The 144,179-nt window shown below is 41.5% G+C and overlaps 3 protein-coding genes across 5 annotated transcripts; all 3 read left to right on the top strand.

Annotated features, from left to right (window-relative positions):
• Positions 1–64,794: 64,794 nt before the first annotated feature.
• On the top strand, positions 64,795–81,873 carry LOC122425619 (plasminogen activator inhibitor 2-like). Of its 2 annotated transcripts, none has more exons than XM_043444119.1 (8): positions 64,795–64,915; positions 69,095–69,274; positions 73,526–73,645; positions 75,273–75,401; positions 76,066–76,183; positions 79,166–79,308; positions 79,996–80,160; positions 80,682–81,873. In XM_043444119.1, exons 2-8 carry the CDS (start codon positions 69,104–69,106, stop codon positions 81,084–81,086), a joined length of 1,251 nt encoding a protein of 416 aa, XP_043300054.1. In that variant the 5' UTR covers positions 64,795–64,915; positions 69,095–69,103; the 3' UTR covers positions 81,087–81,873. The 2 variants fall into 2 exon arrangements, with proteins under 2 accessions (XP_043300054.1, XP_043300055.1); XM_043444120.1 differs by lacking the exon at positions 64,795–64,915 and adding an exon at positions 68,063–68,085.
• Positions 81,874–91,433: 9,560 nt separating this feature from the next.
• Positions 91,434–105,609, top strand: SERPINB10 (serpin family B member 10). Its single transcript, XM_043444123.1, has 5 exons — positions 91,434–91,548; positions 94,399–94,536; positions 95,527–95,644; positions 99,492–99,634; positions 105,457–105,609. The coding sequence occupies exons 1-5, from the start codon at positions 91,501–91,503 to the stop codon at positions 105,607–105,609; spliced, it is 600 nt and encodes a 199-aa protein (XP_043300058.1). The 5' UTR covers positions 91,434–91,500.
• Positions 105,346–128,239, top strand: LOC122425620 (serpin B8). 2 transcript variants are annotated; one of them, XM_043444121.1, is made up of 7 exons: positions 105,346–105,701; positions 114,177–114,354; positions 118,390–118,527; positions 120,732–120,849; positions 122,480–122,622; positions 124,222–124,374; positions 127,717–128,239. In XM_043444121.1, exons 2-7 carry the CDS (start codon positions 114,187–114,189, stop codon positions 128,119–128,121), a joined length of 1,125 nt encoding a protein of 374 aa, XP_043300056.1. In that variant the 5' UTR covers positions 105,346–105,701; positions 114,177–114,186; the 3' UTR covers positions 128,122–128,239. The 2 variants fall into 2 exon arrangements, with proteins under 2 accessions (XP_043300056.1, XP_043300057.1); XM_043444122.1 differs by lacking the exons at positions 105,346–105,701; positions 114,177–114,354 and adding an exon at positions 120,003–120,088 and having other exon boundaries at positions 118,392–118,527.
• The last annotated feature ends 15,940 nt before the right edge of the window (positions 128,240–144,179 follow it).

Below are 144,179 nucleotides of genomic sequence, written 5' to 3'. Positions count from 1 at the left end.
TTCCCGATGTTTTACCCCAGGACATTTCTTGAGGGCAGGTGTCATTTACAGCCTTCTCAGACTTGTGACTGTTATGAGCCCTTTAACATTTGGTTTAAGGTGTATATATTGATCTGAACCAGCTAATCCCTGTTCCTCTGCCTTTTTTTTTTTTTTTTTTTTTGTAATCTTGAGTTTCTTTTCTAAATCTACAAGGCTTTCTCTTTTGTAAAGAAGTTTATTTGTATCCATGTTTAGATTCCTGGAGAAGGAAATGACAACCCACTCCAGTATTCTTGCCTGGAGAACCCCATAGAACGAGGAGCCTGGTAGGCTACAGTCCACGGGGTGGCAAAGAGTCGGACACGACTGAGCAACTTCACTTTCACTTTAGATTCCACGGGAAGTAATATCCTATACTTGTCTTTCTCTGTCTTACTTCACTTAGTATGATTATCTCTAGTTTCTTCCCAGTAACTGGAAATGGCATTATTGCATCCTTCTTTATGTCTGAGTAATATAGCATTGTGTACATGTACCCCATCGTCTGTCTTCATTCATCTGTCCTTGTACACCTAAGTTGCTTCTGAGTCTTGGTTATTGTACCTAGTGCTGCCATGATCTTTGGGTGCAGGCGTCTTTTTTAAATTTTGGTTTCCTTTGGATCTACACCTAGGTATGGGACTATTTAGTTTTTTAAGAACCTCCATAATGTTCTCCCTAGCGGGTGTACTGACGGACATTCCCACCAACAGTGTAGGAGGGTTCCCTTTGCTCCACACCCTCTGCAGACTCTATTGTTCTAGGGTTTTCCATGTGGCCATTCTGATCAATGTGAGGTGATACCTCATTGTACATTCGATTTGCCTTTCTCTAAGAACTAGTGATGCTGAGCATCGTTTCGTGTGCTTTATGGCCATCTCTATGATTTCTTTGGAGAAAAGTGCATTTATTCTTTGGCTGATTTTTTATTGGGTTGTTTTTTTCTTTGATATTGAGTTGTTCTAGTGGTTTGTATGTATTGAAGAGAAATTCCCTACAGGTATCTTTGTTTGCAAGAGGGGTTTTTTTTGTTTTTTGTTTTTTATCTTTTTTTCCCCATTCTGAAGGTTGTCTTTTACTGATGGTTTCCTTTGCTATGCAGATACTTTTAATGTTTATTAGGTCCCATTTGTTTATTTTTGTTTTATTTTCATGATTCTATGAGGTGGATCAAAAAATAACTTGCTGCATTTTATGTTAAAGTGTGTGCTCTTTTCCTCAAGAGTTTTATAGTGTCTCTCCTTTTATTTAGCTCTTAATCTATTTGGAGTTTATTTTTGTATGGTGTTAGGGAGCATTCTAATTTCATTCTCATTTTCATTGCTAAGGAACCTGCCTGGTGTCTCCAAAGTGGCTGCTCCCAGTTTCCACTCCCAGCAACAGTGTAGGAGGGTTCCCTTTGCTCCACACCCTCTCCAGCATATATTGCTTGTAGAGTCTCCATCTGTGACCATTCTGACTGATGTGAGGTGATACCTACCTCCTTGAAGTTTTGATTTGCATTTTTCTCATATTTAGCAATGGTGACATCTTTACATGTGACTTTTTTTAAACAGTTAAACTTACTCATTCAAATTATCTTCTTGAACGCCTGCTCTGTTTTTAATATTTGTCTGTTGACCTCCCCTTGGACATTTCTTGAGAGCAGGTGGTTTTGACTTACAGCCAGCAGGCCTTGTGAATGTTAATTGCCGGGGAGCAAAGGTTCCAAAGTTGTTGTTATGGGAAACGGCCACAAGGTGGCAGCATGTTTTTAGGCCACTACCCTGGTTACTGGGGAAACCAGAGCCTTAGAGAAAGTGCTGTTCCTGGATTGTCAGTTAGAATGGAATGTGCCAGAAGAAACACCCAAGGCGTGTGTCCCATTCCTTCTTACGCCTTTGCCCTGGACACATCCCAATTCCTGCAACACCAGTCTGTGGAGGGTGCTTTCATCAAAGGTGGGCTGACCCTAAGGAAGGAAGCAGGAGGTGGGAGCCCGGGGGACTTTCCGAAGCTCTTCCAGCCCAGAGGCGCCACATCCTTTGGGTGCAGTGTGTGTAGTCTCACTGCAGGAGGACCCTCCAGGATCTGGAGGCTGTGGGCCGGTGCAGAGGGAAGCAGACACGCCAGGTCCATGGAGCAGGTTCATTGGCTGGCACATCCTCCCCACCTCCCTCAGCCCCAAGGCAGGCCATCCAAGGGACCCAGACCTGCTCAGGCTTCAGGGATGTGGCAGCAGCCCAGGTACTAAGGCCTGAAGGAAATAGAGTCAGCATGCAAGGCCTGAAGGGAATAGAGTCAGCATGCAGGAGACCCTGGTTCGATTTCTGGGTCGGGAAGATCCCCTAGAGAAGGAATAGGCTACCCACTCCAGTATTCTTGGGCTTCCCGTGTGGCTCAGCTGGTAAAGAATCTGCCTGCAATGTGGGAGACCTGGGTTTGATCCCTGGGTTGTGAAGATCCCCTGGAGAAGGAAAAAGCTAACTACTCCAGTATTCTGGCCTGGAGAATTCCATGGACTGTATAGTCCACGTCGTCATACACGGCTGAGCGACTTTCACTTTCACTTTTCTCTTTTTGTAGTTTGCATTTTGTATTGGTGTGTAGGTGACTTACAGTGTTGTAGAGTGTGTTTCTTTGTTTCAGGCATACAGCAACGTGATTCACTCATGCATCGCCATGTACATGTTCTTTTTGGGGTTCTCTTCCTGTATAGTTTATTATGCAGTGTTGATTAGGAGTCCTCATCCTATAGTGGGTTCTTGTTGATTATTTTACAAAGAGTCGTCTGTGTATGTTCATCTCCACTGTCTCATTTCCTTTGCCCACCAACTTTCCTTTTTGGTAACCATAAGGTGCTTTTCTATGCTGTGAGTCTGTTTCTGTTTGGTAAACAGGTTCATTTGTATCCATTTTTAGGATCCGCCTCCAAGAGATATCATGATATTTGTCTTCCTTTGTATTACTTCACTTAGAGTGATCATCTCTACTTCCTTCCTTGATGCTGGACATGGCGTGATGTCACCCTTTTTATGGCTGAGTGATATTGCTCTGTGTGTGTACCCCATCTTGTTATTCATTCATCTGTCCTTGTCCAGATAGACTTCATCCTTGTCTTGGCTATTGTACGTTGTGCTGCCATGAACATTGGGATGAACCTGTCTTTTAAAATTATGGTTTTCTCTGAATCTGTGCCCAGGAATGGGATTGCAGGGTCCTGTGGTACTTCTGTGTTTAGTTTTTAATGAACCTTTGTCCTATTCTCCTTCATGGATTTAATAACTTTCATTCCCACCACCAGGGAGGATGGTGCTTTTCCTTTATTCTCTCTCCAGCATTTATTGCTGTAGATTTTCTATGCTGACCATTCTAACGTGTGTGAGGTGATGCCACGGTGTAATTCGGATTCACAGTTCTCTAACACTTTGAGGTGTTGAGCATCTTTCTGTGTGCTTCACGGCTATCTCTGTCTCCTATGGAGAAATGTCCATTTAAATCTTGTGCCCCTAGTTGACTGGGTTGTTTCTTTGATATTGAGGTGCATAAGCTGTTTGTATGTTTTGGAGAGAAATTCCTCATGGGTGTCTTTGTTTGCACATATTAGTTCCATTATGAGGTTTGTCTTTTTGTTGTGTCCATGGTTTCCTCTGCTGTGACGGTGCTTTTATGGGGAGTTAGGTCCTGTTTATTTCATTATTTTTATTTTTCATGATTCTAAGAGGTGGGTCAAAGAAAAACTTGCCGCATTTTATGTCAAAGTGTGTTCTGCTTTTTCCCTTAAGAGTTTCGTATTATCTGTCCTTTTATTTAGGTCTTTAATCTATTTGGAGTTTATTTTTACGTATGCTGTTAGGCAGTGTTCTAATTTCATTCTCATGATCGTTTCATTAAAAACATGCAGACTGTTCTTCATAGTGGCCGCTATTAATTCACCTTTTCACTAACAGTGTGGGAGGGGTCCCTTTTTTTCACACTTTCTCCAGCATTTATTTTTTGTCAGCTTTTGGACAGTGGTCCTTGTGAACCATGTGAGGAAATACCTCATTCTAGTTTTGATTTGCATGTCTCTAATATTTAGTGATGTTGACATCTTTTCATGTGGTTATTTTAAAGGGTGTGAGTTAAACTTACCTCTTGAAATTGGCCACTTGAATGTCTGCCTTGATTTGATTTGATTTTGTTTCAGTGACACCTAGGACATTTCTTGAAGGCAGTTATTTTTTACTTACAGCCCCTTGATCCTTGTGCATATTAAATGCCCAGCAGCATTGCTTTTCGTGGTGTTGTTAAGTTAAAAGACCAGAAGGGAGCAGCACTTCTTCATGTCCTACTCTTCTTCCTTTTTTTTCTCCCTGTAATTTCCTTGTTATTTTATGTTGGAATATTGTTGATTTCTTTTTTTGTTGTTGTTGTTGATTTCTGATGCATTTGTTTCAGTTGTACAGATCCATGATTCAGTTATGTATAGATGTTTGTTTATTCTCTTTGGTGATTAGGTGATTATAGGTGATTAAAGTGTGTTCATTAACTTCCCCATGCTATTCAGTAGTTACTTTTTGGTCATCTGTTTGATATATATTACCATGTACATGTTAATTCCAAACTCTTAATTTCTCCCACTTGTTTCTGAAGGCTGGAGGCTCTGCAGAGGGCAACAGGCTCTCCAGGTTCATTGTTGAGGCACCCTGCCGGCCACACACTCCCAGAACACTCCAGCCTGCCTACTCGAGCCAGTCAGGCTCCAGGATGTGACACCAGCCCAGGTCACTGTGGCCTGACGGGAATAGGATCAGCATTTCTTTTTCCATATTTTTTGTTTGTTTGTTTTTACCCTACAGTTTGAACAGGAGTGAATTACAGTCTTGTGGGTTGTTTGTTTGTTTGTTTGTTTTCCCCTTTTCAATCTACTGCATCTTGATTTTCTTGGTGACCAAAAGTTCCTTTTCTATATCTGTGAGGCTGTGTCTCTCCGGGAAAGAACTCCACTTGTATCCATTTTTAGATTACACCTAGAGGTGAGATCACAGGATACTTGTCTCTCCCTGTCTCCCTTACTTCACACAGAATGATCATCTCCACTGTGTTTCCTGTGGCTGGGCTCGGCATTATTTCCTACTTCCTTATTGCTGAGGAATAATGCAGTGTGTACATGAGCCCCATCCTCTGTTTCCATCCATCTGTAATTTCTACAGTTAAGCTTGCTTCCCAGACCTGACTACTGCACCTTGTTGGGCCAAGATTGCAGGGGTTCCCGTCTTTTAATTTTATTCTATTTTCTCTGGGTTTATGCCCACGTGTGGGACTGCTGGGTTCTAAGGTACTTGGGTTGCAGTGGAAACAGAAAAAAGAAGAATTTGTTGCAGTAAAAAGAAAAAGGATAAGAGAGAAATGAGTTTTTCCTCTTTCTCCTTCCTGAGAACAAAGAAGATGAAGAGTAAGCAGACCTGAATATTCCTAGTGTTTTTTGTTGTTGTTTTTTCTTTGTTTGTTTTGGGGGTTTTTAGCCATTCCTGCTCTGCATTTCTGTAACTAAATTTGCTTTCCTGCCCCCTAACTCTGAAGGAGCTACAATTTGCACTTATTTAAAGTCTCCTCTATACTGGGAACAATTAAATCAAACTAAGGGTAATCAGTCTAATAACACTAGAAAACTAGGCTGGGTGCCTTATAGACAATGCCAGTATATAGTTTCTCTAAAAAAATAAGGACCTGTATGGAACAAACTAAGTCAGATGACTTAGGTTTATACTGGGCTACACATAATGGAAGTTCTTGACTTTATTTCTTACTGATGACCTTATTATTATTGCTAGCTATATTGTTTTCTATATTGTCTGTTTCAGAAGTGTTGTCCCAAGCCTATTATGCAGAGGGAAATATGTCAGAAAGAGAAACACCAGTGCAGTATATTAATGCATACATATGGAATTTAGAAAGATGGTAATGACGACCCTATATGCAAGGCAGCAAAAGAGACACAGATGTGAAAACAGACTTTCAGACTCTGTGGGAAAAGTCAAGGGTAGGATGATTTGAGAGAATAGCATTGAAACATGTATATTACCATATGTGAAATAGATCACCAGTCCAGGTTCGATGCATGAGACAGGGCGCTCAGGGCGGATGCACTTGGATGACCCTGAGGGATGGGATGGGGAGGGAGGTGGGAGGGGGCTTCAGGATGGGGGAGGCACGTGTCCACCTGTGGCTGATCATGTCATTGTCTAGCAAAAACCACCACTATATTGTAAAATAACTGTACTCCAATTAAAAATAAATTAATTTAATTTTTTAAAGAGTTGTCCCTTACATTACCAAGTATGTGATGAAATGGCTATATAATGCCCTAAACTATGGTCAGATTCATGACCCAGAAGGGCTTCTGCCATCTACTTCTACAAAGATTAAATCATGGCCACTGAAGCCGCTGACCTTCAACACCCTCTGAAAGAAGTTCAGGGTGAAAATTAGGAAGGAGGCACTCTGTGCTCAAAAAAAAAAAAAAAACTTGCAGAAGAGGCCTTCAGATAGTTAGACACTTTGGGGAGGAGATTCTTATGACCCCTGACTCTTGTATCTTCTCAAACCTAGAGAAAGACTAACATCACTGACAGTGACAGCCCCTTGGCTATGAAGAAAAAAATCTGCAATTAAAGTCAAAATAGCTATGGAATTACTAGGGGACACCATGGTGTGGTTTCAGACATGTCCTTGTGTTGTTGAGAACTTGAGTTTTCTGAGCTGTGTCAGACTTAGGATGCCCTTAGCCATTCTGAAAACCAAGTCTGCTAGCAGCAGGTGACTACAGTCTTACTTTTGAAAGGTCTCTTCTTGTAACTGTTATATGTTTAGACAAGGAAATTTCTCTGGGTCCAATGTTGACAAGAGAAAAGAAAAAAAAAATGCATAATGAGCAATAGCCACATTAAAGGTTAAGACCCACGTCAATAAACCTAGACAACTGGATACCTGGCTGCAAGTCCCCCCGAAGTGTTAAGTCTAAATTAGGATTCAGGCTTAACTTTTTCTAATTTGTCTATTAATGTTCAGGTTCTCATTCCTCCAACTATTTCTGAGTCCCAATGGCTTCAGCCCTTTGGACAGCATGACCCAACCCGTGACCCCATCTGGACCACAATCAAAACCGTCATCAAACGTAACCTGGTTCTCACTCCTTCTTTGAGCCCTAGTTACAATAACTTTTACTCATCTATGGCCTCTGTTTTCTTAAACTACCTGTAAAGACTTGTCTCCTCCAGATGACAGCAGATTAGCATCAAGATAATAATGAGGCAGAGAGAAAACCCACGCCCCGAAAGAGATTACAGCCGCTCCCCAAACAGAACCTGCGGGAATAACCACTAAAGTCCCTCTGGGGCCTCTTAATAAAACCGGGCGAGGGCTCGGTGACCCCGACTAGATAGGGTCTGAGTCTCATGTCAGCACTGAAGAAGTTACAGAAGATTGACCTTCTGTCCCTCATCACCCCGATAAAGATTTCTTGGGGTTCATGTCTCTCAAGGAAAATTTGAAGTAGGAGATAGATTGGCTCCTGGGCTGAACAACTGGTGATCATCAAACAGAGCAAAACTGAGGTATTGTCCTCAGCCAGACAAGAACAAGAATGATCAAACCTATTTCCCCTTCTCCATTGATATGGAGGGAATGAAATGACAGGGGAATTTGTTGCAGTGAAAAGGAAAAAAACAAAACAAAAAGAGAGAGAGGAGTGAGTTTTTTCTTTTTTTCTTGAGAACGAAGAAGACGAAGAGCGCAGTGAGCAGGCCTGAGCATCCCTAGCGTTTTGTCTTGTTTGGTTTTGACTTGAGCTGCCCCTAACTGGGAGCTTAGTTTGCCGTTCTGCCCCTGACTCTGCAGGAGCTGCCCCACACACCCCTGTCCGTTGTTTACCCTTACAACACCGCTCCCCTTGTAGTCACAGATCAGAAAGAAGGTCTCAGAGCCGCCGGACTGCCAACCTCAATGACTGGGCTACGGTGCCAGCCTATGACTGTTTTTGAGAAGATTCTAACACACTTTTTCCTCGTCACCAACCCCTCACTGCGAGCCCTTGCCTTCTATAAGCCTAGAGGCCTCCTGGGTGGGGGGGACGGTTTTTGAGACACAAGCCTACTGTGTTGCCCTCTCCACTGGCTGAGGATTAAAGCCACCTTTCTATTTCTTCCAAGTTCTGTCTCCATCTCCATATTCTTTTATTCAGCTTCAGTGGACAGAGAAAGCCAAATTTTGGCCAGCAGCACTGGTATGTTATTTTTAAGTGCCCCCCCCCCATACATTCTCCTCAGTACATGGCAAACAACAGTGCAAGAGATTTCCTTTCTCTCCACACCCTCTCCAGCATTTATTCTTTAATATGTGGTGGCCAATCTGATGAATGTGAGTGCTTACCTCATTGGACTTTTGATTTGCATTTCTCTAGTTATTAGGGTTGCTGAGCATCTTTTCATGTACCTATCTGCTATCTGCAGGCTTTCCTCAGAGAAATACCCATTTTGATCTTTGGCCCTTTTTTTTTTTTCTTTCTTGGTTTGTATGTATTTTTGATATTGAACTTCATGAGCTATTTGTATGTTTTAGAGATGAGTTCCTTGTGTGTCTCTTCCTTTGTAAATATTTCTTCCTATTCTGAGGGCTGTCCTTGTCTTTGTTCGAGGGTTTCCTTTTCATATGCAAAAGCTTTTAAGGTTAATTTGGTCCCGTTTTCTGATTTGTGGTTTACTTTCATTTTCCTAAGATGTAGATCCACGAAGAACTTGCTGCATTCATGTCAGATTGTGTCCTGTTTATATTTGTCTCAAGAATTTCATAGTATCCATCCTTACAACTAGATTTTTTAATCTATTTGGAGTTTATTTTTGCGTATAGTGTTAAGGAGTATTCTAACTCATTCTCATTTTCACGGCTGAAGGAAGCTTATCAATGTCCTCCATAGTGGCTGTTACCAATTTAGGTCCCAAGCATCGGTGGAGGAGGCTTCCCTTGTCTCCACACGCTCTCCAGCAGTTATTGTTCTTAGAGTGTTTGGCCATGGTCATTCTGACTGGTGTGATGTGATCCCTCTCTGTAGTTTAGATTTTCATTTCTCTAATAAATAGTGATGTTGATATCCCTTCTTATGATTATTTTAAAGGGTGTGAGTTAAACTTACTTCTTGAAATTGACTTCATTAATGCCTGCCTTGTTTTGAACTCTTTTCTGATGACCACACCTAAGGCATTTCTCCATGAGGTGGTCGGATGGCATCACCGATTTGATGGACATGAGTATGAGCAAGCTCCAGGAGTTGGTGATGGACAGGGAAGCCTGGCATGCTGCAGTCCGTGGGGTCTCAGAGTCAGACACGACTGAGTGACTGAACTGAACTAGGAGGGCAGGTGTTTTGTTCTTTGTGAAATGAAAATATCTCCTGCCATATTAATAAACAAGAAATGTCACAGCCATCAGCGATTTCTGGCCCCCAAATGTGAGTGAGGGCTCCCCAAATGGTGATCCAGAGGATTCTGCCAACTCCCAGGGTGATTGCTGAGGAGTGGGGGGAATGCAAGAAGCAAGGTGAACTAAGAAACAGGGTTGGCCCCAGACAGCTGAGCTGCATTTGAAAGGAATGAATGCAAGGAGCCCAGGGGTTTGCATCTCCCATACACAGAATGCTGTTACTTACCTGGGGGTCTGACTGCTGTTCAGACTGCCCGCTGCCTTTGTTGCAAACTTGTGTACTGCCTGACTCCCCCTCTTGCCTCCTTGGAGCAGTTTTCTCAGAGTTACTGAGATGCTGTCTCCCAGGCTTGGAGTTGTAAACATCCCCACCAAGTGAAATAACTTTCTACTTTCAGCTTGTGACTGTATTTTTTTTTTTTTTTCCATTTATTTTTATTAGTTGGAGGCTAATTACTCTACAATATTGTAGTGGTTTTTGTCATACATTGACATGAATCAGACATGGATTTACATGTATTCCCCATCCCGATCCCCCTTCCCACCTCCCTCTCCACCTGATCCCTCTATATGCAAAATAGAAAAAGAGACACAGATGTACAGAACAGACTTTTGGACTCTGTGGGAGAAGGCGAGGGTGGGATGTTTCGAGAGAACAACATTGAAACAGGTATATTATCTAGGGTGAAACAGATCACCAGCCCAGGCTGGATGCATGAGACAAGTGCTCGGGCCTGGTGCACTGTGACTGTATTTTTTTAGTTGACAACTTACGGACCTTGAATCCTTGTGAAAGGTAAACGCCCGGCAGTACAGCTCTTCATGGTGTTGTTACAGAAAATGGCCACAAGGTGGCAGCACTTCTCCATACCACACTTTTTTTTTTTTTTTTTTTTAACTGTAATTTCCTTATTTTCTATTGGGATATAATTGATTTCTAAAGTTGTTTTAGATGTACAGGAACTCGATTCAGTTATATTAATACATAGACGTTTATCTATTCTCTTTTGGTTTCCTTTTCACATATGGATGATCACAGTGTGTTCAATAAACTTCCCTGCGCTATTCAGTAAGTACTTTTTGATCATCTGTTTGATATATATTAATGTGTATATATAATATGATATATTTTATATAGAGATAGATAAATATTTAAGGGATTGTTAATTCCAATCCCTAAATTACCCCGCCTGTATCTGGAGGGCAACAGGCACTCCAGGTGCGTTGTGGAGGCACCCTGCCTGCCGCATGCTCCCAGCTCCCTCAGCCCCGGACCCTCCAGCCTTGGGACCCAAGCTAACCAGCCTCCAGGGATGTGACACCAGCCCAGGTCACTATGTCCTGAGGGAAACAGAGTCAGCAATCCTTTTTTTGTTTGTTTGTTTTTGCTGTTCTTATCTCATCATTTGAACTGGAGTATATAGATGAATTGCAGTCTTATGGGTGGTGGGTTTTTTTGTTGTTGTTATTTTTCCTTCTATCGCAAATAGTTTCACTTCTATTAATACATATTGAGGTGTTTGGTTTTTTTTGTTGTGTGTTTTTTTTTTCCCCCCAGATAGGTTATTACAGAATCTGGAGTAAGTGTCCTCATGTTATACAGTGGGTCCTGGTCTTTTATTTTATAGACAGTAGTGTGCATCTTTTAGTCTGAAGCAACTCTGAAGGAACTCCTTTCTCCATGCGCCGCTTCTTGGCAATTAGAAGTTTCTTTTCTAAGTCTGCGAGGCTCTGTCTCCAGGCAGGAAGTTCAGTTGTATTCGTCTTTAGGTTACACCTAGAGGTGATATCATGTGATACTGATACTTGTGTCTTCCTGTGTCCCTAACTTCACTCAGAATAATCATCTCTACTTTCTTTCCTGTGGCCAGCCTTGGATTATTTCCTACTTCTTTATGGTTGAGAAATATCGCATTGTGTACATGCACCCCATCGTCTGTGGGGTGCACCCCATCAATTCAGCTGTGCTTCCACAATTAGCTTGATTCCCAGTCTTGGCTATTGTACCTTACAGAGTCAAAATCACAGGGTTAGCCAACTTTTAAAAAATATTTTGACTGTATTCTCGACCCCACCCCAGTCCAAACATAAGACACAAGCCTGCTCAGGCTCCAGGAATGGGATAGCAGCCCAAATCAGGGAGGCTGCATGCAGGGAATAAAGTAGTCATTGACTTTTTTTTCTCTTTGTTTTCTTTAATTTCATGCTGAAGCTATGTCACATTTGTAGTTTTGTGCTTGCCGTTAATGTACAACCACCCGATTCAGTTATGACACGTATATACAGCGAATCTGTTCCTTTTTTTATTCTTTTGCCATAGAGATTATTACAGAAGCTCAAGCAAAGTTCCACTTGCTGAACATCGAGTGAGCATCTATGACAGCTACAGATTTCTGTGTATATATGGAAGGAAGGAAAGAGAGAATCCTTTTTGGATTATCTATTACACCTACAGATTCTGTGTATATGTAAGTCCCTACTTCCAAATTCATCCCTACCATTTCTTTTCTTTTCTTTTCTTTTTTTAACTGGAACCCTCTGTGTTTGAATTCTCAGAGTCTCTATTTGGGTTGTAAGTTAGTTCCTTTGTATCTCTTTTTTAATTTTTCCTACAAGGGACGTCAAAGGATGTTGTCTTCCTCAGACTGGCTGATTTCACTTAGTGTACAATCCTTCAAGGTCCATCCTCCTAGAGAAGAGTGGCATAATTTCTTAATTTCAGTGGCACTTTTGCAAGGCTGAGTAATGGTCCATTGTTTATATGGAACACATCTTCTTAACATTTAATCTGTCAGTGGACATTTTGCAGACTCTGTCTTGGCTGTTTCAAGTAGAGCTGCAGTGAATGTTGGGGTGCATGTGTTTTTATTGAATGATGACTTTCAATATCGGCCGGATATCGGATATTGGCCCAGGTGAGGGGATGTCTGATCCTAGGACTGGCTCTCTTGAGAGATTTTTCTTTTCTTTTCTTTTCTTTTTTTGACATGAGGAGGCTGTGCTTTCTAGTGGCTGTTGTCAATGTCCATTTCCACTGAACATGTGTTGGGATTACCTCACCTGCCAGCTCTCTCCTGCTTTTATTATTTGTAGACTTGTGAGGATGGCCAGTCTGACTGGTGGGATTGGATTTCCCATTGTTTTGATTGGTATTCCTGCAGCAGTTAGGGATCCTGTGCATCTACTCCTGGGGTGAAGGTCTGCATTTTTTTTTTCTTTACATTGAAGGGCATGAGGAAAATTTACTGTGGCAATTGGCTTCTTGAAACTCTATTGTGTTTGGAATTTATTTCTGCAACCCCCAGCCCTGGGAGGTTTCCTGAGGGCAACTGTCATTAACAGAAACCCCAGGCCTTGTGAATTAGAGGTGCTGGTCAGCCTCTTTGATCAAGTTGTAGTTACAGGAAATGTTTACAGGCAACTGCACTTTTTAAAGCACATCTCTGATTCCTGGGAAAGTCAGCATCCTGGACTGTGGATTAGAGTGAATTGTACCTGAGCAAACCGCTAAGGGCCTATGTTTCACTACTTTTCCCCCAAGAAGCATCACACACACACACATGCAAACACACACGCGCGCACATGCACACACACATGCACACACACACACGCACAGACGCACGCACACACATTCACACGCACACACACACGCACGCACACTCTGGACTAATTACTACCAGGTCCATAGCACCCTGCTGAGTTGCTTGGGTGCCTAGGAGGCTGTACCCCAGAAAGGAGGCTTGAACTGGAATGCCCAGCACCAGGGCACGTGCAGGGTTTGTAATATTTGCTCCCAAGTCCCTGGAGGCCTGGATCCCTCTGCCGAGTCTGGTCTGAGCCAGAACATAGCAGGCAGTAGTTTTTAAAAAGGGTTCGGTGAAGGGCACCCTGCCAGGCTGCATCAAACTCACCGTGTCCAGGGGGCCGCCCCAGTCAGGGAGGTCAGGGGGAATAAAGTAGGCACTGCTTCTCTTTGCTTCCCTTTGATATCATGCCGATGTTATGTTGCAGCATAGTCGATTTGCAATATGCTGATTGTCGCTGTATGTAGCCGCCCGATTCAGGTATAATGTAACTATGAGTTATGTCTATTCTTTTTTGGATTTTTTGCCATAGAAGGTCAGAATTGTGAGCATCGGGTCCTGGGGCTGATGTATCTCAGAGACACTTTTCTGTGTATACAAAGAAGGAAGGGAGGAGATAATTTCTGTGGATTCTCTCCTGAAGCGAAGTGAAGTCACCCAGTCGTGTCCAACTCTTTGCGACCCCATGGATTGTAGCCTAGCAGGGTCCTCCATCCATGGGATTTTCCAGGATTCTCTCCTAGAGATGCTGATTTCTGTGTATAGGTTAGAGATACAAATTCCCATGTACATGGGAAAGGAAGGAGGGGACGGAGAAAGGAAGAGAATAACCCTTGGGGATTATCGATTATACATACAGCTTTCTATGTCTATGTTCAGATTTCCTAATTCATTTTCAGGTCCTTCACATTCTTTTCTTTTTTCTTTTTTTTCTATTTCTTAGAACCTTTTGTGTTTGAAATTTCAGAGTCTCTTTGGGCTCATAAATTTGATACTTTGTATGTCTATTGATAATTTGCCTAGAAGGTACATCACACACCGTTGTCTTCCTATGCTGACTGACTTCTCTTAGAAATGATCCTTTAAGGCCCATCCGTGTGGATACCTGTGGACGTGTGACCCCAGGTTCAGTGTCTGGGAGGGAGGTCACCCTGGAGACCAGACATGTGACCCCAGATACAGGGTCTTGGGGTGGGGTCACCTTTGAGAGTGTCCATGTGTGACCTCAGGTGCAGGGTCTGGGGGTTGTGTGGGCCTCACCCCTCTGCACGAGTCAGGATGGTGTGTACCCGGAGACCCCCTCTCTCCCCTTTCACTGTAGCGTGTCTTGTTCCTCTGAGATTTCCAACATTCGCGTTGAGGCTATTGCCCTGATTGACTTGTGGTCATTTGGATCCTCTTGTTGCATTCATATGAGGTCAGGTGACTCTGCGTTCTGCTGAGTGACCGATAACCCTTGGTATGCAGTTTCTGAACCCCACTTGAGATTCTGGCCCCAGCACAGTGAAGCCCATCCACTGACCCCACGTTGTGGTGAAGGAAAGGAAGCAAGTGTTCCAGGTTCTGCTGAGCAAGGGGGCCCGGGCAGACCATGCTTAAAAGGCTCATGCTCCCTGAAGGCTTTCCTGGGAAGTTTAAAGACAAGGTGAAGGAGGGGGTTATGGAGTGGCTTATCTGCTCAGGGGCCTTCTCCTGATTGGCTGCTGGTGAGGTCATCATGAGTCAGCATCATCACCTTCTGGTTCTAACGGGTCCGGAGTCTGCATGCTTGTGGGCAGAATGCAGTCGACTTCTGCAGCTGGTGGGGATCTCAGCGAGTATAAGACAGCTCACAGGACACGGCCCAGAATACTTTCTACAGGCCTTGAGGAGGAACATAGGTCCTTGACTTTGTTTCATGGCTAAGTTACTGTTTTCTCTTCTTTGACAGTTTTCTTTTCTTTCTTCATGTTCTCACTTCTCTGGTTAAATGCACTGTTTGGAACTCAGAGAAACCTGGAGGTCTAAAGGTTTTCTACAGACAGGAGGCACGTAGAGAACATGCTATATTTTCCCTTAAAATTTGATTATTTTTGGATTAATGGATTAATCAGTGCTCCGTAGGATCTTCTCCTCTTGTTTTATTCCCACCTCTTCCCAGGAAGATCAATTTTCCTGATTAAAGTGAAGAGGAAAAGTTAAAATTTTACATGACCTCCTTCTCCTTCTGCCCCTGTAACTCAGCTTGCTTCTTGCAAAGTCTGGATCATGCAGGTCTCAGAAAGTGGGGACTCACAATAGTAGGAACTGGAGCTTACCTCACTCACCCTTGTCCTGCTCTGTGCAATTACCCAGCCCCTTCAAACCCATGAACCCACTTAATCATGCCTGTCTGTGTATAAAGCTCTGTAACCCCTTTGTTTGGGGCTCAGAGCTTGGAGTGTTAACTCCTCTGGGCCCGCCAGTGTAATAAACCCGAGTTCTCCAACTCTCCAAGTATGGTGCTTGGCTTCTCGAGTACTGGTTTCTGCAACAAAGGACAAGCTAGGGACGTCCCTGGTGGTCAGTGGCTAAAAGCCGATACTTACAATGCAGGGGACCCAGGTTCAGTCCCTGGTCAGAGAACTAGGTCTCACATGCCACAGCTAAAAGATCCCTTGTGCCAGAACAAACTGACCCTGGAATGGAAGATTAACTGGACTTAAAAGAAGATGACGCTGGCCAGACCACTGATGACGTTTGAAGGTGACTGAGAGCTGACTGCTGTCCCTGCGTGGAGCCCCCTGCCCCGTTCCCACCTGCTCCCCACACCCCCATCTACAAAAGCTCTCAACCCCCTGCATGTCAGTGGTAGGAACGGCCTTTGGACAGACACCCACCACCCCGCTCTCCACAGTTGCTAGCATCTAAAATAAAGCCCACTTTCCTTTCCACCAACCTGGCCTGTTTATTGACTTTTGAGCAGAGAGTAGCCAGACCCCACGTACTCTTTCAGTAACATGCTGATTCACAATTGTTTTAATAAATAATTAGGTATTGGTTGGGCTTCCCTAGTGGCTCGGCTGGTAAAGAATCTGCCTGCAGGGTGGGAGACCTGGATTCGATCCCTGGGTTGGGAAGATCCCCTGGAAAAGGGAACAGCTACCCACTCCAGTATTCTGGCCTGGAGAATTCCATGGACTGTAGAGTCTATGGGGTCACAAAGAGTCAGACACGACTGAGCAACTTTCACTTTCTCTAGGTGTTGGTTTAGGCATATTTTACTGTTAGCTATCAGTGGGTCTATGCATTCTGATATAAGCTTTATGCAAGGAAAAACATTTCTTGTTACTAATAGGAACAGTAATGCTTCTATGAATTAATAAATTCAGTTTAGTTCAGTCACTCAGTCATGTCTGACTCTTTGTGACCCCATACCCTGCTGCACACCAGGCCTCCCTTTTCATCACCAACTCCTGGAGCTTACTCAAACTCATGTCCATTGAGTTGGTGATGCCATCCAACCATCTCATCCTCGGTTGTCCCCTTCTCCTCCTGCCTTCAATCTTTTCCAGCATCAGGGTCTTTTCCAATGAGTCTGTTCTTCACATGAGGTGGCCAGAGTATTGTAGTTTCAGCTTCAGCATCAGTTCTTCCAATGAATATTCATGACTGATTTCCTTTAGGATGGACTGGTTGGACCTCCTTGCAGTCCAAGGGACTCTCAAGAGTCTTCTCCAACACCACAGTTCAAAAGCATCAATTCTTCAACGCTCAGTTATCTTTATGGTCCAACTCTCACATCCATACATGACCACTGGAAAAACCATAGCTTTGACTAGATGGTCCTTTGTCGGCAAAGTAATGTCATTGCTTTTAAATATGCTGTCTAGGTTGGCCATAGCTTTTCTTCCAAAGAGCAAATGTTTTTTTCATTTCATGGTTGCAGTCACCATCTGCAGTGATTTTGGAGTCTGAGAAAATAAAGTCTCTCACTGTTTCCATTGTTTCCCCATCTGTTTGCCATGAAGTAATGGGACCAGATGCCATGATCTTCATTTTTTGAATGTTCAGTTTTAAACCAGCTTTTTCACTCTCTAGTTTCACCTTCATCAAGAGACATTTTAGTTCCTCTTTGCTGTCTACCATAAGGGTGGTGTCATCTGCATATCTGAGGTTGTTGATATTTCTCCCAGGCAGTCTTGATCCCAGTTTGTGCTTCATCCAGCCCAGCATTTTGCATGATGTTCTCTGCATATAAGTGAAATAAGCAGGGTGACAATATACCACCTTGACGTACTCCTTTCCCAATTTGAAACCAGTCTGTTGTTCCATGTCTGGTTCTAACTGTTGCTTCTTGACCGCATACAGATTTCTAAGGAGTCAGGTCAGGTGGTATAGTATTCCCATCTCTTGAAGAATTTTCTAGAGTTTGTTGTGATCCACACAGTCAAAGGTGTAGTCAATAAATAAAGCAGAAGTAGATGTTTTTCTGGAACTCTCTTGCTGTTTTGATGATCCAGTGGATATTGACAATTTCATCTCTAGTTTCTCTGCCTTTTCTAAGTCCAGCTCGAACATCTGGAAGTTCTCGGTTCACGTACTGTTGAAGCCTTGCTTGGAGAATGTTGAGCATTATTTTGCTAGCATGTGAGATGAGTGCAATTGTGCAGTAGTTTGAAAATTCTTTGGCGTTGCCATTTTTGGGGATTGGAATGAAAACTGACTTTTTCCAGTCCTGTGACCTCTGCTGTGTTTTCCAAATTTGCTGGCATATTGAGTGCAACACTTTAACAGCATCACCCTTTAGGATTTGAAATAGCTCAGCTGGAATTCCATCACCTTCACTAGCTTTGCTCATACTGATGCTTCCTAAGGCCCACGTTACTTTGGACTCCAGGATGTCTGGCTCCAGGTGAGTGATCACATCATCATGGTTATATGGGTCATTAAGATATTTTTTGTATAGTTCTTCTATGTATTCTTGTATAATTAATAAAGTGAAGTGAAGTCACTCAGTTGTGTCCGACTCTTTGTGACCCCACGGACTATAACCTACCAGCCTCCTCTGTCCTTGGGATTTTCCAGGCAAGAATACTGGAGTGGGTTGCTGTCAGGAAGCATTTAACAAGTGGCTTCCTGTGCGCTGTTTTGGATCTGTCAGGAACCCTCTGGCCCTTATTAATTCCTGAATATTCAGGAATTAAGAGGAGAGGCACGCCTTTCCCGGGGCTGAGGAATCCAGACATTTCTCATTACAGTGATAAGTACCCTCTTCCTTTTTATGTGCCGTATGGTAAAAGGTGATTGTTTGCAGCTCTCTCTTTGATAGGGATCATCTTATGTTTTGTAAGTCTGGAATTTTAATCATTATCTTTGCTGAGAAAAACCACCTTGTAAGACAGTATATATGCACACACCATGTTGATTAAAACACCTTTGCTCCATCAGAGCTTGGATCCCTGTGTCTTTCTTTCTTTCTCTCTCTCTCTCTCTCTCTATTTCTGGCTAAGTCCTTGGAGCGCGGAGGCCCGCTGAGCTCACTTTCTTGCCCAGCTTCTAAGACCCTCTGGAGAAGGCGCACTGTGCCTTCACCCACTCGAGAGGGCGCCTGGTGCCTACATGCAGCAGCGCGAACCCTAAAAATAGGACTCTTTTGGCTTTCCGCGTAAACCAGGGGATATCAGCCTCTTTCTCTCTCTTACTCTCCAGACCACCAGGTTCCAGTCCATTAAACGACCAACAGGTTGCCATTTCCTTCTCCAAATTAATAAAGTAGTCTGATATTAACTAGCTGTTGATGTACTTATTATTGTAATTTAGGTGATTGTGTGGTTGACCTTGAATGCTTTCTTCATTGATGACTGCTTTAAAGCTGACTGTGGTATTGTATATGCTTTTTCTCTGGAGACGTTTGTTTTTGTTGTTTAGTTGCCCAGTCATGTCCGACTCTTTGTGAGCCCATGGACTCATGGCTCACCAGGCTCTGGCCTGCCCTGGCCTGCCAGGCTCCTTTGACCATGGAGATTCTCCAGGCAAGAACACTGGAGTGGGTAGCCATGCCCTCCTCCAGGGGATCTTCCCGCCCCAGGGATCTTCGAGTTCCCTGCATTGGCAGGTGATTCTTTACCATTGAGTCACCAGGGAAGGCCAGAGACATTTGTATACCCTGTAACTAAAGACTTGTATCTAAAAACTTATACCTTTTAAAATAACACTAAAAGTTATGTTAAATGTTTTTAAGTAATATTTATAGTTGAACTAAAGTTCTTTTCTGGACAACCAGCTATCACCAGGCTTGTAAGGCTTATTAGCTCCACTCATAAATCATAGGATGAGTTTGTTCTTGTAAACTGTCCATCGCAGCTCCTCTGGCTCCAGGATATTTAACTCTTCTCATCATCCTTTATGGCACTTTATCAGTAGCACCAGCTTTAGTGAGTCTTTGGTTTACTTATGATAGTTGAATCTGGTGGGAGGTGTGGTCTGGTTTTAACACAAAGTGTTCTGAGGTTTAAAATCTCCCCTAGGCTTCACTTGATCCATCCAAGAACATTTTACAGGATACTCATCTTGTCAGGACTTATCTCCTCTTGTATGTTAGGAGCTTATTTTTTTTTTTTTTCTTCTATTCTGAAACCTCTCTCTCTCTCCAAGGAGCACGCCTTTGAAAGCAGTCAGAAGTATAAAGAAGGAAAATTTATCATCGAGCTCACTCACATGATCAAAGACAATGGCTGGGAGTAAAGTGGACTTCTTGTTCCCCCTTGAATGTGACTGAGTGTTAGGAGCTTATTAATGGGTTATGAAGCTATTGATATTGGAGGGGGTGACTGTGTGCTTCATGACCCAATCAAGCTCTCTATTCTTTATTTACCACTAAATTCTCCTTTTTTTTTTTTTAATTTCCTAAAAACTTTTGTATAAGCTGTGTTCCTGAGGTACCAAACATAGCCTACATCTTCCCCTCCCTTGGTCTATGCCTTGACTGAACATCTGACAATTATTGTAATTATGCTTTCTTCTGTTCCTCCCCAGGGTTCTCTGAGGACGGGGTTTACCAGAGTGTTCATTATCAAACAGGTTCCTCTAGAGGAGAGTGAATCACCACCAAGTTCTCTGACATTTAGGCTGATGCTCATCCTATTCTGGTGAATAATTTTGTTGTTATAATTATGTGAATGTAGGGCTAAGCATAGAGGGATATCTAATCCCAGTGTGGATCTTCCTTGTGGTGTAATCAAGAATGTTAAAGTCAGCTTCATGGCTTATTTATGCTTTTTTTTGTTATTTTATTTTTTAATTTAAAAACTTGTCTTCCACTTTTATTGATATGCAGTTGGCATACAGAGACTGCATAATTTTAAAAATATACACCATAATAAGTTGACTTATATACAAGATGAAATGATTATCACAAAAAAATTTAGTGAAAATCCAATCTTACATAAATACAACATTAAATAAATAGGAAAAATGTTTTTACTTTGTGTTGCTAGCTCTTGAGATTCTCTTAACTTTCATATGTAACATACACAATGTTAAATTTATTTCATAGTTTATTTTCTTTTAGCTATGGAGTTTTACAGCTTTGTTAGGACTTAACTTTATTTTGAGGCAATCCTTAACTTGCTTTACACTGGATTTCTACTGATATGAGTTAATCTTAGGGCCAAAGTGGCTTACATGCAATGTGTCAACCCTGATTAGTTAATATAACTTACTCAGACTTCCTCTTGTGTGTGCCTGATCTCTCAGTCGTGTTGATAACTTACAGTGAACAATGTCGGACTTGTGATCTCCGAAGAAGATTTAGCCTTGGGACCAGGGACCAGGCTTGATCACCCAAGATCTTTTGTGTAGCAGAGTTTTATTAAAGTAAGAAAAGGGAAAGAGAAACTTCTGACATAGACATCAGGAGAGGGACGAAGAATGCCAGGTTGCTAGTGTTAGAAGGGAGCTATATGCTTTTTAATTAGTTATTACAATACATCAAAAGAATGTCTCAAGTTTGTGAAGATTTTACCAGACCCACTCCCACAAGTTACATTTTAGGGTAACAGAATTAGAACTTAACAATAGAAAGATTCTACCAGGCCCACTCCCATAATATACATTCTAAAATATCAGGATTAGTCAGAAGGCTTTCAGGAAGGAGAAACTGTCCTCAAGCAGGATACACTGTTGTTATATAATCCTTAGTACAGAGTTTAAACTGAGTTGTTTATTGTGTAATCATCAGTTCTGGGCTTAAAGGGAAAAAAAAAAAAAGAAAGTTTTATGTGACTAAGACTAAGGAATGTAGAGAAAAAAAAAGAAAAGTTTGACCTTTCCTCCTCCTTGAGAGCCCCAGACCCCTCTCTCCTCCTCGGGGAATCCTTGACTTATCAGTCTGCCTAGGAACTGACTCTCAATGTCTCCCTCTTCGCAGCCCCATCGACTGTAGCCCGTCAGGCTTCTTTGTCCACGGGATTCTCCAGGCAAGAATATTGGAGTGGGTTGCCATTCCCTCCTCCAGGGGATCTTCTCGACCTGGGGATGGAACCTGCATCTTCTGTGTCTCCTGCCTTGCAGGCAGGTTCTCTACCTGCTGAGCTTACCTTTCATCCCTATCATTTCCCAGAGGGCAGGGTTACACAAGGCATTGTTTTTGCACAGCTGGTGTCTGCTTCTTTTAATTGTCTATGTTTAGAGACCATTCTCACTGGATGCAGATCATTGCAGGTGTAATTGTATCAATATGAGACATTAGTAGACTGGAACTTGTGTGTTTATGAGGTTATTAAATTCATCCAGGTATTTACAGGGCTTCACTTTAAGCCCTGGTGAGTTAAGTAGGACTCGGGTTGAGTAGGACTTTGTATGTATAAGTTTTAGCATTTAAGTGATATATTGGTATTCAGTGTAGTAGTTTGAGTTGGGTTAAAATTAGAATCGAAATATTTTGCATTTTTTCTTTTGAATGTTATTAAAATGCACTTTATTGTTTATTTTGTTTGAGGTACAGGTCCAGAGTGATGTCTTTTTTTTTTTTTTACACACATCTTTTTTATTGGGGTATAGTTGCTTTACAATGCTGTGTTGGTTTCGGCTGTACAATGAAGTGAGTCAGCCAAGTACACACACATCCCCTCCCACGTGGACCTGCCTCCTCCCCATCCCACGCCTCTAGGTCATCTCAGAGCCCGGAGCTGGGCTCCCTGGGCTAGAGAGCAGCTTCTCGCTGCCTGTCTGTTTACACGTGGTGGTGTGTCTGCATCAACACTGCTGTCTCAGCTTGTCTCACCTTCTCCTTCCCCCACTGGGTCCCCGAGTCTGTTCTCTAAGTCTGGGTCTCCAGGGCTGCCCTGCAAACAGGTTCAGCATTTTGCTTCAGCAGACAAGGACGTGGGGCTCATGCATGGCCTCATTAGCTGGAGCACAAGCTCCCCATGCTGTCCGCTTCTTGCCCAGTGGCCAGAGACAGACTGGTCTGGACGGGGAAGGGCATGCCTTCAGTAGAACTACCTGGAAAATGGGACAGCAGCGAAGGCAAAATTGTGATCATTTAAAGTGGCTCTGCATGGTGGCTTTTGTTAAAAAAAAAAACGAAACAAACACCCAGTTCCAGGATCCTCTCCAGGAACCAAGCCTGCAGCTGACGCAGCATCTGGTTAAACCCAGACACACCCCTCAGCGTGTCACCACACGGCCATTTACGTGGAGCTTGTCAATTTACTGGGCTTCCCTGGCGGCTCAGCTGGTGAAGAATCTGCCTGCTATGCGGGAGACCTGGGTTCGATCCCTGGATCGGGAAGATTCCCTAGAGAAGGGACCGGCTACCTACTCCAGTATTCTGGCCTGAAGAATTCCATGGACTATATTGCTCATGGATTGCAAAGAATTGGACACAACTGAGTGAGTTTCACTTTCACTTTGTCAATTTATTACAACTGCTACACTCAGCAACACTTTGATATACCACGTTTATCTCTGCTATTTGCTTCTGTAAAATCAGGCAGAATCTAAGGTGATGCAACTCAGTTCAAGTGTGGCTTTCCATTAAACAGCTTCAGTTTACTCATCCATATGATAAACTTTTAACCAGGGTCAGAGTGGGCCTACCCAGGTCCCAGGATAGTTTTACAAATCAAATGAAGTACATTTTTGATTAATTAATTTGTTTATTATTTTTGTCTGTGCTGGGTCTTCACTGCTGCTGAGGCTTTTTTCTAGTTGTGGCAAGTGGAGAGGACTCACTAGCTGTGGTGTGTGGCCTTCTCATGGCAGCAGCTTCTCATCTTATGGAGCAGGGGCTCCAGGGCACAGGCGGTTACTCCACGACGTGTAGGATCTTCCTGGACCAGGGATCAAGCCCCTTTCCCCTGCACTGGCCAACAGACTCTCCACCGCTGGACCACCAGGGAAACCCATGAAGCAATTAATACACAAAAGAATTCTACAGAAGCCATACATGCAAGCAATTCCAGCAGTTGGAATTCTTCAGAAGGAAATAATGAGCGTATCATTTCAGTTTTATATTTAAAGCTTTGCTTGCATAATAGTTTAAAATCATTTGTTAAAAACACAGCACTACACATGCCTCTAAGCAGGAAAGTGATGAAGTGGAATGCTGCGGAGAGATAGCAAGAAACTGTTGTGTACATCTACACAAACACTAATCAGAAATATCACTAGTGGCTGTTTTCTCTAGGTAGTGGAATCACAGGAAATGATTAAAATTTCTGTTTGCTTTGCAGTAAGTTATAAATTTTCTCCCATATATGTATAACTTTGATAACTTTTTTAAAAAGAGATTACTTGAGGCAGGGTTGGGGGGTGGGAATCAGTGTTTCCCTCTAAAATAGCATTTAGATAGCTGTCCCGAGAATTTTCATTCTACAGAATTCCATTATTCGAGGCTTGTGGTAGAACAGTAAGTGCAAGGCCATTCCTGAGTGCTATCAGAAAAGTATTTTTAGCAAAATTACTGCCCCTCCAAGTAATCATACCAGCAAAAGAAAAGGACTTCTCTTCCATTTCCCGTCATTATAAGTTTAAACTAAATTCTGTCTTTTCTTTGTTTCCTTGTTATCTTGTCCGTGTTGTGTCTCTGTGGCTTAGAAGGGGATCATTTTGTGAGACTGTCTCTGTGGAAACTCTCAGAAAATACAGAAAGAATTGGCCAAGTCAGAACAAACACAAACATAGCCCTTTTGTGGACTGTGATTGCCCAGTCGTCTCTCTCTTTTCTGGTTCTGATGCTGATACGCTTCATCGCTCGTTGTGCACAGCCTCAGCCACACCTGAGATGCGGTGTCCCTCTGACCTGAGGAGGGAGGCTTTGTTCCCTACATCACAGCACCAGCAGGGCCGTGTTCTCATCCCCGCTAACGTGTCTGGGGATCCGAGGTAAAGGAAACAATGCTTTACTTGCTTTGTTTAGTTATTTTCTTTCTCCTTGATGGAAGCTGAGGCTCTGTAAATGTTATTGTAATCTATTTGTTTTATAATGCCTACTTAGCAAAAGGGTTTAGCCTTTCTTCTCTACTGAATCTCAAATGAGAGCCTTTAAAAATATAACTTCTTTTCATGTGTTTGTTAGCCATCTGTATGTCTTCTTTGAAGAAATGTCTGTTTAGTTCTTTGGCCCATTTTTTGATTGGGTCATTTATTTTTCTGGAATTGAGCTGCAGGAGTGAACATCACTCATTATCAGAGAAATGCAAATCAAAACCTCAATGAGGTACCATTACATGCCAGTCAGGATGGCTGCTATCCAAAAGTCTACAAGCAATAAATGCTGGAGAGGGTGTGGAGAAAAGGGAACCCTCTTACACTGTTGGTGGGAATGCAAACTAGTACAGCCGCTATGGAGAACAGTGTGAAGATTTCTTAAAAAACTGGAAAGAGAACTGCCATATGACCCAGCAATCCCACTGCTGGGCATACACACTGAGGAAACCAGATCTGAAAGAGACACGTGCACCCCAGTGTTCATCGCAGCACTGTTTATAATAGCCAGGACATGGAAGCAACCTAGATGCCCATCAGCAGACGAATGGATAAGGAACCATGGAATATTACTCAGCTGTTAAAAAGAATTCATTTGAATCAGTTCTAATGAGATGGATGAAACTGTAGCCCATTATACAGAGTGAAGTAAGCCAGAAAGATAAAGAACATTACAGCATACTAACACATATATATGGAATTTAGAAAGATGGTAACAATAACCCTATATGCAAAACAGAAAAAGAGACACAGATGTACAGAACAGACTTTTGGACTCTGTGGGAGAAGGCAAGGGTGGGATGTTTCGAGAGAACAGCATCGAAACATGTATATTATCAAGGGTAAAACAGATCACCAGCCCAGGCTGGATGCATGAGACAAGTGCTCGGGGCTGGTGCACTGGGAAGACCCAGAGGAATCGGGTGGAGAGGGAGGTGGGAGGGGGAATCGGGACGGGGAATACATGTAAATCCATGGCTGATTCATGTCAATGTATGACAAAAACCACTACAATATTGTTAAGTAATTAGCCTCCAGCTAATAAAAATAAATGGGAAAAAAATTTAAAAAATATGATTAAAAATATATATATATAACTTCTCTTCTCTCCTGAGGTAACACAACAGTAACACATATATTGATTCGGGATATGACAAACTCTTAGACAGTTTTTTCTTTTTTGTATCCTGCTGGTTGAGGAAGAATTTTCCCTGCAAAAAGTCATCAAGATGCTTGAAGAAATGGTAGGTGGTTGGCGAGAGAGTGTGTGTAATATAGCATACACTTTGTCCAGATGGACTTATAATAGCAACAATCTCAATGAAATCATTTAATATGTACTATTTTCAAAAACATGCACTGTTGAAGACCAGCTCAGTGGATGAACTGAGTACAAGCTTGAAAGCATTTCCCAAAGCCACACTTGCAAGAAAAAAAATGCCATGGTAAATGTTTGGTGGTCTGCTGCCCGAACTGATCCACTACAGCTTTCTGAATCCCAGTGAAACTATTACATTTGAGGAGTATGCTCAGCAAATCAATGAGATGCATTGAAAACTTCAAGGCTTGCAGCTAGGATTGGTCCACAGAAAGGGTCCAATTCTTCTCCATGACAATGTCTCATCCCACATCACACAGCTAACTTCAAAAGTTGAACAAATTGGGCAACGATGTTTTGCCTCATCTGCCATATTCACCTGACCTCTCACTAACCACTTAACACTTCTTCAAGCAACTTGATGACTTTTTGCAGGGAGAATGCCTCCACAACCAGCAGGATGCAAAAAATGTTGTCCAAGAGTTTGTCATATCCAGAAGCACGGATTTTTTGTTTTGTTTTGGCTACAGGAATAAACAAACTTATTTCTCATTGGCAAAAAATGTGTTGATTCTAATGGTTCTTATTTTGATTAATAAAGATATATATGAGCCTAGTTATAATGATTTAAAACTCACAGCTTGAAACCACATTTACCTTTGTCCCAAACTAATAGATGGACAAAGGGCATATAATAAGATGTTCAGCATCACTAATTATTAGAAATGCAAATCAAAATCACAAAGAAACACCAGCTCACACCACTCAGAGTGGCCATCGTCCAACCCTTCTCACAGATAGGACGCAAGTCAGGGATCTTTATGTATCTTTGTACCTATTTGTGTCTTTCATTCAGAAAAGTGATTAATAGCAGAGAGGCAGAAAGTAGCATGATGTTTTGAAAGGTTCTTAATTCTCACCAAATGAGAACTTCTAGAAAAACATTTATTTTATATAAAACTGAAAGATGGTATTAAATGTAAAATTATGAAAAAGAAGGAACTGAAGAAGCCCTGATGCAAACATTGTTGAATTCTTTTGTCAATCTCTGGGAGAGAGTATTAGATGTTTAATGGCATTCTAATGATGATAACCTTGGAATTTGATTTCTCCAGCCATGTTAATGCTGAGGGAGGCTATTTAGTACACTTTTAAAATGTCATGTAGGTGAGATTCACATAAATAACAGCAGTTACATACACATGCAGATAACTAAGATTTGCTTTGATAATATGTATCACTGTAAATCACAGAACAATAGATTAAAACATTTGTGAAACTAATATAACAGGCAAATTAGCTAGTTGCCATGGGATTGTTAATTGGAAAATCGCTCACTAGGTCTAGGTATGGTATGGTATTTTAAATTAGTGCCTTCCTTTATCAGATAATGTCAATAATTTGAGGATGTGAGAAAGCAGCAGCACATCTTTTGTCTCCCATAGTCCGTGATTACACGAAAAGGACGTTGGATATTCTACATCCGAAAGAGTGGAAGGCTCTTAGTCCTCAGGGCAACAAGCAGTATGCTGTAACTCTGTTCCCTTGGGCACATGGAGCTTTAGGACTGCCTGCAAACCCAAGTTCAGTGCTGTTCCTTTGCTTAAGTTTCATGTCTCTGAGTAAGTGAGTCTTCACGCTACCATCAAGGAACATGGGTAAGCAAGTTTCAGCTAGAGAACTAGAGTGCATGGCCACAGAATTTCATGGAGAAAGAAAACAGTCCCTCAGACCCATGAGACTGGCTATTACATGGAGGTTTCTGAGCTTGAATGTGTGTGATTTAATCTGCTTCTCAAACCCAGGACACCTGAACACTTGCTCGAGATCCCCAAGGAAAAGAGGTCATGAAAGGATAAAGCAAGCTTCATCACCAGCTCCTTTTTGATGGTCTCTGGTGGTAGCCGTGACAATCTGGAGAACATGCCTACATCAGAGGGTCCCCAGAACCCAGGACCCCAGCAGGAGGACCACAGCCACAACCAGGGGCCACCCAACTTGGAGTATCAGGCCTTCAGTCCCTGCCACGTCTCCCAGCATGCAACAAATAATTAAAATTGTTGAACAGATGGGAGAGCATCACCCTCATGACAATAAGAGATGATCTGGAGCAAAGAGCTTGGAAGGAGGAAGCCATGCTTGTCTGATCAGCTTCTAGGGCTCATCCCTGTAAAATGTGGAATCTTCCCGGACCAGAGATCAAACCTGTGTCCCCTGCATTGGCACGTGGATTCTTACCCACTGTACCAACAGGGAAGTTCATTATATGATTTCTGTTGCTTTAAATTTGTTAAAGTGTGTCTGTGGCCCAGAGTGTGGCATGGTATATCTTTGTGACTCTTCCATGTGAGCATGAGAATAATGTGTGTTCTGTTGTTGTCATAATTCATAGATGTGAATTGTATCCAGGTGATGAATGTTATTTTTTTTTTTTGAATGTTATTTTTTTAAATATTTATTTGGCCGTGTTGGGTCTTGCTTGTGGCATATGGAATCTTCACTGTGTCATGTGGAATCTCTGGTTGCAGTGTGCAGACTCTAGTTGTGATGGGCAGGCTCGGTGGTTGGGGGTGCGGGCTCTGAAGCACGTGGTTTCAGCAGTCAGGGCAATGGGTGTAGTTGCTCCATGGTGTGTGGGATCTTAGTTCCTGAACCAGGGTTTGAACTCGTGTCCTTTGCATTGCAAGGTGGGTTCTTAACCACTGGGCCACCAGGGAAGTCCCTAGATGTTATTGTTGAGTTTTACTGTGTCCTTCCTGATTTTCTGCCTGATGATCTGTCCATTTCTAATAGACAGGTGTTGAAATCTCCAGCTCAGATAGTGGATTTACCTATGTCTTTTGCAACTCTATTAGTTTGTCCTTCACACAGGTTGTCCATTATTGAGTTCATTCACATGAAGGATTGTTATGTCTTCCTGATAATTAATCCTTTCATCATTATTTAATGCCCTCTTTATCCCTGACACCTTTCCTTTCATTGACGCTTGTTCTCTGTGAAATTAATAGGCTACTCCTGCTTTCTCTTGACTACTGTTTACATGTGGATTTTCCATCTGATTGTCTTTATACTCAGTGTGAGTGTCCTATAGACAATGTATGATTGAGCCTGCTGCTTTGATCCAGCTTACAATCAGTTATTGGTCATTTAGATCGCTGACTTTCAAAGTGATTACTGGTGTAGTTGGATTAGTGTCTACCATATTTGTTACTGTAGTTTATTTGTTGCCCTTTTCCATCTAATTTTTTGACACTCTTTCTGCCTTTTGTGATTTTACCTGAGCATTTTGTATGATGTCACTTCCTCCCATTTATTAGCATATCACTTAAATATTCAGTTTTACTTTTTTTGTGGTTGCCCTAGAGTTTGCATCATACATTTACAGCTAACCATAGGCCACGTTAAAATAATGTCGTAATTCAAAGGTGGTATAAATACCTTAAAATAACAAAATAATCCTTGTCCCTTCCTTCAACCCATATAATCTTTGCTGTCAGTTTTAAAATTTATATACAAGCATGTTTTTGTTGTTGTTTAGTCACTAACTCATGTCTATTTGTGACCCCATGGACTGTAGCCTGCTAGGCTCTCTGTCCATGGGATTTCCCAGGCAAGAATACTGGAGCAGGTTGCCATTTCCTTCACCAGGGGATCTTCCTGACCCAGGAATCAAACCTACATACCCTGCATTGGCAGGCAGATTCTTTACTACTAAGTTACCTGGGAAGACCATATACAAGCATACACAAGCATATATGCTCAGATAACTGAATATATTGTTGGTAGTCTTATTTCACAAAATGTTATCTGATAGATACATGAGAACTAAGAAAAATAAAAGTTTTTGACTTCACTTATTCTTTCCTCAATGTTCTTTCTTCCTTTGTGTAGGCCTGAGTTTCTGACCTTCTCTCTAAACAACTATCTTTTTCCTTTTATCTAAACAATTTATTATTTTCCTTCTCTAAACAACTTACTTTTACCATTTCTGCCAAGGCAACAAATTCACTCAGTCTTTGTGTGTCTGAAAAAGTCTATATTTCTTCTTCATCTTTGATAGATAATTTTGCAGGATATAGAATTCTAAGTTGGTCATTTTTTCTCAACACTAAATACTGGACTCTCTTCTTGCTTTCATGGATTCTGAGAAATCAAATGTAATCCTTAGCTTTGTTCCTCTAGGGTGTTAGAGAATGATTAAAGAAAATTCAGGAAATACAAACAAACTTTAACCCTTTATGAAGCAAAAAGTCTCCATTTGGAAAATTGCAAAATGGGGGAGAAGGCAAGAAGCTTTTCTAAGAAAGAATGAAGAACAAAGTGGAGGCAAATAGAAAATTTCTGATTGGCTGGGCACATAGTTGATCTTGTTTAGGATGAGAAGGAGCAGGTAATAAGTGTAGGTCCCAGAACAAGCTTGGCCCTTGGGAATTGACTGACTCGATATGCAGTGTTTCTGGTCAAGAGGAAGGTGTCCAGAGATACAAAAATCATGCAACTTTCAATTTGCTGCCATGGCACCCTAGACAGGAGCAGCTCCACCTTGGACCTAGAAAGTTATTTCAGCACCAGACAAGGTGATTTGTTTTTGTCCCCCCCCCCCCCCCCACCTCTACCCCCCCCCCCCCACTTTGGTGTCTCTCAGGATTTCTTGTTTGTCTTTGGTCTTACATAGGTTGAGCATAAAATTCCAGCCAATATTGTTTCATAACCCTGAAAACGATGATGCCATAAAAGTGCTGCACTCAGGGTGCCAGCAAATTTGGAAAATTCAGCAGTGGCCATAGAGCCACTTTCACTGGCTCTATGAAAGGTCAGCTTTCATTCAAATCCCAAAGAAAGGCAATGCCAAAGAATGTTCAAACTACCGCACAACTGTTTATTTCACAGGCTAGCAAGGTAATCCTCAAAATCCTTCAAGCTGGGTTTCATCAGTATATGAACCAAGAACTTCCAGATGTGCAAGCTGGATTTAGAAAAGGCAGAGGAGCCAGAGGTCAAATTGTCACCATCTACTGGATCATAGAAAAAGAAAGAGAATTCCAGTAAAACATCTACTTCTGTTTCATTAACTATGCTAAAGCCTTTGATTGTGTGAATAACAACAAACTGTGGAAAGTTCTTGAAGATATAGGAATATAAGACCATCTTGCCTGCCTCCTGAGAGACTTGTATGCAGGTCAAGAAGCAACAGTTAGAAACAGGCATGGAACAGCAAACTGGTTCCAAATTGGGAAAGGAGTCCGTCAAGGCTGTATATTGTCACCCTGGTTATTTAACTTATATGCAGAGTGCATCATGTGAAATGCTGAGCTGGATGAGTCACAAGCTGGAATCAAGATTACTAGGAGAAATATCAGCAACCTCAGATATGCAGATGATACCACTCTAATGGCAGAAAGCAAAGAGAAACTAAAGGGCATCTTGATGAGAGTGAAAGAGGAGAGTGAAAAAGCTGGCTTAAAACTCAACATTCAAAAAACTAAGACCATGGCATCTGGTCTCATCACTTCATGGCAAATATATGGGGAAATAATGGAAACAGTGACATACTTTATTTTCTTGGGCTCCAAAATCACTGCAGATGGTGACTGCAGCCATGAAATTAAGACACTTGCTCCTTGGAAGAAAAGCTATGACCAACCTAGACAGCATATTGAAAAGCAGAGACATTACTTTGCCAACAAAGGTCCGTCTAGTCAAAGCTATGGTTTTTCCAGTCGTCATGTATGAATGTGAGAGTTGGACCATAAAGAAAGCTGAGTACCCAAGAATTGAGAGTCTCTTCAGCTGCAAGGAGATCAAATCAGTCAATCCTAAAGGCAATTAACCATGAATATTCATTGGAAGGACTGATGCTGAAACTTCAATACTTTGGCCACCTGATGCAAAGAACTGACTCCTTAGAAAAGACTCTGATGCTGAGAAAGATTGAAGTCAGGAGGAGAAGGGGACGACAGAGGATAAGATGGTTGGATGGCATCACTGACTCAATGGACACTGGTGATGGACAGGGAAGCCAGGTATGCTACAGTCCATGAGGTTGCAAAGAGCCAGACATGACTGATCAATTGAACTGAACAACAGAAGGACACAATATTTTTACAGAATCCACTTTATTGAAATATTACCACATTGTAAGCTTTTTGTTGGTTTTGGAGATGAATTGGTTGTGGGTATTTTGGTTTAGAAACAGTTCTTTGCATTCCAGGTTGCCTCTTTCATTCCTGAAGGTTTCCTTTTTTGGACACCTGCTTTGAAATTGAAGTAGATTGTGTTTTCCTGGTTTTGGTTTATTTCTCATTGTTCTAGGAGATGGACTCCCTAAAGACCTTGCAATAAAGTCATCCAAACCCAAAAAGAACTTGTAGTTTATATCCTCACGTGCCTTCCCTATGTTTTCCTTGAGTTTCATAGAATCCCTCCTGACATTTAGATATTTATGATTTGGAGTTCATTTCATGTATGGTGTTAGAGTATCCTAACCTCATTCTCGTTTTGTTTGTTTTAATAAGCCTCCCATGATGCCTCATAGTGTCTCTTACCAATCTATTGCCAGAGTCAGGGAAGGTATATTCCCTTTTCTCCACACCTTCTCCATCAGTTACTGTTTGTCCAGTTGCTGACAATGGCTATTCTGAGCGCTATGAGGTGATCCCTTCGGGTGGTTGCGATTTGCATTTCTCATATTTAGTAACTTTGACCTCTTTTTATGTGCTTTCTTTTCAAGGGTGAGTTCATGTTACCTCGTGATACAGCTCCCTGTAACTCGGCACTGTTTTAAATTCTTTTCTGATGACTACCCCTAGGACATTTGTTGAGATCAGCTGTTTTTGACTTCCTGACCCTTTGGCCTTGAGAATACTCAAGGCCCATCAGCGCAGCATTTCAAGCTGTTATTCCAGAAAATGACCACAAGGCGGCAGCATTACTCAGCCCCACACATTTCCCCCCCACACCCTGTCATTTCAGTGTGATTTTACATTGGAATACAAGTGATTTCTGATTTTACGTATGTTTCAGTTGTACAGGAACTTGATACATTCATGAATGAACATTTATCTATTTTTCAAGTTCCTGGTCCCATCTGGGTGATCACAGTGGGTTCAGTAAACTTCCACCTGCTATTCAGTAGGTCGTTTTGGATACATATATGTGTGTCTATGTTAATTCAAATCTCTTCGTTTACTTCACGTGTACTGAAGACTGAGGGCTGCTTCAGAGGGCAAGAGGCACTCCAGGAACATCGCGGGGTCATATTGCCTGCCACATCCTCCCAGGACCCTGAACCCCAAAACAATCCAGCCTGGGACTCAAGCCTACCCAGTCTCCAGAGATATGATACCAGCCAAGGTAACCAGGGGATGAGGGGAATAGCGTCAGCATTCCTCAAAATGTTTCTATATTTATTGTGTTTATCTAGTTATTTGAACTTGAGTATATAGCTAAATTACAAGTCAGTGCTTTTTTTTTTTTTAAACTCATAGTCACTTGATTCACTCACACATTGATGTGTATATACTGTATTTCAGGGACCGGTCCTGTATAGATTATGACAGAAAGTGGAATATTATTCCTAGTGTTACCCCGTAGGTCCTTGGGGCTTATTTTCTAAACAGTAGTGTACACGTTAGACAAGTAGCTTATTTCTATATGCCCAACACCTTTCTTCTCTGCTAAGAGAGATGAGTTTTTTCCAAGTCTGTGAACTGTTTATCTTGGCTCAAAGAGCTCCTATGTATCCATTTTAAGACGCTATTTACAAGTGAGATCATGTTCTATTTGTCCCTTCCTGTCTCTCTTACTTCACTTGCTATGACCATCTCTACCTTCTTGCCGGTGCCTGAACATGGCATTGTTTGATTCTTCCTGATGGCTGATTCATATACCATTGTGTATATAGAACCCATTTTCTTTACTCATTTCTGTGTCCTTGTCCACTTAGGTTGCAGCCGTGACCTTCCTTTGGAAACTGATCCAGCGGGGATGGCATGGGTACCCTTGTCTTTGAAAACCTTTCTTTTCCCTGACTGCGCACCCAGGCACATGATTGCTGTTTCCTCACGCACCTCCATATTTCATATTTTAAAGGTCCTCCATATTGTGTTTTCTAGTGGATGAACCAATGGAGATTTTTTAGTAATTCCATCCAAATTGATTTATTGACAGGAGTTTCTACTCCTAAACTTTTCCCACTTTTATTTTTGCAAACCTTCAGTCTTGATTATTTCTTGTGTTTGTAGCCATCCATCCACTCTTTCTTTTTCAACTGAGGTACAGTTGATTCACATTACTCTATTCGCTTTGGGGTACAACAGCATGATTCAATACTTTCATGGATATATACCACTTAAAGTTACTCCAAAATCATGGCTGTATTTCTCTCTGCTGCCCATGATGTTCTACTATTTTTCTTAAATTATACATAGTGATTTTTATTTCTTAATTTCTACTTCAATCTGGCAAGACAGCACAACCAAATCCCCATGGGCATCCTTTGTGTGTGTATATGTCAGTCACTTAGCCATGTCTGACTCTGTGACCCCATGGACTGTAGCCCACCAGGCTCCTCTGCCCATGGGATTCTCCAGGAAAGAATACTGGAGTGGATTGTCATTTCCTTCTCCAGGGTATCTTCCTTACCCAGGGATCGAAGCTGAATCTCCCACATTTCAGGCAGAATCTTTACCATCTGAGAAATAAGGAAGTCCACACACAGGCATCTGTTAGTTTCTGGATTTGTGAGTCTCTTTCTCTTTCATAGATAAGTCCATTTGTGTCTTATTTTAGATGGAAATTAAATGTAATTTTCTATGGCAGTTTTCTCTGAGTTTCTGACAACTTCATAGACACTCTTGCCTCTTGCTGGGCCACGAGGGACCCTGGGGCACAACCTTCTGCATGCCCCTTCACAAGTGGGTACTCTGCCTCTTGCTGGGCCTTGGAGGACCCTGGGGTCACCCCTCACCCATGCCTCAGCAAGAATAGTTGTCATAATAATTAAAAACAGCATCATTTTCAGTTGTGTAAATTTAAAGGAATTTCCTATTAGATCAGGTGCAAGACAATGATGTCCATTCTCACAATTTTGTTTCAGAATAGTTTTGGAAGTTCTAGTCATGGCAATCAGAGAAGAAGAAAAAATTAAAAGAGTCCAAATTGAAAAATAATAAGCAAAACTATCACTGTTTGTAGATGACATGATACATGTGTGTGTGCTAGATCACTTCAGTCAAGTCTGACTCTTTATGACCCTATGGACTGTGTCCCGCCAGTCTCCCGCATCCATGGGATTCTCCAAGCAAGAATATTGGTGTGGATTACTGAACCCTTCTCCGAGGGATATTCCCGACATAGGGACTGAACCATCTCTCTTACATCTCCTGCATTGGCAGGCAGGTTCTTTAGCATTAGCACTACATGGGAAACAATACTATACATAGAAAATTCTAAAGACACTTTCATAAAGCTAAAAGAGCTAATCAATGAATTTAGTAAAGTTTCAGGATACAGAATTAATACACAGATTTCTCTTGCATGCCTATCCACTAAAAATGAAAAATGTGAACAAAATTAAGGTAACCATTCTACTTACTATCACATTCAAAAGAAAAAAAAAACAACTAGGAAGACCTTACCCAAAGAGGTGAAAGATTGATACTCAGAAAACCCTAAGATGCTGATGAAAGAAATCAAAGATTATACAGATGGAGAAATATAGCATGATTTTTAATTAGAAGAATCAATACTGTCAAAATGACTGTACTACCCAAAGCAATCTACAGATTCAGAGATTGCTACCAAATTACTAATGAGATTTTTTTTTCAAAACTAGAACAATTTTTTTTTTAACATTTTGCTTTAAAACAGAAAAGACCCCAAATAAACAAATCAATATTGAGAGAGAAAAATGGGCTGAAGGAATCAAGCTCGCTGACTTCCAACTATGCTACAAAGCCAGAGCCATCAAAACTATAAGACACTGGCACAAAAAGGAACATATAGATCAATAACACAGGCTGGGAACCCAGAAATAAACCCACATACTTATTGCCAATTAATCTATGACAAAGAAGGCAAGACCATACAATGGATAGAAGACAGTATCCTCAACAAGTGGTGCTGGGAAAACTGGACAACTGTATGTAAAAGAAAAAAATTAGAATAGTCTCTAATATCATATACAACAATCAATTCAAATTGGATCGAAGATCTATGTATAAGGTTATATACAATAAAGCTCTTAGAGTAAAACATAGGTAGAACATACACTGCAGCAATATCTACATTTATATATGTCTCCTAGAGTAATGAAAATAAAAGAAAAAAGAAAACAGGTCCCAAATGGGACCTAATTAAGCTTAAAATCTTTTGCAAAGCAAAGGAAATCATAAATAAATTGAAAAGACAAACCAGATAGTGCTAGAAAATATTTGCAAATAAAGTGATTGATGAGATATTAATTTCTAACACATACAAAGACCACATGTAGGGCAAAAAAGGACTGATGATCTAAATAAACATTCCTCAAAAGAAGATATACAGATGGCCACTAAAAATATGTAAAGATGCTCTACATCACTAATTTTTCAGCAGTTCAGTCATTCAGTCATGTCCAGCTCTTTGCGACCCCAGGGACTGCAGCAAGCCAGGCTTCCCTGTCCATCACCAACTCTCAGAGCTAGCTCAAACTCATGTCCTTTGAGGCAGTGGTGCCATCCAACCATCTCATTCTCTGTCGTTACTTCTCCTTCAATCTTCAATCTTTCCCAACATCAAGTTCTCTTACAATGAGTCAGTTCTTCACATCAGGTGGCCGAAGTACTGGAGCCTCAGCTTCAGCATCAGTCCTTTCCATGAATGTTCAGAGTTGATTTCCTTTAGGATTGACTTGTTTTATCTTGCAGTCCAAGGGACTCTCAGGAGTCTTCTCCAACACCACAGTTCAAAAGCATCAATTCTTCAACACTCAGCCTTCTTTATCATCCAGTTCTGACATCCGCACATGACTACTCATAAAAGCATACCTTTGACTATATGAACCTTTATAAGCCACGTATGTCTTTTCTTTTTAATATGCTGTCTAGGTTTGTCAGAGATTTTCTTTCAAGGAGCAAGTGTTCTTTTAAGTTCATGGCTGCAGTCAATACCTGCAGTGATTTCGAAGCCCAAGGAGATAAAATCTGTCACTATTTCCATTGTTTCTGATCTATTTGCCATGATGTGATGGGGCAGATTCCATGATCTTCATTTATGAATGTTAAGTTTTAAGCTGGATGTTTCACTCGTCTCTTTCACCTTCATCAAAAGGCTCCTTAGTACCTCTTTGCTTTTTGCCATAAGGATGGTTTCATATGCATAGATGAGGTTATTGATATTTCTCCCAGGAAAATTCTAGCTTTGACTATACAGACCTTTGTTGGCAAAGTGACGTCTCTGCTTTTTAATACACTGTCTACATTCCTCATAGCGTTCCTTCCTAGGAACATTTTTTTTTAATTTAATGTCAGCATTTTTAATGTTGTTAGGCTTTTGCCCAGCTGTTTCATTCTTTGTGGAGCTAAAAGTAATTACCCTCTGCACTTCCCAAGTAGAATATTGGACACTAACTGATCTGAGGGGCTCATCTTCCAGTGTCATATATTTTTGCCTTTTCATACTGTTTATGGGGTTCTGGCAGCAAGAATACTGGAGTGGTTTCCTGTTTCCTAATTCAGTGGACCACGTTTTGCCAGAACATTGACCTTTCCATTTTGGGTGGTCCTGCATGACATGGCTCATAGCTCCACTGAGTTATGTAAGACCCATTTCTATGACAAGGCTGTGATCCATGAAGGGGCAGGAAGTTCTTAGAATTACCTTCTTTTTAATGCATTCTATTTATTCCCCTCAGCTAGATTCTAGCTGTAATTTGTCTTTTTTATTCATTGATATATTTTGCACATGTAGAATAGTGCCTTATATTTCTAAAAGATTCACAATAATTCTTTATATATAAAAGACAGTGATGATCTTTTAATAATTTTCAGAAGTCACAAAATGACAAGTTGTTTTACTGTAGAGTACTTGTAATTAAAAGAAATGTCTCCCAATTATTTTCTTTATGATTTCCTCAACTTTCTGTCTATGGTAATCCCAGAAAAGTGCAAAATTTTATCTCAGCATTTCTTATTACATTTCTTCCTTGTGTATAAGTCAATAATATGTGAACCCAGCCAACTACACAAACTGTTCAGTCATCCAAATACTTATCAGATGCCTGATGCTGCAGTAGGCATGATGGACACAACATATGTCCATCACACAGGGACACACTAAATATTTCTGGTACACATTAAAGGAATGAATGTGAAAAATATTGATATAAAGGAAATGGTAAATGTATGAAATTTATAAAAGGTTCTGCATTGTCAAATATAGATGTCAATTTCTATAAGTTCAACATATAAAAATGAACAGTGGGCTACAGGGAGAAGAAATATATAAACATTAAAATCATCTAGTGAATGTTATCTAACATTATTAAAAAATACCTTCTGGGCACTAAAGCAATAAACTCACTTTTCATAAACTCCTAAAAATTAAAAGCTGAAACAGAATTAACAAAAGTTAAGCCAGACTAATAAAAAAAAAAAAAATGGAGGAGGGTCCATAGAATATACTCAGTAATGGAAAAGGAGAAGTTACAACAGATTACACAGAAATTCAGTGGACTATAGAGACCACTGCAATTAACTACACACCAATCAGCTAGAAAGTCTAGAAGAAATGGATTCTTAGAAATGTACAATATCCCAGTACTAAACCAGTAAGAAATAGAAAATGTGAACAGACAAATTACCTGTAAGGAAATTGAATCAATAATTTTAAAACTCCCCAAAAAATAAAATTCCAGGGCAAGTCAGTTTTACAGGTGAATTCTACCAATTTAGAGAAGAGTTAACACCAATATTTCTGAAATGACTCAAAAAATTTGCAGTGGAAGGGACACTTCCAAACTCAATCTAAACGCCACCATCACCTTGATATCAAAATCACAGAAGTTACCCCCCAAAAGAAATTACAGCCCAATAACTGTGATGAACATAGACACAGAAACCTCAACAAAATACTAGAAAACCAAATCCAACAATACATTAAAAGGACCAGACACCATGATCAAGAGGTCTTTATCTTAGGGACACAAGGCTTTTTCTCTACCTACAAATCAAACATCGTGATACAACACATTGACAAGTTGAAGGATGAAAGCAACATGATTATCTGAGTAGATGAGAAAAAAAGAGCTTTTTGACAAAACTCAGCAACCACATAAAAACAGAACAGAACTGCTCCGATAAGTGGACATAGAACTCACCTAAACATGATTAGGCTCACATACAACAAACTCAAAGCAAGCATCATTCTCAATGGTGAAAACTTAAAGGAATCTCCTTTAAGATCAGGAACAGGACAATGATGTCCATTCTCACCATTTTTATTCAGCTTAGTTTTGGAAGATCTAGTCATGGCAATCAGAGAAGAAAAAGAAATAAAAACAATCCAAATTGAAAAATAATAAGTAAAACTATCACTGTTTGTAGATGATATGATTTTATACACATGTGTACTAGGTCACTTCAGTCATGTCTAAATCATTATGACCCTATGGACTTTAAATTGTATACTTTATTGTATACTTCAAATTAGATAATGCTTGCCAATTGCTTTGTACAGTGAATACACATGGTAGATACTCAACAACTGTCACTATGGTGTGATTATTGTTGTTAATTGAATCAAACCTGCTCTTTTTACTGAAAAAAGTTACTGCCTGTATGTAAGTACAAAACTAGGGGAGCACATATGAGGTGGTTACGTTGGCCCACCATTGATGGAAGAGGGCTGCAGGCATAGGAAGGAGGAAGGAAGAAATGAAACAGTTCCTGGAGGGTGCACAACAGAGAAGGTGCTGGAATGGAGCTGCAAAAAGTGTGAAGGATAGCTTTGGGTAGTTGGAGGGCTTGAGTTAGTATGTTGAAAATAACTCCATGGAATTGAATTCACTCAGCATTCACTGAAGCCTTGCTTAACTCAAAGCAAAGATCAGTCTGATTTTACTGTAAGATCATTGCCCAGAGAACAAGACAGACACGTAAATTATACCTGTTTGAATTTGGAGTGAAGAATCCAGGTGTGTGTAGTGAGGAGTTAGACATTCTCATCCCACGAAATGGTGTAAAATATCAAAAAAAAAAAAAAAGGCAGCAGGAAGAACTAGAAATCAGGTGGGACAATCTGTATATATAAAATAAATAAAACATTAAAAGTGAAATTTAAGAATTTCCAGAGCAAACGAAGGGTAAAAACAAATATGAAAACTGGGATATGGAACCAGAAACTGGGAATGTGGGAGGTAAAATATGTTTGAACAAGTTGGGAGGGACTGGGCAGGGTGGGGTAGGGAGAGGCAAATATTTTGTACAATTGTTTGTGCTCATGGAAGAACTTTATGACAAATAGCATCACACTTTTTAATTAACACAATGTACCTTTTCATTATAAGTTGACTTTTAAATTTATAATGTTTTTTATTGAATAAAGTGAATACATTTGATGAAAGATTTATTACTGAATGATTGTTCCCAATCTCCCATCCCTGCTTCCTTCTCTTTCTTTGCTTCTGTTTTGTGGGGAGGTTTCTTGCTACCTGGCTTCCAGGTAGAGAAATTTGACTAATGCATATCACAAAGAGGAAATGACAAGAAGCCAGAGGGTAAGTTAACTGATACAATCAAGGGCTAGGAAAAGGGAGGGAGAGAGAAGGATGAATCGCAGAGTGAGGAGTTCCAGAGGTCTGACAGGGGATGTGAGTAGAGAGACACCGGAACAGATGAGCAACGTCCAGAGTGCGAGGGAGATGCTGGGGGTCGGGCCAGTGCTGAGAGACTTGCAAAGGGATTGACAAGATGGCGCTATGGGTTCCCAACCGGAAACCTTTTAGTGTTCTTCCAAGAGACAGAAGTAAAATGTGGAATTCCCTTTTTTTTTTTTTTTTTGGAATTCCATTTTGATTATTTCTGGTTGCTGCCTGTCTGGCATCATGTGTCTTTTATACATAGAGAACTCAGGTGGGCTTTATCTGCGTGATACTGATAAATGGAATATTTCCTACCGTGAGTTCAGTTGCTCAGTTGTGTCCAACTCTTTGCGACCCCATGGACTTCAGCATACCAGGCTTCCCTGTCCATCATCAATTCCCGGAGCTTGCTCAAACACATGTCCATTGAGTTGCTGATGCCATGCAACCCTCTCATATCAGTAAACAAAGAATGTCACAATCATCAGTGATTGTAGCCCCCAGGGAAGGTGAGCTGATGAGCCCTAATAAAACTCAGGAAGGAAAGAATACCTGCCATCTAGCAGTCAGCAGGTGGTCAACACCGAAATCAGATTGATTATATTCTTCGCAGCCAAAGATGGAGATGCTCTATAAAGTCAGCAAAAACAAGACCGGGAGCTGACTGTGGCTCAAACCATGAACTCCTTATTGCCAAATTCAGACTTCAATTGAAGAAAGTAGGGAAAACCATTAGACCATTCAGGTATGACCTAAATCAAACCCCTTATGACTATACAGTGGAAGTGAGAAATAGATTTAAGGGACTAGATCTGATAGACAGCCTGATGAACTATGGACGGAGGTCTGTGACATTGTATAGGAGACAGGGATCAAGACCATCCCCATGGAAAAGAAATGCAAAAAGGCAAAATGATTGTCTGAGGAGGCCTTACAAATAGCTGTGGAAAGAAGAGAAGCGAAAAGCAAAGGAGAAAAGGAAAAATATTCCCATTTGAATGCAGAGTTCCAAATAATAGCCGGGAGAGATAAGAAGGCCTTCCTCAGTGATCCATGCAAAGAAATAGAGAAAAACAACAGAATGGGAAAGGCTAGAGATCTCTTCAAGAAAATTAGAGATACCAAGGGAACATTTCATGCAAAGATGGGCACAATAAAGGACATAAATGGTATGGACCTAACAGAAGCAGAAGATATTAAGAAGAGGTGGCAAGAATACACACAAAAAAACTATACAAAAAAGATCTTCATGACCCAGATAATCACGATGGTGTGATCACTCACCTAAAGCCAGACATCCTGGAATGTGAAGTCAAGTGGGCCTTAGAAAGCATCACTACAAACAAAGTTAGTGGAGGTGATAGAATACCAGTTGAGCTATTTCAAATCCTGACAAATGATGCTGTGAAAGTTCTTCACTCAATATGCCAGCAAATTTGGAAAACTCGGCAGTGGCCACAGGACTGGAAAAGTCAGTTTTCATTCCAATCGCAAAGAAAGGCAATGCCAAAGAATGCTCAAACTACTGCACAATTGCACTCATCTCACACATTAGTAAAGTAATGCTCAAACATCTCCAAGCCAGGCTTCAGCAATATGTGAAGCATGAACTTCCAGATGTTCAAGCTGGTTTTAGAAAAGGCAGAGGAATGAGAGATCAAATTGCCAACATCTGCTGGATCATCAAAAAAGCAAGGGAGTTCCAGAAAAACATCTATTTCTGCTTTATTGACTATACCAAAGCCTTTGACTGTGTGGATCACAATAAACTGTGGAAAATTCTGAAAGAGATGGGAATACCAGACCACATGACCTGCCTTTTGAGAAACCTATATGCAGGTCAGGAAGCAACAGTTAGATCTGTTAGATCTAACATGGAACAACAGACTGGCTCCAAATAGGAAAAAAAGTACGTCAAGGCTGTATATTGTCACCCTGCTTATTTAACTTATATGCAGAGTACATCATGAGAAGCACTGGGCTGGATGAAACAAAAGCTGGAATCAATATTGCCAGGAGAAATATCAATAATCTCAGATATGCAGATGACACCACCCTTATTGCAGAAAGTGAAGAGGAACTAAAGAGCCTTTTGAGGAAAGTGAAAGAGGTGAAAAAGTTGGCTTAAAGTTCAACATTCAGTAAACTAAGATCATGCATCTGGTCCCATCACTCCATGGGAAATAGATGGGGAAACAGTGGAAACAGTGGCAGACTTTATTTTTTTGGGCTCCAAAATCACTGTAAATGGTGATTGCAGCCATGAAATTAAAAGACGCTTACTCCTTGGAAGGAAAGTTATGACCAACCTAGACAGCATATTAAAAAGCAGAGATGCTACTTTGCCAACAAAGGTCCATCTAGTCAAGGCTATGGTTTTTCCAGTGGTCATGTATGTATGTGAGAGTTGGACTGTGAAGAAAGCTGAGCACCGAAAAATTGATGCTCTTGAACTATGGTGTTGGAGACTCTTGAGAGTCCCTTGGACTGCAAGGAGATCCAACCAGTCCATCCTAAAGGAGATTAGTCCTGGGTGTTCATTGGAAGGACTGATGCTGAAGCTGAACCTCCAATACTTTGGCCCCCTGATGTGAAGAGTTGACTGATTGGAAAAGACCCTGATGCTGGGAGGGATTGGGGGCAGGAGGAGAAGGGGACGACAGAGGATGAGATGGCTGGATGGCATCGCCGACTCAATGCACATGAGTTTGGGTAAACTCCAGGAGTTAGTGACGGACAGGGAGGCCTGGCATGCTGCGATTCATGGGGTCACAAAGAGTTGGACACGACTGAGCAACTGAACTGAACTGAACTGAGCAGTCATCAGATGACAGCCATCTAGCAGTCATCAAATAGCAGCCACTCCCCACAATGAGCCCTGAGGAAACTTGGGATGTGGAAACACAGGGTCCTGGCCCCAGAGAGCTGAGATGCATATCCGAGGAATGATTTCAGTGAGCCCAGGCTCTTGTATCTTCCCACACATAGAAAAGCACTAAACTCCTTAATTTGGGATATCTGGTTTTCTTTAATTTACAGTAATCTTTTGACATTCAAATTACCTGTTCTTTGTTGCAAAACCTCTATATAATATGTCCCTCCCCCACATGCCTCCTCAGAGCAATTCTTCCTGGGTTACTTAAAATGCTGCCTCCCGGGCTCAAAGTCCTAAAAATTCCTGCCAAATAAAAAATATCTGTCAGCGTTTATGTTGTGAAGACTTTTTTTGAATTTCACAATACCATTCACTTTTACTTCCATTTCTTCTTTTGCTATGCAGTCATTTAAAGGAAACATTAAGAAAAAAAAAAAGCAAAAACAAAAACAGATGTGTTAGACATTTTCTTCAAAATAGCCTGTGTCAAATAACTCCTTAGAATGAGTATGCTTCCTACCACGTACACATTTGCTGGGCCTGCATTTCAAATATGTTGCAAGAATACGTGCACAGCTGGGTTGCCCCATGACACAGCGGCTCCGTGATGTGTTGCCATTATGAATCTGCAGGAAATGGGCTTTGCATGTGGAGTGGTCTTCCTGTCTTTCCTCACGAGCAGAAGTATATCATTAGGGAGGAGCTGCTGGGTCAGCACTCAGGGTGGATGTGGTGATGACTCTGGAGCTCTCTCCTGGAGCAGGGCTGGAGGGTGGGAGCAAAGGTACAGGGATGCCAGCAACCAAGTCTTCAGCACAGATCTCTGTTAAAGGAGTGGGTCTGGGGACATACGGTGCTGAGCCTTTTGTACCTCCAGAGATCCTCAACTAGCATTTGCGTGGTTAGAGGTGAGGAGCTAGAGGGCTGGCCCTGCCCAGGCAGATATTCATATAACAGGGAAGAGCCAATTCTGACTCCTTGTTGGATCTGTTTCTTTGATTCTAAACTTTGCTTTTTGTTGCTTTTGTTATTATAATCATACATAATGGCCTGAAGCATCAAAGAATTGATGCATTCAAACTGTGGTGCTGGAGAAGACTCTTGAAAGTCCCTGGGACTGCAAGGAGATCAAACCAGTCAATCCTAAAGAAAATCAACCCTAAATCAACTGAATATGTTGTCCACCTGATGTGAAGAGCCTATGTATTGAAAAAGACCCTGAGGCTGGGGAAGATTGAGGGCAGGAGAGAGGATGAGATGGTTGGATGGCATCATCAACTCAATGGACATGAGTTGGGGCAAACTATGGGAAATAGTTAAGATCAGAGAAGCCTGGCATGCGGCAGTCTACGGGGTCACAAAAAGTTGGACACAACTTAGGGACTGAGCAACAATGACTAATTGCCTTTCTCAGGGAACCCTGCCCCTCTGCCTGACTGTTCAAGTGGCTTTGTTCAGCTCACACAGAGACAATCTGATTCTGTCCACCTGTGAATGGCTGCAGGAAAGAAGACATTAACACATCCCCTCCTATTTTGCAAAATAAATGGCTTTTATACTTTGTTCCCTCACCTCACTTACCCTCCCATCACTGTTCTATAACATCCAGACCCTGATAAGATGGTTATTTTGAGACATGGGTCTGCTGTCTTCTGGGTCTCCCAGCTTTCAGAATAAAAGTCATTATTCCAATAAGTCTGTAGACTTAATGGCCTGATGTATGATGAGCAGAGCAGACTTGGACTTGGTAGCACTCAGGTATGCTGAGGGAGGGCTCAGGTTTTGCCCTGACTGCATCATCAAAAATTTAGATAAGGTTTTTAGGGACTTCCCTGGTGGCTCAGTGGTAAAGAATCCACCTGCCAACATAAGAGACATGGGTTCAATCCCTAATTCTGGAAGATCTCACATGCCATGGACCAACTACACCCGTGTGCCACAACTATTGAGCCTGTGCTCTAGAACCTGGGCGCTGCAACAACTGAGCCCACATGCCCTAGAGTCTGTGTTCCACAAAGGAGAAGCCCCTGTAATGAGAAGCCCACACACGGCAACTAGAGAGTAGCCCCTTGCTTGCAACCAAAAAAGTCCATGCAGCAGTGAAGACCCAACACAGTTGAAAATACATAAATCAATAACATTATTTTAAAAAATTAGATAAGGTTTTTACATCAAGTTCTATCAAGAAATTTGATTCAATCATCCTGTAAATGGAAGAGGCAACGTGAAAAACTGGGCTTTACCAGAGAGGAGGTTAGGGATTTCCTTATAAGGTAGAAGCACAAGCTGGAATCAAGATTGCGGGGAGAAATATCAATAACCTCAGATGTGCAGATGACACCACCCTTATGACAGAAAGTGAAGAGGAACTAAAAAGCCTCTTGATGAAAGTGAATGAAGAGAGTGAAAAAGTTGGCTTAAAGCTCAGCATTCAGAAAACTAAGATCATGGGATCTGGTCCCATCACTTCATGGCAAATAGATGGGGAAACAGTGGAAACAGTGGCAGACTTTATTTTTTTGGGCTCCAAAATCACTGCAGATGGTGATTGCAGCCATGAAATTAAAAGATGCTTACTCCTTGGAAGGAAAGTTATGATCAACCTAGATGGCATATTAAAAAACAAAGACATTACTTTGCCAACAAAGGTCCATCTAGTCAAGGCTATGGTTTTTCCAGTGGTCATGTATGGATGTGATAGTTCAACTGTGAAGAAAGCTGAGCACCAAAAAATTGATGCTTTTGAACTGTGGTGTTGGAGAAGACTCTTGAGAGTCCCTTGGACTGCAAGGAGATCCAACCAGTCCATCCTAAAGGAAATCAGTCCTGGGTGTTCATTGGAAGGACTGATGCTGAAGCTGAAACTCCAATACTTTGGCCCCCTGATGTGAAGAGTTGACTGATTGGAAAAGACCCTGATGCTGGGAGGGATTGGGGGCAGAGGGAGAAGGGGTTCACAGGGGATAAGATGGCTGGATGGCATCACCGACTTGATGAACATGGGTTTGAGTAAACTCCGGGAGTTGGTGATAGAGAGGGAGGCCTGGAGTGCTGTGATTCATGGGGTCGCAAAGAGTCAGACATGACTGAGCAACTGAACTGAACTGAACTGAACCATAAGGTAGCAGGTCCTATTTTCTAGGGAAAGGTGAGCCAGCTAAGGCTGAACTGAAGGATGGTGACTGGTGGATGGTGATTTTCCTTGACAGGTGTTGCCCCGAAGGACAGGCTGATTAGGCTTAGGTTTGTGACTTGGGCTTGGCACTGGGTCAACCTCCACTCCATGAGTCCTAATACAGGAATGACTGTGGGTCCTAAAAGAGAAATGAACTTTATCAAGCTCAAATGAATGAAGCACTTATTATGTGTCAGGTGCTGTGCTGGGAAACAGCAGTGCACCATCTCTCTCTCTCCTTTTTTTTTTTTCTTTTAATTTTTAGACCATGTCCTGGGCCATGTGAATCTTAGGTCCCAGACCAGGGATCAACTCAGCATTAATTGCATTGGGAGCTCGGAGTCTTAACCACTGGGCCAACCCCAGAATCCCCACAATATCTCTTAATTTGAAATTTCCCTGCTATAATCCTTCTCTGCTTAGGTTTCATTAGAGTTTAAGAACTATGGAGAAAGCCATCTGTTTTATTGATAGGTTGCATGTATGCATGCTAAGTCATTTCAGTTGAGTCCAACTCTTTGCAACCCTATGGACTGTAGCCTGTCGGGTTCTTCTATCCATGGGATTCTCCAGGCAAGAATACTGGAGTGGATTGCCATGCCTTCCTCCGGGGATCTCCAGGGGATCTCCCCGTTCAGTCCCTCAGTCGTGACCGACTCTTTGTGACCCCATGGACTGCAGCATGCCAGGTCTTCCTGTCCATCACCATCTCCCAGAGTTTACTCAAACCCATGTCCACTGAGTTGGTGATACCATCTAACCATCTCATCCTCTGTCTACCCCTACTCCTCCCATATTTGATCTTTCCCAGCATCAGACTCTTTTTAAATGAGTCAGTTCTTTGAATCAGGTGGCCAAAGTATTGGAGTTTCAGCTTCAGAATCAGTCCTTCTAATGAATATTCAGGACTGATTTCCTTTAGGATGGACTGGTTGGATCTCCTTGCAGTCCAAGGGACTCTCAAGAGTCTTCTCCAACCACAGTTCAAAAGCATCAATTCTTCAGCGCTCAACTTTATAGTCCAACTCTCATAGCTTTGACTAGACAGACCTTTGTTGGCAAAGTAATGTCTCTCATTTTTAATATGCTATCTAGGTTGATTATAACTTTTCTTCCAAGGAACTTCAGTCACCACCTGCAGTGATTTTGGAGCCCAAAAAATAAAGTCTGTCACTGTTTCCAATGTTTCTGTATCTATTTGCAATGAAATGACGGGAACAGATGCCGTGGTCTTAATTTTCTGGACACTGAGTTTTAAGCAACATTTTTACTCTCCTCTTTCATTTTCATCAAGAGGCTCTTTAATTCTTCTTTGCTTTCTACCATAAGGGTGGTGTCATCTGTATATCTGAGGTTATTGATATTTCTCCTGGCAATCTTGATTCCAGCTTCATCTAGCCCAGAACTTCTCATGATGTACTCTGCATATAAGTTCAATAAGCAGGGTGACAATATACAGCCTTGATGTACTCCTTTTCTTATTTGGAACCAGTCTGTTGTTCCATGTCCAGTTCTAACTGTTGCTTCCTGACCTGCATATAGGTTTCTCAAGAGGCAGGTCAGGTGGTCTGGTATTCCCATCTCTTTCAGAATTTCTGCACTTCTGCGTGATCCATCACAGGCTGCGCGCTTCTGCCGAAGACTTGATAGAACATGTTAAATTTTTGTAACCTGTATAGCATTGTTTTGTACACACCATAGAGAAACTCTTGCATTCACTGTGTATGTACATGTTCAGAGTTTCTCTGGAGCAGGAGCAGCAAACTACAGTACACAGCCCATCACCTGCTTTTTAAGTTAAATTGTGTTTAAACATGGGTGAGCCCACTCTGCTTTCCCACCCCAACAGCAGGGTAGAGGTGGCAGAGACCAAAGGTTCACAAAGTCTAAAACAATTAGAGATTCTCTGGCTCTTTATTTGCTGAGACACCCCTCTAGAGTATGTACAAACAAGGCAAAGTTTTTATGAAGGTCACGCATAAGCTAAACTCAACAACCTATTATTAGACCTTTTATGTAATAAAGGCATAAAAATAAAACAAGAGAATTATGAGTTTAAACTCAGAATACTGTTGTCTTCAGGTAGGGACAGAAAAGCAAAAAATAGGATGGGGAGGAATCCACAGTGAATAGAAGCTAATGGAAATATTTTATGTTTCTTTTATTCAAGCAAGTCAGTTTAAATCCATGAGGATGAGATGATATTTTTTTTATAATCTCTTTAGCACACTGTATTTTTGTTGTTGTTCAGCCGCCAAGTCACACTGGACTCTTTGTGACTCCACTGACTGCAGCACACCAGGATTCTCTGTCCCTCACTATCTCCTGAAGTTTGACGTCTTAGCACGGCAACTTTACATCAGTTGGAAGATGATGCAATGTGCTAGGACTTCCCTGGTGGCTCTGATGGTAGGGAGTCTGCCTGCAATGTGGGAGACCCAGATTCGAAGTTTTCATTGTAGCACCTCAGCACATTGTACCGTCTTCCAATTCATGTCAATTTCTTTCTCCAAAATGACTGCTATTTAACCATCAGGAAGTAAACAGAAGACTAAAAAGAGCAGCAGCCCCTGACATTTCAGAAGCTGGTCTGACATAGCCAGGTCATATTACTCTCCTGTTAGACATAAGCCACCATGTCGTGGGATACCAACCTCCAAGTTACTCCAAGACCATGAAAAAAACTGAGACAAAGTAAGGTCCTATGATAATATTGCCCAAGTTAATAAAAAAAAGTGAAGTCACTGCACCTCTTATTAAATACCAAACAGTCTTAACTTTCACCCCTTCAACTATTTCTGCTTATGGATCATTTAGTTTTATCCTCATTCTAGTCTCCTCTTGCTATAGGTAAAACTTTATTCAGATCAGTTCAGTTCAGTCGCTCAGTCGTATCTGACTCTTGGCAACCCCATGGACTGCAGCACATCAGGGATTCCTGTCCATCACCAATTCTCAGAGCTTACTCAAACTCATGTCCATCATGTCAGTGATGCCATCCAACCACCTCATCCTCTGCTGTCCCTTCTCCTCCCACCTTCAATCTTTCCCAGCACCATGTTCTTTTCCAAACAGTTGGTTCTTCACATCAGGTGGCCAAAGTATTGGAGCTTCAGCTTCAACATCATTCCTTCCAATGAATATTCAGGACTGATTTCCTTTAGGATGGACGGTTTGGAGCTCCTTGGAGTCAAAGGAACTCTCAAGAGTCTTCTCCAATACCACAGTTCAAAAGCATCAATTCTTCGGTGCTCAGCTTTCTTTATAGTTCAACTCTCACATCCATACATGACTACATAGCTTTGACTAGATGGACCTTTGTTGGTAAAGTAATGTCTCTGCTTTTTAATATGCTGTCTAGGTTGGTCATAGCTTTTCTTCTGAGGAGCAAGTGTCTTTTAATTTCATGGCTTCAGTCACCATCTGCAGTGATTTTGGAGCCCAAAAAAAGAAACTCTGTCACTATTTCCATTGTTTCCCCATCTATTTGCCAAGAAGTGATGGGACCAGATGCCATGATCTTAGTTTTTTGAATGCTGAGCTTTAAGCCAACTTTTTCACTCTCCTCTTTCACTTTCAAGAGGCTCTTTAGTTCTGCTTCGCTTTCTGCCATAAGGGTGGCGTCATCTGTGTATCTGAGGTTATTGAGATTTCCCCCAGAACTCTTGATTCCAGCTTGTGCTTCTTCCAGCCCAGTGTTTCTCATGATGTACTCTGAATATAAGTTAAATAAGCATGATGACAATATACAGCCTTGACATACGCCTTTCCTGATTTGGAACTAGTCTGCTGTTCCATGTCTGGTTCTAGCCGTTGCTTCTTGACCTGCATACAAATTTCTCAGAAGGCAGGTCAGGTGGTCTGGCATTCCCATCTGTTTAAGAAATTTTCCACAGTTTGCTGTGATCCACACAGTCAAAAGCTTTGGCGTAGTCAATAAAGCAGAAGTAGATGTTTTTCTGGAACTCTCTTGCTTTTTCAATGATCCAGCTGATGTTGGCAATTTGATCTCTGGTTCCTCTGCCTTTTCTAAATTCAGCTTGAACATATGGAAATTCATGGTTCACATACTTTTGAAGCCTGACTTGGAGAATTTTGAGCATTACTTTGCTAGCATGTGAAATGAGTGTAATTGTGCAGTAGTTTGAACATTCTTTGGCATTGCCTTTCTTTGGGATTGGAATGAAAACTAACCTTTTTCAGTCCTGTGACCACTGTTAAGTTTTCCAGATTTGCTGGCATATGAGTGCAGCACTTTCACAGCATCATCTTTTAGGATTTGAAATAGCTCAACTGGAATTCCATCACCTCCACTGGCTTTGCTCATAGTGATGTTTCCTAAGGCCCACTTGACTGCATTCCAGGATGTCTGGCTCTAGGTGAGTGATCACACCATCATGGTTATCTGGGTCATGAAGATCTTTTTTTTTTTATAGTTCTTCGGTGTATTCTTGACACCTCTTCTTAATATCTTCTGCTTCTGTTAGGTCCATACCGTTTCTGTCCTTTATTGTGCCCATCTTTGCATGAAATATTCTCTTGTTATCTCTAACTTTCTTGAAGAAATCTCTATTCTTTCCCATTCCACTGTTTTCATCTATTTCTTTGCACTGATCACTGAGGAAGCCTTTCTTATCTCTCCTTGTTATTCTTTGGAACTCTGCATTCAAATAGGTATATTTTTTCTTTTCTCCTTTGCCTTTCACTTCTCTTCTTTTCTCAGCTATTTGTAATGCCTCCTCAGACAACCATTTTGCCTTTTTGCATTTCTTTTTCTTGGGGATGTTCTTGATCCCTGCCTCCTGTATATTGTCACAAACCTCCATCCATAGTTCTTCAGGCTCTATCAGATCTTATCCCTTGAATCTATTTGTCACTTCCACTGTATAATCATAAGGGATTTGATTTAGGTCATATCTGAATGGCCTTGTGGTTTTCCCTACTTTCTTCAATTTAAGTGGGAATTTGGCAATAAGGAGTTCATTATTTGAGCCACAGTCAGCTACCAGTCTTGTTTTTGCTGACTGTATAGAGCTTCTCCATCTTTGGCTGCGAAGAATATAATCAGTCTCATTTCAGTGTTGACCATCTGGTGATGCCCATGTGTAGAGTCTTTTCTTGTGTTGTTGGAAGAGGGTGTTTGCTATAATCAGTTCATTCTCTTGGCAAAACTCTGTTATCCTTTAACCTGCTTCATTTTGTACTCCAAGGCCAAATTTTCCTGTTACTCCAGATAGCTCTTGACTTCCTACTTTTGCATGTCAGTCCCCTATAATGAAGAAGATATCTTTTTTGGGTGTTAGTTCTAGAAGGTCCTGAAGGTCTTCATAGAACTTTTCTGCTTCTTCAGCATTACTGCTTGGGGCATAGACTTGGATTACTGTAATATTGAATGGTTTGCCCTGGAAATGAATAGAGATCATTCTGTCATTTTTGAGATTGCATCCAGGTATTGCATTTTGGACTCTTTTGTTGACTATGATGGCTACTCCATTTCTTATAAAGGATTCTTGCCCACAGTAGTAGATATTATGGTCATATGAGTTAAATTCACCCATTCCAGCCCATTTTAGTTCATTGATTCCTAAAATGATGATGTTCACTCTTATCATCTATTGTTTGACCACTGACAATTTGCCTTGATTCATGAACCTAACATTACAGACTCATATGCAATATTGTTCTTTACAGCTTCAGACTTAACTTCCGTCACCCGTCACATCCATAACTGGGTAGTGTTTTTGCTTTGGCTCCGTGTCTTCATTCTTTCTGGAGTTATTTCTCCACTGATCTCCACTAGCATATTGGGTACCTACCGACCTGGGGTGTTCATCTTTCAGTGTCATACCTTTTTGCCTTTTCATACTGCTCATGGGGTTCTCAAGTCAATAATACTGAAGTGGTTTGCCATTCCCTTCTCCAGTGGACCACATTTTGGCAGAACACTCCTCCATGACCCGTTTGTCTTGGGTGGCTGTACATGGCAGCTCATAGTTTCATTGAGCTAGACAAGGCTGTGGTCCATGTGATCAGTTTGGTTAGTTTTCTGTGATTGTGGTTTTCATTCTGTCTGCTCTCTGATGGATAAGGATAAGAGGCTTATGGAAACTTCCTGACAGCATCTAGCTCAGAGCAAATCCCAAGCATAAGTAGGTTGGAGTGTTAGACAATGTGTTGCCAGAGGCCACATATCCTGAGAGGGTCCAGTTTAGTGTATTGACTGAGGACTTATCATTTGCTAATGAATTTGCCAGGTTCTGGGGAGGTCAAGAGTGAATACCGCATTGTCTGATCCTGGTAGTCCTGATAGCTCCTTAAATAATCACAGAAATATAGACTCATACATTTCAAAAGTGGAAAGAGCATTGACGTTAAACATTTAGATTTAATTTAATTTTGACCACTCATTAACTATGAGGCACATCCTTTGCCTACTTTTCTATCCTGTTTCCTCAGCTGTGAAGCAGTGATTTATCCTGGTTAAACAGTGACTGAACATATTTAATAAGATAATGTGCATTAATGGGCCTTTCCTGATGTCTCAGACAGTAAAGAATCTGCATGCAATGTAGAGACCTGGGTTCTATCCCTGGGTAGGGAAGTTTCTCTGGAGAAGGAAATGGCAACCCATTGCAGTATTCTTGCCAGGAGAGTTCCATGGACAGAGGAGCCTAGTGGGATACAATCCATGGGGTTGCAAAGAGTTGGACATAAATGAATGATTAACACAATGTACATTAAAATATTTTATAATTTGTATGGGACTACCACACTGTGGAAGAAACAGCCTAAAATGACCCAGTGAATATCACATAACTATTATCAGATGTCAGTATAATGCTCAAGTGTTATAATTAAGAGATAGTTATATTTTAATTATATCTCTTAATATCTCAAGAGATAATTACCAGTAATACTCTAATAATAATATTGTGCTCCGTTGCTCAGTTGTGGCCAACTCTTTACGAACTCATGAACTATAACCCCCCAGGCTCCTCTGTCCATGGAATTTTCTAGGTGAGAATACTGGAGTGGGTTGCTGTTTCCTTCTCCAATAATAAAAATATTTAGTACTTATTATGATTAGACATTCTGCTCATGTTTCACCTGCATAATTCCATTTATAACAACAGTAGTTTTGAATACAGAACATGCAACTATTTTCAAATTGCTCCTACTTTGTAACTTTATTCAAAGCTGTTTAGAACTCGAGTATTATTATATTTTAGATGGCTATATCAAACATTGGAAATGCAGGATATGTGTACAAATTTCCATGCTGATATGATAAGAAGAAAGAGGATCTTGTTTCAAGTTTATGGTGCCATAAACCTATAATACTTAAATAATACTCATGACTTCCATATTAGAAAGTCATGCAACATAATTTCAACATGAGTCATAGATTCAGGCTCAGAAGTCATGACTGTTACACAAGTATGATGACCAAAGTTCTTCCTTGATGGTGGAGTTCTCCAAAAACTTTTTATAATGAGCTTTAGTTACAAACTCTTATTCCATAACCAATTTCTGTTTGCCTGGAAAATTCCATGAATTGGTTTTGGAATAAGAGTTTGTAACTACTACAGAAAAGTTAAATTATTATACTCAGTCTCATATACTGCCAATGTGTGGACAGATAAACCAGCACTTTCAAATAGGTTTGGCCAAGAATTTCGCTTGTGTTTTTCCATAACCCAAACGTACTTCTTGGCCAACCCAATATTAAGGCAACAAGCTTGTGGGGACAAGTATGGAAATTACCAAGAAATAGGATTAAAATAGTGTTGGAAGGGTGATAAAAGCAAAATTCACTGAGACACAATATACTATGGGGAATATCCATTCCTGTGACTCAGACTTCAGATCAGCCAGAGCTCCAAAGGAATAGAGTAAGTAACTAGAAGCAAATGTCAGGGGGAAAAAAAAAAGTCGTCACAAGTCCAGACCTGATGGAAATCTGAGATGTTCTGATCTTTGTATGATTTCATTAGCTTATTCACTTCAGTGCCATTCACATAAATCATTTATTTCTTTCAATGAAGCTAATAGTTTTGCCAATCTCACATAGTCTATAATGTAAGAAGTGGTGTTTAGCAGCATCTTTGAAAATTCCTTTTTCGATGGAAAGTTTTACTCACTTCTATTTGGAGTCAAGTGTCCAATACAAAACTTGGAAAATGAAGGCAGGTGGAGTAGCCTTCTTCCCCTGTAAAGCCCACTTTCTGTGGCCTTGACCCTTATCATCTTTTAGTTCTTTGCCTCCTTCCTTAGTACTGATACTTCCTCACTGCTTAGAACTCTTGGGGTCCCAGCTTCATTCAAACTCTGGAGTAGAGGAGATGATTCCCCTTCCACAGGCCTGACACCCTCCAAGCTTGGTGTTCGAGATGAAGGGGTCTGTTCCTTTGCCTACCTACTCCTGAATTTCCCCGAGCTCCTAGACCCAGGATCCCAGCATTTACTTCACATCCAGTTCATGGGACTGACTTAATTACTCTCTGTCCTGGAAGGTTACATTTTTGAGAAATGGAATATTTGCTGCCGTATCAGTTAAAAAAAAAAAGAAAGAAAGAAAAGAAAGGATGTCACAGTCATCAGAGATTGCAGTCACCACAGACGGTAAACTGGTGAGCCGTGAGGAAACTCATGAAGGAAAGAGTATCTGCCATCTAGCAGTGATCAGACTACACTCACTCCCCACAGTGAGCCCTGAGGAAACTCAGGATGTGAAAATAGAATCCTGGCCCCAGACAGCTGAGATACATACCAAAGGAATGATTTCAGTGAGCCCAGACTCTTGAATCTTCCCACATATTGAAAAGTGCTAAATTCCTTAACTTGGGATATTGATTTTCTTTAATTTATAATAATCTGTTGACATTCAGACTATCTCCCCTTTGTTGCAAAACTTCTATATAACCTGGCTCTCCCCCATCACCTTGTTTGGAACAGTTCTCTCAGGGTCACTTGAGATGCTGCCTCCTGGGCTTCAAGTCCTAAAAACTCCCACCAAATAAAATAAAATGCAGCTCTCAACTTTTAGGTTGTGATTTTTTTTTTTTTTTTTTTTTTTAGTTAACGTTTTCTATCCTCATAGTGAAGGGGAAAGAAGAAAAATCCACATTTTGGGTAATTCAGTAGTTCTACAGAAGCTCAGCATTGAGACACAAAAGTTTATTTTCAGTTTAGTTCAAAAAACAGTAAGTAGGTATCCACAATGAGCACATATTATACCAAATTTAAAAATGATACACCCAATTTCTGCCCTGAAAGAGACTTACTGGGGAAGCAAATATGCAAAGATAGCACTTTGATACAATTTCTAAGTACACAATAGAGGTGAATGTGATAGTAATCATTAATTTTGAGTACTTACTACGTGCCAGCTATTGGGTTGGCCAAAAAGTTTGTGTGGCTTTTTCCATAATATGTTATGGAAAACTCAAAAAACTTTTTGACCAACTCATTATTATGCTAAAAACATATCTAGAGTCTTTAATGTGATTGGAGAGGAAGGCAGGGGCTAGATAATAAATGGTCTTGGACTCATGTGAACCCAGTTAGGACTTTGAATGTGTGTTTGTTCAGTTGTGTCTGATTCTTTGTGACATTTTTGGACTGTAGCCCACCAGACTCTTTTGTCTATGGGATTTTCCAGGCAAGAATGTTGGAATGGGTTGCGTTTCCTTCTTCAGGGGATCTTCCCAACCCAGGGATCGAACCCATATCCCCTGTGTCTCCTGCCTTTCAGGTATATTCTTTACCACCTGAGCAACCAGGGAAGCCTTACGTGACAGGTAGCATAATGGAGATTCATTGAAGAATTTGAAGAAGAGTCGAGGCTGGGTTAGATTTACATTGTAAATACAACAAGCTGTGGCTTAAAGGCAAGACATGGAAGACAGATTAGGGCAGAGATGATGAAGATCTGAGCCAGGGCAATAGTTTAAGAGAAAAAAAAGAGAAGCTTGTCAACTCAAAATATCTTAAAACTAAAATTAGTGAGATCTGTTAAATGATAGATGTGACAGTGGATAAAAATAAAGGCATCAAGGATGTGGCTTTGATTTTGGGGTTACTAGTAGATGGGGAGTATATGAGGAGAGACATGTCTGGGAGAATGATGGGGAGATGATGTGTCCAGTTTTGGACACCCTGAAACCGGAGTGGCCATGGTCATTCAGTGGAGATGTCTGTAAGAAGTGGATTTAGCATCTCAAGGTCTGGGAGAGGCGAAGGCTAGAGATAGAGTTGTAGGAGTCTATATTGTTTCCTTTCCCTCGTCCTCCCCACTCATCCATGCATCCCACTCACACCCCCATATTGCTGTCCATACATTCCATGCATTGTGACTAATAAACGGGAAGAACTGAGTAACAATTTCCTCTCCCTCCTCCTCATTTGACACAAGCCTAAATAAGGCTATCATAATTTGAAGATAACGTGGATTCTCTGGTTTGAACCTGTGATAAAACACATCCCTGCCTCATACTTCATCTAACTTTTCTCTGCCATGTCCTTCTTTCCCCCTAATCACTTAAGATGAGATAAAATCTGAATCTGTACTTGAATCAGGCATGTAACTTAGTAGTAAATGTCAATTGGTCTCAGGTCTTTTATCTACTCAAAGGAAAAAGAAATACAGAAATTCATAGAAGGGTAAAACAAAAGTAATTGATACCTCGATTTGGAGTACCTTAAATGAAGATGTGGTTATTTATCATCTATGTATGTTTTATGAAGGTTGAAACTAAAATGTGTTACTTTTACTAAGCATACACCATTGACTGAGGTGTAGTAGGGACACACTAGATAAGAGAGAGAGTAAATTAAGGCATGTTATGTGATATAATAATCGATTTATAGGAAAATGATCACAAGGATAATAGAGGGTTGAATGATGCATGCAACTGTGGCTACAGGAGTCCAGGGATGTATCACTAGATCCTTGAAGGAAATGCATCATTGTAGGTGTAGTTTCACCTGGCGCGTACGGTGAGTGAATTCGTGACTCATGATACATTCTGAGGGCGCTCTGAAAAAGGAGTCTCTTTGCATGCTTTTGTCATGACAAGTCTTAGGAAGGTTGTTAACTTTCTCAAACAGTTGAGCCACAGAACCCTGGATATGTGTTCCCACAGTCTTCCAACCACAGCATCCATGTTGGGTTTATCACTTGGCAACAAGATAAATACTCTGATGAGGTGTTACACTCCCTAACAAAGCTCGTTTCATGTACAAACTTTCTCACACTCATGGCTAGCCCAGGGCAATATCTCAAAATAGGTGAGGTTTGCTTTCTGTTGTCCTGGATTCTGAAAGTGTCACTCTCTGTGGCCTATTTTCAATCTCATTAAAAGCCTTCTCATTCTCTTGCTTATCTTCTTCACACACCCCGAAACTCCTTCCCTGACCATGTCTCTATCCACTCCATCAAGGTCCTCTCTACAGGAATTTGAAAACATGTATTATCTCTCCAGGAGACATTAACATGCTGTATTTTTATTGATAATTGTAAAAGGAGATGTTTATTCTCTTATAAAGATACTTCAAGTAACATATGTTGGAGGATGTTTTAGTCAAGGTGACCCCAAATTCACACTACAGGGATAACTACTTTCATATACGCTTGGTCCTGCTCCCAGCAACAACTATTTAAATTTCTAGAGTGAATCATGCTATTTAAACACACAGGTTAATTTGTTCTAATGATCTTTGTTATAAAAAGTGTTGCAATATATTTAACTGAAAGTCTTTTATAAAATAAGATTACTATATGGAGTTTTGTCTTTTTTAACAATTTGTTCTCCTTACAATGTTATGGGTTGTCTGGATTTTTTTCTTTTTTCATTTTGTTCCAGTGATATTTGTTGGAATAATCTGATATTTGTTGGAAACGTCTGAGTTCAGCTGGTATTCAAGTTGGGGTGTTCTCCTCCATACCATTTCTCTCTCTGGATAATGTCTTATCTTTAAGGGCTGTTTTATTTTTTTGGCCATGCCTTGCATGAGGGGTCTTATTTCCTGGACCAGGGATCAAGCCTGTGCCCCCTGAATTGGAAGTTCACAGTCCTAACCACTGGATCGCCAGGGAAGTCCCACTATATGGACTTTTGTGTCAAATGGGACTTCCTTTTTGACCTACATTTACATTATCTTTTGGATAACTTCATTAATGACATTACTGCTAGGGTAGATACATCTTTCTAAATTGTACAGCCCCCAACTACCAGCAAATCACATGGAAAGGATAATTAGGAAAAGTTAGTGTTTGCTCACTCAATGTGGAGCGAACAGGAAGACATAACAGTGGTTGAGGATGAATAAGTCACTTAACAAGCACTTCGTGGGAAACAATCTGAGCCAAGTGTCTATCCCGGCCATCAGGAAAGATCACTGTGGTTGTGGAACTCACGCTGTTTACCCATCTGTCAGGAAGACAAACACTGAATAGTTAACTGCAAGCTCTATTCAATCACAGTTGAATGTGTGTTTTGAAAAAAAAGGACACTGTATGTCATCTCTAAATTAGAATATTAGAACCTTATTAATAAAGTTGTTTTCTTATTTTGGGTATCATTTCTATGTATTTTTCTACTTTATGCATAAATTATTATAGTGCTGCTGGAAAGAAAATGAACTCTTTAATATAGATACTTGGATAATATATTTCTGATTTTAAAATAAATGCATACCAATTATAGTACATGTGAAAAATGTCTAAAGTAAACGAAAAATATGACAAATATCTATGAAGCTATAACCTAAAGATATCACTGTTTACATTTTGACATATTTCCTTCAAGTCATATTTCTGCACATATTAAATATATATATAGTTGATGTCATACTGTATACTTAATTTTATATCCTTCTTTTTTCCACTTAAGATAATTGCATACACATTTCCTAGAAGATAAGAAAATAAGAAGGTGAAAGATATTCTGCTCATTTTATTCTTTACTTCCATAGAAGTGATCTGTCCTACAACTGTTACATGTACTATTTCAGGGTCACTAATCTTACCATAAGGCCTAATCAAACCTATTTTACAACAGTAAGGAACACTTTGTAGAAGTTGTGCTTTTCAAACTGGTATCCTAAGACGTGTCTCATCCTTTGGGTTCTTCCTCTTCCAGACTTCTCAGATCTTTCTTGGTAAAACACCACTTTTAACAAGTTACTTCTCTTCTCCAGGGTGTGCAGTAGGCTGCCTTGAGATTGGGTTTCCCTGGTGACTTAGTGGTAAAGAAACTGCCTGCCAATGCAAGACACATAGGAGATGAGGGTTTGATTCCTAGGTCATGAAGATCCCCTGGAGAAGGAAATGGCAATCCACTCCAGTGTTCTTGCCTGAAAAATTCTTTGGACAGAGGAGCTGTCCGGACTATACAGGACTATACAGTCCGGACAGGAGCTGGCGGACTATAGTCCGTGGAGTTGCAAATAGTTGGAGGTGCCTTAGCAACTGAGCACACAGGCACACCTTTAGATTAGCTCTCCACTCCATCCAGCTTTAGAGGCACTCTGGAAGATGCTGTCTTCTTTCCTCTCTCTGGCTCCTGGACACTGACTGCTCCAGGCAGACCTCAGACAGCCAGTCAGTATGCTCCCCACTTTGTAATTTTACTGTCTTTCCTTTTCAATCTTCATTTTTAAAAATGTATATCAACCCTTTCTTTGAGGTAGGTCCTCACACACAGTTTCAATGCTTTCCCCTCCTCCCTATAACACTTCCTACCTTTGGCCCTATTTAATTTGGCTATGAATCATATATTGCCTTTTACAGTTTTCTCTAATTGCTTGATTGGTGAATGTCTTTTTTTCGGATGTTGAGCTTATCAAATTGCTTTAATCTAGGCAGGGCGGCAACTTCCATACCTGGGCACCAGCAATCACTCTGTTATACCAGCTAACACCATGGGGCACTTGCCGTGTGAAGGATAATATGTTAAGTACTTGACAGACAGTAGTTCATTCATTCTTCACAAAAGTCTGTGTCTTTTAGGACTGCTTTTGGCTGCTAATGAGGACCCGAGATGGCTCACAATGCCTAAACAATACAGATTTATTTATAATCTATAATGACAGTAACAAGAAGAACAAAAACTGGAGGTAGGTGGTTTCCAGCATTGGCTTAGGAACTCTGATGTCAGGGTTCTGGTTTGGCATCTCTTCAAGTGTTTCCGGCTTCCCCGTGGTTGCGATATGGCTATAGCATTTCCCAGTATCACATCCTCACACAACCCAGCTCAAGGTCAGGAAGGAGGGCTGATGTAGGACAGCGGGTTCTCTTTGCATATCTCCCTCTTATCAGGAGAGAAAAATTTCCCCAGATTTTTCTCAGCAGACTTCTCCCACATCTCACTGACTAGAACTGGGTTATCTCTCCACCCTCTAGATGAGCAACTAGGTCCTTCTTCCCAAAATCAAGACAGCTCTGAATAATACTGAAAACCAGGAAGAAAGATGTGAAAAATGAACTGCTCTTGCATAGGCAATGAACAGTACCAGCTGTGGAGCATGTTAAGAAAAGTAAGCTCAGAGAAGCTGAGGTATTTGCGCAAGATTACCCACTCCAGTATTCTTGCCTGGAGAATCCCCATGGACAAAGGAGCCTGGTGGGCTATAGTCCATGGAGTTGAAAGAGTCGGACACGACTGAGTGACTAAGCACAAGGACAGCACATACAGCTTGTAAATAGCATCTTTGTTGTTTAGTCACTAAGTCATGTCTGATTCTTTTGCAACCCCGTGGACTATAGCCCACCAGGCTTCTCCATCTATGGGATTTCCCAGGCAAGAGTACTGGAATGGGTTGCTATTTCTTAGTCCAGGGAATCTTCCTGATCCAGGAATAAAACCTGATTCTCCTGCAAAGGCAGGTGGATTCTTTACTGTCTGAGCCACCAGGGCTTCCCACTAAATGGCATGAGTTCAGTTCAGTTCAGTCGCTCAGTCGTGTCTGACTCTTTGCCCCCCCCATGGACTGCAGCTTGCCAGGCCTCCCTGTCCATCACCAACTCCCGGAGTTTACTCAAACTCATCTCCACTGAGTCGGTGATGCCATCCAACACCTCATCCTCTGTCATCCCCTTCTCCTCCTGCCCTCAATCTTTCCCAGCATCAGGGTCTTTTCAAATGAGTCAGCTCTTCGCATCAGGTAGTCAAAGTATTGGAGTTTCAGCTTCAACATCAGTCCCTCCAATGAACACTCAGGACTGATTTCCTTTAGGATGGACTGGTTGGATCTCCTTGCAATCCAAGGGACTCTCAAGGGTCTTCTCCAACACCACAGTTCAAAAGCATCAATTCTTCAGTGCTCAGTTTTCTTTATAGTCCAATTCTCACAGCCATACATGACCACTGGAAAAAACCATAGCTTTGACTAGATGGACCTAAAGAGGTTTCAAATCAGACTTTTGGAGTCTCTCAGAATCCACATCTTTGCTCACCACACTATAAAGTCTTTCTAGAGAGTTTCAGCATCTTTTTACGTTCATCAAAAAATATTCAGTATCCACTTGATGCTCAGCACTGTTCTTACTGCTGAAAGGGAATGAAGTATATATACTAGTGACAGAAACTCAACCCAGATGAAACAGCTGGAACACACAAGGTTAATTAATTAATAATTATACATTTTTATGTTGCAAGCTCAACCTGAAAGGGTATGGTTCTATGTAGCAGGAATTCACTGAGGTTGGTAGAAGTCAGACTGGACACTATGGAATGTAAATCAAATCTCACAGATTTGGTTCAGTGGGAATAAAGGTGACTAACGTTCTAGGTATTCATACATTCACTATTGGCTTAGCAGACTGTTGTGCTGCCTATGTGTGATTAAAATACAGTTGAACAAATTGAAAAAGAAGAGAGACATAGACCACCAAGCAATAGCACCCACTGAAAGTTCACTGAGGCAGAGAAGTGGCTGAGTGCCAAGGGATGTGAAAATTTATAAAAGGGTCAGTGGCTGCCTGCAAGGTTTCTGTGGTCTAATGGAGAAACTGAGGAGTTGAAAGATCACTCTTGAAGTGAAATTTCAGCTCTTTTTCTTTACGTGACCTGAGATTTTCCAGAAATTAATAAACTGAATAATTTGGCTTTTGATGGCCAGATACAGATTCTGAAGAACACACCTATTTTGTTGTCCCTTTAATAAAAATGAGGGGATTGAGTTAAGTCTGGTGGTTCAGGTGGTAAAGAATCGTCCTGCAGTGTGGGGAACCTGGGTTCAATCCCTGGGTGGGAAGATGCCCTAGAGAAGGGAATGGCTACCCTCTCCAGTATTCTTGCCTGGAGAATTCCGTGGACAGAGAAGCCTGGAGGTCTACAGTCCATGGCGTCACAAAGAGTCGGACACAACTGAGCGACTAACACTTTGGGTTAAGTCAGCCCACACCTTTTTGACCAGAGACTCACATTAGCAAGAAGAGCTAAAGATAAGTCTGGCTCTGTGGACCACAGCCAAGCTAAGAAGCTCAAACAGGGCTCAAAGCCACAGGCTTGGTTTCAAGGACACCCTAGATTGTCAACTCAGCTCTTCAAGGGAGACATGGAGCTTGCCACACCAGCAGAGAAGAAGCACGGCGCTTTTACTTCTTTACATCCCTAACGCTTTGGGGATTTCTTATGCATAAAAGTTAAGTGTGCAACTAGAGATTATCTTACTAGGTGAGGTAAGTCAGAAAGAGAAGGACAATGTGATATCACTTATATGTGGAATCTAAAATGTGGAGTGAATGAACATCTGTGGAACAGATTCAGACCTAGTGATCAGACTTGTGGTTGCCAAGGGGGAGAGAGGAGAGGAAGCAGGATGGACTGGGATCTGGGGGCTGGTAGATGCAAACTATTACACATAGAATGGGTATATAACCAGGCCGTACTGTATAGCACAGGGAAAGTATATCCAATCTCCTGGGATAAGCCATAATGGTGTTTGTGTACGCTCAGTCATCTCTGACTCGCATTGTGAGTCACAAAGACCACACATTGTGGTCCTGTGGACTGTGGCCCACCTGGTTCCTCTGTCCATAGGATTTTCCAGGTGAGAATACTGGAGGAGAGTGCAATTTCCTGCTCCAGGGGATCTTTCTGATCCAGGGATCGAATCTGCCTCTCTTAGTCTCCTGCATTGGCAGGAGGATTCTTTACCTGTAGTGATACCTGGGAAGTCCATGATAGCAGAATATAAAAAAGAAACAAACAAAAAAAACTATATATATGTGTGAAGCTGAGTCACTTTGCTGTGCAGTTTTAAATCAACTCTACTTCAATAAAGTAGCACAGTGAAGAGAAGAAAAGATATCTTTACAATGTGTTGGAAACACTTTTCAATAAGCTCTAACAATATGAACATGTTAAAACTCAGCTTCTCTTTCATTACGCATATCTTTCATCTATTTTTACTCCTCAGATTCCTTTGGTTGTATCTAAAAGTCTAGTGATTTTCAGAATCATATTTTTGACATCACAAATTCCAATTAACACCTATAATTTACCCACTTAAAAATTAACTTAAAGTACACAGTGAATTTTCACTTTTTAATTAAAGATAAGATTTATGCTCTAAAAAAGGGCAATTGAAACATTCTTTGGGTGTGGTTTGTGACAGGAGATTAGGGTGGAACCCAGAATTATTTAGGAAATTATAGCTTGAGAAAATGTAAGAGGGTTTAAAATAGAGAATTTATAAGGAAGAAAAATGTGTGTTTTTTGGTTGTTGTTTTTGTTTGTTTGTTTGTTTTCTGTTCCCGAAGAATTGCTTGGGGCTGTCTAGATTCAAAGAAGAAAGGATTCCATTACTTTTAAGTATTGCAAAAAGCTCCCAGGCCATTCTTGTCAAAAGATAGAAGAGATATTGTAGAATTTCTTACTATGACAGCAAGTTATAGCGGAGACTGTTGAAACAAGGGCTGACAGATTTTAGCTAATTTTAACAGGCATGTGTAGGTATTGCCAAATTCTTAACTTTCTGAATGATGTCATCTTTCCCACAAATTTCTTAAATGATGCCTTAGCAAACAAGCATTTCTATTCTAATAATGTCTGAGTAAAATGTTGAATCACTCAAAGGATACAGATAGTGAGAGGGGAAAAAAAAAACGCCATGTGGGAGGGGCAGAGCTTTATAAAACCAGTCATTGCCATGTCTGAACTCTAACAACGCTCAGAAGTCCTTTTCCTGTCAGGCAGAGAAGAACCAGGTATTTCAGTCATTTCCATATCTCTATCTATGAAATAGGGTTTTATTTTGCATACTGGTATTATTAGTATAATGGAAATTAAACTGTGGGATGTTTTCGGAGAATGAGTAAAAATTTAATGCTGTTTCTTGTTTAGTTGCTTGTTTGAGAATATTTTGGTTCAAGATTTGAATTAAATTAAGTTAGACCTAATCTTAAATCTCAGAGGCCAGCAAATGCGTATGTAACATTCATCAAACCAAAATGTACGTTCTGGTTGTGATGTCAGTTTTACCAAACAGCTCAGAATGTGTGTCTCCTTTACTAGTAAGTTAGTGTTTGGCACTGAGTTTAACGAAAATAGCTAGACCAATTAAAAAGAATTATTTTAGTAACTGAAAGTAATTTATAAATTATGTATAAATATGATAAAAACACAAAGAGGACTCAGTTTTCATCTTAAACAACCAGAAATTAGGCAAAAAGCTGAGTGGTTCAGTTCAATACCAGAATATACTTACTGAATTTAGTTTGATAATTGGTCAATTTAGTGAAAGAGAAAGAACAGCCCAGTTAGTTGCTGGATCAACTGAAGTAATAGTTCAAGAAATAATTTAATATCCCATAAACAAATAACTTCATTATGAAAGAAATCAAATACAGAAAAGGTTTTTAATTTTGTCGGGGGAAAACTTGGTAATCTGGAATGGGAAATTTCCTTGAAGTATTGTTTTCTCTGTGTCATTAATTTTTCCGGTCAATTTCAAAATATTTACACTGTGTTGCTGCAAAAAAATTCATTTAAAAATGCTGCAGCAAATGCAAATCTAACGTTCGATGCCAGTGAGCAGAAGGACTGCGGCTGTGGGTCTGAGCGCTTCGTCACCTGCGCCGTTTCAGAGGCACATTTGTCCACTTGTGCTGCGGGAGCCAACACAAACATCTCAGGGACCAGCCCCACACACGCTTTGCATCCGCTTGTTCTTCTAAAGATGATATTCAGCATCAGTTAGGAGTATAACATCTAGAAATCGTTGAAGGTGTATAGCTCACTCTAGTGTTAAGAAATTCACAACAGGTGTTTCCTGTTCTGAGAGATTCTGAAGTCACTCAGGGACTTCGATTTCACGTGGTCTTAGGCAGATTCCCATTTAAATGCAGGGTGGATGTGTGGTAGAGTCAGAAGACACACACACACACACACATATATATGGAGAATCCCAGGGACGGAGGAGCCTGATGGGCTGCCGTCTATGGGGTCACACAGAGTCGGACACGACTGAAGTGACTTAGCAGCAGCAGCAGCATATAATATATATTCATAGATTTCTACAAATATAAACTTCTCAAACCTTATTTGAAAGGTCTGTAAGAACAGCACTAGAGCTGGAATCAGAAACTAGTCTTGGCTTTGAAACTACCTGTGCTATGGACATCTTCATATTCTCATTGGTATAACAGGAATTACTAGCTTTACCAGACAAGTAATTATGCAAATTAAACAGTGAGGCTGAAGGAATTTGGTAACTGTGATATAGACATAACACATTATTTTTTATGTTAAATGAAGTTAATTGCACCAGTCTGAAAGATAAAGTTTGAATGTTTTTAAAACAAGTAAATATATCTGGGGTGATTTAATTCTGTCTTCACTCACTTTTTAATTTTTTTTTTTTAAATAATCACAGTCAACTGAAATTCTAACTTGGCATTAAGAGCCCTCACTGTTAGTTTGTCTTGACACTTAAATTTTGTTAGTGTCAAAGTGACTGACGATTCAGGTCATTATAAAGAATTGGGTATAGGAGAGGTTTATATTAATTAATTAATTGGTAACGGTGCAGACTGTGGGATCTTAGTTCCCTTGACTAGGGATCGAGCCCATGCATTCAGCAATAAAAGTTCAGAGTTTTAGCCACTGGACCACTAGGGAATTCCCAGGCTTAAGTTTATTTTTCTAGCTTTGATTATCTTTTCATACACAACAGAGAAATATTTATGCTATTAATTCTCTGTTTCTGAAATGTTTTCGAGACAATTTACAAAAAAAGATCTACCCAGGAATAATTCATTATAAAGATGATTTTAAAATGTAGAAGGAAGAGGAAACAAATTTCTGTCACCCAGGTTAATCTAATCTCAGCAATGAAGCAAGCAAAAAAGAAACTGTTTTTTAAAACCCTAATAAACCTTCTAGGAGTATTACAAACTGGCTTCCTTCTTCTTTTTATTTCCTCTTTCTAGCATTTCTCAAACCAGTAGCTGGCTGAAACTCTTACACATCGTAGTTAAACATCAGCAGGTGAAGTGTAAGTGACATTGGACAGAGTGGGTTTCTGAAGCTTGAATCCTAGGCTTGAATCCCTGCACCATTACATACAAACTCTGTGACCTTTTATAAGTTACTTAACTTCTCTGGGCATCAGGATGTAACCTATAGAATAAAGATCACAATATGTACCTCACACTGGTCCTGTGAATATCAAATATTAAAGGAGACAAGAAGACGTGAGAGAGTTTCAGGGACAAGTTCTATTTAATCTATTATTTTGTCTTGATTAAATAAAATTGGGTGGTAACTCACACGGGAAATTTTGATACAAATGGCAATCACTTTCTTCACAAGAAATGTTCATGAACTGAACGTTCACACCCATGGACTAGGGAGCCATGAGCCTGGAGGCGCTGCTGAGGGAGCCCAAGGCTATAGAGGGCCTCCTCCAGGGCGGCTTCCCAGCCACCGTCCCCAGAAGGCTTCCTGTGGAGTGATGAATGTCAGCGTCGCTTGGTATATTTATAGATTTTGGTAAGTGCAGGGTGTGTTTGAAGCCATTATGAAAGCATAAGATAGAATCTGTTGGCTAGAACCAGCAGGTACCCGCCCACACCCAGGTGTGTCCAAGCGTTTGACTGCATGTGAGTCGTAGGTCATGGAAAGTGTGTCTGTCATTTATCTTCAGATGGTGGATGGTGTGTGTGTGTGTGTGTGAGCTCCATATATCCAGACGACCCCCACAGGGGGACCTGGTGCTGACTGCCCTGCTAGGGGTGGTGGGAGGAGGGGGCCTTTCCAGCACTCCCAGTAATGAACTGCTCAGCACAGGGGAGCTTTGGAAGAAAGGCTGTGGTGTATGAGTGGAGGGGGCCCAGGAATGAGAGATAGGGCGGTGTGAAATGCCTGCTCTCAAAAGGTGAGTCTAGGTCATTTCTAGAAAGGAGTTTGACCATCTCCACTGGGGCCAACAAGATCGTGTGTGCACATGGCATGTATTTAAATATGTGTGTATTTGCCTCTAGTGTGTGTGATGGTGATGGTTTAGTCACTAGGTCATGTCCACGGATTCTTGTGACCCTGTGGACTGTAGCCTACCAGGCTCCTCTGTCCATGGGATTTCCCAGGCAAGAACACTGGAGTGGGTTGCCATTTCCTTCTCCAGGGGATCTTCCTGACCTGGGGATCGAATTTGAGTTTCCTGCATTGCAGGTGGTCTCCTGCATTTCAGGTGGGTTCTTTACTGACTGGGCCACCAGGGCAGGACCTCGTGTGTGTATCTGTGTGTCTGTACGTGTGATGTGTGTTTGTAGGTACAACACAGAGGTTGAGAGTATGACCCTGGAGGTACCCACCCACCTGGCTTCCATTTCCAGTCCTGTTCCTTATAGTTGAGAGACATGGGCCACTTTTCTGATTCTCTCCGGGCAGTAGCTTTTTCCTTTGTAAGCGCAAGAATAGCAGTGTCTTTCCCACAGGGTTTGTGTAACGATTACCTGGTTAGTACAGGGGAAATGTTGAACACAGCATCTGCTGTACAGTTAAGAATTCAATAAGGGTTATTTATTGCTATTGCTGTTATTATCATTATAATAAGGTGGAGGGTCACCACGTATCACAGGACTGTTCCCTCTGTCTCAGGATCAGCTGTGTAATTGCCCAATCCAGTGGAAAAGGGAAATGTGGGAGGACCCTTTGTATAAAATGAAGGAATTGCCGGGTCATGACAGCAGCTCATTGTACCGAGGGGGAACCTTTTGTGTCTGCGCAGGTCCCAGGGTCACGATGCCGCTGGCCCTGTTCAGTGAAGGGAGAACAGAGAGGCAAGCCCTGGCCTGTGCAGGGTACAGTCTGTACTCTGCCACTGACATCCCTCAAAATGCTGAGTCATCTTGGACAACTGTTGCTTTTCCTCGTTTTCCTTCCAGATTGAGACAATGGAAGAACTTAATGTGGCAAATACAATCTTTGCCCTCAATTTCTTCAAGCATCTGGCAAACACAAGCGCCAACACCCAGAATATCTTCTTCTGTCCCTGGAGCATCTCCTCCACCGTGGCCATGGTCTACCTGGGCGCCCGGGGCAATACTGCAGACCAGATAGCCCAAGTAAGTTTCTGTTGAAGTTCCCAATTGGGACTGAAGGATTCCTGAACTGAATTGCAGAACTGAGCTGATTATATGCTTGCAATATCTGGACTATAACAAAGGCAGTGGCTTGTGGGATCTTAGTTCCCCCACCAGGGATTGAACCCGTGCCCTCAGCCATCATCACAAGCCATTACAACATGTCTTACTTAGATTCAAATCTATAAAAGAGATAGATTTTATCTATCTAAAAACCCTCAGTGGTTGATATGGCAGGAGGATTATTAGAGTTTCTTATCCTGCAATGTTAGAAATAGTTAATAGTGACCATATCTGACATCTGATAAAGTTTATATTTTTTCAAAGAATTTGTGTGCTTTATCTCTTATGGGTTTTCAGACAAGTGTCACTGATGGATGGATAGTGGGGCTGAAGCACTTTTTCCAGGGGTTCCTCTGGTTTCTGCCCTCTCATCTCAGGCTCTTTCCATTTATGTAAAGAATTCCTTTTAGTGGCTTTAAGAGAGTGCTACGAAGAGAACAAAAATTATTCCAGAGCTTGGTCTCCGCACTCTGGGGGAGGCACAGAGAGCAACGTGACTTTAGAGGGCCTCGGCCAACATGCTCCACCCCGTGAGCTCATGTCAACAAAATGGGGCTGAGGGGATGGCCAGTCATCAATGTCAAAGTGGTCAGGGGTGGGACACCATGGTGGGGGATTTCTGTCAGGGCCGCTGGCCTCCTTCCTTGGTGAATGGGCACCAGGTCAGTCAGGGGACCCTTTCATTGAGTTTGGGACTATGGAAATACGTTGAACTACTTTACCTGTACACGGCAATCAACCTATGGGATGAATGCAGGGCTATTAAAATTCACACGACCCTTCATGTCAATGGAGGGCAAAAGCCACTACAATATTCTAAAGAAATTAGCCTCCAATTAAAATTAATTAATTAATTAAAAAAATTCACAGGCTCCTGTCTTCCCTGGGTCCATGACCAGACGAGGTAATTATAACATTAAGATTCTTTCCTAGTCCCATTTATATAGACATTAGCATTGAATGCTGTGAACACAAGCTCTGGTTTCCCGCAAGCGGGGATGCTGCTTTCAGTCACACCAGAACGCCGCTGGCTACTGTTGAGTTTCTCCTGAGTGTCGCACCTGAGTGTGTGAATACAAACAGATGGTTACAGTCTTCCAGGTACACAGAGGCCCATTTAAGGCAGGACTTGTTTGGAGTGGCTCACACAGAGCGTTAGCCAATCTCACCGCAGGAGGAGAAAGGATGGGAGCTTCGCTGTCTGTGTTTGTGGCAGTTTAAACACAAAGACTTACGACAAAGCCCTGTTGCTCAACTCTCTGGTACCAGCCACATTTTGCTAAACTCCTTCCCCTTTGTTTTCTTTGCCTTGAAAAAAAAAAGTAAAGGCAGTGAACTCCATTAAAAGCTTTAGAAAACATCAAGGACTTCTTTTTTTATTTTTATTTAGTTTTTGGCCATGCTGTGAGGCATGTGGAATGTTAGTTCCCTGACCAGGGCTTGAATCCATGCCCCCTGCATTGGAAGCATGGAGTCTTAACCACTGGACCACCAGGGAAATCTTTTTCAAATGTAAAGGAATCAGAAGTTTTTGGTTGTTTTTTTTTTTTGAGGACAAATGTCAAACAAAGTGCTCTAGGTGCTAAAAGTAAAAACCTTGATTTTGACGCCAGAGGGAAAGTAACTTATTGGTCACTCGGGATACAACACAGTTTTTCTGTGTTTGGAAAGTATTTTCTGCACATGGGACAAGGATTTTATATGGGAAGGATTTTATATGCTACATGGGAAGATTCTAAAATTCAAAGGCAAATTGGCTTAATTCTCTACCAAAAAAGAGGAGACACTCTTTGGTTTGGAGGTGAAAGCCTGGACTTTGGGGACAGACCTGCCCATCTTTGGCTGATGGCTTTGCCACTTACTAGGTGTGTAAGTGAAGACATTTAAACGCTCTGAGCCTCAGCTTTCTTGTTTTTTATTTTATTTTTTGAGAACAGCTTTGCTGATCTATAATTCATATTTCATAAAATTCACCCATTTAAAGTTTACAATTCAATAGTTCTTAGTATATTCACAAGAATTGAGCAGCCATCACCACAATCTAATTTTAGAATATCTTCATCTCTCCTAAAAGAAACTCTGTGCGGTCTATGGCTATACCACCCTGAACCCTCCTGGTCTTGGAAGCTAGACAGGTCTGAGCCTGGTTAGTACTTGGATGGAAGACATTCTGTACCTATGAACTATATTAATTTGATCATACGTAATGTGGATGGTTAACCACATATTTTGTACATTAGTTGCAGACCTCTCAAACACCATTTGATAACTCAAAAGAGTCTAGTGGTAACTGCTTTATTTTTAAAATGTGAATGAAAATGTGTATCGAGCAAGATGGGAATGAAGATTACAGTTAACTGGAGAGGTACATGGTGGAACTAATTGTTTTCTTAGCTGATAGTTACAATGTTCCATCCAGGCATCTGAATGTTTTAGGAATTTATCCACAGAATACAAAATCACAGAAGAAAATCAGGGCAGGAGGAAGTCACACACAGTTGGGAACAGGTGTAGCTGGTAAGGCTGGAACTGTTGTAGTGGAAAACAGGGTAAATAGAATAAATAGATACTCTCTTACAGAGCACAGACAATGTGAGATTTGCCAGAATATTTTTACCCAGCTCTTATCTTTAGGATAAGGCCACGGACTGGCCCAGGGCAGGCCGCCTCTCTGGGCAGGGTGCCTGCCTCAGCCTGGCTCAGGGTCACTTCACATCCCCCACACCTGCAAGGACTTTTGCTGTGACCCAAGAGGGCTTCAGTGCTGCCCAGAGACCCTGACTTACGGGTCAACTTCCTTAAAAGGCAGGACAACCAGAGAAGCTCTAATACAAAATATTCCCGCTTGTGTAGCAGCAGTCAGACCGCTTCTTTTCAGAGAGTATTAGGTAGGAACTTATAATATATGATCTGAAGAGCAGAGAAAAACCCCAGAAATCCTAACACCTCTCCTTCCAGCCTAGAAATTCACCATCTGCTGGAAAAACTTGCATTCCTTCCCTTGGCAGAACGTCCACCATCAAACGCATTTACCAATAAGCCCCTCCCTGTCTGGGGCCCTATGGGACTGGGACCCAAGAGATGCTGGAGGTGGGTGTGGGTGGGTAGCAGGGCCAAGCTGAGGAGTCTATAATATTGGAGAGAGGACCTGAGCACCCTGTAGGGCAAGTTTGCACCTGCCAGCTTCACTGTTAGCTGGATCTGCCACTTAAAACATAAAGAAATTCACATTGGGACTTCCTGGTGGTCCAGTGGTTAAGACTCTGTGCTCCCAATGCAAGAGGGCCCAGGTTTGATCCTTGGTCAGGGAACATGTGGAAACTAAAGATCCTGCATGCCTCAACTAAAGGTGGTGCCTGCCTCAACTAAGACCAGGGGCAGCTAAATAAATCCATAAGTGAAAATAAATATTTTTTAAAAGAAATTCATATTGTCATCTGACTCCTGCCATCTGTCCCCAACATGGACAGAAGTGGGGAATTTCTTCATGTGTAAATAACATTTGTGCAAATGTTTTAGGTGATCCCTGGTAATACTGAGCAACCTGTTTTTGTGCTTAAACTAGCTGTGGCTGCTAATTTTTGACAGATTAGAAGGGTATACAGGGCTTCCCTTATAGCTAAATCAGTAAAGAATCTGCCTGAAATGCAGGAGTCCCTGGTTCGATCCCTGGGTTGGGAAGATCCTCTGGAGAAGGAAATGGCAACCCACTCCAGTATTCTTGCCTGGAGAATCCCATGGACAGAGGAGCCTGGCGGGCTACAGTCCATGGGGTCGCAAGAGTCGGACATGACTTAGCATCTAAACCACCACAGAAGGGTATATCATGTAAGGCCACTGAATCGAGAGATGAAAGGTCAGGAGTTAACCGTGTTACTTCTTTCAAGGCAATTTACAAGTTGGGTGATAATTTAATTAGAATGTTATAAATCATCTCATAATAAAAAAATTGTCAAAATGGCCAGTATTTGAATTAGTATAAAATAACTCATGCTAATTCCTATGAAGGGAATCTCACTGACTTACATGAAGAGCCCCTATGCTTGTTGCCCAGACACAAAAGCAGGGAACTAAACATAGGACCCCTACGAGGTAACTGACAGCCATTGGTTTAAAAGCTAAATAATGCAGCAGAAAAATGTACCCAATTTTCTCGAATTCCAATTTTAGGTGCTTCAGTTTAACCAAGTTGGAGTCCACGAAGGCACCCCAGTGACCCCACAGAGCCTCACCAGTTGTGATTTCATGCAACAGATCCAGAGGGACACCTATCCTGATGCTATTTTGCAGGTATCTGACTCATCCGTTCCTAGTTCTTTTATATTTGCTTCCAGAAACTTCTTGTTATAAAGTCACAATATTTATGAAGAAACCTAGTACAATGTCCACCTTTCACAGTAGAAAACTAAGACTCACAGTCCTTGAGCAAATATCCTATGGTCACTCTGATAAGGAAGGGCAGAGATGGGGTAGATTCCAGGCTTTATGACTTACAGGTCAAGACTGTTTCTAAATTCTGCTGCATCAATCTGCCATTGGTTAGGTATGTATAATTTATTCTAAAGCCATGGTAGAGACTCATAGAATACATGTGTGAATGCAGATTTCCAGAGTAAGGGGTGACAAGTAATTGAGGAATGGAGATGGCCAGGCTTGATGACTTCACGAGAGGTCTCTGACCTTCACATATCCTTTATCTCCTCTCTATCTATCTATCTAGGGCTTCCCCGATGGCTTAGTGGTAAAGAATCTGCAGGCAATGCAGGAGACATAGGACATGTGGGTTCAGTCCCTGGGTGGGAAGATCCCCTGGAGCAGGAAATGACAATCAACTGTAGTCTTCTTGGCTTGAAAAATCCCACGGTCAGAGGAGCCTGGTGGGCTGTAGTCCGAAGAGTTGTGTAGAGATGCACTCAACTATATGACTGAGCATAAGCACACATCTATCTATCTATTGTCATTTACGATCATCATCTACTATCTATCTATCTATCTATCTCCCGATCTATCATCATAATAAGCAACTGAACAATAGCAATTTATCTATCTACCTCTTTATCATCATTATTATGATCATCGTCTACTGTCTGTCATCCATTCATCTAATCTATCTCAGGTGAATATCTTTTCCCAGTAATTCACTTCCTTAAACACCAACCATCCATCTACATTATAAGAGCCTGGTGTAGATGGGCTCCTATTGGTAAACGACTTCCCCAATCACACCCGAGTTAGGTCAGGGGGAGATACCTCTCACCGGTTCCTTCCTGGGGACGCTGATGCTCCCCCTGCCTGCCGCCCAGGGAATTACAGACTCAAGATGGAGAGAGGGCCTCTTCTGCCAGGTCTGAGCGGACAGCTGATGGTCCATCTTCAGGGCTCTGACCTCGGCTTCACCCAAGCCGCTTCTGTGACTAAGCCCTGTGTCTGTCATCATGCTCGAAAACTTCAGGTTGGGGACTGGAATTCCCCTCGATTTTATGTTTTCTAAACTCCAGATTTTCCATTGCACAGACTACTCCTTAATTATGCCATGGGACTTGTTTAAGTTATATACATTTTTAAAGAACATGTCTAATGTAACATTTTAATATAATAAAAATTGCTTAGAGACTTTATAGTTTAGCTAAACTATCAAAGGGGCCTGACTTTTCCTAGCATCTCAGTTCTGTCAAAGTTAAATCCAATCCATAGGCAGAGAAATATCTGAAACAAGTCAAAAATTATATGATAAGTTTTAATGTACTACATCCATATGAACAGTATTTCATCATAGTTACCTCCAAAGTGACAGAAAAAAAAGTATATTTTAATACAGCATTTTATTGATATCCTAGAAAAAAATACTATTGCTTCAGAAATATCTTGTTTAGGAGTCCTGAGTTATATAAAACGAATCCCTCCTTTTCCTTTTAAGGCACAAGCTGCCGGGAAAATCCATTCATCCTTCCGTTCTCTCAGCAACGCCATCAACACGTCCACGGGGGAGTATTTATTGGAAAGTGCCAATAAGCTGTTTGGAGAGAAGTCTGCAAGATTCAAGGAAGTGAGTGAAACCTGCAATTTAAATGGCAGGGCTGCAAACTTGCAACTGAGGTCACTTTCAAAGCTGTTTTCTCTGATTCATTCCCAGTAAGTCAGAATTCCACTCGGGCTCGCTTATGGCTCCCCGAGGCCAGGGGACAAGATCCAACGCAGCTATGCTTAGGCTCCCTCCGTGGGTGCTTCCTCTTTCTACTGTAAAAACCTCACATGTAAAGTCACAAGTCAGGAGGAGGGCACAGCTATTCCCAGAACCGCTAAACCCACACCCAGCCTCTCCTTCTGTATCCTGTTCATAATGCAAAGTATGCAGGAGAACAAATGCAGTCGGGACTGGGTTGGGGTGGGTGGTGGTCAAGAGATCGAATAATCAGCCCCCCGCCCCGCCCCCCAGCCGACCTCCCTGCTACCCATTCTTCAGGCTTCCCAATCTTGACGGGAAACCTGTAATTTACAGTTACACCATGGCTAGTTGGGTAACCAGAAGAAGGGCATGGCAACCCACTCTAGTATTCCTGCCTGGAGAATTCCATGGACAGAGGAGCCTGGCGGTCCACAGTCCATGGAGTCACAAAGAGCTGGACACGACTGAACGACTAATACTTTCACTTTCACGTGCTGGATGTATATTCTGTATGATCTTTGTCATTATTGTTTTCACTTTAAAGGAATACATGAGGCTTTCCAAGAAATACTACTCTACAGAACCCCAGGCGGTGGACTTCCTAGAATGTGCAGAAGACACCAGAAAAAAGATTAATTCCTGGGTCAAGACCCAAACCAAAGGTAAAACCAAGGAAATAGTTTCTGCTCTTCTTTCCACATAGAAAACTCTGATTTTTTTTTTTAAGTCCTTAAACTTAGCCCTTACTCCCATCCTTAGTTATTTTAGCTAATGTAACCTGATTGAGCTTTGTGGTGTTTTAAGTGAGAAAAAAAATAACCGAGGCATCCTAATAGAAGATATATATTCAGTACTTCAATAATCTGGTTTTGGATTATTACCTTAGAGTAGAATGTAAGAAGAGGCAGATCTTTTCTAACATAGGAAATATCAGTATTGAAATAATTGTGACTTTATGTTCACTGTGAACAAAAAGAACAAAGGCACAATTGTCAACTGAGTAAGTGGTGTGAGAATACCAGCAATGGAAAAAGGAGAGATCATAAAATTTTAACTCTTTCTTCTATTGCACCCTTCAGAGTCAGCATGTTGTCAAGTTCTCTCAGCCCCTGCTTTATCTCTCATTGATCATCTAAGCTATTTCTACCTTTGTTACACATGTACTCAGTTCTTAACTGACTCATCCAAGATTCCACTATCTGGTAGTGGTACATTTGGGGTTCCCTCTTCTTCTGAGCCTTAGTCTAATTCTGGAATTCTTTAATTTAATGTTCAAAGAGTTTGATAACTTAATGCAGAAAACATATTTTCACTTATCTCCTATGTTTATTTATTTACTTTTAAATAAGTTTTTATTTGGCTGTGTTGGGTCACAGTTGTGGCATGTGAAATCTAGTTCCCTCACCAGGAATTGAATCTGGGCCTCTGGCATTGGGAGCATGGAATATTAGCCACTGGACTACTAGGGAAATCCCTACATCCTATGTTTAAAACATTATTTCACGCCATAGTATGCCATCCTGCTTTCTTAGCTACCATAATAGAAAAAAACACTTGTACTAAGTTCTGTAGAATTGAAAAAAAGTATTATTGTTTCTCTGAAAATAGTTCACCTACTTCAGTTCTTCATTTCTAGATTTTTAAATTACTGCTTTAAAAGACTGACATACCACTGACAAAAAGAAAGTGGAGAAAGTGAAGATTTAACAGAAATGAAAGTCAAAGCGGATTGCAAAATTAAAGAGACACATGAAAGCTTTCTATTTTGGAAACTGCAAGAATTTCCCTTCTTTCTAAGCATTTGTGGTGAATGGCTATAAATCAGTCAGTGGAATTGCAAAAATGCCAAATAGTCATTTGGACTGATTGTTTTACCAATTTTTATAGTAATTTGAGAAAAAAATTTCTTTTTTCCTGGTTATGATCAAATACTACATGTCACAAAGTTAAATAAAGTCCCAGCAGATTTCCAAGTAGTAACCAGGAATTTTAATTGCTAGGGGGTATACTGAATGAAGATATTGAATAACTATACTGAAACTGGTCAGACTACAGTGACCTTTTCGCTTGAGTCTTGTATCTGTCAGTAGAAATGGAAGATGGTGGAATTCTGACCAGCTCACAAGCATTGTGACCTTGGAAAGGTCATTAATATCTCACTGTAGTGTCCATGTGTGTTGTTGTTCAGTTGCTAAGTCTTGTCTGACTCTGCCACCCCATGAATTGCAGCATGCCAGGCTTCGCTGTCCTTCACTATCTCCTGTAGTTTGCTCAAACTGATGTCCATTGAGCCAGTGATGCCATCTAACCATCTCATCCTCTGTTGCTGCCTTCTCCTCTTGCTCTCAATCTTTCCAGCATCAGGGTCTTTTCCAATGAGTCGACTCTTCCCATCAGGTGCCAAAGTATTGGAGGTGCAGTTTCAGCATCAGTCCTTCCAATGAATATTCAGGGTTGATTTCCTACTTGTGTAAAATGACACTAATAATACTCTGTTACTAGAGTGGTTGTGAGATTAAATAAAGTAATGTGGTTGAAGTATTGCAGAGCAGGCATTCACTATAAGTGGGCTGGTTCTTAAACAAACTTAAAAGAAAAATCACCCTCAGATATTATCATTTCTGGGGACCGTTTGGGGCTCAATCATTCACTCCCTTCTCTGTGTTGTCACAGTACTCTGAAATATTCAGCTCTCTTATAGAACTTATCACACTTTTTTCCCTAAATGATTTAGAGTGTCGCTCCAATATTCTAAGCCTCCCCAGGGCAATTCTTCCTTTATTACTTAATGGAATCTGTGCTATTCCTTATGTAGGTCTAGCACAACTCCCAAAACACTGTTTTTGGGTGAATCAATGAGACCCATGGGCTGTCTAGACCAGATCTAGAAGCCCTGGTGACTTACTGGGGAAATGCACTATTATATTCCTTGTTAGTGTTAGTCACTAAATTGTGTCCATCTCTTTGTGATCCCATGGACTGCAGCCCGCCAGGCTCCTCTGCCCATGAAATTCTCCAGGCAAGAATACTGGAGTGGGTTGCCTTTCTCTTCTCCAGGGGACCCCCACCCCCCCAGGAACCGAACTCAGGTCTCCTGCATTGCTGGCATATTCTTTACCATCTGAGCCACCAGGGAAGCCCATTATATTCCTTGAATCTCTTTTTCACTCCCATCTGAATGAACTAGCTTCATATAACTACAAAACTTTAAGAAAACAGTATAAAAGGAATTTAAAATTTTCTGGGACTTCTCTGGTGGTCCAGGGGTTAAGACTCTGCACTCTCAAAGCAAGGGATACAGGTTCAATTCCGGGTCAAGGAAATAAAATCCTGCATGCAGCACAGTGTGGCCAAAGGAAATAAATAAATAAAAGAAACTTTAAAAAAATTTTCCAAGTCTGATAGTAATTCTAAATCTTAATTATATTACTTCTTCATTTTCTCTTGAATTTTGTAAACCTGAAAAATTTGGTCTGGGTTTTACTTATGATTTAAATAAATTAGAAAAATTTGAATGTGATATCAGTATCTCTGCAGAGTATGATAAATGTGGATGCTGAGCTTGATAGTGACTCAAAAGATTCAAGAAATCATAATGACTTCATAATTGTTAATCATGAAACCTAAACATATATTTTCTGTAGGCAAAATCCCAAACTTGCTACCTGAAGGTTCTGTTGATGCAGACACCAAGATGGTCCTGGTGAATGCTGTCTACTTCAAAGGAAGGTGGAAGACTCCATTTCAGAAGAAATTAAAGGGACTTTATCCCTTCCGTGTGAACTCGGTATGAAACAATGACAACAAATTGAATTTTCTTAACATAGATTTTAGGGCTTTTGACAAAATAGAGACAGGATAATTAGGGACCACTCACTGATACCCATACGTGATTTGCTATTAATAGTTATAAGTTATGCACACTGGATAGTTTATTGACTCTTTCAGGTTATTGGATAGCACTCAGTAATTTTCTGAGGGGCCTTATGAGCAGTGTTGAAGACCATGGGCTTTACAATTACACAATTCTGGACTCACATTTAGGCTCTACTACTGACCAACTATGATATTGCTTGTGGTTCATTCATTCCATTTTTTGATTTGTGAAACTAGGATGATAATTTCCAACTCAAAAGGTTGTTGTAAGAATTCAATGAGATTTTTCAGAGTTCTTGACCCCTAGTAGGTACTGAACAAATGTTTCAGTATTATTATAATTGTCCATCTTATTATTAGTTGATACTACTTTGAAAAAAATGAAATAGATCAGAATCACTGTGAGAGCATGCAAATAATAAGTTTCTATTTTTAAAATATATTTTGACATTTCTAAACAAATTTCAAAACAAATTTTTAATTTTTGAAAAGCATATTTCTTCAGCATGATAGCATAACCCATTCTCTTTTATGTCTGATTGTAAATCTTTTGACATCTTACTATCAACTTTCATGTTTTACTTTTTAATTACTTTAGACTCAGCGCAAATCAGTAGAGATGATGTTCCTGAATGAAAAGCTAAACATTGGATACATAGCAGACCTGAAGGTCCAGATTCTAGAACTCCCATATGCTGGCAATGTCAGTATGTTCCTGCTGCTTCCAGATGAAATTGCTGAATCCTCTACAGGCTTGGAGTTGGTAAGAATTCCAGCTTCCATTGTTTTAAACTTCTGGGACTAAACGCACCTTTGCACATGTTGTTGTTGTTGTTGTTATTTAGTCGCTAAGTCACGTCCGACTCTTTGGGACCCCATGGACTGTAGCCCACCGTGCTCCTTTGTCCATGGGATTTCCCAGGCAAGATTACTGAAGTGGGCTGCCATTTCCTTCTCCAGGGAATCTTCCCCATTCAAGGATCAAACCCATGTTTCCTTTTCCTTTGTCACTGAGCCACCTGGGAAGCCCTTGCATATACTACACCCGAGGAAATGGTGTGCAGTTTGGATATGTGAACTGGTTTGAGAGGAACTGTGCCAGGTTACCCACTGTCATTCATAAGCCTTAAACACATGTCATACATGCTATCTTCTTGCAAAATTTTTACCAAACTATTAAACTTTGATATCACCTACAGTATAGTGAAGTCATTGGTTGCCAACATTAGAGGTTGTTGTCCTTCTCTGCTAAGCACTCATTGGTTTTATGTTTTGGATTCGTAGCTGGAAAGTGAACTCACCTATGACAAACTCAACAAGTGGCTCAGCAAAGGCACCATGGCTGAGGATGACGTGGCGGTGTACATCCCCGAGTTCAAATTAGAAGAGCGTTATGAACTCAAGACCATTCTCACAAGCATGGGCATGGGCGATGCCTTCAGCCGGGGCCAAGCCAATTTCTCAGGCATGTCAGGAAAGAATGACCTGTTTCTGTCTGAAGTGTTCCATCAAGCTTCTGTGGAAGTGAACAAGGAGGGCACTGAGGCTTCTGCCGGCACTGGGGCCATCATGACAGGGAGAACAGGTCACGGAGGCCCACAGTTCGTGGCAGACCATCCTTTCCTCTTCCTTATCATGCACAAGATAACCAAGAGCATCCTATTTTTGGGCAGATTTGCCTCACCCTAAATTGAAAGCTTCTGTTTCTGCACAGGAATTTGTAAAATGAGTGTAAGCCTCAGGATTTCTGGCAGTGCCGAAACTTCTCTGCATGTTTCTGTTTTTCTGAAAACCTTTTATTACACACTAACTAGAAACACAGACATGGCGTGACATCTGTGAATCATAACATTACCCCCCTGTTAATCATTTGGCCTCCTAAAATGGGATGATATCTCATTTAGTTCTTATTCTCAGTTTATTTTATAGCATTAACTTTTACTGTATTATTTATTATTTTATATATTTTTTATTATGGTCACTGTCTAGTATAGTTGATACATTTACATAAGCCAGTTATCCCTTATTTTTCTTTCTAAGGCAATATATGTATTTTTGGGCTTCCCTGGTGGCTCAGAGGATGGAGAATCTACCTGCAATGCAGGATACCTGAGTTCGATCCCTGAGTCAGGAAGATCCCCTGGAGAAGGGAATGGCTACCCGTTTCAGTGTTCTTGCCTGGAGAATTCCATTGACAGAGGAGCCTAGCAGGCTCCAGTCTATGGGGTTACAATAAGTCAAACATGACTTAGTGACTAAGCATGCATGCATATGTATTTGTTCTTATAATGAAGGATAAGTAGGTGGCCTTCCATGACCTTTTGTAATAGAAACCTAGAAGAAAGCATTGAACAACAGGGAAATATATATTGTGTGCATTTCTAAACAAATGTCTAGCATTATATATCACATACAAGTGGCTGTAACTTATGTAAGGTTGCAAAAATACAGAAAATAAACCTATTTTCACAAACCATTTGCTTGTTTACATTCTATTAGGTCTTTAGGTTATAAGACCTGCTTATCTTGTTTCTCAGAAATCAGGCATCGCAGCTCATTTGTGAGAGCCAAGAAAACAGAATAAAGGAGCCAAGGGAATCACCAACTGCTTTGCAAGGGGCCCCAGTGTTGGGGGTGAGGTGGAGCTGTGTGAAAAATTGATTAGAACTGCCTTCTCACAGCAGAAAAACATATAACACTTCAAAATGATAGTTTGGGTCAGAGTTCTTTGGGGACCCCTGTATTCAAATCAGGACATCAGGAATAAACACCGAGTCTAGTGGTTGCAGACATAGCATGAAGGTCATAATCACTGAGTGAGTTGACAGAGAGTTCAGAGGGGTAGAGATGAGCTGGGCACAAAGGTGGAAGGAAACATAAGTTGACTTATTTTAAGTGTGTTTGCTTCAAATAGCACTGAACACTTTTGTGTGGATCAGCAGCAGAGAAGGACAAAATTTAATTCTTGAGAACTAAGGAAGATCTGAGGTTTAGGGAGTCTGACCTGGCTGCAGAAGTGTGGCTGGATCCTGAAAATGCATTCCAGGCATTGACCTCTTTATGATGAAAGCCAGGGATGGGTGACCCATTGGAGCATGGTGGCTAAAGGGGTAGCCTCACGACTTTGACTTAACTGCACCCAAATTCCAGTTCAAATACTTTGGAGTCCTCTTAATTATAAGCTGGGAATGATGCTTCCTCATGCTTCAGTTTTCTTTCAACGTAAACTAGGGGAAAAAGTGCTTTTCTCATAAGGTTGCTCTGCCAGTGGAACGAATTCACATCTAACAAGAAATTAAACAAATGCTTAGCTTATAAATACTAGTGATTATAGTTATTTTCTTAGTTGGCAATAAAACTGGCTCACTGTCAGCTGATCAAATATAGCATCCCAGAAAATTATTCAGTTAATTTTTTTAAGGCTTGAATTATGGTTTATTTCCTCAAAATCAGATATTCTTAAAAATTATAGGTTCTTCCTTGCATTCTCCTACTTACTTTTAGATTCATTTAAAAAATGTATTTTATCAATTCATTCAGCAAGGTAATAAGTAATAACTTTCTGAATCATTGTGAGGTTCTGAGTCTTAAGATATACATCACCTTCGTTACTGAATTAGAGCATGAGCATAGAATTCTAGGTTCAAAGTATTCTTCACAATTTGTTGTTTTTCAGTTGCTAAGTTGTGATCAGTTGTGTCTGACTCTTTGCTACTCCATGGACTGCAGCATGCCAGGCTTCCCTGTCCTTCACCATCTCCCTGAGTTTGCTCAAACTCATGTCCATCCAGTAGGTGATTCCATCCAACCATCTTATCCTCTGTTGCCCTCTTCTCCTGCCTTCACTCTTTCTCAGCATCAGGGTCTTTTCCAGTGAGTCAGCTCTTCTCATCAGGTGGCCAAAGTATTGGAGCTTCAGCTTCAGCATCAGTCCTTCCAAAGAATATTCACGGTTGATTTCCCTTACAATTGATTGGCTTGATCTCCTTGCAGTCCAAGGGACTCTCAAGAGTCTTCCCCAGCACCACAATTCGAAAGCAATAATTTTTCAGCTCTCAACCTTCTTTATGGTCCAACTCTCACATCCATATATGACCACTGGAAAATCCATAGCTTTGACTCTAGGGATCTTTGTGGACAAAGTGATATCTCTGGAGTTTTGCTTCTTATAGTTTTAATAATTTTATTTTTGTTTTTGATGCAGTTCTTAATATTTCATCACATTATGAGTCCTTTAAAATGGTTTTCAAAATTTAGTTTATTCATCAGGAGACGTTTTCCATTTGGAAACCTGTGTCTTGGTTTAGTTCTGGGAAACTCTCAGCCAACACTATGGCCTGAATATTTGTTACCCTCACTCCAACACAGATGTTGAAACCCTAATCCCTGATGGAATGTTGTTTTTAGGGGCGCCCTTTGGGAGGTAAATGGGATTAGAATTGGTCATGAGGGTGTGTCCCAGGATGTAATTAGTGTTCTTATGTAACCGGAAGGGTTAATTTGGAATTCACAAGGAATCTGCTCTGTGACTTTAACCCTTATATTGCTGATTTTGTTATTATAGACATACAGTGGTCTGCCTCATGGAGATAAGCTGACTCTGCCCGCCTGTGAAGGACTGTGACATTCTTAGATTCACTGTGTTGCCTTAAATTCTTTGTGGCAAATGTCGGGGACCTCCCTTGTCTGCTGCTTACTGGTGGGGCTGATATTCACATTTTGGGAGGTGGGCATCGTAGGTAGATGTGGCATCTTTGTTTTCTGATGACAGGAGATATTCCATTTCATACCACCCATGAAATCACAATTGATGCTTTTGAGCTGTGGTGTTGGAGAAGACTCTGGAGAGTCCCTGTGAGCCAGGAGGTGAGGCCTGACCAAGCACCCAACCATGCTTGCACCCTCCTCTCAGACCTGCAGCTTCCAGAACTGCGAAAAATGGGTGTTCTCCAGGCGCCCAGTCAGTGGTGTTGTTACCTGACCAATGGTTAAATAAGGCAGCCATCAACCACACAATTGTCTGGGCTCCATCCTATCTCCTCTCTTCTTCTGGATTCCCATTTGAATAATACTGACATACCTTGAGTTCTTTTTTTATTTTCTAACAGATTTTGAATACCTAATACATTCCTGCAATCTTAATATCAAATATTGCAGAAACAAAACAAAAGCTAGAGCAACACTCTCCCTTTACCCCTGTTCTCCATTCATATAGCCCCTATTCCTTCATGCTCAGTGGGAATATTGGTACATATTGCTAAACATACACAAGGCAGGCCACAACTAACAACGAATAAACAAATGAGCAAAATTCTGCTGATAATATTATATTGTTGACTTAGGATAGCATTACCTCTTTCCTTGCCCCCTCCAAACAGTCATCGAAACAATGCAAAACCAAAATTGTATCATTGTGGCTAGTATGTGTGTGCTGTTGTCACTTCAGTCTTGTCCGACTCTTGGCAACCCCGTGGACTGTAGCCGCCAGGCTCCTCTATCCACGGGATTCTCCAGGCAAGAACACTGGAGTGGGTTGCCATGCTCTCCTCCAGGGGATCTTTCTGGCCCAGGGATCAAACATGCATTTCTTTCCTGAATTGGCAGATGGTTCTTTACCACTAGTGCCACCTGGAAAGCCCGATAGTGCCACCAGCGAAGCCCATAGCTAGTGTCAAGACCAGCTCGACAAGCAGGGTTTCCAAAAGCAAGACACGGCGAGAGAATGAGAAACAAGACTCAAGAATTCAGAGGAAAGCGAGGATCGGGGACTAACACCGCTCCAAGGTGAATGCTCCGAAACTGAATCCAAGCCAGCTTTGTTATACTTTCAGCTGTGAATGAAAGAATGCACAGGGAGTTAAACTATAACTCATGTTGCCTTCAGGGCCAAAGAACAAAATGATCATTAACCATTGAGTAATTAGGAAACAGTAATCAATAACAAATCAGTAACTAAGACTAATATTCTCACCTATAGATTTTCCACCAGATACGTAAAACATGTGACTCTGAGACGATGGTTGAGAAACAGTCTGGGGTCGGTTTTTCGACCCCAGGATCATATTTTATTTTCAAGATTGTGAACTGTTCCCTCTGGTCTTGTTCCAAGAGTCCCATGCCTTATAGCATCCAGTTTATCAATAATTAAAAATTTCTTTTGTGGCCCTTGCCGGGGCCTGCTTTTCTTTTATTCTTCCTGTCTCCTACAAGCTAGTATATCAATATATAAAGATTCCATCTTATTATTTATCTATTTTTGGTTGTGTAGTGCAGCCTCTGGGACCTTCATTCCCTGATCACGGATTGAACCCAGGCCCCCTGCAGTGGAAGTGCAGAGTCTTAAACAGCGGACTGCCAGGAAAGTCCCTAAAGATTTTAAACAAGAGATAAGTGAGATAGGAATCTGGAGAAGGCTTGTGGGAAAACATGAATAAAACTTAGTCTGTGGTTTTAGAGAAGGTGAAACTATTTCTTGTCTGATCCCCCCCAAATCAATATGGATGCATTGCATGAGTATCCATACATTGCAGAGAGTAACTCAGGCTATAACTAAATCTATGCAGTGATATAGCCTGAGTTACTCTCTGGTGAACTACCGGCAGTCAAGATGGACAATCCCTCTATCTGGAGCCTCCGCATGATACATGGGTGTGTGTGTGCATGTGTGTGCTAAGTCACTTCAGTTGTGTCCGACTCTTGGCAGCCCTATTGACTGCAACCCACCAGGCTTCTCTGTCCATGGGATCCTTCAGGCAAGAATGCTGGAATGGGTTGTCATGCCCTCCTCCAGAGGATCTTCCCATGCCTTCCTCCAGGAGATCAGACCCAGGGATTGAACCAACATCTCTGAGGTCTCTTGCACTGGGAAGCAGGGTTCTTTACCACTAGCGCCACCTGGGAAGCCTTGAGATCTTCTTGACCTAGGGATCAAACCTGTGTCTCCTGCATTGGTGGGCAGGTTTTTTACCAGACCCAGTAACTGTGTCCAAAATATCCATCCAGACCCCATGTCTCTGGAGTGGGGACAATGGGCGTAAACTAGTGGAGTGGTGCTTGGGGGTCGACACCAGCACCCAAATGAGAAGAACAGAAACATTTCCTGGATACTTCACTTAGTGACTTGTGAGCAATTTAACAGCAAACAGTTCACCTATAATAATCTCAATTTCACTGTTATTAATTATTCCACTAATTTAAAACTTTCTGTTTTTGTAGGAAAAAAATATCCTGGGGAAGCCACTAATTGCTGCCAGTTGACAGACTAGGGAAAACAGGAAGCCAGGAAAGTGTGAGTTACAATTTATCATAATTTCAGGCTTTATCTGAAGACAGACATGGAAAATGTGCGCAATTAAGTAATTGAAGCAAAACTTTATCTATCTTTCTTTTTATTTGAGCTTCTGGCCAAGATAAACTTGAAAGGAAGAGTGTATGGGCTTGTAAAAGTGAATTAGAGGGTGGTGCTAAGAAAAGGGTGGTGCTAAAATTGCTAAAAATTACTCCTACAGTTCAGAGTTACTTAACTCAGCCACAATCTCTTACTAAAGGAACCCACTGACAATTCTGCTCTAGTGGAAGGAAGCAAGGTATCATAAATATGTCTTTGCTTAAAAATGTTTATTTATGTTTTCTTTCTTCATTGAAGTGCCTAGCTAAATAACAAATTATCAAGACTTCCACAGAACAGAAATGATATTTGAAGGCCATGCCCCAAGAATTCTATGCAAGTCTGAGAGATTTAACCCTGAGCTGATTCAAAGATTGGGCTGGAAAATGACTAAGCAGGAGATTGCCTTCATTTCTAAAGATGTGAGAGAGATGGTTTTACCGTGAATTGTGCAACTGTGACCGATGTTTTCTCCAGTCACATTTTTGGATTTGTTACCTTTGTATCTGTCAACAGGGGCAAAAAGAAATAGGATATTCTCAGAATGATTGAACCAAAACCCTTCTACCCCTTCAAAAGACTGGACTTGGCAACATAAACTTGATCTCACTCATTTGTGTAGGGAACTATTGATTTGACTCTTTACCCTCTACCCCTACTCAGCTTCAAGTCTTGGCCATCATTCCAGGGGCCACTAGCTTTCTTCTCTTTCATGGAATAATCTAAGCCCCTAACCTTATACTACATGCTTATCAGAAACCCTGCCAGACTATCAATTCCCACAGAAATGGCTTTAGGTAAACTTGGAAGTACTGGGACTATGGAGAGGTTATTTTCTGATATGCATGGCTCCACCAAGTAGGCCGTATTATCATCACTGTTGGAAAGTCAGGAGGCCTTGAATATCCTCTAATGGAAAAGGGGAGGAGAGTCCTTCCTGCTCCCTCCTCCAGCTCACCATCATCCCTCCTTTTTCCCTCCTCCTGCTTATCATCTTTCATCACCCAATCCCTCCCTTTTACCATAAAACCTTAAAGGCAATAAAATACAGTGACAAAAGCATTTGCATTTAGGTTCCAGAGCCTGGGATTGCGATGATAGCTCTGCTGCTAGGTAATTATGCATGCTAATCAGTACACTTAACCTCTCTGGGCCTTAGTTTCCTAGCGGATAAAATGAGGCAATTTGATTAGAAGGAATGGAAGATTCTTTCCAATTCTGATTTGTTGGGAATATGTGTATCTATGATGAGACATTTTGATGAATATTATTTCCATATTTCTTTAGTTAAGCCCCTTTACAGATTGCGATTTTACATAAATGTGTTTATTTGTAGGTATGTATACTGATATATGGGCTTCCCTGATAGCTCAGTTGGTAAAGAATCTGTCTGCAGTGCAGGAGACCCCAGTTTGATTCCTGATCAAAGATCCCCTGGAGAAGGGAAAGGCTACCCACTCCAGTATCCTGGCCTAGAGCATTTCCTGGACTGTAGAGGAAATCAGTCCTGAATGTTCATAGGAAGGACTGATGCTGAAGCTGAAACTCCAAAACTTTGGCCACCTGATGCAAAGAGCTGACTCATTTGAAAAGGCCCTGATGCTGGGAAAATTGAAGGCAGGAAGAGAAGGGGATGACAGAGGATGAGATGGTTGGATGGCATCACCAACTCTATGGACACGAGTTTGAGTAAGATCCAGGAGTCGGTGATGGACAGGGAGGCCTGGTGTGCTGCAGTCCATGGGGTCACAAAGAGTCGCACATGACTGAGTGACAGAACTGAACTGAACTGACACGGATATATGGAGTAGGAAATGGCAACCCACTGCAGTATCTTGTCTGGAGAATTCCATGGACAGAGGAGCCTGGTGGACTATAACCCACGGGGTCACAAAGTCAGTCTGGACAACTGAGCATGCATACTGATATATCTATATACCTCCTGAAAATGGCAGAAGAGCAATTCATTCTGAAAGGGGCACATTTGGCTTCTGACCTAGACTTTAGTCTTTATAGTCTCCTCTGAAAAGATCACTCTCCATCCCCTGAATGGATAAATTATTTCATGAGAATTTCATCCCCAAATTCTGCATCTTTCAGAAAGCACTTTTTACTGCTGGCTTAGCACTTCGGTACTTTTTTTTAAAGGCAAAAATTGTTCTTCTTGTATGTTCTGGTCTGCATCTGATATATTAATGATGATATTAATGAGAGAATTAATGAAGTTTGAATATAACTGGCTATTAACTTCCCACAAGACTCTTTCATCAGAGAGAATTATCATTTTCAAGAATTTGTTAGAAGTTTGTAAACTCTAGAATAATCATAAATCATAGATAGAAAGATAAAAGTCTTCAGCCCTAAAATAGTAATTTCTCCTTTCTTCCCTTCAAGTTGATTTTGCTTTGGCCGTGGAGCCAAGCATTTTCCATATGAAAAAATTCATGAGTTCATAAAAGATAAAGCTTAGGGGACTTTCTTGGTGGTCTAGTGGCTAAGACTCCCTGCTTCCAAAGCAGAGGACCTGAGTTTGATGCCTGTTCAGGGAACTAGATCCCACATGCCTCAACCAAAGTCCCTACACGCCGCAAATAAGACCCGGTGCAGCCAAATAAAAAAAAACTGAAAAATAAAAGATAAAGCTTAATATATAGGCAGTAAACAAAACATCATTTAAATGAACATAGCTATAAAGAAAACAGGGAGCTTATCTCCAAGATTGCACTGGATCTGTCAGGAGAAAGTGCTTATATTCACTTTGAAACTTTGTAAAGTTCAAACATTTTATGAGGGTGTAGAGTTGTTATAAAACTAGAGCTGTTGCTCTTTTTATTCAAATGTGTTAGCCTAGAATTATCATCAGCTTCTGCAATAAGTAAGAGCTACAACTAGAGATGATTTAAGGACTGAAAAGCTATTTGGTTAAGGGTAAGTCTATGACTAGAAGGGGTTTCAACAGTTATCACTGTTAATTCAAGTCATGATAAAATCAAGACTTTGTCTGCACATGTCTCTTCCTTGATTCAACCATTTAACTAGAAAGATCTCCTGACTTTTCTAAAGTTCTCATTCTAGGTTTCTCAGAGGGCCAGATGATATCAGTGCAAGACCAAGTTCTATACAATAGTGGCCCTAATGGGACTCTCTAGACCTAGGAATTTGACTTATTTTAAATTATTTAATCATTTTGAGAAATTATTTGGCTATAAAATGATAATAGTTTGAACTCACTATTTCTTTGATAGCAATCCAGCCTTAAAAAACGTAAATGAAAATATCAGAGTGATTAGAGGTGAAATTTAGAAGCTGAATAGAATATTTTAAAAATATGAGAAAGCTTGAGTACCTCTGCTCTTTAAGATTGGTTTCAGGGTGTCTCGGTGAGTGAGAATAAATACAAGAGAGTCTTGACTTCCCTACTTCTTTATAAGCATTTCCATTAAACTATGAAAGATTTCAGATTTAAATAGATTTTAAAAAATGGTGACTAGAACCCAAACTATAAACACTTTAAATAATAAATAAGTATTTGTAAGTTTCCATTTTGTGCAAAGTCCTGAGCTGGGTGCTAGTTGATGCTCAAAACAGAGTAAGAAAATTTTGCTCTCAGGGAACTTATCTTAGAGACGAAAAGATATATATAAAAACACTAGCAGTGTGATAAGCGCCAAGCAAGTGGTAAAAGCTACGTTATGGGACTTTGGTGGCAGACATGCTCCTGTGAACCCCCAAGTTCATAAAAAGCTTCCAGAGGAAAAGATCTGGAGCAGAGTTGGGTTTCAACTTCTTGTAAAGGAGGATAAAGGCTCTCCAGGAACCAGGATATCATAAGTGATAAGTCAAAGTGTGAACAAATGAAAAAGGTTAAAAAGTATAAAAACAGGGGTAAAAGATAAGTGAGAAAAAGTAAAAAGTCAAAAAGGTGTATAACTATTCCTCATTTACTGGTAAAGTCAGCAGGTATGTGTTGTATTAAGAAGAATCACTTGGCCGATTACACTACCATTTATATTCTGGCATTTTCAACAGGGAACCACTAACTGACCAGGATCCAGGTGTTCTCTCAGGAACATCAACTCTAGAATTTGAGGGCGTTCTCTTAGCGTCTCTGGACTTCAGTTTTCTAATATTGAAAATAATATTGGAATTATGTTTGCTCAGTTCTTATGACGGTATATATAACAGATATATAGTTTATTGTTGTTGGTGTTTAGTTGCTAAGTCACGTCCAACTCTTTGTGACCCAGGGACTGTAGCCCACCAGACTCCTCTGTCCATGAGATTTCCCAGGCAAGAATGCTGGAATAGGCTGACATTTCCTTCTCCAGGAGATCTTCCTGCTCCGAGGATTGAACCCACATCTCTTGCATTGGCAAGCCAATTGTTTACCACTGAGCCACCGGGGAAGCCCCGTATAGATTGTTACACAGGTTATTATGTATATAATCATACTGGATAATACATTCTTTTGTCATTTCAATGAAGGGTGATAAAAAAGATAATTATGTAAGCCAAAAAATCCATTTACAAAAGTAAAATAAATGGAAAGGGTTATTAACATGATCTTTAACTGCTTCATTTTTCTTAGATCTTCTCAAGGACTTTCTAGCAAAATCTATCAACCAATTTGCTCTGGAGTTTAGCAAAAAGCTAGCTGAATCTGCTGAGGGTAAAAATATCTTCTTTTCTCCCTGGGACATCTCAGTTTCCTTGGCCATGGTGTATTTAGGCACCAAAGGGACCACTGCAGCCCAAATGGCCCAAGTGAGTAAGAAAGATCAACTATCCTCTATTGTCTTAAAATGAAATGTTTCTTTGGCTTTCACTTTCATTCCTCTCCTGAAACCCAAATAATCCACATTTTACAATCATGTCTTCCAAAACAAAAGACACACAAATTTTTCAGACCTTAAAAATAAGTCTGAGAAAGTGAATCAACTGACAACTGTTTCTAGGAAAACCATTTAAGAAGCCCTGTTCTCTGACAAAATCAGTTGGAGAGACGAGGTTATTAAGTTTGGTTCAATGTTAAAAAAAAAACAAAACATTATTTTGATTGTTAAAATATTTCAAGAAAGTGACGGCTCATACTTTAATAGCGTTAGTCATCATCTTTCTAATCTTGGAAGGGTTTCCTTAAAAACACAAATAGAGGACTTCCTTGGTGGCCCGGTGGTTAAGAATCTGCCTTCCCGTGTAGGGGACATGGTTTGATCCCTGCTCAGGGAAGATCCCACAGGCTGCAGGGCAACTATTGTAGCCTGTGTGTCTAGAGCCTAGACTCCAAAACAAGGGAAGCCCCACTTAGAGAGTAGCCCCCAGTCACCTCAACTAGAGAAAGCCCACACACCTGCGTGAAGCAGCAAAGACCCAGCGCAACCAACAATAAAAAAATAAAATAACAAATTGATTTTAAAAGACACAGATAGAAAAATCAGGTGAAGTCTGTTCCTCGTGCTTTATTTGATTGTTACTTTGTTCAGTTCCTGCTTGTCTGGACAAATCTAACGAATCCATGAAGAACATTAAAATAGCAGAACAGTATTATTGTATAAGCAGTTATTAATTTGATATGAACATTCTCAAATCAGAGTGTGTATGTGTGTGTGTAGCCTTATATATCAAAGTGAAAGTGAAAGCCACTCAGCAGTGTCTGACTCTGTGTGACCCCATGGACTGCAGCCCGCCAGGCTCCTCTGTCCATGGGATTCTCCAGGCAAGAATACTAGAGTGGGTTGCCGTGCCCTCCTCTAGGGGATCTTCCCAACCCAGGGATCGAACCCAGGTCTCCTGCATCGCAGGCAGATTCTTTACCAGCTGAACCACCAAGGAAGACCTTATATAGCAAAACATATATAATCTAATAGCCATATATATGTGTATCTATGCATGTGTAAACATAAATGTGTGTGTTTTAAATAAAAATAGAAGCAAATAAATTCAGCTCTATATAAATTCAGCTCTCTATATATCCATATCAGTCTACAGCAATCGAAAGGCCAAGGATAGAATTCCCACCCAAGAGAGTGGCCTCCATGACAAATATGGAAATGGGACAGATAATAATTCTGAATGAGACAGGCAGGGGACATATTCTGTCAGTTTGAACTGAGAATATCTCCTTAGTCTTGTAATTTATAAGATACTGCATGGCTTAAAAAGAGCAATAACAGAATCTTGGTTCACAGAAATATCCTGGTTCACAATGAGTTAATAATAGGCTAATTATGAAAAGGTTTAACTATGAATGTGATAGATTTAATCTTAGATAAGTTTCAATTTGGTCCATTTCATATAAATGTATTGCTGGATGTTGCTTACCCTTGTTTTATTTCAATGCTACTTAAATATTAACAGCTTCAGTTTGAAATTAATGATTTGTCTAGGCAACCCCTTTTTTGCTTTTTTCTATGGTAAGTGGTTCCAGTCTGTCACCGTGTGTCAGCAGAAACTTTGGGGAAAAAAAGACATCATTCCCTTCTGTGAGCTGCAGCCAGGATGTGTGCGGGAGATGGCATTATAGCCTTGTTTTCTCTTCTTGGACAATTTAACAGAAACACAGAGTCCACATCCTTGCTGTGAATTTTCACATAAATGCTGGGTGAACGCAGTGACTCTGACTCCATCATCAGATGGTGGTTGGCAGTGAGAACTGAACTCCTTAAGTAGAAAAAAGAACTAAAATTCCTGAATTTTCCAGATAACTGGGGCAATGGTGGCTTTTGCTTAAATTGGCTACATGATGCACTTAGTTGAATATATAACTTTCTTCTGAAAACAATGATAGATAAAAAGGAAACATGGAAAACATGAGAATTTTACATCTAAGACTATTCCCAAAGTTATTTTCAATGTCTTATGCAACATATTAAAGCAAAGAAACTAACCATTTAAATTCAACTTAAAATTTTATTTAAAAGCAGCTCTTGGTTTTAAAGAGTTAGTTCAGGTAACTCACCATTTAAGTCAAATCAGAGCTCCCTTGGTTCATTAATCGTTTGTTTTGCAGCTATAGGAATGACTGGCTTGTAGTTACTGATGTGTATTTCAAATGATCACAGCTCTGCAAAATGTGCTAATGTATTGCCTTTTTATTGAAATTACTGATTCTTCAGTTTAGCAGAGACCAGGAGCAAATTTTGTCTTGACAGTGAAAAGAAAAGGAAAAAGTTATGCCTTATATTTCAATATCCATTTGATAAATAAAGAGAAGGTATTTTTAGCATTTTTATCTTGGTGGCTAAATTCAGCAACCTTTAATAGGTAATTTTTCTTAGAAAAAGATATTAAAACTGTGTGAAAATTGTAGAGTACACAATGTCTACACTTTTTGGAAGAGTCATATTCTTTCCCCTTATCTCTCCCTTTTCTTTCCCTTCAGAACTATTTCACTTTCAACCTTGTTCTTATCTTTGCAAATTAAGTGTGAAGAAAAGTGTGCTTCAACAACTTTTATATCTTGCACTAACAATGCTAAAGAAACAAATTTTACCTACTGTACAATTGATTTCAGCATTTGTTCATGAACATGAAGTCATTTCTTTCATTCTAAGTTGCTCATATACACATAGCTCTTTTTCAACATTTTTATTTGACCAATGTTTTTTTTTAAAGGAATTCAGTGTGGGCAAGCCTGAAGAAATACACTCTGATTTCCAGACACTTTTTTCAGAAATCAACAGTTCCAACCTTGCTTGCATACTTAAAACCGCCAACAGGATCTATGGGAAGAAAACTTATCCATTCCATAAGGTAAGTGCAAACATCATATTTTAAGTTCATGGGAAGAAAGACCCATGTGAGATCAATCAATAAACTCATTGTACTTTTCTCCACAGACCCCATGGACAATCTTAATGTATGTGGTCAGTATTTCTGATAATCATTTAGACTGACCAATGTGTCAAGTTATAAAGGAAACCCATAATGTATCTCAAACCACATCTAGTGATCAGAACTTTATGCCCAGAATAAAGGGATACAACCTTTATATGGTTTATATAACCCCTGGGTCAGCATTTGTTTCATGGGAAATAGAACAAAAGATCTAGAGTTGTTCCATATGGTAAGTCTGAAGGAGCAGAAGGTGGAATGGTCATCGGAGTGTGGCTGGAGACTCCGTCCTCAAGAGCGAAGCTGACTTTGGGATCAAATAAATCACTTCACATCATGACTTTAGAAAAGATTCTTTACATGCAGTGAAGTCAACTACTCTTTATTTGAGGGTTGAGACCCCACAATGCAGATCCTCAGAGGGGTCGATCCCAAACCCAGCCAACCATTCACCTCTTCCGTGTTGGTCCATCACATTCTTTGGCACATTGCGCAACAGAGCCAGAAGGCCCGGATGCCCAGTGGGTAAGAAGTAAAGAACCTGAATAGGATAGGGGGATAGCACCAGCTGTGCCGTGGTTAAGACTCCCGGAATAAGATCCCACATGCCACACGGCCAATATATATATGGATGTGGAGGCTTCCGAGCTGTGGGAGGCGGGCCTTCCTTCTACAACTGCAGTTTTGCATGGCTAGTCTGCATCCAGCTAAGTTTACACAGGGGAGTTTGATTTTCAACCATTGCTGGAATATGGAAAGATTGAAGAAAGCAATGGGCTGGGAGTTTGCAATTATCCATCTAGCTGGTTTTTTTTGTTTTTTTTCTTTTTTTTGATAATCTAAATATACTTGATTGATCAGCTTTGGGGGAAAAAATCTACAAAAGGAGATTTTACCTATATCTTCCAGAAATATGTAGAAGACGTGAAAACATACTTTGGTGCAGAGCCACAGTCTGTGAATTTTATGGGAGCTTCCAACCAAATCAGAAAGGAGATCAACTCTTGGGCTGAAAAACAGACTGAAGGTAAGCTTTCTCCAAGGTGATCACCCGTGTATTTTCTAAAAGTATCACTTTGCCATTTTGAGTTGTGTTATGTGTTAAGTATGTGCATTTCTTAAATAGAACTGTGGGCACATTCTACTTATTCAGAACACTTGTTTTTATTCTAAGTCTTATCTAAAACAGATAAGGCAACCATTTTATTAATACCAAGTAAACAAGGGAATGATCAGATTCTACTAATTTCAAAGAGGATTCTAGAGAAATGCAAAAAATTCTGGAATACTGCTACACATGTGGTTTCTAAAGAAAAGTAGCTGCTAATGAATAATTAAAATGTGGCATTCAATATACTATATACCTTTAAGTAAGTTTCAGAATAAGGTCATATATTAACTTAGAGTATGAGCTAAACTCTGGTAACAGAGATTCAAAATATAGTAATTTAGTAATAAGACAGAAGTTTGTTGTCGTTATTGCTATTCTGTTGCTAAATCATGTCTGACTGTTTGCAACCCCATGGATTGCGGCATACCAGCCTCCTGTCCTTCACCATCTCCCGGAGTTTGCTCAGATTCATGTCCAAAAAAGATAGGAGTTTATCTCTGACCTAACCATCACAAGATCGATAAGCATTCTGTTCCCAGAGGCCATCCAGAAACACAATCTTGTGAGTTAGCCCTGCATCTTCAAGATGGGGCTTTTATATTTGTCTAAGATGATTCTTGGGCTGCCCTGGTGGCTCAGCAGTAAAGAACCCACCTGTCAATGCAGGAAATCGGCTTCAATCCCTGGGTTGTGAAGATCTCCTGAAGAAGGAAATGGCAACCCACTCTAGTATTCTTGCCTGGAGAATTCCATGGACAGAGGAGCCTGACAGGCTACAGTCCATGCGGTCGCAGAGTGGTACATGACTGAGCACGTGCACACAGGAGATGATTCTTCACATCTGTCAGTTTCACAATCAGCAGGAAATAGGGAAAAGAAAGCCTCTTTGCTTTTCAGCAGATGCCCTGAAACTTTCACACATCAATTCTACTCATATCCCAAACTTGGGAACCTGATACACTTTATGCTCTGGTGACCATTTTGCCTTAGCTTGCCTGGGAATTTCCTGACTTTAGTATCTGAAAGTCTCAGTTTTGGACAAACCAAGATAGTTAATTGCCCGGACTTGTAATAAAAGATGAATCCTAACTCCCTAAACTGACATAGAAGCTCAGCGTGACCACGGGGTCTTGCCTGTCTCTCCACTTCAACTCTTGTCATTCTCTGACTCAAAATTAATGCTCAGGAATTCTAAGTGACACAGAATCCTGGAAGATTCCTGTGCTATCTCACGACCACACATACTTGCTCCTGTGCCCCCTCAGTCTGAAACTGTCCCCTTTCCTGCCACTCCTGGCCCCCTCATGGCCATTGGATAACAACTCAGGGCTTCCCTCAGGGATAAGAGCCTTCCTACTTGCTCTCAAAGCCCCTTTGGGAAACTTTACCTTGACACTTACCACGCTGTTCCCCAAATTAACAATTGTTCAGTTGTTCACTGAAGTCCCTACCTCTCCCACTAGATTCAAAGACTCAAGTGCAGTAATATTACCTTATTCGAGTTTCTGCTTTGAATCACTAACACATAACAGCCTCGCTCATGGTAGTTGCTCTGAACATTAATGTTTGTTGAAGGGAACTGAGGAAGCTGGCAGCCCTAAATTCTCAGTTCTTTTTTCATTGAACTAGTGACTCAGAAGCCATGCTGAACCAGGAGTGACTGTTTTCCCTAACTTATGCCTGATTTGGATTCATCCAAATGTGAGTCTGGTTTGAGAATTATAGATTAGCCTGTATTTACAGAGAGAAACTACTTGCCTTGTTCCAGTCCTTATGAGAAGCAAATGTGATTGTATAGGCAAAAGCACATTGAAACGCACAACACGGACTCAGCAGAGGAGCTGGCTAAGTCACTTCAGTCATGTCCGGCTCTTTGCAACCCTATTGACTGCAGCCCGCCAGGCTCCTTGGTCCATGGACTTCTCCAGGCAAGAATACTGGAGTGGGTTGCCAAGCCCTCCTCCAGGGGAATCCTCCTGACACAGAGATCGAACCCATGTCTCTTATGTCTACCTACATTGACAAGCAGGTCTTTTCCACTAGAAGTAGAAGCAATTATAGTGCCAGAGCTAAACTAAATCTCAGCTCTCAAATTCCTACCCACTGCCTACTTGGTTCTCTGGAAGACAGGAGGGGGCCTTACGGACAGGAAGGCAGGGAACAACTCATGTGCTGTCTTTCACCCCAGCAAAGCCTTTCAGAGCTGAGTAGAGAGTAACTGTCTGATGCTCACAAGACTGGTTTGCGTAAGGGTCTTGCCATCTTCCCCATATAGGCTGATGCACTCAAGGAGCATGACAGAATCCATTTCGCCAGCTCACAGAGCTGTCCAGATCTTCTTATGATGATAGAAATGGCCGTAAATCCGAGGGCTGCCATAGCAAATGACCACAAACTGTGTGGTTTCAACCAATAGAAATATATTCTCTGATAGTTCTGGTGCTTCCTAGTGGCTCAGTGGTAAAGAATCTGCCTACCAATGCAGGAGAAGCAGGAGATGCAGGTTCCATCCCTGGGTTGGGATGATCCCCTGAAGAAGGAAATGACAACCCACTCCGGTATTCTTGCCTGGGAAGTCCCATGGACAGAGGAGCCTGGTGGGCTAGAGTCCATGGGGCCGAAAAGAGTCAAACATGACTTAGTGAGAAACAACATAACAACAACACAGTTCTGGAGGCTGCACATCTGAAATTAAGGTGTTAACAGGGCTCTGTTGTTCAGTCGCTAAGTTGTATCTGACTCTTCACAACCCCATGAACTGCAGCACGCCAGGCTTCCACTCCTTCGGAAAGTTTTAGGAAAGAAGCCATCCCATGCCTCTCTCCTAGATGCTGATGGTTGCTGGCAAACCTTGGCTTGTAGAAGCAACTTTCTGATCTCTGCCTTGTTGATACATGGCTTTCTTTTTTTGCTCTCCTTTGTCTCTGTGTTTTCACATTCTGTGTGTCTGTGTCTGAATTTCCCTCCTTTTATAAGAACACCAGTCATTGAATCAGAGCCCCAGCCTAATCCAGTATGACTTCATTTTCACTTGATTGCACCTGCAAAGACCTTATTTTGAAATAAGATCACAGTCACAGAGACTGGGGGTTAGGAATGAACGTATCTTTTGGGGAGGACAAAATTCAGCCCATAACAGTAATATTCTCCCCTCAAATGCATAACCTAAATATTATCTTGAGGAAGCATCAGACAAATCTGAACTGAGAATTAAGCATTCTACAATTATTTTTTTCGAAAGTATCAAGGTCATGAAAGACAAAGAATGAATAAGGAACTGCCTCAGATTAAAGAGGACTAAGAGGAAATGACAGCTGAATGCAACTTGAGCCCTTGGATTGATTTCTGGCCTAGAAAAAAAGGACACTATTGAAACAACAGATGACATTTAAATAGGGGACACCCCTGGCAGTCCAGTGGGGCTGGGATCTTGCCTTCCAAAACATGGGGTATAGCTTTGATCCTTGGTCAGGGAGCTAAGATCTCACATGACTTGTGGCCAAAAAACAAAACATAAAACAAAAGCAGTATTGTAACAAATTCAGTAAGAACTTAGAAATGGTCTACATAATTTTTTTTTTAGAAGAAGAAATCTAAATAGATCTGTTAATATTAAAAGTATTCTATCAATACTGACTTCCTGGTTTGAATCCTTGTGAGTATGTTGCCATTTAATGGTATTTCATAATCATCAGTTTTATAAGTGTGGCATTTCACCAGGACATAACTATATCATCTGGAATCTGTCCCTCTGCTTCTGTAGGAAAAATCCTGAATATCCTACCTGATGATGCTGTGGAGCCTACAACCAGAATGGTTCTGGTAAATGCCCTTTACTTTAAAGGAGTCTGGGAACATCAATTCTTAGTCCAAAATGCCACAGAAAAGTCTTTCAAAATAAACAAGGTAGGAGCCTGTTAATAACCAGTATGCATTTTATAAGACATTGCAAATGAAATTCTATTCTAAGTTCATTCTATCTGAATATATGTTCCTGTAAACTATGGCTCTTTACTCAGGCAGGGACGAATGACCTAAAAGCCCCAGTTTCATCCCATCTGGACATTACCCTTTCATTATTTTATTCTCTGAAAATAGACCATGCACATATTTTATCCCTCACCCTTTGCCGCGACTATGGTAGAGTGGGTGAGGCAGTTACTGCACTTATTTCCTAGGTTAGAAATGCAGTGTGGCTAAGTGACTAGATTCATTTCAAGTTTATTTATTTTGATTGCATTACAATTTCTCTGGTCAATAGAGGAAACAACCTTTAAATGTCCAGTGTGTGTGTGTGTGTGTGTGTATGTGTGTGAATCGCTCTTTGTGACCCCACAGACTGTCGGCTGCCAGGCTCCCCTTTCTATGGGATTTTCCAGGCAAGAATACTGGAGTGGGTAGCCATTTCCTCCTCCAGGGGATCTTCCCGACCCAGGGATCGAACCCGGGTCTCCTGTGTCTCCTGCAGTGGCAGCTGGATGCTCCACCGCTGAGCCACCGGCAAAGCCCCAAGTGACTAGAGCTGCGCTTCAGTTAGCAGGCTGCTAGAACCAAGATTCCACGCTCTTCACTTGCTAGTTCTGTTCTTGTTCTACTAAACTAGCACTATCTTATACCAAACTCTTACTTTTCCAGAAGAAAAAGAAATAAAACACATTGTAAAAGCTCATCTCTTTCTTTGAGGTTTCCCTCTGGGCTGGCACACAGAACACTTGTTTTTCTAGTAGGAACTTACTTCAGTAACAACAGAGGTTAACGGAAGTTCACAGATACACCCAAGGGCTGGGTCTTGGGACTTGAGTGGAAACAAGGATTCAAACATTGTCAGGATTCATTCTCTATCAATACTTTGGCCACCTGATGCAAAGAGCTGACTCATTTGAAAAGATCCTGATGCTGGGAAAGATTGAGGGCAGGAGGAAAAGGGGACGACAGAGGATGAGATGTTGGATGGCATCTCTGATCCAATGGACATGAGTTTGGGTAAACTCCGGGTGTTGGTGATGGACAGGGAGGCCTGGCGTACTGTGGTCTACGGGGTTGTAAAGAGTCAGACACGACTGAGCGACTGAAATGAACTGAACTGAAGTGATTCTCTATCTTTTCAACTGTTTCTCCCATCCTTCTTCTCTCAATCTGAAGTCTAACCTCCATTCTAGAGACCAGTTTGATAGGTCACATTCCAAATTCCTAGGTAAGGAACTGACTGGCTGAAGTTTGTGAAAATCTCTTAGTCCTGGGTGGATGATCTCACTTAAACAGTGCTGCTGAGAACCATATGGTTGTGTGCAATAGGCAATTTTCAGATAATCAGTGGGGTACGGATGGAGAAGGGACTGAATTTACAATCCAACAGACTAACTGGAAATAAGCTGGATAGTTACTTGGGTTAATAAAATCACTAGGAATTTTCAGCTGTAGGTGATAGGAAAGCATTCCAAACCAGTTCCAGTGACATGAGAATTGTATTAGTGTTAGCTCAAGGGCTTTCCTGATGACACAGTAGTAAAGAACCTGCCTGCCATTGTGGGAGATGTGGGTTCAATTCCCTGGTCGAGAAGATCCCCTGGAGAAGAAAATGACAATCCACTTCAGTATTCTTGCCTGGGAAATCCCATGGGCAGTGGACACTGGCGGGCTACAGTCCATGGTGTCGCTAAAGAGTTGGACATGAATAAGAGACCAAACAACATCAAAGCAACTAAGAGGAACCAGGAGTGGGACCTCTAGAGTCTCAAACATAATCTGTTCTCTCTGCCCCTACCCTTGACCCGTCATTATTGCTCTCATTCTCTAATTATGTGAATTCTCTAATTCTCTATTAAAGATGGAATTTATCCACATGACAAGGGAATATGACTGCCCTGTATTCTAGCTTCACAGCTCTACTATTAATACAGAGAGAGTCTTGGCTGCTAGCTCTAACAGAATGCTCCCAAGAAGTCTCTGGTTGGTCCTGCTCATACGCTTATCCTTGAGACAATCATTTCATCACAGAGCATCCTGAATGAACAGCCTGGTCACATGACCACTACCTTAGCAGAAAGGTAGGACTGAGTGATTGACATTTAGCTCCACATAAAGTGGATAAATAACAAGTCTACAATGTCTGAACTGCAGGGTTTTACTTTTGTTTACCATTGGCTTTACTAACATTTCATAATGTCATGTATCCACCATTACAGTATCATACAGAATGATTTCATTGTTCTAAAAATGCCCTGGACTCAACACATTCATCCCTCTCTCTAAGCCTCTGGCAACTGCTGATCTTTTTACTGTCTCTATAGTTTGCCTTTTTCAGAATGCCATATAATTGGAATCACATAGTATGCAGTCTTCTTAGACCACCTTCTTCCACTTAGCAATATGTACTTCCTCCAAGCCTTTTTGCAGCTTGACAGGTCATTTCACTTTATTGCTGAATAATCTCCCATTGTAAGGATGTAAGAGTTTGTTTATCCATTCACCTTTCTGAAGGGCATTTTGGTTCTTTCCAGCTTTTGGTAGTTACACTAAAGCTGCTATAAGCATTTGTGTGCAAAATCTTGTGTGAACATGTTTTTGACTCATTTTGGTGACCACCCAGGGGCACAGTTGCTGGATCACGTGGTAAGGTCGTGTTAGCTTTGTGAGAAACCGCTGCACTGCCATTGGGTATGACTAACACTCTGCATTCTCACTGGCAGAGAATGTCAGTTCCATCTTCACTAGAGGTTTGTGTCATCCCAGTTTTGAAATTTTAGCCATTCTATTATCTGTGAAGTGGTATCTTCTCTTTTAATTTGCAATTCCCTAAGCACATAGGATTGAACATCTTTTCTTATGCTGTAGGTCTTCCTTTGGTGAGGTATCAGTTCAGATCTTTTGCCTATTTTTAAAGTAGGGTTCATTGCTTTATCATTGTTGAGTTTTAAGAGTTCTTCACAAATTTTGGATACTGAAATTTGATCAATTTGATCAATACTGATACTTGATCAAACATGTGTTTTGCAATTCTTATCTCCTAGTTTATTGCTTGGGTTTTCATTCTCTTAGTGAATTTCAGTTTTCTGATATTAAACTGAAGCAAAGTGAAGTCGCTCAGTCGTGTCCAACTCTTTTGCGACTCCATGGATTGTAGCCCATGAGGCTCCTTGGTCCACGGGATTTTCCAGGCATGAATACTGGAGTGGGCTGCCATTTCCTTCTCCAGGGGATCTTCCCGACCCAGAGATCGAACCCGGGTCTCCCGCATTGTAGGCAGACGGTTTACCATCTGAGCAACCAGGGAAGCCCTTGATATTAAAATGATATTAAAAGACTGTCTCAAATGTTTGCATATGAAATGCAACTTAGTTTCTGAATCATTGGCCTTTGCATAGTTTGCATAAGATTATATACTCTTTTAAGTGTTTGGTAGAATCAGGCTTACCATGATTCATAGAGGATGGCATAATGATAAACTGTCAGAGAAAGAAACTCCCACATCATGTATTGATGATGTTATCCAGTAGAACACATATTTCCAGAAAGCAAGGTTTGTATAATTTTATTCAGCATTTGGCAGAGGCTCACCATCTTTGACAGTGTCTCAGACGACTGGGAACCAATGTTGCTAAAGAATTAAGAATTTGGTGAGAGACCTCCCCTGTGATTTTGCTGCATATATTCTACAGACTACAAACAAACCAGTGCAAATGATGTTCATGAAAGAAAAACTTCAAGTATTTTACATAGAAAACCCACATGCTGTGGGCCTTCAACTCTACTATGAGAGCCCTGACCTCAGTCTGCTCATACTACTGCCATTAGACATTGGTGGACTGGATCAGGTAAAGGGATCAGTCTATTCATACCTCCTTCCTTTCCTCTCCCCTTTGGTAACATTTGTTTTCTCTCTATGAGTTGGTGTCTATTTTGCAAATGCAAGCAAAGTCGCCTTAGTCATGTTTGACTCTGTGCCATGGACCCACCAAGCTCCTCTGCCCACGGGATTCTCCAGGCAAGAATACTGGGGTGGGTAGCCATTTCCTCCTCTAGGGGACCTTCCCGACCCAGGGATCGAACCTGTGTCTCTTATATCTCCTGCATTCACAGGCAGGTTTTTTTTACCACTAGCACCACCTGGGAACATTTATTTGCATGGAAAAAATAACTTTTAAAAAGAGACATCAGTCTGACATGAAGATGATTCTAGTGTTTATCCCTCCTGTATGGTATTTTCACATATCACTTAAGCTTTACAAAACTTTGTAAGGTTGATGTTACTATTCCTCAGGAAGGTTAAACAGTCTACAGACACCTTTAGCATTGGGTAGTCACACAAACAACAGCTAGAGATATTTATCATGAGTAACAAAGCTGTGTAGATTGATCATAACAATCTTTCAGGTAGTATAGGTCTTTTTCCTCCTTCTGGCAGAAACTACCACATTAGACATAAATTTTAAAACATTAAACAAAGTCTAAAACATTTTTTAAAGAACACTTTTTATCAAGTAAACACTCTTCAGAAGATATAGTCTGTATCAGTGCATCTTCAAGTTATTATTTAAGTTGTTCATCAGTTAAATATCTCTTAAGCCTGATTTTGGTCAGACCACATTTCTGAGCAATTCACACGCAATAAGTGGTCTGTCTTTGCCTTGTGCCTAATTTTCATGTGTGCCAGATTGTTTATATTTTTGCTTCCACTGCCCTACTAGTGTTTAGAAAGATTTCTAGGTAGTCATAAAATTTGTGAAATTGGAGAGGATGGTAAAAATAAGACCAAGTGTGAATATTAAATGTTAGAGTTACATCATTATAAGATAAGCCTTTTTTTAGAAAATGCAACTTCCTGACCTGAAAACATTGTCACTTAATGCACATCATTTACATATGTGTCTTTGATAGCAATATTTGGATCTAGAAAACTTCAAAGTAGCAAAATGATAGCAATATTTGGATCTAGAAAACTTCAAAGTAGCAAAAGCATGTGCTTTAAACAAACATGTTATTTAAAAAATCAAACATTGCTTTTTATCCTATATATGTACAATATGTATATATACATATATATTTATTGTTTCAGAATTTTAAATATCAAGAGAAGAAGCAGCTTCAAAATCACTATTTAAAAAGTTATTACTCTTAAGATAGGATTTTCTTTTCTTTACTTTTCTTTTTTTTCCGTGATTTATAGCTACTAGTGTCATACTGGTGTGACTATAGACATTTTATTTTATCTCAGATTTTGTTTTTGAAGGATTGTGTACTGTGTTAATAAAACTAATTTAATACATTAGCTATTAAATGAGTTTATTAGTTAATAAACTAGTTTTAAATTAGTTAAACTAATACAAATAATTTCAGTTGTGTCTGTCTCTTTGTGACCCCATGGACTGTAGCCCACCAGGCTCGAACCCACATCTCACATCTCCTGCATTGGCAGGGAGGTTCTTTATACCATTTAGCTCCACCTGGGGAGCCCTCTGAATAAGCTAAAGAAAAGTGCAAATGAAGTCGCTCAGTCCTGTCTGACTCTTTGAGACCCCATGGACTGTAGCCTACAGGCTCCACCGTCCATGGGATTTTCCAGGCAAGAATACTGGTGTGGATTGCCATTTCCTTCTCCAGATCTTCCCAACCCAGGGATTAACCCGGGTCTCCGGCATTGTAGGCAGACGCATTACCATCTGAGCCACCAGGGAAGTCTTACGGCTTAAGGCAAGTTAACCCAGGAAAGCAAACCCATTCCCTCACAGGCGAGGCCTTCTGCAAACAGTCTTGGAGGACCAGGCGCTAGCCTCCACCGCCAATCCGTCTGCTCTCGGCCCGGGCAGGGAGATACACGAGAGGCTCAGCCTCCGCCCACGGGCCAGGCGCTGCACGGGCCGGGCCATCTCCCCGAGTTCTGAGTCACCGCCGGAAGCCTGGCCAGGACTCAAAGCGGACGTGAAACATCCACGGAGCTGGAAGAGCCGCACCCGCCGCAGCAGGAATCTCCCAGGTACCCGGTCTGGGGTGGGGGAGGCTCCCGAGCCCTCCGGGTCCCCCGGCGGCCGCCTCTAGCCTGGAGCTCCCGTGGAGAGATTAGGGACGGCGGGAGGCCGGCGGCACCGCGGGTCAGAGCAGGGAGGTGGAGAGGACCGGGGGAAGGCCCGCGGGGGTGTCCGGGCTGGAGAGCCGCGGGGCTGGGGTCGGGATCCCGGCCCGCGTGGTTGGGGCCTCAAGGGTGAGTCTCCAAGGATGGGACTAGGAGGCCCGAACTCTGGAGTGCAGACCCGCCTTGGGTCACGGGGTGGTCGCCGGAGTGGGGGCGACACGGGCCAGGTGACTCCACTGCGCTGCGGTTTGCCGGCAGGGAGGGCGCGGCCGGGAGCCCCGCCGCGGCTGCGGTTCTGGGAGGAGGACCGGCAGGAGCCCCGGCGGCGGGAGGGGGTGGGGTGGGCGGGTAAGGGAGAGGGGAAGGGGGGAGGGAAGCCCGTCAGCTCTTTAATTGCTATACTGCTTTTCCATTAATAGTTTTGTTTTCCCGGGGGAAAAAAGGAGGTTAACAGACCATGTATTGTTCTAAAGTCTGTGCTACTTCTAACAAGGGGGGGGGGGGAGGGGTAGCGGGGGGGGGGAGGGGTAGCGGAGGAGGGGGGGGGCGGGACGCAGCGGGAGGTCTGTGGCGCCCACCACAGCCTCGCCTGGAAAACTCCGGGTGAGGAGTGAAACCTCCGGTGAGCTCAGGGAGGTGCCGGGTCCCTGCTACCTCCAGATCCGTGCCGGCCCCCAGCTTATTGGGTGTAACCAGCCCCCCTCCCCTCCCCTCCTCCACATTCTTCTCTGTGTTCCTCCTCCCCTCTGTCCCTCACTTCTGTCCCTCCCTTCTGCATTTCTTCCTTTTTTTTTTTTTTTCTTTAACATCTTTCCATCTGTTCTTATTTGTGGGCGCCTCTGTGTTCCGCTGCGCTTAGGTCGCTCAGCCCTGTCCGACTCCTTGCGACCCCATGGGCTCTACCCCGCCAGGCTCCTCTGTCCATGGGATTCTCCGCGCAGGAATGCTGGAGGGGTTGCCATGCCCTCCTCCAGGGGATCTTCCCGACCCAGGCCTCCCGTTGTATTGCAGGCGGATTCTTTACCAGCCGAGCTGCCAGGGAAGCCCTCTCTCTCTCACGTGAAACAGCTTCCTCCCGTCTCCCCCTGCTCAGCAGTCACAGTGTGGATTGCGCACTCCCCGATACCCCAGCCCCCTGGTTCTTGTCCCACTAACTCTGCTGAGCGATTTGAGGTTCGAACTGCCACCCTCCACCGCTCCCCGGTCCAGCCTGGGGTGCTACCTTCCTGTCCTCCTCCATCCTCCCCACTTCCCTGGTCCCTCACTCATGTCCAGTTCTCCCAGGATATCAGGATTGCTGGGTCCCAGTCTCTTGGCTTTTCCTCTCACTACCTGCGAAAATTGGAAATTCCCCAGAATTTTTTTTTTTTTCGTTTTTTTTCCTCTTAGGCCTCCACTTGTGCATTCTAATTTCGAGGTTCCTGAAATGTGGATGCAGACAGGGCTGTCAATCTCTTGCTCTAGACCTTCTACTCATCTTAAGTCCCCTCCCTATGTTGACAAACACCCCCAGGCTGTCATTGTTACGGGATCCCTTGAAATGGTGTGTTCCACTCATCTCAAACGGAATGTAGCACCTTCCCCGTTCCAAGTTGACTCATATAACTTCCTGTGGATGGTGTCCCACCTTCCGCTGGATTAGCTAAGAGCCTCTGCCTGGGACTAGGTCCTCCTGCTTATCCTCAGGTGATCAGCCCCCCAGCCTGGCTGTTCCATCTTCCACTCTCTAGTGAAGACATTTCCTCTGCGTTGGGGAGTCGCTAGTCAGTAGCAGGGGTCCCCAGTATTTTGGCTTTTTTTCTACACCAAACCATGAGCCACAATATTTTTCTAAAATTCATATAAAGCCTTTGTTTGAAAACAGTGCCTGGCTTCCTAGATCATAGCTCAAGTCCCAAACTCTGAACCTGGTGTATGGGGCACCTCCTTCCTGTCTCAGGCACTGTCTCTGGGCCCCAGGCAGACCACGCATTTCCTGTCCATTCCGTGCACCTGCTGGCCCTGACACTCACTGCCTTCCAGAGCTCCTGCCAGTCTTTGAGAACCAACTTACTCCTCCCCTTCTCCTGGGCTTCTGAAGAGATTTCTTTCTGCTTTACTGTTGGCTTCCTTAGCGCTTTGTTGTTTATCCTGGTTCAGAGTACAAGGCTGACTTAAAACCAGGCATTTATGTGTGTGTATCTTCCCAAGGGTGGGGGCTCCCAGTTTTTGCAGAAATCAGTACTCTAGAAACCAAGTACCGCACTCAGAGAGTTGGAGAATCAGGTTTATTATGCTGGTGGACCCAAAGGACTGAGGACACTCCAAGCTCTGAGCCCTGAACAAGGGATTACAGAGTTTTTATAGACAGACTATTGTGGACAACACTAGCTGTTAATAGAGTGGTTTAAACTAAGGGGTTTCACACACGCGGGAACCGTGGTCAAGATGGGGAGGGGGATGCCTGACCTTTACACAGACAGGCATGATGCATGATGAGTTTGCAGGGGCCAGACAGCTGAAAAGAGCAGGACAAGGACAAGTGAGATAAGCTCCAGTTCTTAGTATTGTAAGTGCCCACTTCCTGAGACCACGTGACCTGCGTGATCCAGACTTTGCATGGAGCAAGCTGAGTTACAGAGGCAGAAGGAGCAGGAAGTTACATAGTTTTAACTTTTCCTCTTCACAGTCAGGAATTATGGCCTTTGTTTTTTTACTTTTTTTTTTTAATCGTCCAAAATCTTATAAGGAAAGTTCGACATAAACACTCTTTGAACAAATTCACTTTTGGATGTATGTATGGGTTGGATGTATGTATGCCTGGATAGCTCAGTCTGAAAGCATCAGACTTTTAATCTGAGGGTCCAGGGTTCATGACCCTGTTTGGGCGTCTGTGTTTTTTGTGACCTCATGGGGCAATGGTAGCACATCTGACTCCAGACTTTTGGGCTTCCCTGGTGGCTCAGATGGTAAAGAATCTGCCTGCAATGCCAGAGACCCAGGTTCAATCCCTGGGCGGGGAAGATCCCCTGGAGAAGAGAACGGCTACCCACTCCAGTATTTTGGCCTGGAGAATTCCAGGGAGTGTATAGTCCATGGGGTCGCAAAGAGTCAACATGACTGAAGCAGATGAAGCAGGGAGGTGGCAGGCATTCTGCCCCAGGAGGAAATGATGCTGAATACAGTCAGTCCCCCTCTCTATCAGAGGTTCTGCTTCCGCAGAACCAACAAGAGACTCCAAATGTTTGGAAAAAAAAAAAAAATCCAGGAAGTTCCCAAAAGCCAAACTTGAAATTGCACCCTCTGGCAACTATTTACATAGCATTTTACATTGTGTGAGGGATTATAACTAATCTAGAGATGATTTAAAGTAGACAAGATGTTGTGTGTGGTTTGTATGCAAATACTACACCATTTCATAGAAGGGACTTGAGCATTTTTGGATTTTGGTATCACGGGGCTCCTGGAACCAATCCCTCACAGATACTGAGAGACATCTCCTTGGAAACAGAAGGCTTGCTTTTGTGCTTGAATCTGCTAGTTTCTTCTGAGACTGGAGGACAGTATTTAATTGTCCTGACATTGTTCACCTGTAGAAGAAAAGCGAGTTTAATGCCAATCCATTTTGTTGGCTGGAAGTAAAATCTTTTCACCGGTGTGAGCTGGGACACATCTGAGAGGTGCGTGTGAGTGTGTGCAAGGGTGTTTCAGTGCTTGGGGGACATGATGATGGAAAATACTCAGCTGCTGACTAGCACCCTGATGTTGAAAAGGAATGGAGGTAAGGAGATGCGATGAAGAAAGGGGAAATGTGAGAGAAACCTGAAATATACATTTACAATTAAGAGCAGTTAAAATGTAAAGAGGGAATTAATGTGATATTCCAGGTCATTCCTTTGCCTGTGCAGATTGGACAACCACACACACACACACATGCACACCCACTCACCTGCATAAGCTTATGCCAGCCTCACCCTGGCTCCTGTAACACAAAGAATGTTGCTCACCATCCAGTTCTACAAGGATCTAGTGTTTAGCTGCTGCAGTCACTGGCTGACAATGCACCCTGAACAGAATTCAGAATGAAAAACATAAGCCATGTTTTTCATGGCTTATGATAAGCCAGTCTGTACTTTGGGAAAACAGGCTCCTTAGAGATTTCACTGGAAAAAAAATTAATAAGCTGAGATTCTTGCATCTTCCCCTATATCACAAAGCACTAAAATCACTAGCTTTGCTCCCTGGTCCTCGTGACTAGCAGTGACCTTTTACTGAGCTGAATGACTCATTCTGTAGCCCAAATCATGCTTTTCCGCCTGCCTCCTCGGAGCTACTTCAGAGAGCCTATCTCCCTTACTGTAGTCCTCAGTAAGATCCTGAGTAACACTTAACTCACAACTTAATGTCATGTTGTGCATTTTTCTGTTTCGGTCCACAGTCCAAAGCTTCTATGCTCCTGTAAAATCCAGTCCAAATTTATTCCTGTCTTTCATCTCCAGGTATCCAATTCTCTCTTTCTTTGAATCTCTTTGGTGCCACTTTCTGGTAGGTGCAGTGCTATCAAGTTTCAATATCCCTCTTGGCTTCCCTGGTGAGTCAGCCGGTAAAGAATCTGCCTGCAATGCAGGAGACCCTGGTTCGATCCCTGGGTCGGGAAGATCTCCTGGAGAAGGGAATAGCTACCCTCTCCAGTATTCTTGTCTGGAGAATTCCTTGGACAGAGGAGCCTGGTGGGTACAGTCCATGGGGTCACAAAGAGTCTGACAGGACTGAGTGAACAACAGTTTCCTGGCTCCTAGGTTTTTATTTTGTGTCCAGAAGTGGCGAGGAGGCAGGCTGGGTCCTGCTTTGTGGTGGGACTTGCCCACTGCAGGTACGTCAGCCTTCCAACTCCTGCAGCCCTCATGTTTGAACCTTGCAGCTGAAGTCTCTGGAGAGACTTACTGAAGTGAGGGCAGAGAAAAACAGCATTTTGTCTCTCTCTTAAGTATATTAACTATAGAGCACTGTTATATTTTCTTGGATGATGTTTTAGTACTTTTTTTCCTGCCAGACTTTAAGGAATATGTACTGGATGGGACGGTTTTATACTTACCGGGTGATTGTCACATTTTTTTTTTTCCTACCCTGCTTTTGTTTCTTTTAAGCCAAAGACATCTCTTGAAAAAATTTCTTAGAAGCTTCAAAGGAACCATTCAACAGTGAGGAGGCTCAGGTTGAAATGTTGCCCTTCCCCCATACACCCTTCACTTTCCCCTTCTGCCCCACCCACTCCAAGACCTAATGAGATTCACTTTCAGGATGGTTTCAGGAAGCCCGGTCAGTCCACTGGGAGACTGAAAGACGAAGGAGCAGAGGGTGACCCATCTGCTTATAAAAATGAACAAAGGCATGATGGCACTTATCTCTAGGGAGAGCTTCCAGTACTTTTGATTTTGCTTGTTTGCTAGTTTTTCAAACTGGAACATATTATTCTTTACAATTTTTGAGTTATAAAGATACATATACATTTTTAAAAAGGATCACATAATAGAAAAGATGAGTTTATAGGATCATGAGATTATGGGTGATGATTTGTCCTTTTATTTTCCAAAATGCTCTCAACTGTAACAGCAACAGAGACTCAGGGAAACTGAGGAGTTTTAGTAATTTACTGACTAGGAGCCGAGGTTTCGAGAAGGTTTCATAGAAATAAATGCAAGGTTTATAATTTTTTTCTAAAATTATGCTAATAAGCTGCAAAAACTTCTCGCAACTGGCAGCAAGGTGTCTGCTGATGTTTTTCTCGGATTGTCCCATGGAGACCATCTTCCTTGATGATTATATATATATATTTTTTGATGATGATTATATTTTAAAGGGCTGGCTTCTAGGGGCTTGAGAAAGAGTATCTAGGGTTGTAAAATAAGAAAGAGGCTTTTCAAAATGTTTAGCTGCCAAGAAGCAGAGAAAAAATTTATGATGACCAATTGCCTAAAGTAAGATCTTTAAGAAAAGGGACGTCAGGGATCAGAGGCGGGAAGAATCTTGTCGGCAGTTTAGTTAAGCTGGGGGAAGGTCAAGGCTGGATCCATAATGAGTGCCTGATTCAAACTGCCCACCTGATGACTTGAGATCTGGGCTTCATATTCCATCTGCATTCCCATGGGGCCCCTTTCACAGCTCTTAGTCCAATTTCAACACCACCAGTGGAAAACGGTGGGTTTTTTTTTTTTTTTTTCTTTTTTAAAAAATTTTGACTGCACCCCACAGCATGTGGAAACTTAGGTCTGACACCAGGGACCAAACCCACACCTCTTGCATTGGAAGATGGAATCTTAACCACTGGACCACCAGGGAAGTCTGTTTCTGGCTGTTTTCATGTGACATAATATGGGATTGGGATTAGGATAGAGGGGAGGAGGCCTTTTTAAAGCCCATGAACTGAGCAAGACGATTAACTCAATCTTTTGTGCCTGTGGTTAAAACCAACAGAGAAACAACAGCAACAGAGTTTGGGGGTTGATGTGGAAAGGGAAATCATATTTATCAATAGTTTTAATGAGGGAAAATGTGCTATATGATGAATGAAAAGGAACAGAATGCTACAATTGTAGGGTTATTACATATACAATTGTGCTAAAGCCTTTGACTGTGTGGACCACAACAAACTCTGAAAAATTCTTAAAGAGATGGGAATACCAGACCACCTGGCCTGCCTCCTGAGAAATCTGTATGCAGGTCAGGAAGCAACAGTTAGAACTGGACATGGAATAAACAGATTGGTTCCAAATAAGAGTATGTCAAAGCTGTGTGTTTTCACCCTGCTTATTTAACGTATATGCAGAGTACATCATGAGAAATGCTGGGCTAGATGAAGCACAAGCTGGAATCAAGATTTCCAGGAGAAATATCAATGACCTCAGATATGCAGATGACACCACCCTTATGGCAGAAAGTGAAGAAGAACTAAACAGTCTCTTGATGAAAGTGAAAGAGGAGAGTGAAAAAATAGGCTTAAAACAACATTCAGAAAACTAAGATCATGGCATCTGGTTCCATCACTTCATGGGAAATAGATGGAGAAACAGTGGAAATAGTGTCAGACTATCTTTTGGGGCTCCAAAATCACTGCAGATGGTGACTGCAGCCATGAAATCAAAAGACACTTGCTCCTTGGAAGAAAAGCTATGACCAACCTAGACAGCATATTAAAAAGCAGAGACATTACTTTGCCAACAAAGGTCCATCTAGTTAAGGCTATGGTTTTTCCGGTAGTCATGTATGGATGTGAGAGTTGGACTATAAAGAGAGCTGAGTGCCGAAGTATTGATGCTTTTGAACTGTGGTATTGAAGACCCTTGAGAGTCCCTTGGACTGCAAGGAGATCCAGCCAGTCCATCCCAAAGGAAATCAGTCCTGACTATTCATTGGAAGGACTGATGCTGAAGCTGAAACTCCAGTACTTTGGCCACCTGATGAGAAGAGCTAACTCATTGGAAAAGACCCTGATCCTGGGAAAGATTGAAGGCAGGAGGTGAAGGGGATGACAGAAGATGAGATGGTTGGATGTCATCACTGACTCAATGGACATGAGCTTGAGTCAACTCTGGGAGTTGGTGATGGACAGGGAAGCCTGGCGTGCTGCAGTCCATGGGGTCAAAAAGAGTCGGACATGACTGAGTGAATGAACTGAATTGAACTATATAGGCAACTATGTAAGAAGCTGTATGTATGTAAATGACATTTTTATTTACAGAAAATTATTAATAACTCGTAGAATGTTGCTTAAAGATTATGCCAGAGACACCAAACCAAGAGAGAATGATCAGTAACAGGGGGATTTATCTTACACTTCTGGAGGTTAGAGGTCCATAAGAGGTGGCAGAGCTACTTTTTTTCTCTGGAGGCTCTAGGACAGAGTCCAGTTCCTTGCATTTTGCAGCTCCAAGAGGCTGTCTGCATTCTTTGGTTTCTGACCCAACGTCATCCTGATCTTTGCTTCCATCCTCATACTTCTTTCTCTGCCTCTGACCCTCCTGCCTTTTTTTTTTAATGTTGATTTATTTGGCTGTGCCGAGTCTTAGTTTGTGCACATGGGATCTTGTTCTCTGACCTGGGATTGAACCTGAACCCCCTGCATTGGGAGCACAGAGCTTAACCGCTGGACCACCAGGGAGGTCCCTTGCGGTCCTCTTATAAGAAGCCTGTGGTTACACTGAGCTCATCCGGTGATCCAGGTGATTCTCTCCATCTCAAGATCCTGAATTCAATCTCACCCACAGGTTCCCGGGATTTGACGTGCATGTCTGAGGGTGCAGCTACTCTTCTGACCACACCCAGTTCCACAGATGGGGCACGAATGAGCAGGTGACTAGTGGCGGGTGTGACTGATGTGCTTGTGTTTGGCTTTTGATACAGACCTCCTCCGATGGATGCTCTCTGCGAAGCAAATGGCACTTTTGCCATCAACTTATTAAAAATGTTGGGTGAAGAGGACCACTTACGAAACGTGTTCTTCTCTCCGCTGAGCCTCTCCTCCGTCCTGACCATGGTCTTAATGGGGGCCAAGGGGAACACGGCGGCCCAGATGTCCCAGGTATGTGGGCTTCCTCTGTGCTTTCTCAGGGCTGTTCTGTTCATGCCTTCCACCAGCTGATGGATGCCAGTGAGGCTGGGAGGGGCGAGGGGCACTGAAATGATGGAAAGAATGCAGACCTGAAAGTGGAAAGGAGAATTGTGTGAGAGACGTCTCCTAGTGTTCATGTGAGACACTAAGAATTGTTTCCTGCATCTTTGATGAGCAAGTTCAGTTCAGTCGCTTGGTCTTATCTGACTCTTTGCAGCATGCCAGGCCTCCCTGTCCATCACCAACTCCCAGAGTTTACTCAAACTCATGTCCATTGAGTCGGTGATGCCATCCAACCATCTCATCCTCCATTGTCCCCTTCTCCACCAGCCTTCAAATTTCCCAGCATCAGGGTCTTTTCAAATGAGTCAGTCCTTCCCATTAAGTGGCCAAAGTGTTGGAGTTTCAGCTTCAGCATCCAATGAATATTCTGGACTGATTTCCTTTAGGATGGACTGGTTGGATCTCCTTGCAGTCCAAGTGACTCTCAACACTCTCCTCCAACACCACAGTTCAAAAGCAACAGTTCTTCAGTATTCAGTTTTCTTTATAGTCCAAATCTCACATCCATACATGATTACTAGAAAAACCATAGTCTTGAATAGATGGACCTTTGTTGGCAGAGTAATGTCTCTGCTTTTTAATATGCTGCCTAGGTTGGTCGTAACTTTCCTTCCAAAGAGTAAGCGTCTTTTAATTTCATGGCTGCAGTCACCATCTGCAGTGATTTTGGAGCCCAGAAAAATAAAGTCTGTCACTATTTCCCCATCTATTTGCCATGAAGTGATGGGACCAGATGCCATGATCTTAGTTTTCTGAATGTTGAGTTTTAAGCCAACTTTTTCACTGTTCTCTTTCACCTTCATCAAGAGGCTGTTTAGTTCTTCTTCTCTTTCTGACATAAGGGTGGTGGCATCTGCATATTTGAGGTTATTGATATTTCTCCTGGCAATCTTGATTCCAGCTGGTGCATCTTACAGCCCAGCATTTCTCATGATGTACTCTGCATGTAAGTTAAATACGCAGGGTGACAATATACAGCCTTGATGTACTCCTTTTCCTATTTGGAACCAGTCTGTTATTCCTTGTCCAGTTCTAACTTTTGCTTCCTGACCTGCATACAGATTTCTCAGGAGGCAGGTCAGGTGGTCTGGTATCCCCATCTCTTGAAGAACTTTCCACAGTTTGTTGTGATCCACATAGGCAAAGGCTTTGGCATAGTCAATAAGGCAGAAGTAGATGTTTTTCTGGAACACTCTTGCTTTTTCGATAATCCACCGGATGTTGGCAATTTGATCTCTGGTTCCTCTCCCTTTTCTAAATCTAGGTTGAACATTTGGAAGTTCACAGTTCATGTACGGTTGAAGCCTGGCTTGGAGAATTTTGAGCATTACTTTACTAGTGTGTGAGATGAGTGCAATTGTGCAGTAGTTTGAACATTCTTTGGCATTGCCATTCTTTGGGACTAGAATGAAAACTGACCTTTTCCAGTCCTGTGGCCACTGCTGAGCTTTCCAAATTTGCCGCATATTGAATGCAGCACTTTCACAGCATCATCTTTTAGGATTTGAAATAACTCAACTGGAATTCCATCACCTCCACTAGCTTTGTTCTTAGTGATGCTTCCTAAGGCCCACTTGACTTCAAATTCCAGGATATCTGGCTCTAGGTTAGTGATCATACCATTGTGAATATCTGGGTCATGAAGATCTTTTTTGTATAGTTTTTTTTGTGTGTGTATTCTTGCCACCTCTTCTTAATATCTTCTGCTTCTGTTGGGTCCATACCATTTCTGTCCTTTATTGAGCCCATGTTTGCATGAAACATTCCCTTGGTATCTCTAATTTTCTTGAAGAGATCTCTAGTCTTTCCCATTCTATTGTTTTCCTCTATTTCTTTGCACTGATCACTGAGGAAGGTTTTCTTATCTCTCCTTGCTGTTCGTTGGAACTCTGCATTCAAATGGATATATCTTTCCTTTTGTCTTTTGCTTTTCATTTCTCTTTTTTTCACAGCTATTTGTAAGGCCTTTTCAGGCAGCCATTTTGCTTTTTTGCATTTCTTTTTCTTGGGGATGGTCTTAATCCCTCTCTTCTGTACAGTGTCCCGAACCTCTGTCCATAGTTCATCAGGCACTCTATCAGATCTAACCGCTTGAATCTATTTCTCACTTCCACTGTATAATCATAAGGGATCTGATTTAGGTCATACCTGAATGGTCTACTGGTTTTCCCTACTTTCTTCAGTTTAAGTCTGAATTTGGCAATAAGGAGTTCATGATCTGAGGCACAGTCAGCTCTCAGTCTTGTTTTTGCTGACTGTATAGAGCTTCTCCATCTTTGGCTGCAAAGAATATAATCAATCTTATATTGGTATTGACCATCTGGTGATGTCCATGTGTAAAGTCTTCTCTTGTGTTTTTGGAAGAGGGTGTTTGCTATGTTTCCCTTGATGAGCAAAGGAAACTACAATTCTGTTCCACAAGAAAGCCAAGAATTTCAACTTTGTTCTATTTTAAACTTTTGCTAATGTTATATCTCAAATGGAAATGCAACTATGTAAATGAGCTTTTTGTTTAATGTGTTGTTTCTAGTATAAGGTTATGCATAAGTGGAAAAAGCGCAGCACAAATGGGGACTTATAGCTTCTGGAATTTTTAGGGTATAATCTATATATATATAAAATATATAGAAAGAGCTCAGCCATTTATATATATATACATATATATGTGTGTGTGTGTGTATATAATCAATCAATATATAATCTGATTGACCTGACATGGTTTATATATGACCTTAGCTATCAATGAAGTGGGCTTTCCAGGCAGCTCAGTGGGTAAGATTCAGCCTGCTAAGGCAGGAGGTGTGGGAGACTGGGTTCAATCCCTGGGTCAGGAAGATCCCCTGGAGAAGGAAACGGCCACCCACTCCAACATTCTTGCCTGGGGAATCCCATGGACAAGGGAGCCTGGTGGGCTACAGCCCATGGGGTCGCAAAGAGCCGGACACGACTGAAGTGACCCAGCACACACGCGTGCACCAGGGAGGCAGTGGCATTGCTTTAGGGAAGGAGACTCCCTGGTGAAAGCGCCCCAGAAAACTGTCACATTCGCATCATGTTTCCATGAATGTCAGGGTGCAGGGACCCTCCTCAGAACCCGTCCCCAGCCACAGTTGAGTCCCTGGTGGCTGTTTCTTTCAGCTCCCTGGAGGAGGGAGGCTTTGGGCTGGGGTTGTTGGGAGATAAGGGAACAGCCTTAGTTCTCACTCCGATTTGACATTTAAATCCAGTCTAGACTGGAGGACTTCTGTGGAATTCCCGATGAAACATTTCCATGTCTGTTTCTGCTCATTCTTGTATCCTAGAGGCCATTCCATATGCCTGTTGGTTTTATCCAGTCTCCCTCCGGAGTGATTGTGCGCTGCCTTCCCGGCACAGATAAACCTTCTAGAGCAGGACTGTCCACTCCGGGGCGATCCGGCTTCCCCGGGACAGATGACGAGGTCTGGACTGAGCTGGTTGTCAGACCCGAGAGCTGCTGCTGACATCTAGCGGACAGAGGCCAGAAATGCAGCTAAATATTCTAGTGTGTGCAGGACGGCCTCAGCAAAGTGGGGGTGGTGGTTTAGTTGCTAGTCCGGTCCAACCCTTGAGACCCCATGGACTGTAGCCCGCCTTGGACTTTCTGTCCATGGGATTTCCCAGGCAAGAATACTGGAGTGGGCTGCCATTTTCTCCTCCAGGGGATCTTCCCAACCCGAGGATCAAGCCCACCTCTCCTATGTCTTCTGCATTGGCAGGTGGATTCTTTACCACTGAGCCCCCAGTTTTGTGGCCCCAAAAGTCTATATTTCCAGGTTGAGAAACTCTGTGCTAGCTGGTCAAACCAAACTCCTTTTAAAATAGGACCCTTTGTTATTTTCAGTGCAGAAATTTGTTTGGGAAGAGCTCTCTGAGGGAGGAAATGGCATGTTAAAAGTCAGTGTTCTTGTATTCTATCACCAGGCACTTTGTCTGAATGAAGGTGGAGATGTCCACCGAGGTTTCCAGTCACTCCTCAGGGAAGTCAGCACGTCCGGCCCACAGTGCCTGCTGAGAACTGCCAACAGACTCTTTGGGGAAAAGACATGTGATTTCCTGCCAGTAAGTAGTGCTCCCACATTGATGAAAAAGACACTGAAAATAAAACAGAAATTATGGAAGAGCAGAAATAAAGTATAGTTGTGCTGCCTTAAAAATGTGCTTAGAATTATACTTCTGTAATTGAGAATTTTATGGTTGCCTCTGAACTGTGCCCTTTAAAAAAATGACTGTTTCTGATAAATCATACTCCCAGATGTCAATTTTAATTTGTCCATCTTCCTGCACCCACACCTGCCTTTCCCCCACCCCCATCTCAATGACCACAACCCCTAACCCCTGTCTCATCTTTACTGGGCACTTTCTGTGGAGCTGACCACGCAAAGTCTCTTAAATTTGTCCCCTCTTCCGAATCACCATCATCATTGCCTATGTCCAGGCTCTCACACCTTCTACACTGTTATTTTAATTGTTCTCTAACTGATCTCTCCAAGTCCAGCCTGGTCCTTGCACACCACTGATAGAATTCAATTCAGTTCAGTCGCTCGGTCATGTCCGACTGTTTGCAACCCCATGGACTGCAGCACGCTAGGCCTCCCTGTCCATCACCAACTCCCAGAGTCCACCCAAACCCATGTCTATCAAGTTGGTGATACCATCCAACCATCTCATCCTCTGTCATCCCCTTCTCCCCCTGCCTTCAATCTTTCCCAGCATCAGGGTCTTTTCAAATGAGTTAGCTCTTCCCATCAGGTGGCCAAAGTATTAGAGTTTCAACTTCAGCATCAGTCTTTCCAATGAATATTCAGGACTGATTTCCTTTAGGATGGACTAGTTGGATCTCCTTGCTGTCCAAGTGACTCTCAAGAGTTTTCTCCAACACCACAGTTCAAAAGCATCAATTCTTCAGTGCTCAGATTTCTTTATAGTCCAACTCTCACATTCATAGATGACTACTGGAAAAACCATAGCTTTGACTAGATGGACCTTTGTTGGCAAATGATAGAATAGTCTTTCTAAAATTAAAATAGGTCCCTAAAAAATAAGATTTTGAATCTGAATATTTCCTATTTACTGCAGTGTATAATTCCAAAGTTCCCTAGTCCAGTAAAAGTCTGCCATTATTTAGTAAGTGAGATCCAAAAAATTGTGCTCTATAATAAACAGAGGGATGTTATTTTAAGATTAATGAAATGATCAGGGTAAGTCTGGCCATTTTAGCAGTTGGCAGTTCCAAGGATTATTATGTAAGACTCAAATACAACCTTGTCCTGGCTGCTGGTGGGTGGTACCCGGTGCGGATGCCTGCTCTGGGCTTCAGTGTCCTTGGAGATGACTCTGAGTCCTTCAGCTAGTTAGGATTTCTAGGGTAAGTACTTGTGATTCCAAGAATCTCCTGGTTAATGGATGTTCATTTTTGAATATCAGGCAGATTTTTGAATATTATAATTAGGGAATATTGAAGACGCAGGGGGTCATTCTCCACTTTTCCTGGTTGCTTGGGTTCTTCTTCTCTCTGCATCTTCTTTCCTCCGTAGAAACTAAAATGTTTGAGGACAGGAGATGGGCGGAGGATGGGAGCCAATTGCCAGGCACATTATATCAGAAAACAAGTTTTCGTGAGGTGAGTTATCTGTGGATTTTAACATGTTGCATGAAATGTCCTTCCTGATTTGACCCCAACTTAAATTTCATGGCTTATCCCTTGCTTTTTTCCCTAATTCCCTGCACACACACACACACACACACACACACACGATTCCACTCCTAGAAGACCTGCAGGATTTTTTGATAGTCTAGTTGAAGCCTTCCAATCATTCCATAAGGATGTTTAGGACACTCTGGTCAGTTCTGGTCTTATAGAAATGAGTAAAACATGGTTAGACCACATAGTGGAGGAGATAAAATCAAACAGAAGGTCAACATGGAGTTTAAGCATTTGACAGGAAAGTTCGCAGGCTGTTTCGTGCATAGCTGCCGCTGTTCATATTCTCGAAACATCTTGCAACTCTCTGTGTATCTATGTTTCCCTCTCCGAAGACTGTGAGCCCCCTCAGGTCCACAGTCCTGTCTTTACCCTGGGGTCCCGCACCTGGCACAGTGCCAGTGGTCTGTACATTTTAATTAATTGCACAAATGAGTTTTAAAGTCCAGATTGCCCTGTGCAAGCATTTATGCCAGAAACATGTTAAGAAAAACATGTTTTCACACTTTTAGGAAATTTTGCCAAGTAGAGTATGGCCACACTTGGTATTCTGCATTTGTAGGCTTTTAAAGAATCCTGCCAGAAGTTCTATCAGGCTGACCTGGAGGAGCTGTCCTTTGCTGAAGACACTGAAGAAAGCAGGAAACACATAAATGACTGGGTGATGAAGAAGACGGAAGGTGAGCAGTTGTCATTTCAGGAGAGGTGGTGTTATAAAGGGAGGCAGAGCCAAGACTGCCCGGATGCGACCTCCTCGGTGTGACCACTCTGACCCTGTTTCCAGTAGCCTATGTGTACGTGTTTGCTGGGTTTTGAAGCAGATAATATCATTCTAACATGGACTGTAGCCTGCCAGGCTCCTCTGTCTATGGGATTCTCCAGGCAAGAATACTGGAGCGAGTAGCCATTCCTTTCTCCAAGGGAATCTTCCCAAGCCAGGGATTAAACCTGGATCTCCTGAATTGTGGGCAGATTCTTTATTGTCTGAGCCATCAGGGAAGCCCCAATGCCAATCTGATATTTTTCTTGGGCTTATGAAGTGGTGATTTCTGAAAAATGCTTAAGCCTAGTGTTAGTCTCTGCTTCAAGTTCAGTTCAGTTCAGTCACTCAGTTGTGTCTAACTCTTTGCGGCCCCATGAACCACAGCACGCTAGGCCTCCCTGTCCATCACCAACTCCCAGAGTCTACCCAAACGCATGTCCATTGAGTAGGTGATGCCATCCAATCATCTCATCCTCTGTCATCCCCTTCTCCTCCTGCCCTCAATCTTTCCCAGCATCAGGGTCTTTTCAAATGAGTCAGTTCTTCACATCAGGTGCCCAAAGTATTAGAGTTTCAACTTCAGCATCAGTCTTTCCAATGAACACCCAGGCCCGATCTCCTTTAGGATGGACTGATTGGATCTCCTTGCAGTCCAAGGGACTCTCAAGAGTCTTCTCCAACACCACAGTTCGAAAGCATCAATTCTTCAGTGCTCAGCTTTCTTTATAGTCCAACTCTCACATCCGTACATGACCACTGGAAAAACCATAGCCTTGAATAGATGGGCCTTTGTTGGCAAAGTAATGTCTCTGCTTTTTAATATGTTGTCTAGGTTGGTCATAACTTTCCTTCCAAGGAGTAAGCGTCTTTTAATTTCATGGCTGAAGTCATCATCTGCAATGATTTTGGAGCTCAGAAAAATAAAGTCATCCACTGTTTCCATTATTTCCCCATCTATTTGCCATGAAGTGATGGGACCAGATGCCATGATCTTAGTTTTCTGAATGTTGAGCTTTAACCCAACTGTTTCACTCTCCTCTTTCACTTTCATCAAGAGGCTCTTTAGTTCTTCTTCACTCTCTGCCATAAGGGTGGTGTCATCTGCATATCTGAGGTTATTGATATTTCTCCCAGCAATCTTGATTCCAGCTTGTGCTTCCTCCAGCCCAGCATTTCTCATGATGTACTCTGCATATAAGTTAAATAAGCAGGGTGACAATATACAGCCTTGACGTACTCCTTTTCCTATTGGGAACCAGTCTGTTGTTCCATGTCCAGTTCTAACTGTTGCTTCCTGACCTGCATACAGGTTTCTCAAGAGGCAGGCCAGGTGGTCTGGTATTCCCATCTCCTTCAGAATTTTCCACCGTTTATTGTGATTCCCACTGCACTGCATGTGCGTGTCAAATGAAACACCATTCCCCTCAGTCCTCCGGCAGCCAGACGGCAGAATTCCAGCCTTTTTTCAATATTGAGAGAGAGAACTTTTGTAAAAGAAAAGTTTATTCTGCCCCAATAGCAGTAACTTTCTCTCATGTTCTTTACAGGTAAGATATCAGAGATACTGGGGGCTGGGACAGTCGGTCCTCTGACTAAGCTGGTCCTGGTGAATGCCATCTATTTCAAAGGCAAGTGGAATGAGCAGTTTGACAGAAAGCATACCAGGGGAATGCTCTTTAAGACTAATCAGGTAGGAAAACATTTTGCAGACATTTGCTACTTTCTGAAGTAATACGCTGGGAAAGATTGTGAAAGAATGGGAAGAATTATTTATTTCACAGTCTTGATTCTTAATTTATTTCTGAATGAATTTCATGTTCCCTGTATATCTCTTATTGGAATGGGAAAGAGAAATACCACAATAATTGTTATATTGATCTTCTTGTTTTTGGATCCTTGGTCAAATCGATCTTCTGTCTCTGGTCATGTCATTTGGATTGAAAGAAAATTTCTTCTAAGCCTTGGAGTTATGTTTGTATTATCCTATCACTGAATGTATTTAGACTTTTTCTCACAATTGTCAATGACATCTATGACTATTTATTGCCTTAGAATTCATGGCTGTACAATTCGGAATACAAGAAAAAAAGTGCTAGCAAATGTTCAGGACAGCTTTGTTTTTATTTACTTTTGGATCTTGTTTAAAAATTAAAAATTTTACATATTTAAGATGTACAAGATGAGGATTTGAGATACACAGTGAAATGATTACTGCAGTGAAGCTTATTAAAATATCATTTGCTCACATAGTTACCATATATTTTCTTGATGACAGCACCTGAAATCTACCCTCTTAGCAAATGTCCAGCATTCCATATTATTATATTATTAATCCACAGTATTATTAACTATAGTCATCATGCTGTGTATTTGATTTTTAGAATTCTATGCCTAACTTTAAAAAACTTATCTCCATTCACTTTTGAATATGATAATGGCTGAGGTCAATAACTCTCAGCTTGAAATTTGACCTCTATCCACTTGATAACAACATATTGCACAAAAGTTAACATGCCCAGAATATATTTGTTGCAGTCTTTAAAAATGGTGGGCTCTGGGCATCTCATCAAGGTTTTCCCTCCAAGAAAAGCAAGGCCATAGTGCCAATTATATAATTGAGCAACTTTTCAGAGTAAAAGTGTAACTCCCTCTGGCCTATATACCTTTTCTAAGTAAATCTTCCAGTGCAAAGACTTGAATATTAGTTAATTTTCCTCTTAACTTTGAGAAATAAATTTTTAATTAAAAGGTCCCTGCGAGTGCTTCTCTACTTATCTTTTAAAAAGAGAAAAAAAACACAATTTCTTCTGAGAATAATATAGAGAGTTTTATGTCTCTATTCATCAATTTTTTCTCTCCCACGTGGTAGTACTTGATCTGCTGGGACCATGGAATATTATTACTCAACAGTAGTATGTACTAATGAAGATTTTGCATCAATCAGCATAAATGCACAGAAATAATAATTATATGTACCTCTATGTTATGTTCCGTGGGCTTCCCTGGTAGCTCAGTGGTAAAGAATCCACCTGCAATGCAGGAGATATTGGACCGGCCTCTGGATCAGGAGGATCTCTTGGAGAAGGAAATGGCAGCCCACTCCAGTATTCTTGCCTAGAGAATCCCATGGACAGAGGAGCCTGGTGGGCTACAGTCCATGGGTTTGTAAAGAGTCAGACGTGACTTAGTGACTGAACAACAGCAAGGGTTCTGTGAATTAGACATACCAGTTTTTAGTACCCTGTGCTCATTTTTCCATGATTTGATTTTAGTTTCATGTTTTTATCAGGAGAAGAAGACAGTACAGATGATGTTCAAGCAAGCCAAGTTTAAAATGGGGCACGTGGAGGAGGTGCCTGCCCAGGTCCTGGAGCTGCCCTACGTGGGGGCCGAGCTGAGCATGCTCATCCTTCTGCCTGATGAGGACACGGATCTTGCTGTGGTAAGCCCTTGACGCTGAGTTTGAGTGTCTATGGATCCACCCTGCGCGTGTTTTGTTTTTTTTTTATAACTTTTTATTCTGTATTGGGATATCGCTGATTAACAATGTGGTGATAATTTCAGTGACCAGTGAAGGAACTCGGCCGTATATGCATATTACATATACATGCATCCATTCTTCCCCAGCCTCCCCTCCCATCCAGCTGCCATATACCTTTGTGCAGAGTTCCCTGTGCTCTACATTAGGTCCTTGCTGGCTGTCCGTTTTAAATGTAGCAGTGTATACATGTCCACCCCAATCCCCGTAACTGTTCCTTCCCCCAGTCCTTCCCTGTGGCAGTCCTAAGTAGCCTGAGCTCATTTTTAAAAGTGCATCCACTGGATTGCATTTGAGGCATTTCCAATTTAGAGTTATGCTAAGTGAGTAAGTGAGTGATAGTCGCTCAGTTGTGTTCGACTCTTTGCAACCCCATGGACTGTAGCCTACCTGGCTCTTCTGTCCATAGAATTCTCCAGGCAAGAATACTGGAGTGGGTTGCCATTTCTTTCTCTAGAGGGTTGTTCTAAGGAGTGCTAAATGAACACCACTGCATGACTTTTGGCAAACATGTGTATGCATTTCCATTGAGTGTACACCTAGGAGTGGAATTGCTGGAATAAACAAATTCTGATGAAGCCAAGAAGAAGAGAGTTCCAAAAACAAGAACATTATTATTTATTCTGAAGGGAGGGGCTTTTTTATTATTTTTATTATTTATTATTTTATTTATTATTCTGAGAGCCCAGTAATTACTGAACAAAAGAACAGGAGAAAGATAAAGGATGGCTCTGAGCAGTATTCCTCAAACATTAATGTGCATATTAATCTAATGGGATCCTGTTAAAATGCAGATTCTGATTTAGGGGGATTATGGCCGGAGATTTTGCCTTTCTGACAAGATTCCAAGTGGTACAGGTGCTGTTGGTCATAGACCAGTTTTGAAGAGCAAGGGTCTAAAGTACACCTGAGGAATTTTTCTTAGACAGGAGGAAAAGGACATTTTCCCATGACAGGAAAAGAGGGTTCAGGTTGGGGGAAAGTAAATTTATAGGGTGGGAGGTGCAGGAGTGACAGTGTGCTGGTTATCTGGCTCCTGGGGTGTCGGGGAAGCCCTCATTTATAACGTTTGCTGATTCCTGTGGTGTAAATATCTGCACCATGGCCAAGTTTAGGCTCCCAAGGGTTTAACAGTTGACTTTTGCAGAAGATGCAAGCTAGCTCCAGCACACCGGTGCACGCCGGCCCACCCCTGAGAGGGTAGGGTCTGCCTGATTTCCTTGGCTTCTCTATGGAATCAGGAACCTCCTGGCATAAGGCAAGGAAGAGATCTGTCATGGCAACTTTACGAAAATTAGATGCAGAAATAGAGAACAGACCAATGGACACAGCGGGGGTAGGAGAGAGGGGGATGAATTGAGAGAGTAGCATGGAAACGTACAGATTACCACAGGTAAAATAGGAAGCCACGGGAATTTGATGTATGATGCAGAGAGCTCAAAACCGGTGCTCTGTGACAACCTGCAGGGTTAGGACAGGGTGGGAGGTGGGAGGGACGTTCAGTAGGGAGGGACATATACACACACACACACACACACTCCTATGGCTGATTCATGTCGATGAATGGCAGAAACCAGCACTACATTATAAGGCAATTATCCTCCAGTTAAAAATAAACAAATTAAGTAAAAATAAATGACAGTTATATAATAGAGGTATTAATTATTGCTATAACCTAACATGGACACGTCAAATTTACACCATGTTGTATATCACATATACTTCAACTTTTTCAAAAACCCCCCACCCCCCAAAAATAGAAAATTAGGAGAGTCTAGGAACAGAACTGACATCCAAACATCTGTCGCTGGAGAGGAGCTCTCACCTGGACTTCTGCTGGTGGAGAGAAGATGCTCCTCCATATATTTTCCTTGTTAATAAACAAGAATGAAGGGCTGGGTCTGGGAGGATTTGAAGCTACCCCCAGAACAGGCAGAGGACAAACACAGGGATGCCAGAAGCAACAGTCCTGTGGAATTTCCCATCCTGCCCTCCTCCCCCAGGATCGCTGAGTTCTCCCTCTTTCATTCAGCCGAGTTCTGAGTCATGCTTTTCTCTCTTTGGTCAACAGTTTCTCAAACTCATGGTACTGTATTGCATTTGATGTTGTTCAGTTGCTAAGTCGTGTATAACTCTTGCAACCCCATGAACTGCAGCACGCCAGGCTTCTCTGTCCTTCATTATCTCCCTGAGTTTTCTAAAACTTATGTCCATCGAGTCAGTGATGCCATCCAATCATCTTATCCTCTGTCCCTCCCTTATCCTCTTGCCCTCAATTTTTCCCTGCATTAGGGTCTTTTCCCGTGAGTCAGCTCTTCGCATCAGGTGACCAAAGTATTGGAGCTTCACTTTCAGCATTAGCCCTTCCAATGAATATTCAGGGTTAATTTTCTCTAGGATTGACTGGTTTGATCTCATTGCAGTCCAAGGAACTCTCAAGAGTTTTCTCCAGCACTAGAGTTTAAAAGTGTCAGTTCTTTGGCGCTCAGCCTTCTTAATGGTCCAACTCTCACATCCATACATGACTACTGGAAAAGCCATAGCTTTGACTCTACGGACTTTGTTGGCAAAGTGATGTCTCTGCTTTTTAAAACACTATCTAGGTTGGTCACAGCTCCTCTTTCAAGGAGCAAGCGTCTTTTAATTCTGTGATTGTAGTCATTGTCCACATTGATTTTGGAGCCCAAGAAAATGAAATCTGACACTGTTTTCCCATCTATTTGCCATGAAATGATAGGACTGGATGCCATGATCTTAGTTTTTGAATGCTGAGTTTTAAGCCAGTTTTTTCATTCTCCTTTTTCACCTTTATCAAGAACTCTTTAGTTCCTCTTCATTTTCTGCCATTAAAGTGGTATCATCATCATAAATACAATAAATTGGTTATGAGAATTTCCTAAACTAAAAAAACCAACTTGACATGAATTTGGTACAGATAGTTCAAAATAAAACCCTATCCTTGTCTCAGGACAACTTGACATGAATTTGGTACAGATAGTTCAAAATAAAACCCTATCCTTGTCTTGTTTCCTAGCTGTTGTTCTCTTGTATCCATAAAACAGGGGAAATGCAAGAAATAGAGGCAAAATCTTGGTGCGTTTATAAGAGGAAATACCCTGTAGATTATCCTGGAACAGAACTCAGCATCAAGTCACAGGTCATGAGGGGGAGGAGTTAATGAGCCCATAGGTGGGTGGGTACCGGGCTATCGTCTAGCTTCTAAGACTTAACTCTTCATTATTTCAGGTGGAAAAAACCCTTACATATGAGAAGTTCAGAACCTGGACAAGTCCAGAAAAGCTGACTGAGGAGAAAGTTCAAGTTTTTCTTCCCAGATTAAAGCTGGAGGCGAGTTATGACTTGGAGGCTTTTCTTCGAAGTTTAGGAATGACTGATGCTTTTGAGGAAGCCAAGGCAGACTTTTCCGGAATGTCAGCTAAGAAGAATGTGCCCATGTCCAAGGTTGCACACAAGTGCTTCTTGGAGGTCAATGAGGAGGGCACAGAGGCAGCCGGGGCCACTGCCGTGGTCAGGAACTCCCGGTGCTGCAGAATGGAGCCGCGATTTTGTGCAGACCACCCTTTCCTCTTCTTCATCAGGCACCGGGGAACCAACAGCATTTTGTTCTGTGGCAGGGTCTCTTCTCCGTAAGAGGCGCTGCCGCTGTACTTCTCTCTTCTCGCTTCTACACACTCTGCCTTACTCCAAATTCCGGTGGCCAAATTGATGCGGTGGTTTGACTGCTGAAATAAAGTGCAATTATGCTTAACAGATCGCCCCCTCATAGAGTTGTTGAGAGGATTTAATGGGTTGATAAAGAGCCTGAGGGCTTCCCTGGTGCCTCCCATGGTAAAGAACCCGCCTCCAGTGCAGGAGACCCAGGTTTGATCCCTGGGTGGGGAAGATCCCCTGGAGCAGGGAATGGGAACCCACTCCAGTATTCTTGCCTGGACATTTCCATGGACAGAGGAGCCTGGTGGGCTACAGTCAATGGGGTCGCAAAGAGTCAGACATGGCTGTGACTGACACTGTCACTTTAGAACAATACCTGTTACAGCAGCATATGATATCATTATTGGACAAGAGTTAATTGCATTTTATGCACTTAAGAAACAGTTAGAAAATGTAATTACTTTTGCACTAAAAATGTTCTCAGGAATAATGATGAACAAATCTAAGTAAGACTGTTACACTAAAAATTATTAAGTGCTATTGACAGCCATTAAAGATGACCAAAATAAATGGACATATTTCATGTCAAGAATAGACCCTGAGTTAAAAAATTGTCAGTTCTCCTCCACTTGTCCTATAGATGTAATTCTAATCCAAATTCCAGCCATGTTTCTATGGATCTTGACAAGTTTATTTAAAAAGGTATATGAATCAGCAAAAGGTCAAAAAGATATTATACATTCTAAAGAAAAAGATCAAGTTGAGGAGCTCTGGTTCTACTAGATAGTGAAGCTTATTATAAATATACTGGTAATATACTGTGATGTTTACTCTGGGATAGACATACCAATTAATGGTACAGAAAAAGGAGCCCAGAAGCATATTTAATGCATGTATGAAAATGTGAAATAGAAAAGAACTGGTATTAGAGGTCAGTAAGAAAATGACAGCCCAGTACAGCGTTCTGGGCAAGCTTCCTTATTTAAAAGAAGAAAACGAGACTTCTCTGGTGGTCCTTTGGTTCAGAATCTGCCTCCGCATGCAGAGAATGCAGGTTCGATCCCTGGTAGGAGAACTAAGATCTCACATGCTGTATGGCAGCTAAACCCACCACGAGTCACGCAACTAGAGAGAGCAGCCCAAAATGCAACTAAGAATCAAGGCAGCTAAATTAATTAAATTAATTAATTAATTGGGGAAAAAAGATAAAACAACTATTGACAGAGTAAATACTTAATGAGAAAAGAAAAATTTATATGCTTTACAATAAAATAGAGCAGAATATCCTTTGACTTTAGGGAAAAAGAATTTCCTCAGCAATATATAGAAAAGTAAGACAAACAATGGACAAAATCAACTACATTAAAATACAGGTTAAGTTTAAAAGCCATAAAGTTATCAAAATATAAGCACAAAACAGGAGATGATAGTTTAATAGATTGAACCACTAGAGGATAAATCTCCAAAATGTGAAATAGTTCCATGAAAGAAACAGGAAGTAAAATGGCAATTGACCCAATAGAAAAGTTGACAGAGACTTGAAAAGGAGAATTCACAAAAGAGGAAACAGAAAAGGTCAGTAAACAATGTGAAAAGATGCTCAGTGTCATTCATAAAAGAAAGCAAATTAAAATAGACACTAGAGGTCAGAGGGAGATGTGACCAAGGAGGAAAGGCAGAGAGAGTCAACGCTGCTGACTTTTGAGGATGGAGGAAACGGGCCCAGCCAAGTGTGGATGGAGAAGCTGGAAGGCAGGGACATGCATTCTGGCCCGGAGCCCTGAGACCGGGGTGCAGCTCTGCTGGGACCTTGGTTTTAGCCCAGAGACCTGCACTGAACTTCTGACCAGCAGAGCTATGAGATAGTGAGTGTGTGGTGTTTTACTAATAAGTCACTACCTTTATCATTTGGACATGAATACAGCATTCAAGACTGGTTCTTTTCATTGGCAAATGACTGGAACACATTTCTGTCTAAGAGTGCTTGAGGAATAATCAGAAGCTTGGACCCAAGTGCTGTAACATTCTTTCTTCATCTCGGGTTTTATTGTTTTTCTGTGTGTCAGCTTCCTTCTCTGTCCCCACAGAACTTAAAGCAGAGTTCCACCCTTTAACCCCAATATGGACTGGCCAAATTTTGCTCCATATTTGCCCCTTCTAGAACAAACAACATGGGCAAAGTGTCTGGAAACCATAGAGATGAACCACAGAGATGAACTAGAGACAGTTACTATAATACATTGCTTGGAAGACTCATCAGGTGTCTCTTTTCTACCCAACCTCTTTTGCCTTTAATTGAGCAGTGATGCTTCTTGGTTCATGGCCTCCTCCTGCCAGTTAAAGATTGACACAACTAGAAAAATGATTAATTTGAAATAATATTGATCAAGCTGTTTAAAAGCATTTAAATCATCAAAGCTATTATAAACTAGACTTATCAAGTATGCTGGTTTTTATTGCTGACAGATTGCTACAATCTCAGTGGCATGACTAAGGGTTTCCCAGATGGCACAGTGGTAAAGAATCCACCTGCAATGCAGGAGACCCAGGTTCAATCCCTGGGTTGGAAAGATCCTCTGGAGGAGGGCATGGCAACCCACTCCAGTGTTCCTGCCTGGAGAATCCCATGGACAGAGGAGCCTGGTGGGCTACAGTCCATGGGGTCACAAAGAGTCGGACAGACTGATCGACTAACACTGACTAAGAGGTCTCTGTCTCATAACACTGTAGGTCAGTGACTTGTCTGCCCTGTCTTAGGTCTTACAGGGTCAAGGTCAGGCTGTTGGCCAGGCTGCCTCCTTGGCAGGGCCTGAGGGAGAATTCATTTCCTGGGACTTTCAGGTTCCTGGCAGCTCTGAGCTCCATGTGCTTGTTTGGAATGAGGTCCCTGTTTCCTCTTGGCCTGTCAGCTGAGGGCCTTTCTTGTGACTTCTTCCATTTTCAACGCCAGCAGTAGTGGTCCCATCTATCTGATGCTTCTGTATGGAAGGGAATCTTCTATCCACTGTTTTAGGTTTCCAGCTGAGACTCGTTAACAAAAAGATTAACAAGAGAAAATCAATTTGTTTATTTTTTATTTATTTGTCTGCACCAGGTCTTAATTGCAGCACATGGGATCTTTTTAGTTGCTGCATGTAAGATCCAGTTCCCTGACCAAACCTGGACCCCTGCACTGGGAGAATGGAGCCTTAGCCACTGGTCCACTAGGGAAATCCAGAACCAAAGAGTTTGTCAATGCATATGTTTGTATATACTGTTACCAGTTATTCCACGACTAGTTAGAAACCCTGGAGAAACTATATGTTCCAGAGACATGTAAAATAATGCTCATAGCAATACTATTTCAAGAAAGCAAGAAAAAACTTAAAGAAAGCTCAAGAAACCTCAGGGGACATCCCTGGTGGTCCAGTGGTTAAGACTGGACTTTCAGTGCAGGGGTGGGTTTGGTCCCTGGTCAGGGAAATAAGGTCCCACATGCTATGCAGCATGGCCAAAAAAAAAAAAAAAGGAATAAAAAGTTAGAAAAACAACCCTAGGAAAAATGCTGAATTATTAAAATGAGTAGATTATGTTGCATTCATACAAAGGATCAGGGTTATGACCTTCTTCAGCTCGGGGGCACCATCCACATTGTCAGCACTTTTCATAAAGAACACAATGTGCAAGCTTCTACAAATTTGTACGGAACACCATATATTAGGGAAAATGAATTAACCACAGCCATCAGCATAAAATGATGCAGAGTAAAAATATGTGTCAATTGCATTTGTGTAAAGTTAAATAATAAGCAAACTGATCATTAAGTTGTTTAAAGCAACATATATGTGGTAAAGCTGTAGAGAAAAAGCTAAGGAACTGCTTACACAAAATACAGAATAGTACTAAATCCAGTGCAGGGAAAGAGTGTAATCAAGGCAACAGGAAGCTTCAGAATTATACCCGATATTCTGTTTCTTAAGCTGGATAGTGAATATTAGAATTTTATTCAACTTAACTATTAATATTTAAATATGCATGTATATATATATATATCTCCATTGTGTGTATTTGTGAAACACTTCACAATAAAAAAATTTAACAAAAGAATGGAGAAATCATGGTATAATATGATGTCATAAGAACTACAGCCAGCTAAAAGAAACAAGAATAAATATTACAAATTTATAATGGAACTAAATGTAACTTCCTTATTAAAAGATAGAAATCTCTTACATTGAAGATAAAAAATGGTGTTTTGTCAAATATGGTCTTCCATTAGCATATCTCAAACAAAATGACTTAAAATCAGCAGATATATCAGGCAGATTTGAAGACAGGGACAACGTGAGTCAAGCTATTAATACCGGAAAAATCAGACTTTAAGGAATGAATTAAAATGGAAAAATGCTGTCATTTGATATAGAAAAGGTATGATTCATAGTGAAGATGCAATTTAAATTTTAATGTGCCTCTTTCAAAATGGGACAGATGAATACACAAAAAACTAATAATTAAAAAGCTGATAGAAAAAGCATAAGAGTATACCATACTTCACAATAAGACCCATTTTTGTACATTTTCACACCTCTGAAAGTAAGATACATCTTGATATAATTGTCATAGTCCATACATGTTTGTTTTAGTCGAGGTATCTATTTTTTTTTTCATTTCAAGTTAGTTTTGGTGTTGTATGTGTTGAGAATAGTTGCCATTAAGTTTAAAGATTATATCTGGCATTGAAAACATTATTATAAATGCTAAAATTATTGAAGTGAAACAGTAATGTGGAATTTGATATTAGAGAAGTGAATATCTAGGTTTGGAGGAATGAGTGAAATTCCCAATTTTCTTGCAAAGCAACTTTGTAGGACCTAAGAAAGAACAAGTGGGTGAGTGTGTTAGAGGGTTGCACATCACACACCAACATCAAAGCTTGCAGGAAGAGTATCAGTAGCTTGGAAGAAAAACCTCAGATAATAGCACTGTGTTTGTTCATGTTTGGTAATACCCACATACCAAAATTCTTGCCAGAAGAATAAAGAATACTGTTGTGAAAAATTAACATCTATGGTTTTAAGCCCCACAACCATTTGAAAGAACCAGATTCTAAAGTTTTTTTTAGGTTTTTTTTTGTGTGTGTGTGATGTATTTTGCAAATATTGCATTCTATCAATACATATGAATAAGGTATACCAAAATATATGTCTAAACACAATGAAAGGAACTCTTTACACATTTATCATGAAATTTCAAGTGAAATAAACCATTGCGGCTGTTGTTGTCCTTTAGTCACTGTCGTGTCTGACTCTGCAACTGCATGGACGACAGCACGCCAGCCTTCCCTGTCCTTCACTATCTCCTGGAATTTGCTCAGATTCATGTTCATTGAGTCGGTGATGCCACCCAACCATCTCATCCTCTGTCCCCTCCTTCTCCTCCTGCCCTCAGTCTTTCCCAGCATCAGGGGCTTTTCCAATGAGTCAGCTCTTCCCATCAGGTGACCAGAGTACTGGAGCTTCAGCTTCAGCATCAGTCCTTCCAATAAATATTTCCTTTAAGATAGACTGGTTTGATCTCCTCCTGTCCAAAGGACTCTCAAGAGTCTTCTCCAGCACCACAATTGGAAAGCATCAATTACTGTATCATAATTCAGTTGGCACAGGTTTTAATTCCTTAGCAAAACATGAAATAATAATGCATTTTAGTGAGGTCATTTTAGTCTTCTTGTGCCATTACCTCTTGTGGAGCGAAGGCGGTAAAGATGAACCAAAGGGATGCAACACAATATAGTTACAAAGTATCCTAAAAATCAGGAAAAGAAGTAGAATAAAGGAGGCAATGAGAGAATCACCTGGGAGACTTAGATGGCCAAAGAGGGAAGATCTCTTTGAGGAAGTACCATTTAAGATCTAAATTCTGAGTGACAATAACCAGGCTGTTAATGAGGAAAATGTACCAGGAAGAAGAAACAGCAGGTGCAAACTCCTGATATTGAAAGATGCTTATTGAAGGAGCACTGGAATAGTGTGTGAGGGAAGTTTTGAGCCAGAGAAGGAGGGGTGAAAAGGAGGCAAAATAAAGAAGCAGGGTCAGTCATGAAGGGTGGGTGTGTCACACAAAAAAAATTTTTTTTTTTTATTAACCTATTTTTTCTTTTTTTTTTCTTTTTTTTTTTTTTATTAGTTGGAGGCTAATTACTTCACAACATTTCAGTGGGTTTTGTCATACACTGATATGAATTAGCCATAGAGTCACACGTATTCCCCATCCCGATCCCCCCTCCCACCTCCCTCTCCACCCGATTCCTCTGAAAAAATTTATATTTAACTAATAATACTATTGGTGTGCTTCCCTGGTGGCTTAAAATGTAAAGAATCCATATGCTAATGCAGGGGCCACAGGAGACGCAGTTTCGATCCCTGGGTCTGGAAGATCCCCTGGAGAAGGGAACGGCTACCCACTCCAGTATTCTTGCCTGGAGAATCCCATGGAGCCTGGTGGGCTACAGTCCATGGGGTCATAAAGAGGACACAACCAAGCGACTAACACTTTCACTTTCTTTCATTAATGCTATTGGCATCTACTAAAAGGGTTTTAAGTAGAAAGAAAGACTTAAATCATCTGCAGTTTCTAAAAATGATTTGGATTGTTGTATGGAGAATTAAAAAATAGGGCAAAGGTAGAAAAAGATGTCCAATTGGGAGGTTATTTTAACAGTCTTGGCAAGAGATGAGGGCTGATCTGGCTAGAGTAGTGGAGGGAATGCTTAGAAAATGCTTAGAATGCTTAGAAAAGGGAATGCATTAGAGACATATTTAAAAGAAGTTATCACAGGTCACAGTGCGGAACAAAATGTACCAGGATACGTGTGGGGGTGGGGAGGGCAAGTTAAGCTATGGAACGGTCTGGCATGAGTGGAACAGAAGGAGGTGCTTTTCCTGCAGTGGGGAAAAGCTGAAGGGGGAGCAGGGTTAGGCAGTTTTAGGTGGCATGGGGACCAAGGGTCCCGTTTTGAACTGGTTAACCCTGAGATTCTTGCAACATTTGTCAACAGTTGGCACTCCATATCTGTGGAATTCAATCTGTGGTTGATGGAATCCCTGGATGTGGAACTTGTGGTTACGAAGGCTGACTGTATGTGTTATTTCAAGAATGTAGCTTCGTAGCTGGGTCTGGAGCTCAGAACAGTGTCAGATGATGCAAGGCCAGGGAAATGGCTGGGGATGCAGAGCCCTGGGTGGAAAGCGTGTGGATTGACAGTCCTTTCAGCAATCCTTCTGTAAGCCAATTATCTCGTTTTTCAATCTCAGACTCCTCCCTCTTGGATGGTGCGATCCACTTTCATAAATAACACATTGACTTGATTTCTGTTGCACTTGCCAGTTTCCATCCATTATCTTTAGATTCTGCAGGAGATCCTTCTCAGATTGCCCTTCTCTGAATATTTTTCATGCTGCTTCTTTTCATTTGATCTGAGGGTTCATCTCTACAGGCTCCATGCCTTTTACTTAAAATAAAATATAAAAATTACTTGTTCTTGAAAAATGTGTCATCTGTATATCTGAAAGGCAGATTAAGCCACAAAACTCCAAATCCTTTACAACTTTTAAAAGGCTAAATTGTCAGAATGTCTCACCTGTTGACTGATCCTAGGACTTCTCATATTAAGCAGTGTTTGAAAAAAAAAAAGTATTTTATTTTATCTGTGGGGTTTTCTGTCTTTTCTCTTATCCCTAATATTTCACTCGGTGGGCTTCAAATTTTAGGATGCACCGTGCCTTCATCAGCCCTTCATCCTTTTTGTCCAGTCCTTTTTTGAAATTTACAGCCCTGGTCCCTGTGTTCCAGGTCATATGTCATCAGACGGACCTTACGCAGAGGGCATAGGTCTGCACAAGGGCCTCTGATTCTGCAGCTGTGAAGTGGTGATGAGACAGGTTTCAGCAAGTCTATGGCTTAATGAGTATAACACAGAATGGTCCTAAGATAGCAGGACAAATATTAGGCCCCAGGATCTACTGAACTTGAATTTCAGTCCTGGCTCTGTGTGCTTAGTCACTCTTGTCCTACTCTTTGTGACCCCATGGGCTGCAGTCCACCAGGCTCCTCTGTCTATGGGATTTTCCAGGTAAGAATACTGGAGTGGGTAGCCATTCCCTTCTCCAGGGGATCTACCCAAGGATCAAACTCGGGTCTCCTGCATTGCAGGCAGATTCTTTACCCCTAGCACCACTTGATTAGGGTTGTCTCAATCGCTGGGCAAAGCTGGAATTGCAGGGAGAAGCGATTGGCTCCCCAGATGTAAAGAAGGCAGTTGCTAAGAATTCGGAAGTCACTAACTAGTTCTACGACCTTGAGAAAGTTACCGCATGTCTTCTGGGTTCCAAGTCTCCTCCTTTGTAACATGAAGGGATTTACCTGAATGATCCCTAAGCGGCTTCCAGCTCTATTGCTGTCTACCAAACGTGCAGCACAAGACTATTTGGGGCCACATGCCTGACTTTCTGCATTGAGATTTTTCATTACTTTGTAAGCTTTTGTTATTTCAAAGATGACTTTCGGTGTTAGAAATCTAAGTTGGCTCTACTGGGCTTGTTATAGTGACGCCTTTTTTCATTTCAGCTAAAGACTTTGATGATAGTTTTCAGTGAGAACCCAGCAAAATAAAATCACGTTTTCTGTTCTAACATTTGTTTCATCTTCATCTTTTGTCAGTGGAAATATTGCTATTTGTCATTTCAACATTTTCCAGGGACACTGCTTTTCTCATCGGGGGCCTTTGAAGTTCCTCTCATCAGAATGAAGGCTCTGCTAATAGTTCTCCAGGGCTGCCGCTTGTGTCAGAGACAGGGGTCTAGGCAAGCCTGCTACATGTTAACCAAGGTTTCCAGGCTGTCTCTTCACTTCCTGATAAAGAGAGCAACGTTCGATTAGAGGACCAAAATTTGGAGGAAAAAGCTGCTGCAGGGCTCAGTAGCTCACATGGCTTTTGTGCAGCTGTTAGGAAGTTAAGATTATTTATACTCACAGAACCGCTAAGCCTCTTTCAGGTGACACCTGGGAGTCCAGGGTTTGGGGGCAGGGCACTTGATCTGGTTATGCTTCCTGAGATGTACAGCTGGTGACTGAAGCTTGCCAGAAAGTCCTTCCATTGGGAGAGGCTTTGTTTATCCAACAGGTCACAAAGCTTTATAGATGATTCTTTAGAAAAGCTTTCTAGCTGTCTCTGCCAAGACCAGTTCCCTCAAAGCCTAAATCAGTTATTGTTTGTCCAGTTGCTAAGTCGTGTCCAAGTCTTTGTGACTCCATGAACTGTAGCATGCCAGGCTTCCCTGTCCTTCACTATTTCCCGGTATTTGCTGAAATTCATGTTCATTGAATCAGTGATGCCATCCAACCATCTCATCCTCTGTCTCCCCCTTTTTCCTCCTGCCCTCCATCTTTCCCAGCATCAGGGTCTTTTCCAATGAGTTGACCTTTCACACCAGATGGCTAAAGTATTGGAGCTTCAGCTTCGGCATCAGTTCTTCCAATGAATATTCAGGGTTGATTTCCTTTAGGATTGGCTGGTTTGATCTCCTTGCAGCCCAAGGGACTCTCAAGAGTCTTCTCCAACACCACAATTAGAAAGCATCAATTCTCTGGTGCTCGGCCTTCCTTATGGTCTAACTCTCACATCCACACATGACTACTGGGAAAATCACAGCTTTGACTATCCTCAATCAGGACAATGCAAGTGTGTTTTCAGAAACACAGGTTGGAAATTGTGTTTGTTGTTGTTTTTTTCTTTTTTTCTGGTTGAAACCAGGTGCATTCTGGTTTGAAATGATATTTGTTCTGATCTGAAATCAGATTTGTTCTAGAAAACCCAGAAGTTTTGAGACTTCTGCTTTCAAGGGAAGCTGCAGCAAGGTTGATTTCCTTACCTTCAGGCAGACATCAGAGAGAGAACTATTCATGGTGATGAATGGAAGGGATAAATAAGTTTTATTATTGCTAAAGATGACTAGTGAATAAAAAGGGATTTACTGGAAAGTCACAGAGATTCAGTATTTGAATAGGGGGGCTTTTAGTAATAATCTAAATGCCGCCCTTATTTTATGGTTTCCCTGGTGGCTCAGACAGTAAAGAATTTGCCTACAATGAGGGACACCTGGGTTCGACCCCTGGGTTAGGAAGATCCCTTGGAGAAGGGAATGGCTACCCACTCCGTAATTCTTGTCTGGAGAATTCCATGGACAGAGGAGACTGGCAGGCTACAGTCTACGAGGTTGCAAAGAGTCAGACACTAATGAGTGACTAACACTTTTCACTTTTCACCCTTATTTTAAGGAATCTAAGACCCAGAGAGTTTGTATAGCTTGTCCATCATCCAGAACATCACCTCACATGTTACATCAGTTTATTAAATATTTCTAGATTAAGTGTTCAGTAGCACAAATCTTGGTGGCAGTTCTGGATTGTGGAAGAAGAATGGAAACATAGACCTGTATTCAAGAATCCTTGAATTTGAAACTCCTTTTCCACTGTCTGTTTTGTTCTGAGTCCAAAGACTTTCACCACCGGAAATTGTGATTAGAGAGCTATTTTTGCCCTCCCTTCTCCATTGATAAAATATCATCTATAGAAAAACAAGACATGCCTAGGCATCATCCTTGATTTCTACCTCTCTGGCTTTCCAATTAATTAATATCTGATTGGTTAAAAACCCTGCCTGTTTTATAAATTCATGTGCTTCGCCCATCCTGCCAACGCTTCACTAGTTCTGCACCAGTCTTATCCACTCCCTCCTGAATCTAATCCTTAGTCTGTTATTAGGGTCATACTTCTAAAAAATAAAGATTGTTTAACCATTCTCCATTTTTCAAAGCCCTCATGATAAAATCCAAACTTGTTCAAGTGACATGACCAGTTATGATCTGCCCCCTAATTAATTTTTTTTGGCTGTACTGTACTGTATGTGGAATCTTAGTTCCCCCAAAAGGGATTGAGCCCACACCTCCTACAGAGGAAGTGCTGAATCTTAACCACTGGACGCCAGGGAAGTCCCCTCACTAATTCTTTACTCTCATCGCTTCCCTTTTTTCTCTAGCTTGTATATTATACTTCAGCTACAGTAAACTTGGTAGCCTAATTCATATTCCATATGGATATGGATTCCATATCCATATTCTGGCTTCATATCTTCACCACATTCGATGCTTCCTCCCCTCTTATTGTCATCTCCTATCTGCCCCCTGGATCTGCCCATCATTTATACCCTGCAACCTGGAGAACTTCTCAGGTGTGGTTCCCATGTAAAGGTAAGACAAGAGGAATCCAGCTATCCAAAAGTGATAACAGATTCACTGTCTAGTCTGGATCTTTCTGTAACTGGCCTCCCCTCATACCAGTGAGTGTAGCTATCCCCACTTTAAAGATGGGGAAAAACAAACAAACACTTATTCAGTTTAAAATAATGAACTGGAAACCATATATCCAACAAGCAGCAGAGGATTTAACCTTGCTTGACTTGCCCTTCTCATTAGTTCCTCTCATCAGTAAGGGGTAGCAGCGACCCCTGTAGCAGGCTGGGGGCCACTCTCCACTGCAACTGCCTCTTCTTTCTTCCCAAAAGATAAGCAACTTTCCTTATGCTCATTTATATACTAAGGTTGTCCATATGGAGAGTCATTTTTGACTCTGACTCTGGACTGGAAATAAGACTTTTATTACAGAAGCACTAGTCTTAATTATACTTCAAATCTGCAAGCGTTTAGAGGCCCACTACAGATTATGTTGGTCACAATAACCACTTTCCTAGATTGTAATTTCTCTTAGGCGTTCATAAAACAGACTGAAAACAATTCCAATATGCTACCACTTGGGGTTGCTATTAGTCTGTATGTAGTTAACTGAACCACAATTTCCTTTTCACTTATTCTAGACAGATGGCAACTTGTTTATTTTAAAGAAATACTTTTGGGCTAAACTGGAATAGATATATTAGAACTCAACTGAAATTTTTGCTTTTTAATTTTATTTTTCAAAAGTTAATAGTATTCAAAAAAAAAAAAAAAAGTTAATAGTATTCAACTTTGAGCTTATTTCCAGAGACATGTCTGAGCAAATAAATCTTGTCTAATTAAAAAGCCTCCTTAATTGCATCCATCATCTTGGTGCACTGAGAAGAAATTACAGAACCAGAAGGAACTCTTAAAATGTTGTCAAAGGCCAATCAATAAAAAGCGAATGGAATGTTAAGAACTGATTTCTTACAACTAGTGGTTTGATTATTAGGATTGTTCTAGTTTTCTTGTGCTGAAGATGTTGTAAGCATTTGGGTCCATTCAAGTGGCTGAGAAAAATAATATCAATTGAATAATTATGGTGTGAAGACATTGTGTTAAATGGTTTACATTTCAAAATCTAATCATCTTTATCATTGTGACTGTTTTAATCCTTCACTTTTATTTAATGTTTTGCAGCTTACAAAATATTTTATCCTAATGACTTTCATAAGGTCAAGGACAAAAGTAAAAAAAAAAAAACTCAGGCAAACCAAGGAACACAAAAGAAACACCTGTGAGTTATACTCCTTGATATAATGGATTTATAAGTCTATCAAAGTTTTTTAAACACATCTTGATATTTGACCTTGTATTTTCCCTAGACTTGCTAACATCATCAGATATTTTCATGGCTTAAAAACAAAGGCAACAACTTAAAAACAAAGGCAAAGAGAAAGTGAATGACCATGTCCAGCTTTTCAGTTCTACAGGTTATAGCCTTTCATTCAGGATCAGACACTGGCTGGGTGAGGAATCCAGGCCAAACAAGATACACAAGTGTCCACTACATCATGACTGTTAAATCTTGATGTTAGTACAGATTTCTCCTTGAGGGCTAAACCTCTATAGCAAACTGCTTATTGGAAACTGTCCAGATGCCTGCAGGCATTTCCAGCTCAGCATATTTCAAAGAAAAGACACTTTCCTACTCTGCATCTCCTGTACCCTACCCAGCCTCCACCTCATTTGCCTCCTGCAATTCCAGGAGGAATCCCTGAATGACAGCTTCATCTACTCCGTCCTCCAAACCAGAAATCTAGACGTCATGCCAAAATCCACCCCTTCCTGCCTCCTACCTCCAGCCACTCTTGTCTTCCTGTCTGTTTGTCCTGTGAATACTAATATCTCTCTTTATCTTCATCTCGCCAAACCCATGGCTAAAGATCTAGTTCAAGTTCTTATCGTCTCTCTCTCAGAAAAGGGCTGTTTCCTAGTTCTGGTTTTTCCTCCTCTGCCAGATTGATGTCAGTAGCAGTCAAGAAAACTTAATCAGGTCACACCCTTGCTCAGACTTTTCCAGCGACGAACCATTAACTCTGGGAGATGATGAAGGACAGGGAAGCCTGGTATGCTGCAGTCCATGGGCTCACAGAGTCCAACAAGACTTAGTGACTGAATAACAACAACCATTAACTATACAATAGAATACTACCTTTTATGTCACAAGGGGAGTCCTCCGTACCTGCCCCACCTAATGCCACAGTCCTCCATTTACTAGGGTTTATGCTACTGCAGCACCGAACTACCCAATCAGTGCCGCATAAGTTTTGGTTGAATTAATAAAGAAGTAAGTGACAGTGTCATTTGGTGCCTAATGAACCTGCTTGTCACCTCTGCCAACTGTCACATCACCATTAAAGCTTTCCTTTGGGGGTCCTGACATTTTTACTGGGTTAAAAAATCCTCACAAAGGTAGAGAACAGACTTGTGGACGTAGAGGGGGAGGGAGAAAGTGGGATAAATTGCGAGATTAGTTTTGACATATATACACTGTGTGTTAGCTGTGTCTGACTCTTTGCAACCCCATGCACTGTAGCCACCAGCCTCCTCTGGCCATGGGATTCTTCAGGCAAGAATACCGAAGTGGGTTACCATTTCCTCCTCCAGGGGATCTTCCCGAACCAGGAATTGAACCCATGTCTCTCAGGTCAGCTGCAATGGCAGGCAGGTCTTTTATCACTAGCACCACCTGGGAAGCCCAATATACACATGACCACATATAAAAGAGAGTTAGTGGGAAGCTACTGTATAACAGGGAGCTCAGCTCGGTGCTCTGTGATGACTTAAGGAGGTGAGCTGGGGGAGCGGAAAGGAGGCTCAAGAGGGAGCCGATACCTGTATACACTGAGCTGATTCACGTTGTTGTATAGCAGAATTTAACACAGCATTGTAAAGGAATTATACTCCAATTTAAAAAAAATCTTCAGAAAGGAATGATCAAGTGAATGCATGAGTGCATGAAAAAAGCCTTGAGAATATCAAGACTTCCTAGTTACTACATGCATTTTTAGTGATCCTGCTAATGAGCCTCACTACACAGAGATGAATCCTGTGTTTAGAGTCTGGGATATGGCCAGAGGGTGCGGCTGGGACCCTGGACTTTCTTCACCATGTGTCTTGGGGCCACTGATGGGAGGAACTCTGCTTATGTAATCCTCACAGCTACAGACTGCTCGATAACCTTGGGTAAGTTATTTGACTTCAGTTTCTCCCAAGCAAAGTTAAAATAGCAACATTAACCTACCCCCCACAGGCATGTTAATAAGTACATTTTTCCCCAATGTGCAATGTACGAATTTTCATTAGTCATAGGGCTACAATAATAGTTAATTGTCCCTAGTTCTCCTTGTTATTTACTGCTCACTCAAGCAAAAGATGTTACTGAAGGGACTGAGTTGGTGGTGGGGGTGGGAAGGAAGTTGCAAAATATGCTGATGTACTAAATAAGTGGCAAAGATAATATAAAATGCAATCCAGCCCGCAGAAGACCTTCTGATTTCCATCCCAACTAATCAGTAGGGATTCTATTGCAAACTCATTTCCTTATCTCTTATCTATAAGTCGGCTCTTCTGCCAAGGACTTAAGGACTCAATTGATCATCTCTCTAAACAGCTCCTTTGGCTGCCAGTGTGCCTTGGCTCTGCCTCTATCCAACTGATTTAAAGCAAAATTGATCCTGACTCACAGTATTTGTGCTCTGGCTTTTAAATGTAAGTACCTAAGTACTCAAGGAATAGACAATGCAGCACTTACCCTGTGTACATGTGACTTCTGCTCCCCCAATCTCCTTTTTTGAATGACAAATAACATCTTCAGAGTCCACCAAATGTATCATACCACAAAAGATCCATCTTCTCTCCTATCAGGACATAAGAAAAAAATAAAAATAAAGACAAGGCAAAGGAAACGTTTGGAAGGAAGAGTCTCTAGAACATCAAAAATCAAAGCAACTCATCAAAGTTTATATCTCCTTTGAACCATCTCAATACTTCCAAGACACTTCCAAGACACAGTTGAAAGACCAACTACACTGGTTCTACACATTAAAGCCAGAGTCAGGAATTGTATTGAGCTGCTCAATAGAGCAGTTGAGAAATAAAACTGCCTGCAATGTGGGAGACGTGGGTTTGATCCCTGAGTTGAGAAGAACCTCTGGAGGAAATGGCAATGCCCACTCCAGGATTCTTGCCTGGAGAATCCCATGGACAGAGGAGCCTGGGGGGCTGCTGTCCACAGGGTCGCAGAGTCAGACGCGACTGAAGCAAGTTGGCCTGGAGTGGCTCAGCAGAGATGAATCATCAAGGCATCAGAAGCACTAAAAGTAGAAATAGGTCATTAAAAACATTTTAAAAGTGTGAACCAACTAAACATACTGTGTATGCAGTCCAGCTTTATACTAAACTGGATATATGTCTCCCAAGCGCCTGGAACTTTCCTTTTTAGCTTAGGAATATCTTTCTTATCATATGATTCTCTCATTTGATGTTTTATTTCTCAGGTTTATAGCCACTTCAACCCTATTTTTGCTCTTTTCCTCTGCTGCAAGTTAAACAAAAATCATAATGATCTAGAATCATTAATGTTTGAATTTTTAGATGTTAGGGATAATGTAAATAGTGATATTGCAAATGAGAAAATTGAGACTTGAAAGGGTTTCCCCAAGATGCACACTTAAAGTTACAAACTTCTATAAGATTCATTCAAGAAAAACAAAATCAGATTTGAAG

Source organism: Cervus canadensis, chromosome 23, assembly GCF_019320065.1.
Source record: "Cervus canadensis isolate Bull #8, Minnesota chromosome 23, ASM1932006v1, whole genome shotgun sequence".
Taxonomy (NCBI): domain Eukaryota; kingdom Metazoa; phylum Chordata; class Mammalia; order Artiodactyla; family Cervidae; genus Cervus; species Cervus canadensis.
Note: the sequence above shows the minus strand (reverse complement) of the source record. Positions and strands in the feature narration are given on the sequence as shown.

Coding starts and splice junctions, on each gene's coding strand:
- LOC122425619 (XM_043444119.1), top strand. CDS start 69,104: ATGGAAGAACTTAATGTGGCAAATACAATCTTTGCCCTCAATTTCTTC. Junction 69,275..73,525: donor CTGCAGACCAGATAGCCCAA/GTAAGTTTCTGT, acceptor TTCCAATTTTAG/GTGCTTCAGTTTAACCAAGT. Junction 80,161..80,681: donor CCTCTACAGGCTTGGAGTTG/GTAAGAATTCCA, acceptor TTGGATTCGTAG/CTGGAAAGTGAACTCACCTA.
- SERPINB10 (XM_043444123.1), top strand. CDS start 91,501: ATGGTGTATTTAGGCACCAAAGGGACCACTGCAGCCCAAATGGCCCAA. Junction 91,549..94,398: donor CTGCAGCCCAAATGGCCCAA/GTGAGTAAGAAA, acceptor TTTTTTTTAAAG/GAATTCAGTGTGGGCAAGCC. Junction 99,635..105,456: donor AGTCTTTCAAAATAAACAAG/GTAGGAGCCTGT, acceptor ATTCCCTCACAG/GCGAGGCCTTCTGCAAACAG.
- LOC122425620 (XM_043444121.1), top strand. CDS start 114,187: ATGGATGCTCTCTGCGAAGCAAATGGCACTTTTGCCATCAACTTATTA. Junction 122,623..124,221: donor TGCTCTTTAAGACTAATCAG/GTAGGAAAACAT, acceptor TGTTTTTATCAG/GAGAAGAAGACAGTACAGAT. Junction 124,375..127,716: donor AGGACACGGATCTTGCTGTG/GTAAGCCCTTGA, acceptor TCATTATTTCAG/GTGGAAAAAACCCTTACATA.